This window comes from Taudactylus pleione, unplaced genomic scaffold (assembly GCF_031769625.1).
Source record: "Taudactylus pleione unplaced genomic scaffold, aTauple2 ptg000903l, whole genome shotgun sequence".
Classification (NCBI taxonomy): domain Eukaryota; kingdom Metazoa; phylum Chordata; class Amphibia; order Anura; family Myobatrachidae; genus Taudactylus; species Taudactylus pleione.
Genome location: NW_028285304.1, coordinates 461882 through 606060, shown reverse-complemented (window position 1 = coordinate 606060; position 144179 = coordinate 461882). Strand labels below are relative to the sequence as shown.

General features: G+C 47.6%; 4 protein-coding genes and 1 pseudogene across 5 annotated transcripts; 4 read left to right on the top strand and 1 right to left on the bottom strand.

The window, feature by feature from the left end:
- Positions 1-4487: 4487 nt before the first annotated feature.
- LOC148473953 (E3 ubiquitin/ISG15 ligase TRIM25-like) lies at positions 4488-8861 on the top strand. The gene has a single exon (XM_088459228.1). The coding sequence runs from the start codon at positions 4488-4490 to the stop codon at positions 6042-6044; it is 1557 nt and encodes a 518-aa protein (XP_088315354.1). The 3' UTR covers positions 6045-8861.
- A 22194-nt stretch (positions 8862-31055) lies between these two features.
- Positions 31056-32226, top strand: LOC148473952 (E3 ubiquitin/ISG15 ligase TRIM25-like; annotated as a pseudogene).
- Positions 32227-51469: 19243 nt separating this feature from the next.
- Positions 51470-55505, top strand: LOC148473951 (E3 ubiquitin/ISG15 ligase TRIM25-like). The gene has a single exon (XM_088459233.1). The coding sequence runs from the start codon at positions 51470-51472 to the stop codon at positions 53024-53026; it is 1557 nt and encodes a 518-aa protein (XP_088315359.1). The 3' UTR covers positions 53027-55505.
- A 12643-nt stretch (positions 55506-68148) lies between these two features.
- On the bottom strand, positions 68149-99113 carry CAPRIN2 (caprin family member 2). Of its 2 annotated transcripts, none has more exons than XM_088459310.1 (22): positions 99009-99113; positions 93143-93354; positions 91570-91632; positions 89909-89995; positions 89218-89456; positions 88630-88712; positions 88002-88160; positions 87418-87461; positions 86808-87065; positions 84196-84252; positions 80140-80247; positions 79524-79655; positions 79178-79253; positions 76792-76841; positions 76309-76413; positions 75840-75938; positions 74468-74617; positions 73736-73913; positions 73125-73289; positions 72576-72676; positions 71484-71550; positions 68149-69095 (listed from the first exon to the last, which is right to left on the bottom strand). In XM_088459310.1, the coding sequence occupies exons 2-22, from the start codon at positions 93338-93340 to the stop codon at positions 68542-68544; spliced, it is 2973 nt and encodes a 990-aa protein (XP_088315436.1). In that variant the 5' UTR covers positions 93341-93354; positions 99009-99113; the 3' UTR covers positions 68149-68541. The 2 variants fall into 2 exon arrangements, with proteins under 2 accessions (XP_088315436.1, XP_088315437.1); XM_088459311.1 differs by lacking the exon at positions 99009-99113 and adding an exon at positions 96528-96597.
- A 1354-nt stretch (positions 99114-100467) lies between these two features.
- On the top strand, positions 100468-143954 carry IPO8 (importin 8). Its single transcript, XM_088459271.1, is given in 26 exon segments — positions 100468-100678; positions 105159-105240; positions 108393-108549; positions 108652-108810; positions 112043-112199; positions 112486-112575; positions 114088-114182; positions 117729-117813; positions 118203-118337; positions 120346-120445; positions 120610-120686; positions 120764-120880; positions 122710-122760; positions 122762-122800; positions 125898-126063; positions 126435-126595; positions 126698-126823; positions 126921-126987; positions 128990-129115; positions 129311-129408; positions 130349-130444; positions 131155-131375; positions 136011-136216; positions 138925-139125; positions 139262-139378; positions 143360-143954. Coding segments are annotated over 26 exon segments (3084 nt in total). The 5' UTR covers positions 100468-100594; the 3' UTR covers positions 143431-143954.
- The last annotated feature ends 225 nt before the right edge of the window (positions 143955-144179 follow it).

Below are 144179 nucleotides of genomic sequence, written 5' to 3'. Positions count from 1 at the left end.
CGCAAATTGGCGTCATCCTTAGAGGTTTATAGGTAGGATTTTAGAAGGTACAGGCAGGGGTATATAGAGGTTCATTTCAATATCGTCACTGCTTATAGATGTGCAGGGCAGCAGAGCAGGGAGATGATTAGCCTGCCTGTCATCATGCAGGCGCTGGCTCCGCCCCCTGGACGCGTCTTGAGATGGCCGTGGGCCTCACTCCCCAGCCCCATCCTGAGATGGCAGCTGGCTCCACCCCTGGCCACAACGCAACTCCGTCTCATTGCTTGAGAGTGAGCCGGCGCCATTGTAGGTTCCCGGCCCACTCTCCTATGTGAGCGCTTTCGCCGTCCCTGCCCCTGGTCATCCACCGCACCATGCTGGGTGGCTACCGGGGGAAGTTGAACAGCCGTCGTGATCGGGCGTGGCCGTTACATGCCCGTGCGCCCCCGGTCACCGCGAGTGGCACATCAAGAGAGGCCACGAGCAGGTCAGGAGGTAAGGCCGCACTAGGCTCCCTGGAACGCCGGGTGAGCCAACGCAGCCGGCTGTAAATGGCTGCAGGGGACCCTGCAGGTAGTGCGCCGGACCCGGTACCGCAGTGAAGCAGGTGGGTATCGAGCGCACACGTTGGGGGCGCTGCATTATGCAGATAGGAAAGAGTAGGGAAAGAAGAAGAAGTACAGAGAAAGTAAGAGGGAAAGACTGAAGGTATAGTATCAAAAAAAGACTACTGAGAAAGAAAAAGACAACGACGGTGATTAACCACATACAAGCTCTGAGAAGAAGCACAATTTCCCTTGTCACAGATCAAATTCAAAGAGGCAGAGTTACAACAGTAGATTCCCCACCCCCTCTCACATAACACGCCCCCTAACCTCTCATCCTATCACTACACTCTCTCACATAACCACACCCTCTCACATAACACGCCCCCTAACCTCTCATCCTATCACCACACTCTCTCACATAACCACACCCTCTCACATAACACGCCCCCTAACCTCTCATCCTATCACTGCTGCCGACCCACTGTCAAAACAAGCACCAACACCCTTAACTTTATTAACCCCTCTATCCCTGACTAGAAGTTTATGTGCCCTCGGTTTTAGCCCAAACCTCCGTCATATTTCTCATGCAATTTACTCATAGCAGGAAACACTTGCGCAACGCTCTGCACACCAGCAATGAAGCTCACGCAGCCTGCAGCATAAACTTTAACAAGCTGAGCTTCCACCCATTTCCATGCTGGGGTCCTCTGGGGTCTCTGCAGCAGAGTATGCCTCTCACCGTCATTGCTGCTCCATCTTTCTAGCGGCCCCTACCACACCTATATTTCTTCTATGTCAAAGTTACATGAGTGAGCAAGGAAACCAAAGTTTAAGTGAAACTGTAATATTCATCATTAGCACATAGGGCCTTATTCAGAGATGGATGCTAAGCCGATGGCGGTGCAGTTGGATGATGTATTTTGTACTGCGCATGTGTCCGAGTCGCACTGTCCATGCATTGCGATGGGTTACCCATGGTGGCTGTAGTGAGCATTTGGACACAGAGTGATTGACAGTCAGTGTGCGTTAATGGGCGGTTTATGGGAGGCTAGCTAGGCGCAGGCGTGTTGCGAGCATTTTGTGGCCATGTCACAGCCAGCGCCTGCATCTTTGTACGCAGTTTCACTGGCCCCGGGGAGCAGCCATAGAGCGGCTCAGAAGTTCGATGGTCTGACCAATGATGTGTCATTGTTAGCGATGAATTAAAGGCGCAGCCGGTGGGTGTCACTGTACGAATCACAACGGCTATGGAATTAGCATGAATTCTTAGTACCATGGCCTTCAAAGACACAGGGCCTGATTAAGCCCCGTTTGCAAGCAGCCGCTCGCCCGCAGGGCGGACGAATGAGAATATGCTAATCAATGCCTTCGCCCGTAACAAAACTGATGCCCTCAATATTCTGCAATGCTCCTCCTATAGCTAGCGAGCAACAGAAGTTAGCGAATGAACCACTCGCTAAACTTTTTTTTTGTGTTTGCACTCGCAGGGTTATTTCCTTCTGCAAACGTGATGTTTCGATTGTCTATCGGTTTATCACATATGTTAAGCGAATTATGTCAATAATGTAATTAATTAACATAAGTGTTGTCCAAATGTTTTCCTTTGTTTGTTTTTTGGGGGTTAACCCATCGTTTATTTATTTTTTATTATAAAAAATAAAATGTAAAAAATTACAAACACGCTTAAAAGGTAATTGTTTAAAAACAACATTTATGCAAAAGCAGAAAATAATACTAGCTTCAGGATACTTTGCTATACTAACATGTTTCGATAAGCACCAACAGTTATTTGGTTAATTAAGCCAATTTGCTCCTACAAACGCACCGGAGCAATTGGGCATCTAATTAGCCTTGTTATTAGCAAGAAGTTTGCAGACTATTAGGTGATTGCATTGTGGGCTCCGAAATAGTAACATCACTAGTTACATCGGTTACACTAGGTGCTAACGAAAATACTATCGGTCTTGCGGGAGACCATACCCTACCACAAACTGGGCAATCATCCCGACCTGAGGCCTGCTCGCAGAGTGACGTATTACTACTTCCGCTCTTCGTTCTCTCTCGCAGCAGTTAATTTATGTACGCCCCGAAAACGGCGTGCGAATGCTGTGGCACGCCTGCGTTTTTAGACCAACTCCCCGTCACCTCCCACAAACGGCCCTTTCTCTCAATCAACTATTGGAAGTCACTTCCTGCTCGCAGTCCGTACGAGCGAACAAATATCTGTTCGCAAAGACTCAGTCGCGCATAATGGTGCATATGCATGCGCAATTGCAGAACATCGGCCAGGAACGAGCGAGCAGCTGCTTGCGAACGGGTCTGAATCAGTCCAACAGTTGCAACGGGATTATCGTCCACCTCTGAATCGTCCACCTCTGAATCAGGCCCCCAATTACATAGACTGTCTCCTGATGGATGCTGGGAAAATCAGGTGCTGCGCTTCTACATCACCCAAATTATTTCTTCTCCAATTAATTAGTAAGAAGAATATTCATTAATAGCATTTATATATACAGATGTGTCCTTTTACATCCATGCTGATCACGCTAAAAACATGCGCACGCATCGCGCCATGTGATTACCCGCAGCAGCATATGCTATGGTACGCTATGGCGCTCTGTGATCGCACCGTGCAATCCAATGGAGTCACAGGGGGCGAACGCAGTGCACGTATCCGCTCGCAGGCGCACGGTTCGAGCCATGCATGGCGCGATTTTCTGCGTACACAGCAAAGATGCAAGAGGACGGAATGGGATTGTTTTACCGGCAGCTGTTTAGCCGCCGGTTCAAATCTTGACAGGGAGAGCCCGGCAGGACAGAATGCCGACAATCTAACCCTCCCCTCCATAACCCGCCTTTAGGGGTGCCTAACCCTAACCTCCCCCCATTAGTGCCTAATCCCCCCTCCCCGCTCTCTAATCCTAACCCTCCCAGGGGGTGCCTAACAATATTGTCCCCCCAGTGCCTAACCCTAACCCCCCCTAGCCTAACCCTAACCTTCCCGGGAGGTGCCTAACCCTAAGTCCCCCACCGGGGTGCCCTAAACCTAACCCTCCCTCCCCACGGCTAAGTAGAATGGGTGCCCGTACTTACGTTGATCGGGCCGCAGGTCATATAGCTAAATCTCCAAGAGGACATATCTGTACCTGGCTTCCATCACCTTTGGAACTATTATAAGTATTTTAGGGGTGGATATACTGTATAGAAATATGGTACATACTAGGGGGCCTATTCATCATTACATCATTATCATTAGTGACAATTATGTTTTAAACTCGCTACAAGTTTAAAAAAATATTTTTGAGGCATTCATCATGCCTCATTCATCATACCTCCCTAACAAAAGTATCACTTCCGAACAGCTGCTGTTTTTGCGGAGTCAGCTTTTTGGAAAAGTGATACTTCACCTGCAGCTGAGGTATCCATAAGGATTTCCTCACACTGTGCCGGCACCCCATGGCCACTGGTGTCACACACCCCATGGCCACTGGTGTCAGTCCGAGGTCCTCTTCCACCCCTCCGCTGGCAGCAGTTGTTCACATACATATCGATATACTATGGATATATCGCCCATTAAGTGTAATATATCTTTTGGTGTGTACCCCAGCTTTAGTACGAATACTCTTAAGCTCCGTACACACGGAGCAATTTTAATGCACGATTTGAACGATAACGATATCGTTCATATCGTTACCATTCAAATCAATCATCTTTTGCTCCCTACAAGCCTGCCAATGACCAGCGATGCACGGGCACATATGGATGATAGCGATATCGATCATCCAGCACACCAGGGAGGGGGCAGGACAATCAGCCAGCGATTATCGTATCGCTGGCTGATTGCTCTGTGTGTACGGAGCATTAGTGACAAACTCAGCCTCGCCCTGTGTAAATATGAAACACACCCACTGGTATCTGAGTGCCAGAGACTTTCATTTCCCTCTTCTGCTGCCAGCGATGGCGTCTGCTGATCTGAGACAGGAGCTGAACTGTTCAATCTGCCTGAGCATTTATACAGATCCTGTAACCCTGAGATGTGGCCACAACTTCTGCCGGGTCTGTATTGATCGTGTGCTGGATACACAGGAGGGGTCTGGAGTTTATAGATGTCCTGAATGCAAAGCAGAGTGTCAGGAGCGTCCTGCACTGATACGGAACATTGCTCTGTGTAACATAATGGGGAGTTTCCTGTCTACCCGACCAGAACAGGAGGAGACTGGGATCTTCTGCACTTACTGTATTCACTCTCCTGTACCTGCTGTTAAATCCTGTCTGCAGTGTGAGGCTTCTCTGTGTGATAATCACCTGAGAGTACACAGCAAGTCAGCAGAACACGTCTTATGTGATCCCACCACCTCTCTGGGGAACAGGAAATGCTCCGTCCATAAGAAGCTGCTGGAGTATTACTGCACTGAGGACGCTGCCTGTATCTGTGTGTCCTGTTGTCTGATTGGGGGACCCAAACGACATCAGGTGGAGTCGCTGGATGAGGCCTCTGAGAAGGAGAAGCTGAGAAATGTTCTGCAGAAATTGACCACAAAGAGAGAGGAGGCTGAGAAAAGAGTCCAGAGTCTGCAGGAGCGCTGGAGAGATCAGGGAAAAGCAGCTGGTGTAACAGAGACAGTCACTGTCCTGTTTAGAGACATCAGGAGACAGCTGGAAGACCTGGACAAGAGAGTCCTGAGTGAGATCTCCAGGCAGGAACAGCGCGTTTTACTCTCAGTCTCTGATCTGATCCAGCAGCTGGAAATAAAGAAGGACGAGCTGTCCAGGAAGATGCGTCACATTGAGGAGCTGTGTAACATGTCTGACCCAGTGACTGTCTTACAGGAACCAGACACAGGTGACTTGTGTGATACTGAGGACACAGAGAGACATGACAACCAGGTCCATGGTGCAGGAGATCTGGATGTGGGTCTCATCTTAGGGGCATTACACACAGTATCTGATATAATAACAAGTATAAATACAGGGGGCTATGTGCAGGAAGCTACAGACCTATTACTGGATGGAAGCACAGCTGGTGATAAGATATATATATCATGTGACCTGAAAACTGCATCCACGTGTCCAATGCAGAATCGTCTAATGTCAGCAAATAGATTTCAGTATAATCAGGTAATAAGCACCAGGGGATTCTCCTCAGGGCGACATTACTGGGAAGTGGATGTCAGTAAATCAGAGCAGTGGATGGTGGGGATGTGTTTTCCCAGTGTAGCCAGGTTAGGAGGTTGGGCACACATTGGAAGTAATAAGTCCTGGTGTGTGTATAGGAATGATAATCAGCACTCAGTGAGACATGACATTACAGGGATCCAGTTACCTGACAATATCCCCTGTGACAGAGTGAGGGTATACCTGGATTATGAGGCAGGACAGATATCCTTTTATTCTCTGTCTGACCCCATCAGACACTTACACACCTACATTGCCATCCTCACTGAGCCCCTACATGCTGCATTAGGTGTATGGAAAGGCTGTATAACTATATCTGGGAGAGTCAACACCTGTTAGAAGTGATCAAAATAAATCAGCAAATAAACTGGGGAGGGGGCTGATTTAGGATTGGTTAACATTGGCCAGCTCTGTCAGCACCTTCCAATTTGTGCTGCTGCTTGCAGACTGCTTTCCTCTCTGTCAGTGTCTCTAACCCTGGTGCCCGGGCAAGTAACCGATTAGGGAGTCACTGATGTTACTGTGCAGCTCCCCACCCCCAATTACTTGCACCAAGTCGCTCCTGGGAAGCTCTGGCTCATACACACATAACGATATGCTCCATGTGCAATACTGTTAAGTGTTTGGTGTTGTTTGCTCTGGCTCTCCCGTGAATAGGACATTGGGCATACACACTGAATGTTATCGTTCAGTGACGTCACCCTCCCTCATCCCTGAACTTGCAGTTCCTGTCGATATTGTCAGGTTGCCCTGCAAGGTCAGGCAATGAAAGACATAGTTAATGATTTGCGGGAGTGCGCATCGTTAACGATATTGTTCATACACACTGGATGATATTGAACGCTATTAATGATAACAATATCGTTATCGTCCATATCGTTCAATTTATTGTCTAGTGTGTATGAGCCTTAGACATGCGGGCACTAGCAAAACATGACATGAGGAGGTAGCCTGGCCTGTTCCTGCTGCAGTACCATAACGTCACTTATGTGTCTGTGTAACTGGGGGAAACACAGCATTCACTCATAGAATATAGTACAATCATGTATATATGTTATTCCTGTGTGTGCCATGTACATATATGTTATTCCTGAGTGGGTCATGTACATATGTTATTCCTCTGTGTGTATGCCATGTATATGTTATTCCTGTGTGTGTGTGCCATGCATATATATTATTCCTGAGTGTGCCATGCATATATGTTATTCCTGAGTGTGCCATGCATATATGTTATTCCTGTGTGTGCCATGCATATATGTTATTCCTGTGTGTGCCATGTATATATGTTATTACTCTGTGTGTGCCATGTATATATGTTATTCCTGTGTGTGTGTACCATGCATATATGTTATTCCTGAGTGCGCCATGCATATATCTTATTCCTCTGTGTGTGTGCCATGTATATATGTTATTCCTGTGTGTGGCATGCATATATGTTATTCCTGTGTGTGTGCCATGTATATATGTTATTCCTGTGTGTGTGTGCCATGCATATATGTTATTCCTGAGTGTGCCATGCATATATGTTATTCCTCTGTGTGTGTGCCATGTATATATGTTATTCCTGTGTGTGATTCATGCATATATGTTATTCCTGTGTGTGGCATGCATATATGTTATTCCTGTGTGTGCCATGTATATATGTTATTCCTGTGTGTGTGTGCCATGCATATATGTTATTCCTGAGTGTGCCATGCATATATGTTATTCCTCTGTGTGTGTGCCATGTATATATGTTATTCCTGTGTGTGATTCATGCATATATGTTATTCCTGTGTGTGGCATGCATATATGTTATTCCTGTGTGTGCCATGTATATATGTTATTCCTGTGTGTGGCATGTATATATGTTATTCCTCTGTGTGCCATGCATATATATGTTATTCCTGTGTGTGCCATGCATATATGTTATTCCCGTGTGTGTGCCATGCATACATATTATTCCCGTGTGTGTGCCATGCATACATGTTATTCCTGTGTGTGTGCCATGCATATGTTATTCCCGTGTGTGTGCCATGCATATATGTTATTCCCGTGTGTGCCATGTACATAATGTATGTCATTCTTGTGTGTACAACCTTGTGTATTATAAATTATAATAATCCTAAAGGCTGTACTTCATACTTGCCTACCCTCCCGACTCGCTCCCGGCCCCCCCGGAAAGGCAGGCAACCCCCACCATGGTTATAAGAGAATCCCCCATTGGGGGAGGGCGGTGACGCGATTCGTGCCGAATTGCTTCAGTTTGGCCCCGCACCATGCTTCACAATGCCAGTAATCCAAAGCCAAAATTATGCTGTCATGTGGCCACAGCAATACCCAACCCCCCCCACACACACACACACACACACACACACACCGCTCCGTCGCCATTCGGGACATGCACCCTTGCTTTGCCGATCTGGCTGTCCCCTCCTGGTAGGGGCAGCCACAATGTTGGCAATCCTGCTGTACTTTTTGTAAACAAAAAAATATATATATACAACTTTGATGACATTAATATAGTAGTAACAATATCATTTTTATATTACAATTGCTAAAGGGTGTACTTTTCTCCATAAAAATGCATTTTATTATTAAATCAATATATTAAGGGACATTTCTTAACATACTGTAGTAAGCGTATAGACAATTAATAAAAATAGTGTTTTGTAAAAACACAAACCTTAGGCCAGGCTCCCAGTGTAAAAACACAAACCTTAGGCCAGGCTCCCAGTGTAAAAACACAAACCTTAGGCCAGGCTCCCAGTGTAAAAACACAAACCTTAGGCCAGGCTCCCAGTGTAAAAACACAAACCTTAGGCCAGGCTCCCAGTGGTTTTACGTAAGCAAGTTTTTTTTTTTAATAAATAAAAAAAATTAACGGAGCGCTGAAGTAAACGTGACGATCTATAAACCCCAAGACTGGGGCAGGTTGTGTGTAAAATGTCATTTACACTGTGGTGACAGACTGATCAGACTATACTGTAGCTGTGTGTAGGCGGAGCTTAGGTGTGTCATAGGTCTGGGAGGCGGAGACCTCTCACTTATGTGACGTTGTTGTTAGGGCAATCGGCCCATGCAGGAACATGCGTTAAGCTGAGCGGGTGCACTGATTATGTGGCCGTTCTTTATTCCGCCACCATGCTATTTTATTTCAATAATAAAGATAACCAATTTCACTCCACCCATGTCTCATGTTCTTATTTATATTTATATATATCGTATTTTAATAATGTTTATGTTTAATGGTTACTCAATATGCATTTGGAGCAGAAGCTGTCATCAGCCGCTAGGCCATCTGCAGTATATCACTAGGGCAAATCTGTGAGTAAAAATGCCTGTCACATACATGTTACATACATGTCACATACAGCTAACATTGGGAGCTCCCTCATGGCTTCCTAACGTTTTACCAATGATAACCATACATGGATAGAACAAGATAACAAAATTAATTGGCTGGTAAATGCTAGTAACACTGGTAGTGGCTATAGTGACTGAAGAAACAATGATTTCTAATGTCACCCATTTTTTACATTGACAATAATACACAGTAATGCTAAGCTGGTGGTAATTCTCCAAAGGCGGTCACTGCATTCATTTGAGCACCTCCAACTATATTGAAAAGTAGGCTGCTATGGTAAGTAGGGATAGCCATCGACCATCGATGATTCATAATCAGCGATGGTTTATGGCCCATGTCAAATGCTTTTGCCATCGATGGGGGAGAAGCAGATGGTTTCCCTCCATCGATGTCTAAGAATAACCAAATATATATTTCTTTTATTGTTACAAGGTGCCAGAACTCAGAGCATAGCTCCACCCCCGGCACCCATGAAGCCCTGCCCCCAGGTTCTGATTGGCTCACAGGCCAGTCAGTCACAAAACAGGGATGACCATTGGTTGGTGAAACCATGGGTGGTCATCCATTGAATAGTTTGTAGCCAATGATGGCTACTTGATATTTTGCCAATGATGGTAATCATTATTGGTGACACCGCCAATGGCCATCCCTAATGGTAAGCTGCAGTCAGTGGTGCGCTTGCTCCTATTGGCTGTGATGTATGCAGGGGAGTGAATGGGGCGTGGTCTCTATAAAGCTCCACCTACTGGGAATTGTTGTTTAAGACTGTTCCTTACATAGTACAAGTGCAACTGGACCACATCTACCAGCATGTCTTATTGCTTACCTGTAATAACTTTCTGTTTGTCAGAATCAGAATATAGAATTACTATTATTTTCTTACTGGTATAAAAGTGCTCATTATACAATGCTCCGCCATTACACCACCCCCTTATATAACCACCCTTGCTTATCACTGTTCTGAGCAAAGGAGCTTTACAATGTATTAATGACATTATAACTCGCCCTCACTATGGGGCTTATTTATCAATTATCAGGTTTTATATAGGGATGTGCAGGTTTGGTTTCCTAGAAACCGAGCCCACCCGAAATTCTGGTTTCCGAGTGCCGGATCGGGGTTTTCCCACCTGGCTCAGATTCTAAACCAAGGTAAAACGTCATCTTACCGGCGTCAGATATTGCGTGTTTTGGTTTTGACATAAGTACCTCCCGCGGTGATTCGGCGCCATTCACAACAGATGCCGGATGGAGAGCACACTGCTATGGCAGCATTATATTCTGTTATTAGTACAGCGACTGCTCACATCCCAGAGCTCCTCCAGGCCATACAGGGCAGGAATATATTATTTTACTGGTGCACACATGGTACTGGTTACATCCCCTTCAGTATTTGTACCCTGACATCATCAGTTACTGTCCAACATCATTCCCTACTATCCACCTGGGCATAGAGGGGGAATATAAACTTATGGCGAGTCAAAAGTATGTATTCTTTTGGTAGACTTTATGGGCCTGGAACCGCACTTTCGCCCTCACTCCACGTCACTTCCAGGTACAAATACTGAAGGGGATCTATACACTACCGTGCACACATACAGCCCCAGAGCTCCTGCTAATGTACAGGCAGCATTCATTGGCATTAACCTTTCATTGGTGCACTGCAGTCACACTGTAACGTAACTGCCCACAGTGCAGCCCAGAGCGCCTAGTCCTAATACAGAGGCAGCATTAACCCTTGGTGCATGCTGGTAACCATTTTTTGTCACTGACTGCAGTGCAGCCCAGAGCTCCTAATACAGAAGAGCAGCATTAACCCTTTATTGGTGCTTTCAAAAGTTTGTGGTGTGTGCCACCATTACTACTGTATAATATAAGGGCAGTGCTTCGCTGCAGTGTGTAAAAAAATAAATAGAAAAAAGAAATAATAATATAAGCGCTGTGTGAATCAATATGGAGCACGATCAGTTGAGGGAAGAGCAGGAGCAGCAACCAAGTACTAGTGCTATGACTGCTGCCAGTCATGATGATCGTGATGTTATAGTACTTCAACATTTACTAAAGCCAGTGTTCAAGAGCATAGAGGGTTTAAGAAAGGGCGCCTGGAATCAAAACAATACTTTACAATGTTAAAAAAAAAATCACCTCTCGTACAGGGAAAATTTACTGCCAAAAACATAAAATTGCCAAAATTCCATATACCACACGCGGTGGCAAGGAAAGGCTCAGGCCTTGGCCTTTGTTTGAGATTGGTGGTTTTAGAACTGCTGTCAGTCAGGCATCGTCTTCTGTAACCTCACACGATGATTCAACACCTGGTCACTCGGGGGTATATTTACTAAAGTGCAGGTGTTTAGAAGTGGAGATGTTGCCCATAGCAACCAATCAGATTCTAGCTGTTATATTCTAGAAAGTGCTGGTTAAATGTTAAGTAGAACCTGATTGGTTGCTATGGGCAACATCTCCACTTCTAAAAACTCTCACTTTAGTAAATATACCCCTCAGAGTCTAGAAGAGGTGTCAAATGTAAAACAGGAAAATCAGTGCAGACAAAAACCACTCGTATGTGTTCAGAAACATCACAAACCCTGAAGGAGTGTCTAAGGGGTATATTTATTACAGTGCAGGTTTTTGGAAGTGGAGATATTGCCCATAGCAACCAATCAGATTCTACTTATCATTTATCTTGCACATACTTGCCAACTCTCCATGACTGTCAGGGAGACTCCCTGATATAGTAGCAATCTCCCTGACTCCCAGACAGGGCTGCCATCAGAAATTGTGGGGCCCGGGACCAACAAATCAGGCAGGGCCCCCCCTCCCTCCCCAAACACACACAGTGCAGAAACCAAACGCTATAGGAAAGCGCGAGCTGCAGCTGACAGTATGTATGGCTAGTCCCATCTCTCCTTACAGCCCTGTATATCGATATGCAGAGCTAGACGCATGGTTCGGGGCGCCCTTAGTTTTAGGGGGGGAGGGTTAGGTTTAGGGAGCGTAGCAGGGTTAGGGTTAGGTTTTTTTTGGGGGGGTTAGGGTTAGGCACCCCTAGGTTGGAGGGTTAGGCACCAATGGGGGGGTTAGGTTTAGGCACAAAAGGGGAGAGGGTTAGGCTACTAAAATGGAGGGTTAGGGGGGAAGGGTAAGTATACTTACCTGACCCCTTTCAGGATACCAACCATCGGGATGCCGCTGTCGGTATTCTGACAGGAGGCATCCCAACAGCAGGCATTACATACCCATTCCGTGTCTGCCATGCTACTGCTAGGTGCCAATGACATGCCTCCAAAAAGCTATATATATATATATATATTTATGTGTGTATGTAAATATATATATCTATATATATATATATATATAGATATATATATATAGCCACCTATCCAGCCCTGCACTCTGACGTTTCCTCTTCCCAGCCCCCTTCTGCCTCACTCACACAGAGAGGTGTTGCAGCCCTCTTTTGCCTGCCTCAGCCACCCACCATATTAATCTTACCTTGTTTTGTGTGTTCCTGGCTGCTGCTCTTCCTTCTAGTCCTCCAGTGGCGCGCGGTGACGTCATGACGTCACACGTGCTAGAAAAACTTTATTGTGCATCGGCACTGCAGACAGTCGGACAGCAGGACCAGGATCTCCCTGACTGCAGGCTCCTTTCAGTAGTGGCAGGTTGGGGAGCGGACTGCCCGGGGGCCCCATATACAGTACATCATTAGCGCTGGCAGTAGCGGCGGCAGCGGGTGTAGGACTCTTTCACCTACACTGGCGGCAGCGGGCAGGAGGAGGCCGGGGCCCCCTTTTCTTTCTTAGTGTCCGGGCCCGGGACAGTAGTCCCGACGGTCCCCCCCTGATGGCGGTCCTGCTCCCAGAAGGGTCTAGCAATCTCCCTGACTGCACCTTACCCCCCCCACCTTATATATATCAGAGATATATACTTAAGCTGGCCACACACTAGACCAACTTACATCCAACCAGCCAACTTGTTGATTGGTTGGAATGAAAATCTGGTAAGGAATGAAAGCAAATGACAATCAGCAATTTGCTCCCAAATGCCGGAAAATTAACAAAAACTGTTGTTTGAACAAATTGTTTAGATCAAACATTTAACAAACTTGTCTGATGACCATTTTCATCTGTTTTCTGGCATTTAGGAGCAAATTGCTGATCATCATTTACTCCCGTACCTTACCAGATTTTCTTTCCAACCAATCAACTAGTTGGCTGGTTGGATGTAAGTTGGTCTAGTGTGTGGCCAGCTTTACAAATGGGATTCTCTGCATTGGGTATAAGGCAGTGCTCGAAGTGAGCCGGTATACGGCGGTATGTCATATCGCCACTTCAGTCTGTGCCCCGATTTAAAGTTTGTGCTGGGACCAGGGCCGACGCAAACCGCTTAGCGGATCCTGCACTGGAGGGAGGCGCCAGGCTGGAGAGGCGCTCTCCCTGCAGATGCTGCAGAGTCCGCTGTTCTTGCTGCCGGCTGCTGCTGCGCCTGTCACACTGTATGACAGGCAGCAGCAGCTTGCTGCGGAGACAAGCGGCAGAACCTGAGCGCTTCCAAGTCCCACCACCGGCTGTTCCGCCTCCTGCCAAGTCCTCCCCTTCCTCCCCTCCCTGCTGCGCTACAACTGACTTACTGTGCTGCCTGTCAAACTTAATGACAGACAGCGATCTGAGCCTGCCCTAAGTGGCCCTTAACCAACAGAACCGCTACACTTCTCCCCCCTGGCCGCCCCTCCTTCTTCTCTTTTCTCCTGCCGGCTCCTTAGATGTGGAGAGGAGCCGGGCCGGCCGTCATGAAGAGGAGTAGGACCCACCTAGCGACATGGAGATGCAGGCTGCAGCAGCAAAGGCTCAGGTAAGTGCTGCCTCTCCTGCAGAAAAAACGGGGGGAGGCATGTATTAACAATGGGTGAAGGGGTGCACCCAATATGGGGGGGCATATATTAATAATGGGGGTGTTCACTTTCAGTTTGCTCTGTGGTGTAACACATTACAGGAGCCGCAGGGGTGGATGACAGCTGAGCAGCTGCCTGTCTCCCTGCAGTGTAATCCGTTCTCTCCCAGTCTGTGAGAGCTCGCTGAGAACAAGGGAGTGTCAGCTAACTATTTGCCATTTTACAAGTGTATTCAAACACTATTGAATACACTTGTATAGTGGCAAGTAGCTTGTAGATGCTCCCTTTATCCCAGCATGGGGGAGATCCTACAGACGGGGAGAATGCAGCCAGTGAGGTAAGTATTATGGGTGCAATGGAGGGGAGGGGGGGGGGCTAGAGCCTGATACAGGAGGAAGCAGGAGTGTTATATATGGGGGTGAGGGGGGGGCAAGACTGTGACATAGGTGGGAGTAGGTGTGTTATATGGGGGCTAAACTGACAGGTGAGAGCAGGAGTGTTATATATGGGGGGGCTAGACTGTGACAGGTGGGAGCAGGTGTGTTGTATGGGGCAAAACTGACAGATGGGAGCAGGTGTGTTATATGGGGGGGCTAGAATCTGACACAGGTGGTGATGGAGTGATATTTGGGGGGCTGCCTACCCTCCAACATGACCCCTCCCATCAGGTACAGAATGCTCTGCTCCTGGACTTCCACCCAATGTATGATCGCAGACACCTGTGTTGAGCTAGTTAATTGATGAGAAGAGTGTTTCACCACATGTGGCTGCAATCATCAATTAAGAAAGAAGTCCAGGAGCGGAGCATTTTGTACCTAATGGGAGGGGTCATGTTGGAGGGTCTGGGGCTGTACTGTCATTGTGGAACTAAAGTGACACATGGGGGAGCTAGAGTAACATGTGCAGAGCTGAAGCCAGAGAGACACAGGGGTCTAGCTACTGAGGGGTCTAGTTACTATTGCTGGGCATACACAGCCAGATAAAATGTCTGTTGGACCGACAGACATTTTATCTGGCAGCATGCTAGCCGCAGATGTCGCCAGCATACACTGTGAGAGAAATCTCACAGTGTATAGCCCGACATCCGCGCTCCGCCCCCGGGGGCGGAGACATTTCCCTGTCAGGAAATGTCTGTCTGTCGGCCGCGCTGGGCATACACTGCCCGATGCGGCCGACAGTTTGCCGGGTAAATATCGCATCGGACGGACATGCTGGACAATCCTGCATGCCCGACCGAGCAATATTTAACCCTCGGTCGCCCGCACACACGCTACAATTATCGGGGCGATCCGCTGATATCAGGCGGATCGCCCCGATAATTGTAGCGTGTATGGCCAGCATAAGCAGTGTTAGGAGACAGAGTGAAAAGTGATAAGGTGGCAGCCAATCAGCTCCCAACTGTCATCTCACAGGCTGTGTTTGAAAATGACAGTTGGGAGCTGATTGGCTGGCACCTTATCACTTTTAACTCTGTCTCCTAACACTGCTTAGTAAATAGACCCCTCAGCCTTCAGTGGAGATAGAGATAATTTGCCAAACAACCAGCTCCTAACTGTCATTTTTCAAACATATCCTGTGACATGGCAGTTAGGAGCTGATTGGCTGGTACCTTATCTCCGATCACTTTATCTCCATCCAAGGCTTAGTAAACAGTCCCCATAGGGAGGTGGATGCATGCTGTAGAAATGCAGGGGTAGTGGGGGGTGGAATGAGTTTGCTGGATAGTCACAATAGGGATGAGGCCGCTGTTGTTACACAGAAGAAGTGAGGAGGCAGCTGGAGAGAGACGAGGATGAGGCAGTTGGAGAGATACTGGTGGAGGATGTGGATGGAAATACCCCGGAAGCAGGAGCCTAGTGCCACAGGGGGCATGTGGCTGAAATTACACACAGGGCAGGAGGTGACACAAGAAGCACGAGGCCAGAATTAACACAGTGAGCATGAGGCTGGAGAGACACGAAGCATGAGGCTGAAGGGGATACGTTGGGTTGTATGATGACGACATTGGTTATATTCTTACATAAACAGGCGTCTTCCAGACCATGGGATTTCCTACATGAATAGTGAATACTGAAGGAAGACATCATCTGCCCAGGGAGGATCAATTTCTTCAGAGGTTCCCCATCGCAGAGAAACCACCATATAGGTAAGGTGTATTTTTATTTAGTACACACAAAAAACTGTATATATTTTTTTTAAGGGGGCTACAAAGGGACTTTCGCTCAGGACTCTATTTGGTCTAGAACCAGCCCTGTATGGAGGGCACTGATGGTAGCTGCATTATATGTAGTGATGAGCGGTTCGGATTCTGAGGAATCCGAACCTCTCCGAACAGGTGGAATCCGAGTCCACCCGAACGCAAGTTCGGGTGTTCCCGCCTGACTCGGATTCCACCTCGAGGCCGAACGTCACCCGTCCGGCGTCAGATTCTCGCGAGAGCCGAGTGACGTTCGGCCTCAATAAAAAGGCGCGGCGCCCGGCAGTCGGCGCCATTTCTCGCGTGACGCGTAGTTAGGTAGTTAGCTAGTGCGCTGTCTGTTCTAGTGTTAGATAGATTAGAGTAGGCAGTGCTCTGTGACTTTACTGGGCATAAGCCCTTGTGTGTGCTCCGTGACTGGGCATAATAAGCCCACTGTGTGTATGTGTACTCTACTACTCACTGTATTATACAAGCTCCATGACAACTGACAGGGCATAGCCCACTGAGTGTATTATACAAGCTCCGTGACAGGGCATAGCCCACTGAGTATTATACAAGCTCCTTGACAGGGCATAGCCCACTGTGTCTATTATACAAGCTCTGTGACAGGGCATAGCCCACTGTGTCTATTATACAAGCTCCGTGACAGGGCATAAGCCCACTGAGTGTATTATACAAGCTCCGTGACAGGGCATAAGCCCACTGAGTATTATACAAGCTCCGTGACAGGGCATAGCCCACTCAGTGTATTATACAAGCTCCGTGACAGGGCATAGCCCACTGAGTATTATACAAGCTTCTTGACAGGGCATAGCCCACTGTGTCTATTATACAAGCTCTGTGACAGGGCATAGCCCACTGTGTCTATTATACAAGCTCCGTGACAGGGCATAGCCCACTGAGTGTATTATACAAGCTCCGTGACAGGGCATATGCCCACTGAGTATTATACAAGCTCCGTGACAGGGCATAGCCCACTGAGTGTATTATACAAGTTCCGTGACAGGGCATAGCCCACTGTGTCTATTATACAAGCTCCGTGACAGGGCATAGCCCACTGTGTCTATTATACAAGCTCCGTGACAGGGCATAGCCCACTGGGTCTATTATACAAGCTCCGTGACAGGGCATAGCCCACTGAGTGTATTATACAAGCTCCGTGACAGGGCATAGCCCACTGTGTCTATTATACAAGCTCCGTGACATGGCATAGCCCACTGAGTGTATTATACAAGCTCCGTGACAGGGCATAGCCCACTGTGTCTATTATACAAGCTCCGTGACAGGGCATAAACCCACTGAGTATTATACAAGCTCCGTGACAGGGCATAGCCTACTGTGTCTATTATACAAGCTCCGTGACAGGGCATAGCCCACTGAGTGTATTATACAAGCTCCGTGACAGGGCATAGCCCACTGAGTGTATTATACAAGCTCCGTGACAGGGCATAGCCTACTGTGTCTATTATACAAGCTCCGTGACAGGGCATAGCCCACTGAGTGTATTATACAAGCTCCGTGACAGGGCATAGCCCACTGTGTCTATTATACAAGCTCCGTGACAGGGCATAAGCCCACTGAGTATTATACAAGCTCCGTGACAGGGCATAGCCCACTGTGTCTATTATACAAGCTCCGTGACAGGGCATAGCCCACTGGGTCTATTATACAAGCTCCGTGACAGGGCATAGCCCACTGAGTGTATTATACAAGCTCCGTGACAGGGCATAGCCCACTGGGTCTATTATACAAGCTCCGTGACAGGGCATAGCCCACTGTGTCTATTATACAAGCTCCGTGACAGGGCATAGCCCACTGAGTGTATTATACAAGCTCCGTGACAGGGCATAGCCCACTGTGTCTATTATACAAGCTCCGTGACAGGGCATAAACCCACTGAGTATTATACAAGCTCCGTGACAGGGCATAGCCTACTGTGTCTATTATACAAGCTCCGTGACAGGGCATAGCCCACTGAGTGTATTATACAAGCTCCGTGACAGGGCATAAGCCCACTGAGTATTATACAAGCTCCGTGACAGGGCATAAGCCCACTGAGTATTATACAAGCTCCGTGACAGGGCATAGCCCACTGTGTCTATTATACAAGCTCCGTGACAGGGCATAGCCCACTGAGTGTATTATACAAGCTCCGTGACAGGGCATAAGCCCACTGAGTATTATACAAGCTCCGTGACAGGGCATAAGCCCACTGTGTCTATTATACAAGCTCTGTGACAGGGCATAAGCCCACTGTGTCTATTATACAAGCTTCGTGACAGGGCATAGCCCACTGAGTCTATTATACAAGCTCCGTGACAGGGCATAAGCCCACTGAGTATTATACAAGCTTCGTGACAGGGCATAGCCCACTGAGTGTATTATACAAGCTCCGTGACAGGGCATAGCCCACTGTGTCTATTATACAAGCTCCGTGACAGGGCATAAGCCCACTGAGTATTATACAAGCTCCGTGACAGGGCATAAGCCCACTGTGTCTATTATACAAGCTCTGTGACAGGGCATAAGCCCACTGTGTCTATTATACAAGCTCCGTGACAGGGCATAGCCCACTGAGTCTATTATACAAGCTCCGTGACAGGGCATAAGCCCACTGAGTATTATACAAGCTTCGTGACAGGGCATAGCCCACTGAGTGTATTATACAAGCTCCGTGACAGGGCATAGCCCACTGTGTCTATTATACAAGCTCCGTGACAGGGCATAGCCCACTGTGTCTATTATACAAGCTCCGTGACAGGGCATAGCCCACTGAGTGTATTATACAAGCTCCGTGACAGGGCATAGCCCACTGTGTCTATTATACAAGCTCCGTGAAAGGGCATAGCCCACTGTGTGTATACAAGCTCTGTGACTCCAGTTCATAGTGATAAAGTAATATGGATCACGAGAATGAACTGAGAGGAGAGCAGAAACAACATGTAAATGCTAGCATTGCAGCGGCTGGAAGTCCATCACTTTTATCTAAAGCTGATGCTCAAGGGCGTAGAGGCTTTAAAACCTTAGGGAACCTGAAATAAAAAAATTTAGATTTTACAGGGGTAAAGACAAAAAAAAAACCTCTAAAGACTACTACTTTTGCAGAGAAACAGAAAATTGGCAACATACCATTCACCACACGTAGCGGCAAGGAAAGACTCAGGCTTTGCCCTTTATTTCTGAGTGGTGGTTCTGCAGCTGTCAGTGAGGCATCTTGTGCCTCTCGTGATGATAAAAGACCTTTTCAATCAGACTATAGAAGTGTGAAAAAATTTAAAACCAATAAGGCAGTCGAACAAACTGTGTTTTTTGAAACACAAATGTCAGAAATCCCTGAGGAGAGTCTAAGTGGGTCCACAAGTGGCATTTCTATGTGTAAGCCTGACCTTTCAGAGAAGCCGCCCTCCACAGTTTCTTTTCCATCTGTAGTTGTGGGGATGAGCAGTATTGCCGAGGACATAGAAATTGAGGATGCCACCGTGGAATTGCAAGAGGATGAGAGGAATATATGTGCAGCTGATGCTGGCACTAATGAGGATGTTGAGGATGAGGATATTATTTGTATAAGTCAGGCACCAGTGGAAGCAGCTCTTGGCCAAGATAAGAAGGCCATTGCCATGCCTGGGCATAGAACCAAGAAATCCACATCTTTTGTGTGGAATTACTTTTACCCAAACCCTGACAACGTTTGTCAAGCCATTTGTAGCCTCTGTGAGACCACAGTTAGTAGAGGTAGGGACGTTAAACATCTAGGAACCTCTACGCTATTACGTCATCTGCAGCGAGCTCATGACAGGTGTTTGATAACAGAAACTACTGCAAAAAAAATAACAACAAGCAGTCCAGCATTAGCTAGATGCCTTCTCTCTACTAAATCCCAGCACCTGCAATCTCCACCGACAACACCTTCCTCCTCAATATCCTCAGGAATGATCAGTGGTAGTACAACATCCAATTTATTAGTGCTAAGTCACGGTGACTCCTCCAATTTTCCAGGACACCTCAGAAGAAACTGAATCTTTGAGCGCTAGGCCTGCTGCTGCTGCTGCTGGTGGATCTTCATCCCAGAAGTGGACAAAGAAGACTACTAGTAGTATACCAAAAAAACAATTGACTGTTAAAGAATCTCTTGCAAGGGGAAGCAAGTATGACAGCTCTCACCCTGTCGCACAGCGGATCACTGACGCCATGACAGCTATGCTAATATTAGATCTGCGTCCAATATCCTCAATTAATGCAGTGGGATTTACACAGCTAGTTGAGGTCATGTGTCCCCGGTACCAAATTCCATCTCGGTTTCATTTTACCCGAAAAGCCATTCCTCGGCTGTACCAGGACGTTAAACAGAACCTAATTATTGGTCTGCAAAATGCTATTGTACCCACTGTCCACTTAACCACAGATATGTGGACAAGCGGTAGTGGACAAACTAAAGATTACATGACTGTGACAGCCCACTGGGTGGGTGAATCGCCTTCAGCAGCAGCAGTATCTAACAAACAACACCAGCTCATTCAGAGGCAGGCAACTCTGTGCATCACCGGATTCAATAAGAGGCATACCGCTGACAACCTCTTAGAAAAACTAAGAGATGTCATAGAAACATGGCTTACCCCACTTGGACTCTCCTCAGGATTTGTGATTTCTGACAATGCTACAAATATAGTGAAAGCATTACAGCTGGGTGAATTCCAACACATCCCCTGTTTTGCTCACACAATAAACTTAGTGGTGCAGGGTTTTTTAAAAAACGACAGGGGCGTTCAGGAGATGCTGTCTGTGGCCCGAAAAATTTCGGGACATTTTCGGCATTCAGCAACAGCGTGCAGGAGATTGCAGCACCTGCAAGAGCAGTTTAATTTGCCCTGCCATCAACTGAAGCAAGAAGTGGTAACGAGGTGGAACTCAACCCTGTATATGCTTCAGCGGATGGAGGAGCAGCAAAAAGCCATCCATAGCTATACGACAAGCCATGACATTGGGAGAGGAGGGGGAATGTACCTTACCCCAGCACAGTGGAGAGTACTTTCTGTCTTGTGCAAGGTGCTCAAACCATTTGAAGTTGCCACTTGTGAAGTGAGTGCTGACACTGCTAGCTTGAGTAAGGTGATTCCCCTGATTTCGCTTTTGGAAAAGCAGCTGGAGAAATTGAAGGATGATATTAAACAAAGTGATTCCGCAAAGTATGCTGGACTGATAGATCAAGTCCTTTGTTCGCTTCGCCAGGATCCACGGGTGGCCAAGATCTTGAAATCTGATCATTATATTTTAGCAACCATTCTTGATCCTAGGTTCAAGTCATATGCTGTGTCTTTCTTTACAACTGACCCAGATCTTAAAAGAACCAAAGCGCTCCTGGTGAGCAAGTTGGCAGCTGAAGTGACACATGGCACTACGATGACGTCTCCTCCTTCGGTTTCTGCAGCAGCAGCCAGAAAAAAATGCACCTTTTCCAAAAGACCCAGTGGTGATGCAGATAAGTCAAGTCAACATTTTGACATCTGGTCGGGTCTAAAAGATTTGCCCAACACCAGTGACACCTCTACCGCAACTCCATCTAATACGATTACCATCCAAAGAATGGTGGAGGATTATTTTCAGGACACCATACACGTAGACATGTCACAGAGTCCCTTCGAATATTGGAAGAAAAAAAAGGCAAGTTGGAGACCCTTGTATAAACTGGCTTTGCATTATTTAAGCTGCCCACCCTCCAGTGTGTACTCGGAGAGAGTTTTCAGTACAGCCGGGAACCTTGTGAGTGAACGACGAAGGAGGCTACTTCCACAAAATGTAGAAAAAATGATGTTCATTAAAATGAACTGGAAATTTCACGAGGAAAACCTTTCCCACCAATCACGTCACAGTACAGATACTTCTGTAATGGTAGATTCCAGCGGGGATGAACTGATATTGTGTGAGGAATCGGATGATGTACACACTGATGAGGGTGAGGATGGCAATGATGGTGACATCATGCCACTGTAGACCTGTTGCCTTTAGTAGATTGGAAGATTTTTTTGTGGGGGCCCAAACAAACCAAGCACTTCAGCCACAAAGTGGCAGTACCTGTCGCTGAAATGCTTTGTTTGTTAAAGCGTGCATGTCCTTTTTAAGATCCAACATAAAGGGTGGGTGGGAGGGCCCAAGGACAATTCCATCTAGCACTACCTTTCATTTCTGCCACTGCTGTGTGGCATAGTTTCATAGATGTGCTTTAAACTGTGGTGTCTGTGCCACTGCGCCGCTGCTCTGACGCTTGGTCACCAGTCAGCTCACTGCAACCTTTGGCCAATAATGGTGAAACGAATAATTTAAGCTGTGAGGTGGTCTAAATTGACTGTAAATGACTGGAGATTAATGTTATTGAGGTAAATAACACTCTAGGAAGAAAAAAAAGCCCAATTTATGTAATTTTAGCTTTTTTTGCCAATTTTGGCAAAAAATCCAAATCCAAATCCAAATCCAAATCCAAAGCCAGTCACCGCAGTTTGGCAAATCCAAATCCAAATCCAAAGCCGGATGACGAATTAGAACCAAATCCAAATCCGCCAAAAATGGTCCGGCGCACATCCCTAATTATATGGTGGTCACTGCAATGCTTTTTGTATTATATAGTGATCACTGATGGTCTCTGCATTATATTGCGGGCACTGCAACACTCCCTATATTATATGGCAGTCACTACAATGCTCTCTGCTATGTGCTCTACATTATGTGGTGGTCACTGCAATGCTCTTTGAATTATATGGAGGTCACTGCTATGCTCTCTGTATTACATTAACAGCACTGATGGTCTCTTCATTAAACAGTATGACAGTCACTGCAATGCTCTCTGTATTATCTGATGGTCACTGCATTGCTCTGTATTACAGTATATGTCAGTCATTGAGACGCTCTCTGCATTATATAGCTGGCAATGTGATGCTCCTAGTGAGACCATGTTCCTTTTTTGCAGTGCATGCCAAAGGCGCACACTGTCCCTTTATAAATAATGGGAAGGCGCAAATTAAAAAATTTACAGAGGAGCTCCGAACACCCTAGCACCGGCCCTGGCTGGGACCAAATATGGGATCCCAGCAGCAAAACAGCAGCGGCAGGATTATTTGGAGATGTGTCCCACTGGGGACACATCTCTTATCAGTGCTAGCTTAACCTAGCATCAGGTCTTGTGCCAGGGGCATATTCGGCGTCAGTTTATACTTGTTGCCAGCCGCGTGGGTCAATCGTGGACTGGTGACCAATCAAAGAGAAGCATCGGCTGTGGCCATTTAAATTTGGAAGTAGCCAATCACGGCTTGCGGAACAGCAGCCAATCAGAAGTAGCCACGTGGCTGCTTCTGATTGGCTGCCGGTCCGCCCCATGATTGGTTCACGGCCGGCACAATGCTTAACATGCCACTGCATCTCCACTCATGCCCTGGCGCTGGGACCCAATACTCTGACCAAAGCTGTGCCTCTGCTTGGTGCCGGGCGGCTGAGGAGCGCCCACTGCCACCGGGAAGGAGAGGTGGAGAAGCAGCTGTCTCAGAAAACGCTGATCAAAGATGTGACCCTGATTGTGCAGTGCCACCCACAGAGAGCCCACTATGGGCCGGGGGATTGGGAAGCATCTCTGTCAGCGCAGACAACAGACTTGGACTGAGAGGTACTGTGGGTAGTGTAGGGTGGGCACTGTGAGGAGCAGGAGGTGAGAGGGAATAAGGTAGTGCTAGGTGCAGGGGGTGAGAGAGGGAAGCAGAGGCTACTTCTCATTATCAATATCCCTAAAGCTCAGGAGGGGGGGGGGGTATTCAACAAAAATTTCCATACCCCCACTTCAAAATTTTCACTTCGAGCACTGGTATAAGGCACAATGATCCCTATGGCTACATGTATTATTTGAAAATTATCAGTGTGTTTTCATCAACAAGTAGATATTACTAATATACCAACTTACTAGGAAGCAGCCTGGTCTGACGCAAGCTTGTACACCTCCGTTATATTTCTCTGCAATTTACTCATAGCAGGAAACACTTGCGCAACGCTCTGCACACCAGCAATGAACCTCATGCACCCTGCAGCATAAACTTTAACAAAATTCATGTAACCCTGGTTAAGGGTTAAATAACATACTATATTAATAAGTACATATATGAGTTAAATATATATGTACTGCAGTCACAGTTCTTGAGGTAAAATGTATTTATAATGGAGTATTGTAGTTCATGATATGTATATATATATTTAATGTATTTGCATATAACTTTATGTGGTACTTTTTTCTATCTCTGTGGTGAGGATGTGCACAATGTATGAGATGCACATGCACAGGAGAAGAAGTGGGCGGAGTGATATGGCTGGGAGTGGTTAGGTTCCTGCCAGGAAAAGAGGGGCAGGGACAGAGAAACATATAAAAGGAACTGACAGCAGAGTGGGAGTCAGTCTGCTGATCCCTCCCTCCAGTGCCTGCCCTCCTGTGACCCGGGCAGCCAGTGAGCGGCTATATGCTGCTGGGCGCAGGGTGGCAGAGCCGGAGAGGGAGCCCAGCCGCAGCTGGGGAAGATGGTGGGACAGCGGCACCCACCCTGTCTACCTGATGATGCCAGAGAGGCGGCGTCATGGGAGGTGGACCTGGCAGCGTGAGTGGAAGTGGCTAGGAGCCGCGCAGGAAGTCCCGGCGTCAGCCACCACGTCAGCGGGGAGGCAGATCCGGAAGTTCCGGCTACTGTCCAGTGACAGGAGGGCTGCCTGCTTGGTGGCAGGCTATGACAGAGCCGGGGGGGAGAGAGACACAGCAGCAGCGGTGGTCCCGGCAGCAGAGCAGTGCAGAGGGCCCGGTGGTGAGCAGAGGCTGTAAGTGGGCGAAGCTGCAGCACATCCCCATAGCTTAGAGGCTGTATCCCAGGAGGAGGGGTGCATCTACATTTGGGGAGGTGGAGCGGCAGTGGCTGTATCCGGTGGCCAGCGGTAGTTCCCTGCAGGACAGCCCAGCAGCAGTAATACGGAGGTGGGCTGCAGTTAGCAGAAAGAGGCCAGGGGTTTCTCTGCAGATGGGAAGGTCACTGAGTGACAAGTTAGCAGTGGCAGCAGCGCCCTGCTAACAGTGAGTACATATATGCACTGCACTCACCTAGAGCTCTATTTATTAACATTATTTTTACTAAAATAAAGTGAAAAAGGCTGTTTTATTTTTTCACACCCTTTTCACATTATTTTAGTATCACCTGTAGTTACTATAGGGCAATTGGAGTAGAATTACTAAAATTCTACTCCAACCCCTAAGTATCACTTATTTTTAGTAAAGCAGATCGCACTTCCCATAATTGTAATGGGAAATGTGATCCGACCATAGTTGCTAAAAATAAAATGTAAAAAAATACCGGGGGAAGCCCTGAGATAATAACGCCACCTGGAGGTGGCGTTATCCAGGGTCTCCCCCGGTTACTGGGCTCCCACTCTGCCCTAACGGGGAGAGCAGAGGCGGGAGCCGGTACCAGTAATCAGCTATGTGGTCTAAATAGACCGCAAGCTGATTGCTGTAAAAAAAAGAAGAAAAAAATGAAACATTTTTTTTTTACTTACCTGACTCGAGGGACCGGTGATCGGGCCTCCGGTGATGGCTTCTCTCTGGTCAGCTGGTCTCCCACAGTGCACTGCTGCCCGGTTATCAGGTGATCGAGCCCCAGTGTAGAATGGGAGATCACCTGATCGGGAAGCCCGGAGAAGATCACCGGAGGCCAGGAGGATGCAGGTAAGTGTAATGAAGGGAGGGAGGGGGGGTCACGGGGGTCCGTGATCGTGTGGGGCGGGGCTTAGCACCGGGGGCGGGGCTTAGCGCCGGTGGGGGGTAGCAGCGACGGTGGGTCGGCGCATGCGCGGGCTCTTACTGGCGATATTTTTTCCGAAAATACCGTGACTAGAGTGCGGATGGGATCCGCAATGACAGAGCTTTATCGCAAGCTCTGTCCCTGCAAGGATTTATAGTAAATCCCTGTGATATTTCCTGAATTCGCAATGCAAATTCACTCGGTAATATCACACTACAATCCGCATTCAATATGCGGATTGTAGTAAATAGAGCCCCAAGTATCTAGCTGACCGGCCCTCAAGAGAAGGTGGGTAGCTGCCTTGAAAGGAAAGTGCTGGGGGAGAAAGTAGACTTTACTGTTACCGTCTGACAGGGCTGTGGACAATCCCTATTGTAGCCCTACTGTAACTACCCCACTGCAGAACATTACAAAGCCAACACGAGAAGTGGCTGAAGTGTGAATGATCCCCACATTAGCCAGACTAGTCCTCTACTATTCTGACTGAGGCTACCCTGCGTTCACCGTGAAAGCAGTGGGCAGTTGCAGCTTAATGTATGATGAACTGATAGGAGACAGGATACCCCACATCCAGCATCTTCTCCAGCCTCTCCCACACCAGTGCACCCTGTCATGCATACATGGTGACTGCTTACTCTGGTAACCTGTGATCTAGAGTAATAAAACAGCAGTGGTACTGTGAACTATTTGTTCAGCAATTCTTTATTCACACATACAGTGAAGTACTGTATATTGGAGACCTGATAACCTCTTTAGGGTTAATCTGCATATACATAAAGTAACATATTACAAATGCCGCCAGCCATTATCAGACTGTGAGCTACATCTGGCCCCTGCACTAAGGGCTATGGAATAGACTAGCTCAAGGAGGATACATAACAACAGAGAGGCTCATAGAGCTATGGAAACATTATAGGGGAATATTAATAGCTCAACTAAAGACTTATATGTCACATTATTTATTTTCTATAATATAGGTTTAAATGGTATAGGTTTTATTCACACGTGATGCTATGCGACAATCATATGGGATTGATATAGGACAGGGTCAGGATATTTAATGTCTAATGGAGTGAGTTTAATGTAACAGAACTTTAGATGAGATTTTATGAGTTCATCACTTTGGGATTGGTATACTTCCTCTTCTGATGCAATATCGGTTTTAACAAGAAGTAAAACATATGTGTTGGTGATGGGTATTAATTGTAAGTGCCAAGTAATGTGATTCTATATGCTCCTTTTAAGTATCTGTTAAAGTATGTGACATTAGTAGTGTATTAATAGTTACTGTGATGCTTATCTGTGTAAAATGTTTATGGGATTACACTATTATAATTGTGTTATGTGAAGAAATATTTAAAACAATTGTACATGCTATTATTTCATAAAAATGAGTTAACACTGTTACATTTGTGTAGTTACTTACCTGAAGATTTGACACAAGGATCCAAGAAGAAAAACAGGTCTACCTAAGTTTTACACTGTGATATCCTGTGACATATAATATGGTTTGAATAGCTCCCTATTAAACCATGGATATTAGTTATAACATTTAAGTGGGTTTTCTCAAGTAGGCCCATAATGACTATTAATACTTGGGTGGAGGCACTGACAATGGGGATGTACACCACTTAGAGGAATGCTAAGGGTGGGTACATTAGGAGTAACAAAGGTGTTAGTAACCTGGTGTCCCTTTATAGAGGTAAAGGGGGGTTACATTCAGGCACATCGGAAATACTAAGCATTCAATGTAACTATTAACAAACACATTAACTAGAATTAATATTCACTTGGAAGCATTTTAAGGGCATATAACATAAAACTTTTGCATTAACCATCACTGCCAATACTTATTACAGGGGTTCATAAGAAGATACTATGGGGTAATCTCCAGCCATCAGTCACTAAAATAACTTGTGAATAAGGAGGAACCTACTATGCTTGCCCAGACCAGATTACTCTGCTCTCAGACGGTTCCCACACATGAGGCTCCCTTCGCTGCGCCAGTACCCATTTGCCACATCCAGGGAACCCCAACTGGAGATGGCACATGTTCCTCCCACCACCCAGCAAAGTTAGAATAGATTAAACCGAGTGTCTCATCCCCAGCAACGGCTCTCCTGCCACCTTCCTTGGACCAGGTCCTCGCCCAGCTTCCTCTCCGCAGCACCTTGCACACTCCGGTCCTGTGACCTTCCCTGGGTCTGGGTCCTCTCCGGGGTCTTTCAGCTGGCTGTTGATCTATTGATCTGTTCTCTTGCAGGGGTCTTCTTGGGTCCTGGAGCCGGGGTCCTTATGTGGGCTGTCCCAGTTGCAGGTACAGATTAGCTGTCACAGTGGTGGTCCCAGCAGCAGTTTTTCAGGTGAGGGCCTCCTCTGGTCTGGCTACAGCAACTCTCACAGGTCCCCCCTCTGGGTCCTTCTTTGGGACATCCCTTGTGCTGCCTGCTCATCCTGGCCATTACACAAGGGTCCTCTGCGCCAAACCCACCAAACTTCAACCGCCGGGTCCTCCTCTGGGGTCCTTGAGGTGGCCATCCTGAGCTTCCACCCATTTCCATGCTGGGGTCCTCTGGGGTATCTGCAGCAGAGTATGCCTCTCACCGTCAGTGCAGCTCCATCTTTCTAGCTGCCCCACCACATGTGATGTTTCGATTGTCTATCGGTTTATCACAACATATGTTAAGCAAATGATGTCAATAATGTAATTAATTAACATAAGTGTTGTCCAAATGTTTTCCTTTGGTTTTTTTGGGTTAAACCTTTGTTTGTTTATTTTTTTTTTTATAAAAAATAAAATTCAAAAAATTAACAAACACACTTAAAAGGTAATTGTTTAAAAACAACATTTACGCAAAAGCAGAAAATAATACTAGCTTCAGGATACTTTGCTATACTAACATGTTTCGATAAGCACCAACAATTATTTGGTTAATTAAGCCAATTTGCTCCTACAAACGCACTGGAACAATTGGGCATCTAATTAGCCTTGTTATTAGCAAGAAGTTTGCAGACTATTAGGTGATTGTATTGTGGGCTCTGAAATAGTAACATCACTAGTTACATCGGTTATACTAGGTGCTAACGAAAATACTATCGGTCTTGCGGGAGACCATACCCTACCACAAGCTGGTCAATCATCCCGACCTGAGGCCTGCTCGCAGAGTGACGTATTACTACTTCCGCTCTTCGTTCTCTCTCGCAGCAGTTAATTTATGTACGCCCCGAAAACGGCGTGCGAATGCTGTGGCACGCCTGCGTTTTTAGGCCAACACCCCGTCACCTCCCACAAACGGCCATTTCTCTCAATCAACTATTGGAAGTCACTTCCTGCTCGCAGTCCGTACGAGCGAACAAATATCTGTTCGCAAAGACTCAGTCGCGCATGCGCATAATGGTGCATATGCATGCGCAATTGCAGAACATCGGCCAGGAACGAGCGAGCGGCTGCTTGCGAACGTTTCTGAATCAGGCCCACAGTCGCAACGGGATTATCGTCCACCTCTGAATCGTCCACCTCTGAATCAGGCCCCCAGTTACATAGACTGTCTCCTGGTGGATGCTGGGAAAATCAGGCGCTGCGCTTCTGCATCACCCAAATTATTTCTTCTCCAATTAATTAGTAAGAAGAATATTCATTAATAGCATTTATATATACAGATGTGTCCTTTTACATCCATGCTGATCACGCTAAAAACATGCGCACGCATCGCGCCATGTGATTACCCGCAGCAGCATATGCTATGGTACGCTATGGCGCTCTGTGATCGCACCGTGCAATCCAATGGAGTCGCAGGGAGCGAACGCAGTGCACATATCCGCTCGCAGGCGCTCGGTTCGAGCCATGCATGGTGCGATTTTCTGCGTACAGAGCAAAGATGCAAGAGGACGGAATGGGATTGTTTTACCAGCAGTTGTTTAGCCGCCGGTTCAAATCCCGACAGGGAGAGCCCGGCAGGACAGAATGCCGACAGTCTAACCCTCCCCTCTATAACCCGCCTTTAGGGGTGCCTAACCCTAACCTCCCCCCGTCAGTGCCTAATTCCCCCTCCCCGCTCTCTAATCCTAACCCTCCCAAGGGGGTGCCTAACCCTATCGTCCCCCCCTAGTGCCTAACCCTAACCCCCCCTAGCCTAACCCTAACCTTCCCGGGAGGTGCCTAACCCTAAGTCCCCCACCGGGGTGCCCTAAACCTAACCCTCCCTCCCCACGGCTAAGTAGAACGGGCGCCCGTACTTACGTTGATCGGGCCGCAGGTCATAGAGCTAAATCTCCAAGAGGACATATCTGTACCTGGCTTCCATCACCTTTGGAACTATTATAAGTATTTTAGGGGTGGATATACTGTATAGAAATATGGTACATACTAGGGGGCCTATTCATCATTACATCATTATCATTAGTGATAATTATGTTTTAAACTCGCTACAAGTTTAAAAAAATATTTTTGAGGCATTCATCATGCCTCATTCATCATACCTCCCTAACAAAAGTATCACTTCCGAACAGCTGCTGTTTTTGCGGAGTCAGCTTTTTGGAAAAGTGATACTTCACCTGCAGCTGAGGTATCCATAAGGATTTCCTCACACTGTGCCGGCACCCCTCTCTTCTACCCCAGACACACCCCATGGCCACTGGTGTCAGTCCGAGGTCCTCTTCCACCCCTCCGCTGGCAGCAGTTGTTCACAGACATATCGATATACTATGGATATATCGCCCATTAAGTGTAATATATCTTTTGGTGTGTACCCCAGCTTTAGTACGAATACTCTTAAGCTCCGTACACACGGAGCAATTTTAATGCACGATTTGAACGATAACGATATCGTTCATATCGTTACCATTCAAATCAATCATCTTTTGCTCCCTACCAGCCTGCCAATGACCAGCGATGCACGGGCACATATGGATAATAGCGATATCGATCATCCAGCACACCAGGGAGGGGGCAGGACAATCAGCCAGCGATTATCGTATCGCTGGCTGATTGCTCTGTGTGTACGGAGCATTAGTGACAAACTCAGCCTCGCCCTGTGTAAATATGAAACACACCCACTGGTATCTGAGTGTCAGAGACTTTCATTTCCCTCTTCTGCTGCCAGCGATGGCGTCTGCTGATCTGAGACAGGAGCTGGACTGTTCCATCTGCCAGAGCATTTATACAGATCCTGTAACCCTGAGATGTGGCCACAACTTCTGCTGGGTCTGTATTGATCGTGTGCTGGATACACAGGAGGGATCTGGAGTTTATAGATGTCCTGAATGCAGAGCAGAGTGTCAGGAGCGTCCTGCACTAATACGGAACATTCCTCTGTGTAACATAGTGGGGAGTTTCCTGTCTACCCGACCAGATCAGGAGGAGACTGGGATCTTCTGCACTTACTGCATTCACTCTCCTGTACCTGCTGTTAAATCCTGTCTGCATTGTGAGGCTTCTCTGTGTGATAATCACCTGAGAGTACACAGCAAGTCAGCAGAACACGTCTTATGTGATCCCACCACTTCTCTGGGGAACAGGAAATGCTCCGTACATAAGAAGCTCCTGGAGTATTACTGCACTGAGGATGCTGCCTGTATCTGTGTGTACTGCTATCTGATTGGGGGACACAAACGACATCAGGTGGAGACGCTGGATGAGGCCTCTGAGAAGAAGAAGGAAAAGCTGAGAAATGTTCTGCAGAAACTGACCACAAAGAGAGAGGAGACTGAGAAAAGAGTCCAGAGTCTGCAGGAGCACAGGAGAGATCAGGGAAAAGCAGCTGGTGTAACAGAGACAGTCACTGTCCTGTTTAGAGACATCAGGAGACAGCTGGAAGACCTGGACAAGAGAGTCCTGAGTGAGATCTCCAGGCAGGAACAGCGCGTTTTACTCTCAGTCTCTGATCTGATCCAGCAGCTGGAAATAAAGAAGGATGAGCTGTCCAGGAAGATGCGTCACATTGAGGAGCTGTGTAACATGTGTGATCCAGTGACTGTCTTACAGGAACCAGACACAGGTGACTTGTGTGATACTGAGGACACAGAGAGACATGATAACCAGGTCCATGGTGTAGAAGATCTGGATGTGGGTCTCATCTTAGGGGCATTACACACAGTATCTGATATAATAACAGGTATAAATACAGGGGGCTATGTGCAGGAAGCTACAGACCTATTACTGGATGTAACCACAGCTGGTGATAAGATATATATATCATGTGACCTGAAAACTGCATCCACGTGTCCAATGCAGAATCGTCTAATGTCAGCAAAGAGATTTCAGTATAATCAGGTAATAAGCACCAGGGGATTCTCCTCAGGGCGACATTACTGGGAAGTGGATGTCAGTAAATCAGAGCAGTGGATGGTGGGGATGTGTTTTCCCAGTATAGTCAGGATAGGAGTTTGGGCACGCCTTGGAGGTAATAAGTCCTGGTGTGTGTATAGGAATAATAATCAGTACTCAGTGAGACATGACATTACAGGGATCCAGTTACCTGACAATATCCCCTGTGACAGAGTGAGGATATACCTGGATTATGAGGCAGGACAGATATCCTTTTATTCTCTGTGTGACCCCATCATACACTTACACACTTACATTGCCATCCTCACTGAGCCCCTTCATGCTGCATTAGGTGTATGGAAAGGCTGTATAACTATATCTGGGAGAGTCAACACCTGTTAGAAGTGATCAAAATAAATCAGCAAATAAACTGGGGAGGGGGCTGATTTAGGATTGGTTAACATTGGCCAGCTCTGTCAGCACCTTTCAATTTGTGCTGCTGCTTGCAGACTGCTTTCCTCTCTGTCAGTGTCTCTAACCCTGGTGCCTGGGCAAGTAACCGATTAGGGAGTCACTGATGTTACTATGCAGCTCCCCACCCCCCATTACTTGCACCAAGTCGCTCCTGGGAAGCTCTGGCTCATACACACATAACGATATGCTCCATGTGCAATACTGTTAAGTGTTTGGTGTTGTTTGCTCTGGCTCTCCCGGGCATAGGACATTGGGCATACACACTGAATGTTATCGTTCAGTGACGTCACCCTCCCTCATCCCTGAACTTGCAGTTCCTGTCGATATTGTCAGGTTGCCCTGCAAGTTCAGGCAATGAAAGACATAGTTAATGATTTGCGGGAGTGCGCATCGTTAACGATACTGTTCATACGCACTGGATGATATTGAACGCTATTAATGATAACAATATCGTTATCGTCCATATCGTTCAATTTATTGACTAGTGTGTATGAGCCTTAGACATGCGGGCACTAGCAAAACATGACATGAGGAGGTAGCCTGGCCTGTTCCTGCTGCAGTACCATAACGTCACTTATGTGTCTGTGTAACTGGGGGAAACACAGCATTCACTCATAGAATATAGTACAATCATGTATATATGTTATTCCTGTGTGTGTGCCATGTACATATATATTATTCCTGAGTGTGCCATGCATATATGTTATTCCTGAGTGTCTGTGCCATGTATATATGTTATTCCTGTGTGTGCCATGTATATATGTTATTCCTGTGTGTGCCATGCATATATGTTATTCCTGTGTGTGCCATGTATATATGTTATTCCTGTGTGTGCCATGTATATATGTTATTCCTGTGTGTGCCATGCATATATGTTATTCCTGTGTGTGTCATGCATATATGTTATTCCTCTGTGTGTGTGCCATGCATATATGTTATTCCTGTGTGTGTGCCATGCATATATGTTTTTCCTGTGTGTGCCATGTATATATGTTATTCCTGTGTGTGTGTGTGCCATGCATATATGTTTTTCCTGTGTGTGCCATGTATATATGTTATTCCTGTGTGTGTGCCATGTATATATGTTATTCCTCTCTGTGCCATGCATATATATGTTATTCCTGTGTGTGTGCCATGCATATATGTTATTCCTGTGTGTGTGCCATGTATATATGTTATTCCTGTGTGTGCCATGCATATATCTTATTCCTGTGTGTGTGTCATATATATATGTTATTCCTGTGTGTGTGCCATGCATATATGTTATTCCTGAGTGTGCCATGTATATATGTTATTCCTCTGTGTGCCATGCATATATATGTTATTCCTGTGTGTGCCATGCATATATGTTATTCCTGTGTGTGCCATGTATATATGTTATTCCTGTGTGTGCCAAGCATATATGTTATTCCTGTGTGTGTGTCATGTATATATGTTATTCCTGTGTGTGCCAAACATATATGTTATTCCTGTGTGTGTGTCATGCATATATGTTATTCCTGTCTGTGTGTCATATATATATATATGTTATTCCTGTGTGTGTGCCATGCATATATGTTATTCCTGAGTGTGCCATGTATATATGTTATTCCTCTGTGTGCCATGTATATATGTTATTCCTCTGTGTGCCATGCATATATATGTTATTCCTGTGTGTGTGCCATGCATATATGTTATTCCTGTGTGTGTGCCATGTATATATGTTATTCCTGTGTGTGCCAAGCATATATGTTATTCCTGTGTGTGTGTGTCATGTATATATGTTATTCCTGTGTGTGCCATGCATATATGTTATTCCTGTGTGTGTGCCATGCATATGTTATTCCTGTGTGTGTGCCATGTATATATGTTATTCCTGTGTGTGTGCCATGTATATATGTTATTCCTGTGTGTGCCATGCATATATGTTATTCCTGTGTGTGTGCCATGCATACATGTTATTCCCATGTGTGTGCCATGCATACATGTTATTCCCATGTGTGTGCCATCCATACATGTTATTCCCATGTGTGTGCCATGCATATATGTTATTCCCGTTTGTGTGCCATGTACATAATGTTTGTCATTCTTGTGCGTACAACCTTGTGTATTATAAATTATAATAAGCCTAAAGGCTGTACTTCATACTTGCCTACCCTCCCGACTCGCTCCCGGCCCCCCCGGAAAGGCAGGCAACCCCCACCATGGTTATAAGAGAATCCCCTGTTGGGGGAGGGGAGGGCAGTGACACGATTCGTGCTGAATTGCTTCAGTTTGACCCCGCACCATGCTTCACAATGCCAGTAATCCAAAGCCAAAATTATGCTATGATGTGGCCACAGCAAAACCCGACCCCCCCCCCCCCACACACACACACACACACACACACACCGCTCCGTTGCCATTCGGGACATGCACCCTTGCTTTGCCGATCTGGCTGTCCCCTCCTGGTAGGGGCAGCCACAATGTTGGCAACCCTGCTGTACTTTTTGTAAACAAAAAAATATATATATACAACTTTGATGACATTAATATAGTAGTAACAATATCTTTTTTATATTACAATTGCTAAAGGGTGTACTTTTCTCCATAAAAATGCATTTTCTTATTAAATCAATATATTAAGGGACATTTCTTAACATACAGTAGTAAGCGTATAGACAATTAATAAAAATTGTGTTTTGTAAAAACACAAACCTTAGGCCAGGCTCCCAGTGTAAAAACACAAACCTTAGGCCAGGCTCCCAGTGTAAAAACACAAACCTTAGGCCAGGCTCCCAGTGTAAAAACACAAACCTTAGGCCAGGCTCCCAGTGGTTTTACGTAAGCAAGTTTTTTTTTTTAATAAATAAAAAAAATTAACGGAGCGCTGAAGTAAACGTGACGACCTATAAACCCCAAGACTGGGGCAGGTTGTGTGTAAAATGTCATTTACACTGTGGTGACAGACTGATCAGACTATACTGTAGCTGTGTGTAGGCGGAGCTTAGGTGTGTCATAGGTCTGGGAGGCGGAGACCTCTCACTTATGTGACGTTGTTGTTAGGGCAATCGGCCCATGCAGGAACATGCGTTAAGCTGAGCGGGTGCACTGATTATGTGGCCGTTCTTTATTCCGCCACCATGCTATTTTATTTCAATAATAAAGATAACCAATTTCACTCCACCCATGTCTCATGTTCTTATTTATATTTATATATATCGTATTTTAATAATGTTTATGTTTAATGGTTACTCAATATGCATTTGGAGCAGAAGCTGTCATCAGCCGCTAGGCCATCTACAGTATATCACTAGGGCAAATCTGTGAGTAAAAATGCCTGTCACATACATGTTACATACATGTCACATGCAGCTAACATTGGGAGCTCCCTCATGGCTTCCTAACGTTTTACCAATGATAACCATACATGGATAGAACAAGATAACAAAATGAATTGGCTGGTAAATGCTAGTAACACTGGTAGTGGCTATAGTGACTGAAGAAACAATGATTTCTAATGTCACCCATTTTTTACATTGGCAATAATACACAGTAATGCTAAGCTGGTGGAAATTCTCCAAAGGCGGTCACTGCATTCATTTGAGCACCTCCAACTATATTGAAAAGTAGGCTGCTATGGTAAGTAGGGATAGCCATCGACCATCGATGATTCATAATCAGCGATGGTTTATGGCCCATGTCAAATGCTTTTGCCATCGATGGGGGAGAAGCAGATGGTTTCCCTCCATCGATGTCTAAGAATAACCAAATATATAGTTTTTTTATTGTTACAAGGTGCCAGGACTCAGAGCATAGCTCCACCCCCGGCACCCATGAAGCCCTGCCCCCAGGTTCTGATTGGCTCACAGGCCAGTCAGTCACAAAACAGGGATGACCATTGGTTGGTGAAACCATGGGTGGTCATCCATTGAATAGTTTGCAGCCAATGATGGCTACTTGATATTTTGCCAACGATGATAATCATTATTGGTGACACCGCCAATGGCCATCCCTAATGGTAAGCTGCAGTCAGTGGTGCGCTTGCTCCTATTGGCTGTGATGTATGCAGGGGAGTGAATGGGGCGTGGTCTCTATAAAGCTCCACCTACTGGGAATTGTTGTTTAAGACTGTTCCTTACATAGTACAAGTGCAACTGGACCACATCTACCAGCATGTCTTATTGCTTACCTGTAATAACTTTCTGTTTGTCAGAATATAGAATTACTATTATTTTCTTACTGGTATAAAAGTGCTCATTATACAATGCTCCGCTATTACACCACCCCCTTATATAACCACCCTTGCTTATCACTGTTCTGAGCAAAGGAGCTTTACAATGTATTAATGACATTATAACTCGCCCTCACTATGGGGCTTATTTATCAATTATCAGGTTTTATATAGGGATGTGCAGGTTTGGTTTCCTAGAAACCGAGCCCACCCGAAATTCTGGTTTCCGAGTGCCGGATCGGGGTTTTCCCACCTGGCTCACATTCTAAACCAAGGTAAAATGTCATCTTACCGGTGTCAGATATTGCGTGTTTTGGTTTTGACATAAGTACCTCCCGCGGTGATTCGGCGCCATTCACAACAGATGCCGGATGGAGAGCACACTGCTATGGCAGCATTATATTCTGTTATTAGTACAGCGACTGCTCACATCCCAGAGCTCCTCCAGGCCATACAGGGCAGGAATATATTATTTTAGTGGTACTGGTTACATCCCCTTCAGTATTTGTACCCTGACATCAGCAGTTACTGTCCAACATCATTCCCTACTATCCACCTGGGCATAGAGGGGGAATATAAACTTGTGGCGAGTCAAAAGTATGTATTCTTTTGGTAGACTTTATGGGCCTGGAACCGCACTTTCGCCCTCACTCCACGTCACTTCCAGGTACAAATACTGAAGGGGATCTATACACTAACGTGCACACATACAGCCCCAGAGCTCCTGCTAATGTACAGGCAGCATTCATTGGCATTAACCTTTCATTGGTGCACTGCAGTCACACTGTAACGTAACTGCCCACAGTGCAGCCCAGAGCGCCTAGTCCTAATACAGAGGCAGCATTAACCCTTGGTGCATGCTGGTAACCATTTTTTGTCACTGACTGCAGTGCAGCCCAGAGCTCCTAATACAGAAGAGCAGCATTAACCCTTTATTGGTGCTTTCAAAAGTTTGTGGTGTGTGCCACCATTACTACTGTATAATATAAGGGCAGTGCTTCGCTGCAGTGTGTAAAAAAATAAATAGAAAAAAGAAATAATAATATAAGCGCTGTGTGAATCAATATGGAGCACGATCAGTTGAGGGAAGAGCAGGAGCAGCAACCAAGTACTAGTGCTATGACTGCTGCCAGTCATGATGATCGTGATGTTATAGTACTTCAACATTTACTAAAGCCAGTGTTCAAGAGCATAGAGGGTTTAAGAAAGGGCGCCTGGAATCAAAACAATACTTTACAATGTTAAAAAAAAAATCACCTCTCGTACAGGGAAAATTTACTGCCAAAAACATAAAATTGCCAAAATTCCATATACCACACGCGGTGGCAAGGAAAGGCTCAGGCCTTGGCCTTTGTTTGAGATTGGTGGTTTTAGAACTGCTGTCAGTCAGGCATCGTCTTCTGTAACCTCACACGATGATTCAACACCTGGTCACTCGGGGGTATATTTACTAAAGTGCAGGTGTTTAGAAGTGGAGATGTTGCCCATAGCAACCAATCAGATTCTAGCTGTTATATTCTAGAAAGTGCTGGTTAAATGTTAAGTAGAACCTGATTGGTTGCTATGGGCAACATCTCCACTTATAAAAACTCTCACTTTAGTAAATATACCCCTCAGAGTCTAGAAGAGGTGTCAAATGTAAAACAGGAAAATCAGTGCAGACAAAAACCACTCGTATGTGTTCAGAAACATCACAAATCCTGAAGGAGTGTCTAAGGGGTATATTTATTACAGTGCAGGTTTTTGGAAGTGGAGATATTGCCCATAGCAACCAATCAGATTCTACTTATCATTTATCTTGCACATACTTGCCAACTCTCCATGACTGTCAGGGAGACTCCCTGATATAGTAGCAATCTCCCTGACTCCCAGACAGGGCTGCCATCTGAAATTGTGGGGCCCGGGACCAACAAATCAGGCAGGGCCCCCCCTCCCTCCCCAAACACACACAGTGCAGAAGCCAAACGCTATAGGAAAGCGCGAGCTGCAGCTGACAGTATGTATGGCTAGTCCCACCTCTCCTTACAGCCCTGTATATCGATATGCAGAGCTAGACGCATGGGTCGGGGCGCCCTTAGTTTTAGGGGGGGAGGGTTAGGTTTAGGGAGCGTAGCAGGGTTAGGGTTAGGTTTTTTTGGGGGGGTTAGGGTTAGGCACCCCTAGGTTGGAGGGTTAGGCACCAATGGGGGGGTTAGGTTTAGGCACAAAAGGGGAGAGGGTTAGGCTACTAAAATGGAGGGTTAGGGGGGAAGGGTAAGTATACTTACCTGACCCCTTTCAGGATACCAACCATCGGGATGCCGCTTTCGGTATTCTGACAGGAGGTATCCCAACAGCAGGCATTACATACCCATTCCGTGTCTGCCATGCTACTGCTAGGTGCCAATGACATGCCTCCAAAAAGCTATATATATATATATATATATATCTATATATATATATATATAGCCACCTATCCAGCCCTGCACTCTGACGTTTCCTCTTCCCAGCCCCCTTCTGCCTCACTCACACAGAGAGGTGTTGCAGCCCTCTTTTGCCTGCCTCAGCCACCCACCATATTAATCTTACCTTGTTTTGTGTGTTCCTGGCTGCTGCTCTTCCTTCTAGTCCTCCAGTGGCGCGCGGTGACGTCATGACGTCACACGTGCTAGAAAAACTTTATTGTGCATCGGCACTGCAGACAGTCGGACAGCAGGACCAGGATCTCCCTGACTGCAGGCTCCTTTCAGTAGTGGCAGGTTGGGGAGCGGACTGCCCGGGGGCCCCATATACAGTACATCATTAGCGCTGGCAGTAGCGGCGGCAGCGGGTGTAGGACTCTTTCACCTACACTGGCGGCAGCGGGCAGGAGGAGGCCGGGGCCCCCTTTTCTTTCTTAGTGTCCGGGCCCGGGACAGTAGTCCCGACGGTCCCCCCCTGATGGCGGCCCTGCTCCCAGAAGGGTCTAGCAATCTCCCTGACTGCACCTTACCCCCCCCACCTTATATATATCAGAGATATATACTTAAGCTGGCCACACACTAGACCAACTTACATCCAACCAGCCAACTTGTTGATTGGTTGGAATGAAAATCTGGTAAGGAATGAAAGCAAATGACAATCAGCAATTTGCTCCCAAATGCCGGAAAATTAACAAAAACTGTTGTTTGAACAAATTGTTTAGATCAAACATTTAACAAACTTGTCTGATGACCATTTTCATCTGTTTTCTGGCATTTAGGAGCAAATTGCTGATCATCATTTACTCCCGTACCTTACCAGATTTTCTTTCCAACCAATCAACTAGTTGGCTGGTTGGATGTAAGTTGGTCTAGTGTGTGGCCAGCTTTACAAATGGGATTCTCTGCATTGGGTATAAGGCAGTGCTCGAAGTGAGCCGGTATACGGCGGTATGTCATATCGCCACTTCAGTCTGTGCCCCGATTTAAAGTTTGTGCTGGGACCAGGGCCGACGCAAACCGCTTAGCGGATCCTGCACTGGAGGGAGGCGCCAGGCTGGAGAGGCGCTCTCCCTGCAGATGCTGCAGAGTCCGCTGTTCTTGCTGCCGGCTGCTGCTGCGCCTGTCACACTGTATGACAGGCAGCAGCAGCTTGCTGCGGAGACAAGCGGCAGAACCTGAGCGCTTCCAAGTCCCACCACCGGCTGTTCCGCCTCCTGCCAAGTCCTCCCCTTCCTCCCCTCCCTGCTGCGCTACAACTGACTTACTGTGCTGCCTGTCAAACTTAATGACAGACAGCGATCTGAGCCTGCCCTAAGTGGCCCTTAACCAACAGAACCGCTACACTTCTCCCCCCTGGCCGCCCCTCCTTCTTCTCTTTTCTCCTGCCGGCTCCTTAGATGTGGAGAGGAGCCGGGCCGGCCGTCATGAAGAGGAGTAGGACCCACCTAGCGACATGGAGATGCAGGCTGCAGCAGCAAAGGCTCAGGTAAGTGCTGCCTCTCCTGCAGAAAAAACGGGGGGAGGCATGTATTAACAATGGGTGAAGGGGTGCACCCAATATGGGGGGGCATATATTAATAATGGGGGTGTTCACTTTCAGTTTGCTCTGTGGTGTAACACATTACAGGAGCCGCAGGGGTGGATGACAGCTGAGCAGCTGCCTGTCTCCCTGCAGTGTAATCCGTTCTCTCCCAGTCTGTGAGAGCTCGCTGAGAACAAGGGAGTGTCGGCTAACTATTTGCCATTTTACAAGTGTATTCAAACACTATTGAATACACTTGTATAGTGGCAAGTAGCTTGTAGATGCTCCCTTTATCCCAGCATGGGGGAGATCCTACAGACGGGGAGAATGCAGCCAGTGAGGTAAGTATTATGGGTGCAATGGAGGGGAGGGGGGGGGCTAGAGCCTGATACAGGAGGAAGCAGGAGTGTTATATATGGGGATGAGGGGGGGGCAAGACTGTGACATAGGTGGGAGTAGGTGTGTTATATGGGGGCTAAACTGACAGGTGAGAGCAGGAGTGTTATATATGGGGGGGCTAGACTGTGACACAGGTGTGAGCAGGTGTGTTGTATGGGGCAAAACTGACAGATGGGAGCAGGTGTGTTATATGGGGGGGCTAGAAACTGACACAGGTGGTGATGGAGTGATATTTGGGGGGCTGCCTACCCTCCAACATGACCCCTCCCATCAGGTACAGAATGCTCTGCTCCTGGACTTCCACCCAATGTATGATCGCAGACACCTGTGTTGAGCTAGTTAATTGATGAGAAGAGTGTTTCACCACATGTGGCTGCAATCATCAATTAAGAAAGAAGTCCAGGAGCGGAGCATTTTGTACCTAATGGGAGGGGTCATGTTGGAGGGTCTGGGGCTGTACTGTCATTGTGGAACTAAAGTGACACATGGGGGAGCTAGAGTAACATGTGCAGAGCTGAAGCCAGAGAGACACAGGGGTCTAGCTACTGAGGGGTCTAGTTACTATTGCTGGGCATACACAGCCAGATAAAATGTCTGTTGGACCGACAGACATTTTATCTGGCAGCATGCTAGCCGCAGATGTCGCCAGCATACACTGTGAGAGAAATCTCACAGTGTATAGCCCGACATCCGCGCTCCGCCCCCGGGGGCGGAGACATTTCCCTGTCAGGAAATGTCTGTCGGCCGCGCTGGGCATACACTGCCCGATGCGGCCGACAGTTTGCCGGGTAAATATCGCATCGGACGGACATGCTGGACAATCCTGCATGCCCGACCGAGCAATATTTAACCCTCGGTCGCCCGCACACACGCTACAATTATCGGGGCGATCCGCTGATATCAGGCGGATCGCCCCGATAATTGTAGCGTGTATGGCCAGCATAAGCAGTGTTAGGAGACAGAGTGAAAAGTGATAAGGTGGCAGCCAATCAGCTCCCAACTGTCATCTCACAGGCTGTGTTTGAAAATGACAGTTGGGAGCTGATTGGCTGGCACCTTATCACTTTTAACTCTGTCTCCTAACACTGCTTAGTAAATAGACCCCTCAGCCTTCAATGGAGATAGAGATAATTTGCCAAACAACCAGCTCCTAACTGTCATTTTTCAAACATATCCTGTGACATGGCAGTTAGGAGCTGATTGGCTGGTACCTTATCTCCGATCACTTTATCTCCATCCAAGGCTTAGTAAACAGTCCCCATAGGGAGGTGGATGCATGCTGTAGAAATGCAGGGGTAGTGGGGGGTGGAATGAGTTTGCTGGACAGTCACAATAGGGATGAGGCCGCTGTTGTTACACAGAAGAAGTGAGGAGGCAGCTGGAGAGAGACGAGGATGAGGCAGTTGGAGAGATACTGGTGGAGGATGTGGATGGAAATACCCCAGAAGCAGGAGCCTAGTGCCACAGGGGGCATGTGGCTGAAATTACACACAGGGCAGGAGGTGACACAAGAAGCACGAGGCCAGAATTAACACAGTGAGCATGAGGCTGGAGAGACACGAAGCATGAGGCTGAAGGGGATACGTTGGGTTGTATGATGACGACATTGGTTATATTCTTACATAAACAGGCGTCTTCCAGACCATGGGATTTCCTACATGAATAGTGAATACTGAAGGAAGACATCATCTGCCCAGGGAGGATCAATTTCTTCAGAGGTTCCCCATCGCAGAGAAACCACCATATAGGTAAGGTGTATTTTTATTTAGTACACACAAAAAACTGTATATATTTTTTTTAATGGGGCTACAAAGGGACTTTCGCTCAGGACTCTATTTGGTCTAGAACCAGCCCTGTATGGAGGGCACTGATGGTAGCTGCATTATATGGTGGTCACTGCAATGCTTTTTGTATTATATAGTGATCACTGATGGTCTCTGCATTATATTGCGGGCACTGCAACACTCCCTATATTATATGGCAGTCACTACAATGCTCTCTGCTATGTGCTCTACATTATGTGGTGGTCACTGCAATTATCTTTGAATTATATGGAGGTCACTGCTATGCTCTCTGTATTACATTAACAGCACTGATGGTCTCTTCATTAAACAGTATGACAGTCACTGCAATGCTCTCTGTATTATCTGATGGTCACTGCATTGCTCTGTATTACAGTATATGTCAGTCATTGAGACGCTCTCTGCATTATATAGCTGGCAATGTGATGCTCCTAGTGAGACCATGTTCCTTTTTTGCAGTGCATGCCAAAGGCGCACACTGTCCCTTTATAAATAATGGGAAGGCGCAAATTAAAAAATTTACAGAGGGGCACTGAACACCCTAGCACCGGCCCTGGCTGGGACCAAATATGGGATCCCAGCAGCAAAACAGCAGCGGCAGGATTTATTTGGAGATGTGTCCCACTGGGGACACATCTCTTATCAGTGCTAGCTTAACCTAGCATCAGGTCTTGTGCCAGGGGCATATTCGGCGTCAGTTTATACTTGTTGCCAGCCGCGTGGGTCAATCGCGGACTGGTGACCAATCAAAGAGAAGCATCGGCTGTGGCCATTTAAATTTGGAAGTAGCCAATCACGGCTTGCGGAACAGCAGCCAATAGGAAGTAGCCATGTGGCTGCTTCTGATTGGCTGCCGGTCCACCCCATGATTGGTTCACGGCCGGCACAATGCTTAACATGCCACTGCATCTCCACTCATGCCCTGGCGCTGGGACCCAATACTCTGACCAAAGGTGTGCCTCTGCTTGGTGCCGGGCGGCTGAGGAGCGCCCACTGCCACCGGGAAGGAGAGGTGGAGAAGCAGCTGTCTCAGAAAACGCTGATCAAAGATGTGACCCTGATTGTGCAGTGCCACCCACAGAGAGCCCACTATGAGCCGGGGGATTGGGAAGCATCTCTGTCAGCGCAGACAACAGACTTGGACTGAGAGGTACTGTGGGTAGTGTAGGGTGGGCACTGTGAGGAGCAGGAGGTGAGAGGGAATAAGGTAGTGCTAGGTGCAGGGGGTGAGAGAGGGAAGCAGAGGCTACTTCTCATTATCAATATCCCTAAAGCTCAGGAGGGGGGGGGGGTATTCAACAAAAATTTCCATACCCCCACTTCAAAATTTTCACTTCGAGCACTGGTATAAGGCACAATGATCCCTATGGCTACATGTATTATTTGAAAATTATCAGTGTGTTTTCATCAACAAGTAGATATTACTAATATACCAACTTACTAGGAAGCAGCCTGGTCTGACGCAAGCTTGTACACCTCCGTTATATTTCTCTGCAATTTACTCATAGCAGGAAACACTTGCGCAACGCTCTGCACACCAGCAATGAACCTCATGCACCCTGCAGCATAAACTTTAACAAAATTCATGTAACCCTGGTTAAGGGTTAAATAACATACTATATTAATAAGTACATATATGAGTTAAATATATATGTACTGCAGTCACAGTTCTTGAGGTAAAATGTATTTATAATGGAGTATTGTAGTTCATGATATGTATATATATATTTAATGTATTTGCATATAACTTTATGTGGTACTTTTTTCTATCTCTGTGGTGAGGATGTGCACAATGTATGAGATGCACATGCACAGGAGAAGAAGTGGGCGGAGTGATATGGCTGGGAGTGGTTAGGTTCCTGCCAGGAAAAGAGGGGCAGGGACAGAGAAACATATAAAAGGAACTGACAGCAGAGTGGGAGTCAGTCTGCTGATCCCTCCCTCCAGTGCCTGCCCTCCTGTGACCCGGGCAGCCAGTGAGCGGCTATATGCTGCTGGGCGCAGGGTGGCAGAGCCGGAGAGGGAGCCCAGCCGCAGCTGGGGAAGATGGTGGGACAGCGGCACCCACCCTGTCTACCTGATGATGCCAGAGAGGCGGCGTCATGGGAGGTGGACCTGGCAGCGTGAGTGGAAGTGGCTAGGAGCCGCGCAGGAAGTCCCGGCGTCAGCCACCACGTCAGCGGGGAGGCAGATCCGGAAGTTCCGGCTACTGTCCAGTGACAGGAGGGCTGCCTGCTTGGTGGCAGGCTATGACAGAGCCGGGGGGGAGAGAGACACAGCAGCAGCGGTGGTCCCGGCAGCAGAGCAGTGCAGAGGGCCCGGTGGTGAGCAGAGGCTGTAAGTGGGCGAAGCTGCAGCACATCCCCATAGCTTAGAGGCTGTATCCCAGGAGGAGGGGTGCATCTACATTTGGGGAGGTGGAGCGGCAGTGGCTGTATCCGGTGGTCAGCGGTAGTTCCCTGCAGGACAGCCCAGCAGCAGTAATACGGAGGTGGGCTGCAGTTAGCAGAAAGAGGCCAGGGGTTTCTCTGCAGATGGGAAGGTCACTGAGTGACAAGTTAGCAGTGGCAGCAGCGCCCTGCTAACAGTGAGTACATATATGCACTGCACTCACCTAGAGCTCTATTTATTAACATTATTTTTACTAAAATAAAGTGAAAAAGGCTGTTTTATTTTTTCACACCCTTTTCACATTATTTTAGTATCACCTGTAGTTACTATAGGGCAATTGGAGTAGAATTAGTAAAATTCTACTCCAACCCCTAAGTATCACTTATTTTTAGTAAAGCAGATCGCACTTCCCATAATTGTAATGGGAAATGTGATCCGACCATAGTTACTAAAAATAAAATGTAAAAAAATACCGGGGGAAGCCCTGAGATAATAACGCCACCTGGAGGTGGCGTTATCCAGGGTCTCCCCCGGTTACCGGGCTCCCACTCTGCCCTAACGGGGAGAGCAGAGGCGGGAGCCGGTACCAGTAATCAGCTATGTGGTCTAAATAGACCGCAAGCTGATTGCTGTAAAAAAAAGAAGAAAAAAATGAAACATTTTTTTTTTACTTACCTGACTCGAGGGACCGGTGATCGGGCCTCCGGTGATGGCTTCTTTCTGGTCAGCTGGTCTCCCACAGTGCACTGCTGCCCGGTTATCAGGTGATCGAGCCCCAGTGTAGAATGGGAGATCACCTGATCGGGAAGCCCGGAGAAGATCACCGGAGGCCAGGAGGATGCAGGTAAGTGTAATGAAGGGAGGGAGGGGGGGTCACGGGGGTCCGTGATCGTGTGGGGCGGGGCTTAGCACCGGGGGCGGGGCTTAGCGCCGGTGGGGGGTAGCAGCGACGGTGGGTCGGCGCATGCGCGGGCTCTTACTGGCGATATTTTTTCCGAAAATACCGTGACTAGAGTGCGGATGGGATCCGCAATGACAGAGCTTTATCGCAAGCTCTGTCCCTGCAAGGATTTATAGTAAATCCCTGTGATATTGCCTGAATTCGCAATGCAAATTCACTCGGTAATATCACACTACAATCCGCATTCAATATGCGGATTGTAGTAAATAGAGCCCCAAGTATCTAGCTGACCGGCCCTCAAGAGAAGGTGGGTAGCTGCCTTGAAAGGAAAGTGCTGGGGGAGAAAGTAGACTTTACTGTTACCGTCTGACAGGGCTGTGGACAATCCCTATTGTAGCCCTACTGTAACTACCCCACTGCAGAACATTACAAAGCCAACACGAGAAGTGGCTGAAGTGTGAATGATCCCCACAGTAGCCAGACTAGTCCTCTACTATTCTGACTGAGGCTACCCTGCGTTCACCGTGAAAGCAGTGGGCAGTTGCAGCTTAATGTATGATGAACTGATAGGAGACAGGATACCCCACATCCAGCATCTTCTCCAGCCTCTCCCACACCAGTGCACCCTGTCATGCATACATGGTGACTGCTTACTCTGGTAACCTGTGATCTAGAGTAATAAAACAGCAGTGGTACTGTGAACTATTTGTTCAGCAATTCTTTATTCACACATACAGTGAAGTACTGTATATTGGAGACCTGATAACCTCTTTAGGGTTAATCTGCATATACATAAACAAAGTAACATATTACAAATGCCGCCAGCCATTATCAGACTGTGAGCTACATCTGGCCCCTGCACTAAGGGCTATGGAATAGACTAGCTCAAGGAGGATACATAACAACAGAGAGGCTCATAGAGCTATGGAAACATTATAGGGGAATATTAATAGCTCAACTAAAGACTTATATGTCACATTATTTATTTTCTATAATATAGGTTTAAATGGTATAGGTTTTATTCACACGTGATGCTATGCGACAATCATATGGGATTGATATAGGACAGGGTCAGGATATTTAATGTCTAATGGAGTGAGTTTAATGTAACAGAACTTTAGATGAGATTTTATGAGTTCATCACTTTGGGATTGGTATACTTCCTCTTCTGATGCAATATCGGTTTTAACAAGAAGTAAAACATATGTGTTGGTGATGGGTATTAATTGTAAGTGCCAAGTAATGTGATTCTATATGCTCCTTTTAAGTATCTGTTAAAGTATGTGACATTAGTAGTGTATTAATAGTTACTGTGATGCTTATCTGTGTAAAATGTTTATGGGATTACACTATTATAATTGTGTTATGTGAAGAAATATTTAAAACAATTGTACATGCTATTATTTCATAAAAATGAGTTAACACTGTTACATTTGTGTAGTTACTTACCTGAAGATTTGACACAAGGATCCAAGAAGAAAAACAGGTCTACCTAAGTTTTACACTGTGATATCCTGTGACATATAATATGGTTTGAATAGCTCCCTATTAAACCATGGATATTAGTTATAACATTTAAGTGGGTTTTCTCAAGTAGGCCCATAATGACTATTAATACTTGGGTGGAGGCACTGACAATGGGGATGTACACCACTTAGAGGAATGCTAAGGGTGGGTACATTAGGAGTAACAAAGGTGTTAGTAACCTGGTGTCCCTTTATAGAGGTAAAGGGGGGTTACATTCAGGCACATCGGAAATACTAAGCATTCAATGTAGCTATTAACAAACACATTAACTAGAATTAATATTCACTTGGAAGCATTTTAAGGGCATATAACATAAAACTTTTGCATTAACCATCACTGCCAATACTTATTACAGGGGTTCATAAGAAGATACTATGGGGTAATCTCCAGCCATCAGTCACTAAAATAACTTGTGAATAAGGAGGAACCTACTATGCTTGCCCAGACCAGATTACTCTGCTCTCAGACGGTTCCCACACATGAGGCTCCCTTCGCTGCGCCAGTACCCATTTGCCACATCCAGGGAACCCCAACTGGAGATGGCACATGTTCCTCCCACCACCCAGCAAAGTTAGAATAGATTAAACCGAGTGTCTCATCCCCAGCAACGGCTCTCCTGCCACCTTCCTTGGACCAGGTCCTCGCCCAGCTTCCTCTCCGCAGCACCTTGCACACTCCGGTCCTGTGACCTTCCCTGGGTCTGGGTCCTCTCCGGGGTCTTTCAGCTGGCTGTTGATCTATTGATCTGTTCTCTTGCAGGGGTCTTCTTGGGTCCTGGAGCCGGGGTCCTTATGTGGGCTGTCCCAGTTGCAGGTACAGATTAGCTGTCACAGTGGTGGTCCCAGCAGCAGTTTTTCAGGTGAGGGTCTCCTCTGGTCCGGCTACAGCAACTCTCACAGGTCCCCCCTCTGGGTCCTTCTTTGCGACATCCCTTGTGCTGCCTGCTCATCCTGGCCATTACACAAGGGTCCTCTGCGCCAAACCCACCAAACTTCAACCGCCGGGTCCTCCTCTGGGGTCCTTGAGGTGGCCATCCTGAGCTTCCACCCATTTCCATGCTGGGGTCCTCTGGGGTCTCTGCAGCAGAGTATGCCTCTCACCGTCAGTGCTGCTCCATCTTTCTAGCTGCCCCACCACATGTGATGTTTCGATTGTCTATCGGTTTATCACAACATATGTTAAGCAAATGATGTCAATAATGTAATTAATTAACATAAGTGTTGTCCAAATGTTTTCCTTTGGTTTTTTTGGGTTAAACCTTTGTTTGTTTATTTTTTTTATTATAAAAAATAAAATTCAAAAAATTAACAAACACACTTAAAAGGTAATTGTTTAAAAACAACATTTACGCAAAAGCAGAAAATAATACTAGCTTCAGGATACTTTGCTATACTAACATGTTTCGATAAGCACCAACAATTATTTGGTTAATTAAGCCAATTTGCTCCTACAAACGCACTGGAACAATTGGGCATCTAATTAGCCTTGTTATTAGCAAGAAGTTTGCAGACTATTAGGTGATTGTATTGTGGGCTCTGAAATAGTAACATCACTAGTTACATCGGTTATACTAGGTGCTAACGAAAATACTATCGGTCTTGCGGGAGACCATACCCTACCACAAGCTGGTCAATCATCCCGACCTGAGGCCTGCTCGCAGAGTGACGTATTACTACTTCCGCTCTTCGTTCTCTCTCGCAGCAGTTAATTTATGTACGCCCCGAAAACGGCGTGCGAATGCTGTGGCACGCCTGCGTTTTTAGGCCAACACCCCGTCACCTCCCACAAACGGCCCTTTCTCTCAATCAACTATTGGAAGTCACTTCCTGCTCGCAGTCCATACGAGCGAACAAATATCTGTTCGCAAAGACTCAGTCGTGCATGCGCATAATGGTGCATATGCATGCGCAATTGCAGAACATCGGCCAGGAACGAGCGAGCGGCTGCTTGCGAACGTTTCTGAATCAGGCCCACAGTCGCAACGGGATTATCGTCCACCTCTGAATCGTCCACCTCTGAATCAGGCCCCCAGTTACATAGACTGTCTCCTGGTGGATGCTGGGAAAATCAGGCGCTGCGCTTCTGCATCACCCAAATTATTTCTTCTCCAATTAATTAGTAAGAAGAATATTCATTAATAGCATTTATATATACAGATGTGTCCTTTTACATCCATGCTGATCACGCTAAAAACATGCGCACGCATCGCGCCATGTGATTACCCGCAGCAGCATATGCTATGGTACGCTATGGCGCTCTGTGATCGCACCGTGCAATCCAATGGAGTCGCAGGGAGCGAACGCAGTGCACATATCCGCTCGCAGGCGCACGGTTCGAGCCATGCATGGCGCGATTTTCTGCGTACAGAGCAAAGATGCAAGAGGACGGAATGGGATTGTTTTACCGGCAGTTGTTTAGCCGCCGGTTCAAATCCCGACAGGGAGAGCCCGACAGGACAGAATGCCGACAGTCTAACCCTCCCCTCTCCCCTCCATATCCCGCCTTTAGGGGTGCCTAACCCTAACCTCCCCCCATTAGTGCCTAATCCCCCCTCCCCGCTCTCTAATCCTAACCCTCCCAAGGCCTAACCCTATCGTCCCCCCAGTGCCAAACCCTAACCCCCCCTAGCCTAACCCTAACCTTCCCGGGAGGTGCCTAACCCTAAGTCCCCCCGGGGTGCCCTAAACCTAACCCTCCCTCCCCACGGCTAAGTAGAACGGGTGCCCGTACTTACGTTGATCGGACCGCAGGTCATATAGCTAAATCTCCAAGAGGACATATCTGTACCTGGCTTCCATCACCTTTGGAATTATTATTATTATAAGTATTTTAGGGGTGGATATACTGTATAGAAATATGGTACATACTAGGGGGTCTATTCATCATTACATCATTACCATTAGTGATAATTATGTTTTAAACTCGCTACAAGTTTAAAAAAATATTTTTGAGGCATTCATCATGCCTCATTCATCATACCTCCCTAACAAAAGTATCACTTCCGAACAGCTGCTGTTTTTGCGGAGTCAGCTTTTTGGAAAAGTGATACTTCACCTGCAGCTGAGGTATCCATAAGGATTTCCTCACACTGTGCCGGCACCCCTCTCTTCTACCCCAGACACACCCCATGGCCACTGGTGTCAGTCCGAGGTCCTCTTCCACCCCTCCGCTGGCAGCAGTTGTTCACAGACATATCGATATACTATGGATATATCGCCCATTAAGTGTAATATATCTTTTGATGTGTACCCCAGCTTTAGTACGAATACTCTTAAGCTCCGTACACACGGAGCAATTTTAATGCACGATTTGAACGATAGCGATATCGTTCATATCGTTACCATTCAAATCAATCATCTTTTGCTCCCTACAAGCCTGCCAACGACCAGCGATGCACGGGCACATATGGATGATAGCGATATCGATCATCCAGCACACCAGGGAGGGGGCAGGACAATCAGCCAGCGATTATCGTATCGCTGGCTGATTGCTCTGTGTGTACGGAGCATTAGTGACAAACTCAGCCTCGCCCTGTGTAAATATGAAACACACCCACTGGTATCTGAGAGCCGGAGACTTTCATTTCCCTCTTCTGCTGCCAGCGATGGCGTCTGCTGATCTGAGACAGGAGCTGGACTGTTCAATCTGCCTGAGCATTTATACAGATCCTGTAACCCTGAGATGTGGCCACAACTTCTGCCGGGTCTGTATTGATCGTGTGCTGGATACACAGGAGGGGTCTGGAGTTTATAGATGTCCTGAATGCAAAGCAGAGTGTCAGGAGCGTCCTGCACTGATACGGAACATTCCTCTGTGTAACATAATGGGGAGTTTCCTGTCTACCCGACCAGAACAGGAGGAGACTGGGATCTTCTGCACTTACTGTATTCACTCTCCTGTACCTGCTGTTAAATCCTGTCTGCAGTGTGAGGCTTCTCTGTGTGATAATCACCTGAGAGTACACAGCAAGTCAGCAGAACACGTCTTATGTGATCCCACCACCTCTCTGGGGAACAGGAAATGCTCCGTCCATAAGAAGCTGCTGGAGTATTACTGCACTGAGGACGCTGCCTGTATCTGTGTGTCCTGTTGTCTGATTGGGGGACCCAAACGACATCAGGTGGAGTCGCTGGATGAGGCCTCTGAGAAGGAGAAGCTGAGAAATGTTCTGCAGAAATTGACCACAAAGAGAGAGGAGGCTGAGAAAAGAGTCCAGAGTCTGCAGGAGCGCTGGAGAGATCAGGGAAAAGCAGCTGGTGTAACAGAGACAGTCACTGTCCTGTTTAGAGACATCAGGAGACAGCTGGAAGACCTGGACAAGAGAGTCCTGAGTGAGATCTCCAGGCAGGAACAGCGCGTTTTACTCTCAGTCTCTGATCTGATCCAGCAGCTGGAAATAAAGAAGGACGAGCTGTCCAGGAAGATGCGTCACATTGAGGAGCTGTGTAACATGTCTGACCCAGTGACTGTCTTACAGGAACCAGACACAGGTGACTTGTGTGATACTGAGGACACAGAGAGACATGACAACCAGGTCCATGGTGCAGGAGATCTGGATGTGGGTCTCATCTTAGGGGCATTACACACAGTATCTGATATAATAACAAGTATAAATACAGGGGGCTATGTGCAGGAAGCTACAGACCTATTACTGGATGGAAGCACAGCTGGTGATAAGATATATATATCATGTGACCTGAAAACTGCATCCACGTGTCCAATGCAGAATCGTCTAATGTCAGCAAATAGATTTCAGTATAATCAGGTAATAAGCACCAGGGGATTCTCCTCAGGGCGACATTACTGGGAAGTGGATGTCAGTAAATCAGAGCAGTGGATGGTGGGGATGTGTTTTCCCAGTGTAGCCAGGTTAGGAGGTTGGGCACACATTGGAAGTAATAAGTCCTGGTGTGTGTATAGGAATGATAATCAGCACTCAGTGAGACATGACAGTACAGGGATCCAGTTACCTGACAATATCCCCTGTGACAGAGTGAGGATATACCTGGATTATGAGGCAGGACAGATATCCTTTTATTCTCTGTCTGACCCCATCAGACACTTACACACCTACATTGCCATCCTCACTGAGCCCCTACATGCTGCATTAGGTGTATGGAAAGGCTGTATAACTATATCTGGGAGAGTCAACACCTGTTAGAAGTGATCAAAATAAATCAGCAAATAAACTGGGGAGGGGGCTGATTTAGGATTGGTTAACATTGGCCAGCTCTGTCAGCACCTTCCAATTTGTGCTGCTGCTTGCAGACTGCTTTCCTCTCTGTCAGTGTCTCTAACCCTGGTGCCCGGGCAAGTAACCGATTAGGGAGTCACTGATGTTACTGTGCAGCTCCCCACCCCCAATTACTTGCACCAAGTCGCTCCTGGGAAGCTCTGGCTCATACACACTTAACGATATGCTCCATGTGCAATACTGTTAAGTGTTTGGTGTTGTTTGCTCTGGCTCTCCCGTGAATAGGACATTGGGCATACACACTGAATGTTATCGTTCAGTGACGTCACCCTCCCTCATCCCTGAACTTGCAGTTCCTGTCGATATTGTCAGGTTGCCCTGCAAGTTCAGGCAATGAAAGACATAGTTAATGATTTGCGGGAGTGCGCATCGTTAATGATATTGTTCATACACACTGGATGATATTGAACGCTATTAATGATAACAATATCATTATCGTTCATATCGTTCAATTTATTGTCTAGTGTGTATGAGCCTTAGACATGCGGGCACTAGCAAAACATGACATGAGGAGGTAGCCTGGCCTGTTCCTGCTGCAGTACCATAACGTCACTTATGTGTCTGTGTAACTGGGGGAAACACAGCATTCACTCATAGAATATAGTACAATCATATATATGTGTTATTCCTGTGTGTGTGCCATGTACATATATGTTATTCCTGAGTGTGCCATGCATATATGTTATTCCTCTGTGTGTATGCCATGTATATGTTATTCCTGTGTGTGTGTGCCATGCATATATGTTATTCCTGAGTGTGCCATGCATATATGTTATTCTTGTGTGTGTGTGCCATGCATATATGTTATTCCTCTGTGTGTGTGCCATGTATATATGTTATTCCTGTGTGTGTGCCATGTATATATGTTATTCCTGTGTGTGTGTCATGCATATATGTTATTCCTGTGTGTGTGCCATGTATATATGTTATTCCTGTGTGTGCCATGCATATATGTTATTCCTGTGTGTGTGTCATATATATATGTTATTTCTCAGTGTGCCATGTATATATATTATTCCTCTGTGTGCGTGCCATGCATATGTTATTCCTGTGTGTGTGCCATGTATATATGTTATTCCTGTGTGTGCGATGCATATATGTTATTCCTGTGTGTGTGCCATGCATACATGTTATTCCTGTGTGTGTGCCATGCATACATGTTATTCCCGTGTGTGTGCCATGCATATATGTTATTCCCGTGTGTGCCATGTACATAATGTATGTCATTCTTGTGTGTACAACCTTGTGTATTATAAATTATAATAAGCCTAAAGGCTGTACTTTATACTTGCCTACCCTCCCGACTCGCTCCCGGCCCCCCCGGAAAGGCAGGCAACCCCCACCATGGTTATAAGAGAATCCCCTGTTGGGGGAGGGGAGGGCGGTGACGCGATTCGTGCTGAATTGCTTCAGTTTGGCCCCGCACCATGCTTCACAATGCCAGTAATCGAAAGCCAAAATTATGCTATCATGTGGCCACAGCAATACCCGACCCCCCCCCCCCCCCCCCCACACCGCTCCATCGCCATTCGGGACATGCGCCCTTGCTTTGCCGATCTGGCTGTCCCCTCCTGGTAGGGGCAGCCACAATGTTGGCAACCCTGCTGTACTTTTTGTAAACAAAAAAATATATATATACAACTTTGATGACATTAATATAGTAGTAACAATATCATTTTTATATTACAATTGCTAAAGGGTGTTCTTTTCTCCATAAAAATGCAATTTATTATTAAATCAATATATTAAGGGACATTTCTTAACATACAGTAGTAAGCGTATAGACAATTAATAAAAATAGCGTTTTGTAAAAACACAAACCTTAGGCCAGGCTCCCAGTGTAAAAACACCAACCTTAGGCCAGGCTCCCAGTGTAAAAACACAAACCTTAGGCCAGGCTCCCAGTGTAAAAACACCAACCTTAGGCCAGGCTCCCAGTGTAAAAACACCAACCTTAGGCCAGGCTCCCAGTGTAAAAACACCAACCTTAGGCCAGGCTCCCAGTGTAAAAACACAAACCTTAGGCCAGGCTCCCAGTGGTTTTACGTAAGCAAGTTTTTTTTTTTAATAAAAAAAAAATTAACGGAGCGCTGAAGTAAACGTGACGACCTATAAACCCCAAGACTGGGGCAGGTTGTGTGTAAAATGTCATTTACACTGTGGTGACAGACTGATCAGACTATACTGTAGCTGTGTGTAGGCGGAGCTTAGGTGTGTCATAGGTCTGGGAGGCGGAGACCTCTCACTTATGTGACGTTGTTGTTAGGGCAATCGGCCCATGCAGGAACTTGCGTTAAGCTGAGCGGGTGCACTGATTATGTGGCCGTTCTTTATTCTGCCACCATGCTATTTTATTTCAATAATAAAGATAACCAATTTCACTCCACCCATGTCTCATGTTCTTATTTATATCTATATATATCGTATTTTAATAATGTTTGTGTTTAATGGTTACTCGATATCAGGGCCGAAACTAGGATTTTTGTCAACCGGGGCAAGAGAGCAATTTGTGTGTCCCCCCCCCCAACCCCCCCCCCCCCCCGACATATCTATTGACTCCTCAAAACTGGCACCAGGCCCTGACCTACACAATAAAATGGTTTTCAGGATACACTAGTCAATGTGCATGTAGGATTAACTGCTTGAAATTGTTAGTGAGTACAAGATTACTCTGATCATGGCTATGACACAGTATACATAATTTTAGATAGCACTGAATCATCAAGACAAGACATAGAGATACTGGTCTGAAACTTGTATAAAATAGAGGCACTTGTGCCCATCTCTTGGTGATCTGCATAGTAACCTTGTCACAGAAGTGCAACACAGTTGTGCCCCCGGAAGCTAAATGAGTGTCTGAGTATAACAAGCAGGTCAGACAGACATTGCTCTAGGAGCTCCCTAACCTGATCAGTGCCAGCTCCCAGAAAAGATAAACCCGCAGCACAGGTCGCAGCAGTACAGAGCGGCCCCTGGTGTCTGCGCCTGGGGATGGTCTGTGAACCCGGACCCTGCGCCTAACTCCGGGGAGCGCGCCACCTGCGGCCAGGAGTCAGGACTGTGAACAGGAGAATTCCTTCTGTCAGCCAGCACAGGAAGCTAACGACTGAGCCAGGCAGACAACGAAGTGACAGACCCAGGAGGCACTGCTGTAACAGTGACAGCATAGGGGTAATATACTGTATGCAGCAATCAGGGAACCAGGACAGTGAGTGTGACTAGAATGCATACTACCTCATCACCGGATGAGACATTTCTGAGCTCTTGGCACCCCCTCAAATCTGGCACCCGGTGCACATGCACCCTTAGCCCCCCCCTAGTTGCGGCTCTGCTCGATATGCATTTCGAGCAGAAGCTGTCATCAGCCGCTAGGCCATCTACAGTATATCGCTAGGGCAAATCTGTGAGTGAAAATGCCTGTCACATACATTTTACATACATGTCACATACAGCTAAGATTGGGAGCTCCCTCATGGCTTCCTAATGTTTTACCAATGATAAACATGTAGCCCTGGTTAGGGACTGGAGGAACAAGAGTTCTAATAAAAAAATATATATATATATGTGACAAATCCGTGAGGATGACAGGTACTTTATATGTACATATTTCATGTTTTGCACATTCCTGAGGTAAAATGTGGTACTTTATGTAACTATATTGTTTCAGGGCCGGATTAACAATGGGGCGGGTGGAGCTACAGCTCCAGGCCCCCAATGAAAATAGGCCCACATGAACCAGAGTAGTGTAGTCTAGAAAGTGCTGACAGGAATTTTTTTTCCTGTTAACCTCCACCGGCATTGCAACTCCCCACCCACTCTCCCCCGATAGTCGTTAGCCACGCTCGTCTATTCACCCAATTGTTGAAGGCCCGCCCACCCGCGGCCGTCAGAAGCCCCGCCCACCTCTCTCCCTTGGCAGCCGATGAGAACTGGGAGTCGCACAGGCTGAGCTACTGGTGGAAATATCAGGCTGAGGAACACAAAGGCACAGGGCAGCTGTCACATAAATCAACAGGATAGTCAGTGTAATATCTGGCATTATTCTGACCGTGATCGTGATCTTAACCTGGGGCTGTATGTATGTCTCTCCCTCTCTCAAGATATATCTATGTACCTACTTCTCTGTCTTTCTCTATATCTACATATATATACGTGTATATATATATATGCACAGGGGTGTATCTATAATGGGTGCAGGGTGTACACCCGCACACCCTGCACCCATAGTATTACTTACCTCTCCGGAGTCCTACATCGGCGCGGGAGTCCGGCGTTGTAAAACGACTAGAAAATGGTCGCGGCGCCCATTTTCCCGTCGTTTGCGCGGTACAGGGAAAATGGCTGCCGCGCCCATTTTCCCGGTGACCTGTGCAGACACTATAGACTGGGCACACTCTAGTGCCCAGAGTATATAACTCCGGCGTTGGCCGCGCACAGCTCTGTCCGCCGGGCGGAGAGGAGGGGGCCCGTGTCAGTGACTGCACACGGACCCCCTCCTCTCTAGAAACGCCCCTGGGCACCACTATTAAATTAAACAGCCCACCATCAGATAAATATTATATGTGTATTAAATAATGTGAGTCTCCAGCTGGTCATCTTGTAATAAGGACGTAATATGAAACCAGTTATATTTCCTAACACACATTTCTGTCACCTTCCAAGGAAAAGGGCATGCATGCAGGCATTACAGATATGTTCCTACAAATATTACATTGGGTGTCCATCCACTTTACAAGTAACAATCTGTAGCACTAATTTGGGGATTCGTGCATCTGAAAGTGGTTATGCCACCCTCCGCGACTGTCATCATTAGAATCAGCACTTGCACCAGACCATGCTGGGTGCGAGAGATCCATCATTAACAATCACAATATAAATTATGTTCACATTGACCATGTTGATATTCAGCTAGTTGACACGGATGTTATGTCGATATGCACGTTTTCTTCTCCTGTCCCTAACCCTAACGGCAACCCTAACCCTGCTGGAAATGTCACCTTATGACAAAATCAACATTTGCAATGTCTATATTCTGATGTCAACAGTTTGCGGCGGCACTATTATTGAGGTTATCCATGCTGTTGACATTGTCTGGGCATACACGGCCAGATAAAATGCCTGTCAGACCGACAGACATTTTATCTGGCAGGCTGCCAGCCGCAGATGTCGCCGGCATACACTGTGAGAGAAATCTCACAGTGTATAGCCCGACATCCGCGCTCCGCCCCCGGGGGAGGAGACATTTCCCTGTTCCTTCCGTAGGAAGGAACACAGGAAATGTCTGTCTGTCGGCCGCGCTGGGCATACACTGCCCGATGCGGCTGACAGTTTACCGGGTAAATATCGAATCGGACGGGAATGCTGGGCAATCCTGCATGCCTGACCGAGCAATATTTAACCCTCGGTCGCCCCCCACACGCTACAATTATCGGGGCGATCCGCCGATAGCAGGCGGATCGCCCCGATAATTGTAGCGTGTATGGCCAGCATAAGGCTCAGGAGAGAGGCTATATGTATACATTTGATCAGCACTGTATAGCAGTGGCACTCGGCAGTATGGTATAATGTACAAGGCTCTGTAGTATTCAGGCAATGCACAATGATTTTCTATGTGACGTATCAATGTACAGTTGCTAGGTTTACTACATTGTAAAAATATGTCATGGATATCCGTTTAGAAGCTTTTCATGAATGTTTAGTATTGAACAAGGCATAATGTAGACGCTATTCCTATTCTGTACATTAAGACAGGTCTCTGCATCTAGGTACAATAATACACAAGGGGTCAATCCAATGACATGTGAAGGGTGTGAGTTGCCATTGCAACAGCGTTAAAAACCCTTCTCAGCCTGCTCAGATTTCGCCTAAATTACCTTGGAGCCCTAGGGGGCTGCGAGCACTTGTAAGCGAAGCTGCTGTCAGGCGGGCCCGTTGTCACGATGACTCGCACCCACAAGTACATAGCAAGTAATTGGATTGACTCCTAAGTCTTCAATTACAGCCTGGTATGCAGCAATGCATGGGACTGGGGTCCTGATTCAGAGCCGGACGCTCTGACAGAGCGGCCTCCTGGCCGCTCGCATAGCTGTGGGTGACCACCCACAGCTATAGTGAGCGGTCAAGACCATCGGGCTTGCGACGACACCCTTGTGGTAGGGTCTCGTTGCCGCAAGCCCCAGAGTGCTTTTGGCTCTAACAGAGCCAAAAGCACTCCCACTGATATCACAATCCCACTGACATCACTTGTGATGTCAGTGGGGACGGCCCCAGATGGTAGGCGTTCCCATGGGAACGCCTCCGTCTGGGCAGCCACGCCCCCAGCACGCCCACCACAGGGGGCGTGCTGTCACTCAACATCGACAGCACACCCCCTTTGGTACGAGACCCGGAGCGACGGCTCGCCTGTTGCTTTCCGGGTCTCGCGCAGTTGCACGACGGAGCCGGCTCCGTCGTGCGCATGCGCTCTGGGCCACCATCAACCGCGCATAGCGCTCACAAGCGGGTCTGAATCAGGCCCTGGGTTTCTTCTAAATAAAAGGAACTTGGGACTCTGTGTGTGACAAGGAAAGTGTGTCAATTTGTGCATAGCTCTGTGTAGGGTCAGATTTTGGCACCACATTTTATTCGCTCCCTGCCTTACCTTCACTTAAGTTTTTACATATCCGTTATTTAGTTTACTTTTCCCTTAGGGTATTCCGTGCTCAGCCATGTGTAGCTGTGAGTAAGGCTAATGGTACCCCTCCAATGCAAACGGCCTCCTCCTGTGGCAAATGGTGCCCCCATGTACAGTGCAAGCGGCCCCACATTTTGTATTTTATTTCGTTTGTAATTGTATATTTTTTGAACCAGTGACCACGCCCCCAAGCTCGGGGCGCCAAAGGAAACTTTCGCCCCGAGCCCCAGAAGGTCTAGAACCGGTCCTGGATACAACCCTGGTGGTGCTCCAAGGGAGGGTACTCCACACATACACATCTTCAAAGTAGGGGTGTGCACCGGCCACTTTTCGTGTTTTGTGTTTTGGTTTTGGATCTGGATCTTTCTTCGTGTTTTGGATCTGGATTGGTTTTGCCAAAACCACCCTTCCGTGTTTTGGGTTCTGGGTTTTGTGTTTTGGATCTGTATTTTTTTTTTAAAAAGCATAAAAACAGCTAAAATCACAGAATTTGTTGGTTTCTCTGCTCCTATGCTATTATTAACCTCAATAACCTTAATTTCCACTCATTTCCAGTCTATTCTGAACACCTCACACCTCACAATAGTGTTTTCATGTCCAAAAGGTTGCACCGAGGTAGCTGGATGACTATGCTAAGCGACACGAGTGGGCGGCACAAACACGTGACCCATCTAGGAGTGACACTGCAGTGGCAGACAGGATGGCAGTTAGAAAAACTAGGCCCCAAACTGTACATAATGCAAAGAAAAAAAAGAAGTGCAAGATGGAATTGTCCTTGGGCCCTCCCACCCACCCTTATGTTGTATAAACAGGACATGCACACTTTAACAAATCAATCATTTCAGCGCCAGGGTCTGCCACACAACTGTGGCTGAAATGATTGGTTCGTTTGGGCCCCCACAAAACAAGCTGGCAATTAATGTGTCCCTGCACAAACTGGCTCTACGGAGGCAAGATGTCATCCTCATCCTCCTCATCCACCGATTCCTCACCCTCTTCAGTGTGTACATCCTCATCCTCACAAAGTATTAACTCGTCCCCACTTGAATCCACCACCACAGGTCCCTCTGTACCTTCTGGAGGCTGGTCTCCCTGGAAGAGCTGATAATTCATTTTGATGAACATCATCTTCTCCACATTCTGTGGAAGCAACCTCCTACGCCTTTCGCTGACAAGGTTCCCGGCTGCACTAAACACTCTTTCGGAGTACACACTGGAGGGGGGGCAACTCAGGTAAAATAGAGCCAGCTTGTACAGGGGCCTCCAAATTGCCTCTTTTTCCTGCCAGTACAGGTATGGACTGTCTGACATGCCTACTTGGATGCTGTCACCGATGTAATCCTCCACCATTCTGTCAATGGTGACAGTATCATATGCAGTGACAGTAGACATGTCAGAAATTGTTGCCAGGTCCTTCAGTCCGGACCAGATGTCCAAACTTGGTCCTGCCTGCCCTGCATCACCGCCAGCGGGTTGCTTAGGATACCTAAGTTTTTTTCCTGGCAGCCCCAGTTGCGGGAGAAAATGAAGAAGGAGCCGTTGACGTGTCACGTTCCGCTTCAGCTGACAGTGTGTTCACCAGCAGGTCTTTGCACCTCTGCAGGCTTGTGTCGGCCGGAAAGAGAGACACCACATAGGCTTTAAACCTAGGATCAAGCACGGTGGCCAAAATGTAGTGGTCTGATTTCAACAGATTGACCACCCTGGAATCCTGGCAAAGCGAATGAAGGGCTTCATCCACAAGTCCCACATGCCGAGCGGAATCGCTCCGTCTTAGCTCCTCCTTCACTTTCTCCAGCTGCTTCTGCAAAAACCTGATGAGGGGAATGACCTGACTCAAGCTGGCTGTGTCTGAACTGACTTCACGTGTGGCAAGTTCGAAGGGCTGGAGAACCTTGCACAACACGGAAATCATTCTCCACTGCGCTTGAGTCAGGTGCATACCCCCTCCTTTGCCTATGTCATAGGTGGATGTATAGGCTTGTATGGCCTTTTGCTGCTCCTCCATCCTCTGAAGCATATAGAGGGTTGAGTTCCACCGCGTCACAACCTCTTGCTTCAGGTGATGGCGGGGCAGGTTCAAGAGTGTTTGCTGGCGCTCCAGTCTTCGGCACGCAGTCGCTGAATGGCGAAAGTGGCCAGAAATTTTTCGGGCCACCCAAAGCGTCTCCTGCACGCCCCTGTCGCTTTTCAGAAAATTCTGCACCACCAAGTTTATTGTGTGAGCAAAACATGGGACGTGCTGGAATTTGCCCAGATGTAATGCCCGCACAATATTGGTGGCGTTGTCAGATATCACAAATCCCCAGGAGAGTCTAAGTGGGGTAAGCCACTGGGCGATGATTTCCCTCAGTTTCTCTAAGAGGTTGTCGGCGGTGTGCCTCTTACTGAAACCGGTGATACACAGCGTAGCCTGCCTTGTAACGAGCTGGCGTTTCTGAGATGCTGCTACTGGTGACGCTGCTGCTGTTGCTGCGTAAGGTGATACATCTACCCAGTGGGCTGTCACAGTCATATAGTCCTTAGTCTGCCCTGTTCCACTTGTCCACATGTCCGTGGTTAAGTGGACATTGTGTACAACGGCATTTTTCAGGACACTGAGTACACTTTTTCTGACGTTTCTGTACAGTCTCGGTATCGCCTGCCTAGTGAAGTGGAATCTAGACGGGATTTGGAACCGGGGACACACTACCTCCATCAATTGTCTAAATCCCACTGCACTAATGGCGGATACCGGACGCACGTCTAACACCAACAAAGCAGTCAAGGCCTCAGTTATACGTTTTGCTTCAGGATGACTGCTGTCGTACTTCATCCTCCTCGCTAAGGACTGTTGGAGGGTCAATTGTTTAGTAAAAGTAGTGGTGTTCCTACTTCCTCTCTGGGATGATGAACGACTCCCAGCAGCAGCAACAGCAGCAGCGGCAGCAGTAGGCGTAGCAATGCAGGATCCTCCAGAGGAATCCCGGATAGGAGAGTCAGTCATGCCAGTGACATGGCCTGCAGGACTACTTCCGATCCTGACTAAGGAGGAAATTGACGAGGAGGGAGTTGACGGTGTGGTTTGCAGGCGCTTGGATACAACAGGACAACGGGATTTAGGTGTCCCTGGACTGCTTACGGTCTTAGCCAAAGTTTCTGAACTTGACAGTAACTTTTTATGAACGCGCTGCAGGTGCCGTATAAGGGAGGATGTTCCTAGGTGGTTGACGTCCCTACCCCTACTTATTTCACCTTTACATATGGTACATATGGCAAGACAGTTGTTGTCCGGATTTGGATAGAAATATTGCCAGACCAAAGAGGTGGAATGTTTGGTCTTCTGCCCAGGCATGACCGTGATGGGCTTTTTCATCCCACGGACAACAACTGTCTCCCCCGGAGCCTGATTTAAACAAACCACATCACCATCAGAATCCTCCTCGCCAACTTCCTCCTCAGCGCCAGCTACACCAGTATCCTCATCCTGTTGTACTTCAACAGTGACATCTTCAATTTGCATATCAGCAAGTGGACTGTGGGTGCTCCTTTCAGCACTTGCAGGGGGCGTGCAAATGGTGGAAGGAGCCACCTCTTCCCGTCCAGTGCTGGGAAGGTCAGGCATCGCAACCACCACCACACTTGGACTCTCCTTGGGGATTTGTGATATCTTCTTAGAAAGCACAGTTCTTCGCTGTGCTTTTGCCAGCTTAGCTCTTTTGATTTTTTTAGTGGGAGGAGGGCTTCCATCGTCATGTGAAGCTGAACCACTAGTCATGAACATACTAGGGATCGACCTTAGCCGTTCCTTGCCACTCCGTGTCGTAAATGGCATATTGGCAAGTTTACGTTTCTCTTCAGCTGATTTAAATGTCTTTTTCAAGGTCATTTTCCTGAACTTTGCCATTTGGGATTGTATGTGCCCTCTACTATGACATTGGGCATCGGCCTTGGCAGACGACGTTGATGGCATGTTATCGTCTATGTCATGACTAGTGGCAGCAGCTTCAGCACTAGGAGGAAGTGGTTCTTGATCTTTCTCTATTTTATTTTTATCGGAGAAAGTTTGGTCCTCCATTTATGTTATATCGATTTGATATATACGTGCGGCTAAACACAGAAAATAATTTTTTTTTTGGTTTGGACTGGAGTGTACTTTGTGGGTTACAGCACCCTTTAACGGTCAAGCCAGCCGGCCCTTTACTTATGACACAGGCGCACGCTTGGCACTACTTTGTTGATGCACGTGCGGCTACTGCGCACACAATTCACAAACACAGAAAATAATTTTTTTTTTGGTTTGGACTGGAGTGTACTTTGGGGCTTACAGCACCCTTTAACGGTCAAGCCAGCCGGCCCTTTACTTATGACACAGGCGCACGCTTGGCACTACTTTGTTGATGCACGTGCGGCTACTGCGCACACAATTCACAAACACAGAAAATATATTTTTTTAGCACTTGGGGGGAGCACCCCTGATGGACAGAGCACCCCCTGGACAACACTACAGCACTCCTTTAGGACTGGGACACTGCACAGGACTTTGGAGTGGACACAGCTCCTATGGAGAACTGACTGCACAACACAGTCCAGCCAGCCCCTATGGACTTTGAAGTAGTGGACACAGCCCCTATTAACAACAGCAGCACAGCACAACACAGCCAGCCCCTATGGACTTTGAAGTAGTGGACAACAGCAGCACTACACTACACTACACTACACAGCCCTAACTCCCACCCTCCCTCTTCACTGTCCACAGCCGAGTGAGAAAATGGCGCCGACGCGGGTACCTTATATAGGATCCAAAACCCGCGAGACTCGGAAGGCGGGATGATGACGTTTTGCCTCGATTTCAGATCCGAGTCAGGTGGGAAAAGTCGAGCCTGACTCGGATCGGGGGGGCTCGGGGGGGGGGGTTCGGATTTCAGAAATCCGAACCCGCTCACCCCTACTTCAAAGCAGTAAGTTAACCCTTAACACCCTAGACCAGTATTGCCATTGCAGCTATTTTTTATTTTTTAAAGGCTACAGCTTAGAAAGCAGTTAATTTATCATTTGCTTCAGTGGCTAGTGATGTGTGATAAACACTTCTAGGAATATGGCAATAATCAGTGAACAATTTTAGATCTTTTTCTTTTTTATTAAACTAAACTATTCTAGCACTAAAAAAAAAAAAGGCAGACAATACAGTACACAAATATAAAAAAAAAATTGCTATACAGTAGCTGCACTATAAAGAAAACTGGCTAAAGGTAGGCGCTAGCTATGCCTTCCATGGAACTAGCCACATTCTCTATGCAGACCACATGCACACAGCACTGGTCACGCCTCCACATGACTAGTTTCCACCACCGCAGCTCCGGTCAAACACCCCCTCCCCCTCGCAGTGGCACACAATAGGCCCCTCATCAGTTTCAGCTCCAGGCCCATGCAGACCTTAATCTGGCACTTTGTTCGTTGAGACAACTTGTGTATAAATGAATGTACATTTATATAACTTGTATGTATAATATGTACATACATGCCTACCCTCCCGGTTTTCACAGGACGCTCCCGATTTTTCGGGTAAACCCCCACACCCCCGGAAGGGTAGGCATTTCTCCCGCATTCTGCCCACTTTAGTGAAGTGGGCAGAATGAGGAGAATTCCTGGTGTGATCGCAGGTCTCCATGTAGGGGGCAGGGCTTAAGACATTCTACATGAATCATGCCATTTGGCCCCACCCCCTATGTAAATTCTATCCAATCATGGCAATTTTACCATGAGGGGGCTGGGCTTAATGACAACTCATCAGGCCCCGCCCCCATCACCACGCTCCTGCTTCTCTTACCCAGGCGTTCTCCCGGGGAGAGATAGTTAAAGGTAGGCAAGTATGAATATGTATTAATACCCTCTTGAGGTAAAATGTGCCCAGTGTGTGGGATACACAAGCACTGTGGAGGAAGGGGCAGAGTGATAAAAGTAGGAGTGATTTGGTTCCTGTTAGGGAAACAGGTTCCGATTTTGGGAGAGATATGGAAGAGCTGTCAGCAGTAGCAGAGTTGCCAAGGCCACTTATAACAAGCGGAATTTGGCTTGTTTTTTTTTCCCAGTTGCTTGTTTTTTTGGATGGTTGCTTGTTGCTTGTTTTTGGGCTTGATAGCCAGGTCCCACTACTAAGGTGAGAAAATGTTATATAGCTCCTTCACCAATCCATTGATGTTTAGCTGTCTGTCTGTATATCTCTCTGTATATGTAGTTATATAGATTTGGGTAACTAGAATGACTCGTTTAAACGATGAATAGAAGTTACATTTTCCCATATGTCAGTTATTTTGTTTTGACGTGTGTGTTTAAATGACCCTTTTGTCCTGTACTTTACCGCGCACAGAGGGCCTGACTCAACAGTGCACACTAGTTGCTTGGGAATCTGCGCAGGACCCATTCTGTGCATGTGCAGAACGGGTCCTGCTATATCGCACATACACCTGTATGCATTTGCCTGATTGACAGGTAGAGGAGTTTGCGGGGCTGAGACGGCCTGCTTTCCTGGAAACGGGGGCATGTAGCCCCTGTTTTCCGGGAGTGGCAAGGCTAGGATCTGCATCCATGGACGCAGACTTCCTGGCCTTGCAGGATGACAGAACACGGCCAGCTTCAGCTACCGCGTCCTGACCAAAGTTGCAACCATCGCAATCGGTGGTTGCAATGGTGATCCCAGACTGCAACCTTGGCCGCAACCTGGGATGGTAGATGCAGCAAGGAGATTTCAGGCACCTTCTGCTGCATTTGCATTTTAGGAAGGACAGAATTACAAAGCTGCTTGTGTGCGGCTTTGCAATTCCGTCCTATGCAGAATCAGGCCCTGAGTGCCCTGCGCTTTACTTCGCACAGTGGAATCTATTCCTAGGGCATGGAAAAGCCGTGTTTTGCAAATATTTATATTTATTTTAATAAAACAATATAGTTTGTGGTTGTCATTAAATTATCTCCAACCCCGTACCACCATGTTACGTTGGGCTTGTTTTTCACTCAAGAGTTGCTTGTTTCTCATTTCAGAGTGGGTAACAGTGTATAGGTGCTGTAAAAGCTACATCCTAAGCTGCAGAGTAGGGATGGGCAGTGACTCACAGCACTGAGTTAAGCTACGTGGCTCAACTCAGTGAAGTGTCTCGGGACACGGCTCTTTAGAGCTGTAGGAAGCAGAGATGCCATTGAGTCGCTGACAGCACCACACCCAGCACTACAGATCAATGTCCTGCGCTGACTCTCCTCCTGCGTCACTGCTCTCCCCCGAGCCCTGGCAGTAGCAGTGTGACTCAGTGAGTCGCTGACAACTCCGCCCCCTACACTGCTGATCTGACTCAGTGCAGAAGTATGATCGGGTGGGTCCGATCAGCAGTGTAGGGGGCGGAGCTGCAACTCTCTGGCTCCCACTGACTGAGACTGAGCTAACATTAATGAATTAGAGGGGCGCACAGTCACACGCGGCAGGTAGGGCGCACAGTCACACGCGGCAGGTAGGGCGCACAGTTACATACACACTGTATGTAACTGAAGGTCTGAGCAGCCATTTAGCACAAAAGCTAATCCCCCACACAGTGAAAGTACAAGTTGTGTAAAGTTTGGTGGCCATCAGCCATGATTAGTAGTTGGGATATGGCACTTTATAGTAGAGGAGTAATGGACGGGCAGTGGGGAACGAGCAGGATATTAGAAAAGTGATTAAGGGAAGGATACTTAGAGATATTGGGAATTAGAGGAGTGGGATGTAGGAGCAAGGTGGGAACTGGTTTGCAACTTGTAAAGCTGAATGGGACATGAGTGGTGACTTAGGTGGAGTTTGAGTAGCGAATTGCATATTAGCATGTGGTGTGGACCGAGCAGTGGACTAAGTGGGATGCTTCAGTCTATGGCAGGGGTGGGGAACCTTTTCTGCTGACTGCCATTTTGATCTATATATATATATATATCGATATCACGTGGGGGCCATAATCACTGCTGATTACAACAATGCCCAGGGCAGCAGTGTGACCATCTGGAGAGTCCTAAGGACTCCCCAGGTGGCACTGCGGCATAGATTCTGGCTGCAGAGTGCCATTCTAGGCACCCTGCTAACCAGATGAGGCTAGCAGAAAAAAGCTCAGCTCAGAGGGCCAGGCCAAACTATTCCAGGGTCCTTATATGGTTCCCAGGACCTGGAGGTTCCCCCTACCTGGTCTACGGAATGGCTGTGGGCACAGCGTGAGATGATTCTGACAAATACGTGGGATGTGAAGGACAATGTAGGGATGGAGTGTTGCAACCTGTTGCAGGCTGGTGCTGAACCTGGAGCCAGCCACACTAATGCAAATGACCACCATGGAATAATGGTACTAAATGGTTTCCAGACAAGACACAGGATTGCAATCAGTGTTTATTTAAACGTCATCCAGCACGTCACTGCACAAGATAATCTGTATGGCCAGTGTACAGCATTTGCCATGACACCAACATTTTAGCTCACCAAGGAGTTATGCCATGAGAAAAACCAAGATAGACAAAATTAGACTATTCCCGTTAGTCCACAGCACAAGTACATTCACAGTAATGAGTCACCTGATCAGTAGCCAACAGGACTAGAACTGCTGCCAATAAATGCCACGCGAGATCAGTGGCTTCACAAAAAGATATTTAAGCTCCACATGGCTCAGTCCCAACCTGTATGGACTTTCCTTCAGACAATCAAGTCAACGTTACCCAAGACCCATTTTCACCCATGAACTGCACAGCTAACCCATCTACCAACCAGTCAGTCCTGGTACAATAAGTATCCAGAGAATGTAGAATATTTCCAGCTGCTGCCATAGATTGCACCTCTGTGTAACCGCAACCATATCTGGTCGCCTTGGAAGAGTTGCAGAACTGCGTGGTTACTGGCAGTCTCATGGTCAGGGGCCCCATCATTGGCGTAAGCAGACACCATCACCTCTTCATTCTTCATCAGGTTCACGTATAACGGAACGTTGACTGCCAGTTTTAACATGTGAAATATGAAAACATAGGTGCCATTAACCGGGCACATAAAGCGCCCAACTTGGAAGTCGAAAGTATCGCCAAGGTTGTTCAGCAGGAGGTCAAATACAATTGGCTGGTCCAAGGAGCCGGGAGCAAAGTTAGATGTCCTGGCGGCAGAGAATGCCACCCTAATTTGCTGAGGGAGAGGGTAGACATGGACTGGCAGTATGGTGGCAGCATGGTTGCTCATGGACATATCGACCGGTGTATGGCTGCGGGAATCCCCCTGACCCGAATCCATGCTGTCATCACGTTCTGGGTTGCCGAAATGTGATGACTCGCTCCAGCCTGTAGGGGGGAGACAGCATTTTACATGATTAAGCTGCAGGATACCTACATCAGGTTTTTTTTTTTCCCCCTAAAACCAAGTTCATGATCATACCACAAACAAAACCATGTTGTAATTTGACATGACTCCCCATCATCTTGAAGTTTCAAAAAGATTTTTCTGAAGCTAGAACCAAATGCAAACCTGGACGCAAGCCATTTTGTTTGGTCTGTAGAAGATCAGACACCCAACCAATTTGTTCCATATATCGTCCCTATTGCAGTTGCCTGTAACAGAAATACAAAGTTCCCCATTCCAAAAGTATACACTACAGACAAACATCCAGTATTGTGGGAATTCTGAAAACCAAAATAAGCACAGATGCCTACCACATCAGATATCCAAGCGATTTAGTGCCATGTAATTATTCCATAAGGACTTATGAACTCTACATACAAGACAAATGTAGAAGAGGTTTCAGTCTTCCCCTCCCCCCTCCCCCCAGAAGCCAACCTAATACTCCATTGGGTTGAGCAACATTTTTCATGTCTAGAATGTCAGCGACTGTCCCTGTGCGATTTACAATGTATGCAAATAGGAGGGGCCAGAGTCATGGACAATAGAGCCAGCTGTAGGAGATCAAGGGTGCCATCCATCAAGCGGATATAATCACTTTCTCCTGTGGTCCCTCCAGCTTTACACAGTACCATAGTCAGCTATGGATACTGCGAAGTGCGTTCAGTTTTACAAGCCCCTAATCTTTCAGTTTTTGCCAATTCATAACCCCATTATGGGCACCTGGCTGGTCTTTGGAGTCCAAACTTCAGTAGGAATCACTACCTTCACGTGCAGGATGAATACCCAGTAAAGTGTTACCGAGCATGTGGTCTTAGCTTGTGAATACCCACTATGCAGACAGGAGCCCATGTTATAATTTTAATATAAGATATATATTAAGCACATGTGTATGTATGAGACTTGGGTTGCCAGTGCCTCTCAATATTGTCCCATGTATACAAAAGCTGACAATAGGAATACAGAATGAGTCAACTGTGTAATGGAGATTCGTAAACACTAATCACATTTTTTCCTGTGGTATAATTTGTATTACACTGGGCTAGTTACGGCAGTTTCCCCAAACTCCTTGTTTAAGGAAATCCATGCTTTAGTCCAGATAGTCAAGCCAAATTGACTGAGGTACAAAATAAGTCAGCTTAGCTCAAGCATGGCTATCCTTAAAACCTGGACTGTAATGGCAGTTTGGGAAACAGAGTTATGGTAGAATAAAAGTAATCAGCAATACACCAGCCACTGGCTCAGTTACTCAAAACCATGCTGGCACGCCTCCAAATAATGTCATGTAGGGGGTGTGGCCTATGACAATTAGGCCACACCTCCATTGTCAATCTGTGTCTGATACCCCTTTCACACAGGAAAATGAAAATCCCGGGTAATTCACCTTTACCTGGTAACTTGCAGAACCACCCGTGTTTTTTCCCTGTGTGAAAGGGTCAACCTGGGACTTAGGGCCTGATTCAGAGCCGCTCGTAAGCGGCCGCTCGTTCGCTCCGAGCGATGTTCGCACATCTGCGCATGGGTTGTAATGCGCATGCGCCAACCAGTCAGAAATAGTGTGCTCGCAAAATAGCAAATGCCTGCTAATTTGAGTGACAGGATGAGGCATTTGTGGGTGGTAACAGGGGAAGGTGCTTGAAAACGGGGAGTGGAGATCCGAACGCAGGCGTGCCAAACGGTCAAAACGGGCGTTTTAAGGGTGTGCATAATTAACAAAGCAGTGTCATCGACCACGTCACTTGGTTGTCTTTTAGCCTGAACTGCTCGCATGATTGCGGTAGGAAAATGCTACCACAAGAATAGCGAGCAGTTCATACGCCTTTCGATGTATCTAATAAATAGCGGAGATGACATATGATGCGAGCGGCCAAGGGGAGTCTTTACAAAATAGCGAGCGCATGTTTCGAACGCTCGCTCAGACAGAGGAGTCAGACCGCAAAGAGCGAGCGCTCAATTTAAATAGCCAGCCCCTTTTTCTGAACGAGTGTCCGCAAATAGCGTCCGGCTCTGAATCAGGCCCTTAATTCCTAGATCTACAACCCAGCAAAAAAAAAAAAAAAAAAAAAAAACCAGGGTTGGAGACCTTGGAATTTAGCCCAGAGATGACTCTTTCACACAAGGAAAATCTTGGGTTGTTAAGCAAGTTACCAGGTAAAAAGTGAATTACCTGGTAATTTGCTATTCAGTGAAAGATATACAAGTAGGGAGGTGCTTCCCCAAAAGCCTAATGCACACATTTAGTCACGTAGAAGCTTCATTTAGCTTTGTAAAGACATTCAGAACAAAACGCCATTGCAGTTGGTCTGCATAAGGACCATGTCACAAATACTCACTTCTCGGAGTCATGCGAGTGCCTGGAGTCACCGATCCCCTCCTATGGTACAGGTAGGAGTTTGTATCCTGCAGGTGAAGGAGGAAAAAAAAATAAAAAAATAAAAATTTGTAAAGTCAGTAGCAGACCTGACATGTTTGCAATCTACTCACAGCCCTCTCCAGTGTAATGGTAGCTTGGAAATAAGGAGTCCATTTCCAACGCCAATCTAAGACCTGAACCTAAGGGTGGTATGCAAAGGCCAGATACAGGCAAGGCCAGGGATTCCCACCCAGGATGCTGTGGGTATAATCGGTCTGTTAGATACAGATTACACCATCTCTACTTTGGTGGATTCAGTAGAATTTTGATCCAAGAGTAAAAAGCTTCATGTTAAATTAAAATGTAACCATCCAATTTGGTTGAACCCTGTTCCAGTGATTCCCAAAACAGTGCCGCATTTTGCTGGTCCAGGACCGAAACAAATATGGTCCATGTGATGGGAAAAACTAGGGCTGGTGGCAGGCGACATTGGCATTTCTATAACGGGTGCAGGGTGGACGGTGCATATGTGCACCTGGGCCCATGCTGCACAGTGATTGCCTCTCTGGAGTCACAAGTCAGCTGGGTCTGCAGACTTTAATCACCAGGAAAATGGCACAGCTGCCATTTTCCCAGTGTTTTGCAGACGCGCAGTAAAGAGTCCATAATCCTCACGAAAAAATAAATAAATGTAAGTGTAAACATTTAGATTTATTGGTACTTTCAACAAAATCAAAGTTTAATTTTACTGACCATTTACATTTGTATTCCCATGAATGGGAGTAGGGGTCCCAGTGCATTGCTATGCCCATGGCCTACAATGCTGTCAAGACAACCCTGACAGGGAGAAGCATATGACCAGGTAAACCAGCGTCATAAAATCAATGTTCAACACAAAATGGGGTTATGCAATCGGTACAGATTACAGGACAAGTGTGATTTCAGCAAGTCTAACATGAAATTTAAAGTGCCAACTTGTTCCAGGTCTGGTTTTACCTCAAGACAGATTGCCGCTTTTAACGGTATAGCGTTCTAACAGTCGGGTCATGTGTTCCATGTTATAACATCTTACCCGCGGTATGAATGGCGTAACAGTATAATCACGCCCAGGGCAGGGGGAATGTGCGTAATGTCCAGTGGAGACACACTGGGCCCCTCTGTAGGTCTCTGTTCCTATACAAAGAAAGGAGTCCATCAGTATGCAGGCAGGATGTCGACAGTTAGAACCCACTGAACACAATATGCAGACATTTGCCTGGTCGACACAATGTACAAGCCGACATTTCGTATAAACTTATTTTTATGTTTTAGGGATTTAAGTCCAGCTCTCAAGTACTCCTAAAGGGTCAGGTCTTCACAGGATTTCCATCTGTGGTAGCAGGTGAGATCATTACTGGGCCAGCAAATTAGATCAACTCACCTATGCATTATTAAAAAGATATCCAGAAAACATGACCCGTTAGGGTACTCGAGAACCATTGTTCTAGAGCGGCACATCTTGCGCAGCTTACATGGCAGCAATGAGAGTTTCTAGGTAACCTGGCAAAGTGCAAGTCTAATAGGCGGCTCTATAGTTTAATGGACAAAGATATCCTCCGGCACAGGCATAAAGTGTATTTACCTTTAAGACTAGTCTGGCAGCGATACCCATTGGTCATTAAACGCCCCCCGCGGCTGGTTCCTCTGATGGTCCCACTGCGGGCGCTCAAGTATTGCTGAGGCATACGAGGCAGGAGGTTGGGACTGGACGTATAACAAGGCATGCTTCCATTGCTCACGGGAGTTGCTTATGGAGGGTAGAGAAGAAATTTAAAGATATAAGGGACCAGGAAGCTGATATATCAAGCAGTGGAGAAGTTGCCCATAGCAACCAGTCAGCTTCATGGTAGCATCTATCTAAGTACATTCTATAAAAGGATTGAAGGTCCCCATAGCAACCAGAGTCTACGTCTCTTCACTGCTTGATACATCAACCTCCCAGAACATTTGCTGCAGTGTAACATAGGAGCAGACAAGTAACCATACAACCAATAAAAAAAGGTCAATATGGGAGACAGATGGGACTACAGAATAAGGACACCCTCCATTCCTCAGGAGACCACCACTAGTGACAAGTTTGCTGCAATGTCCACTGGAATTCTTGGCAGTAGCCTGGGCAGCTTGTACAGACTGGTCTGATTGGGTGGCATCAGTTCTCTGTCTAAAACACCTGTATTTCCAGCCTCCACTCACCGATTAATGGCTCTTGGTTTAGCGCATGCTGATCTCCACCATTTGTCTCTAGGAAGCCATGAGGAACGGTTTGCGTGCTTGCTGTACTGAAGGTCTGTTGGTATTCCAGAGGGTATAGCAGCTCCTCTCTAATCTCCTGCTCTTTACGGGTCGGCAATGGGGCATTGGCTTTAAAAATCTGAGGGCACAAATGGTGCATTATAAATCCACCGAGAGGAACCCAATATTGGTCACTGGAGACATGAAGGCTATGGGGAAGGGAGTGCTCCAGACAAAGCATATTTGCTTCCATGTACTAATGACTATTGCTAGAAGTTACTGTACTTTACCTAGCGCACAGTTCCATCCATACATGGTTCTCCGCTTCAGTTAGACTACTGCACAAGATAGAGGCTGGGTCAGCCACTGTGTAGGTCAGCGTCCACTGTGCAGAAGTGGAACGCAAGGATTTTATAGGCAAATATTCTACAGAATCTCACTTCTGTCTCCATTTTAGAAACAGGACAGTTCTACAAACACTAGCACAAGACATTTAATAAAAGACACGGCCATAACCATTTTTTAGCTACAATCAATCCAAGCTAGAGTGTTCTATATGCAGTCACACTACATTTTGTTCCTAGGACTCTAGATGTTAGAGGAAATGTTATACACCTACTACAAGAACCGCATTCAGGTGGAATAAACCTCACGTCAGTATAGACTCCTGCAGCTTGTACTGGAGATACTCACGGCCTGCATGCCTGGGAACGGCGATGAGAGAGAGGAGACTGGGGGGCTTCTGGTTAACAAGGGGGTTCCTTCCCGCTGCAACTGCAGGAGCGACGTGTTGGTCGGGGTCTTAGGAGACTGGAGCTGGTCACTGGGCAGAGGAACAGGCGTCTGAAATTAAACATTGACAGATCAGGGATTTGCATTCAGCTGTGACTGCTCTATTTTGTTTCTCTACACAGAGAGTTACCCGTTTAATCCAATCATTAGGGTCAAAGGCTAAGGAGTGCCTTGTATATAAAATGAATAGGCTAGGGTGGTGCTAGGTTACACTATACCTGTAGCCTAAAGAGACAACAGGGTTTCCCCCAGACCCCTAAGGGTAGAAAGATAAAAGGATTCTCTGGCGCTGGAAGAGATACAAATATTTAACTGTAAATAGATGGAGCCTATGACAGTATACAGTGATTGACTCTTCTGTATGAGCACGTACAGAGAAGTCTAATGTGCAGATTGGGAGAGGTCAAAGTAATCAGCCATTGGGTAACACGAACCATAAAAAAAAAAAAAAAAAAGAAGAAATGAATGGAGGATACACCTTCAGGTTCAAAGAAGGTTCATTACAAATTTATAAGTGGCATTAAAAGTAGAACAATTTAGGTCATGGAGAAAAACAAAAAAACATTGTAAATAGCAAAAATGTTTTATATGATCAGTGATAAAGTACGAAACATTGGGGGGGAATTTTCCTGCATCTCGGACTGAATACTACCATTCCCCCCCCCCCCCATTACTGACACTATCCGGCCTCCACCAGCTCCCGTCAGGCGTGGAGCACAGAGACCAGAAACAGTAGCAGAGAGAAGAGACCACCGGTACTACAGAAGCTACCAGAGGGCAGGGTCAGGTAAAGGGGGCTTTATAGCTGTAAGTGAGCTATTCACGCACTTACCCAGCTTTTGAGGTGCACAAAATATTGAAAGAACCAACACCACTAATTAGCCACCAAGTTTATGCTTTAGTCGCTTTTAAAGGTTATTTTTATTGCTTGTTGTCACAAGCCAACATGTTATTGCTATAAGTAACTGAGTGCTCGTTTTTCACCACAGGTTACATCCCGCAACCATACATTGCTTTGAAGCCAATGGCCAAGGAGCCTTACATAATAGTCACACCCTTGCTCGGTTGACTGTTCTGGCACTTTCAGGTGCCACCATGGACAAAGCCACCGGCCACCATCTCCAAAGCTGCAGCAATTGACAGTCTTCCTCAAAGAGAAACTTTATGCACTAGTCTAGTTCTGTCTGTGCCAAGTGGAGGAGCAATGGTCATCCCCAGCCTAGCTCTTCTGCAGAGATGTCCCATTCTACAGACATTACCAGCCCACGCTCACCTTACTTCTTTCTAGCTGCGGCTCAATCAGTTCAGGTTCCGTCACATACGTTTTCTCTGTGGGTAATATCTCCACCTCACGTGTCCGTGCAATAGAAAGCTAAAAAAAAAAAAAAACATTAATATATAATTTAAGTTTGACGCTCTAGTCTGTTTATAAAGCAGATGTCATCTGTTTTTTTTTTAGCCCGTCTTGTATTAAAGGCTGCAGAAACAATAGGCTGTGGTTGTGCACAGCTACCCAGACTTATGAAACTAAAAACTGCTCTAGTAAGAGGTAGGTGCCATAACATTAAGGATCTGTATAGGACTAGTCTCACATTGGCTAGAAGGTCTCAGTGGGACAAACTGAATTTTCACCTGATCTTAAGAGCATGGACAGATGAAATCAAACCGTAAACCAGTAATCATGTTGGTGTGACACATTTTGTACCTTTCTGGAACCCAAACACGTCCCACTCCCAACATACATTTACAGGCGAGGGTACGGCTGCTGGAGGAGGACTGGCAGGTTCAGCGATAGCAGGAGAGACCGGCTCGCTCTTTGGTTCCACTGAAACTGGGGAGAGAGAAAGCTACAAACGCAGAGCATTTTAGCATAAATATCCACAGAGGTTTGTTTTAGAGTTGCACTGAATGCGCACGCCAGCTAGCGTTTTGGGGAGAACAAAAAAGGACACTGAGGCCTCAATTACAAGTGTCATCTATTGGGGCACTCACCATGGACGGAGGACGGCAATCTGTTCAGTACAAGGATTAAACAGGACATGCTCTACGCAACATACGATAGTGAATTGATACAGCTCTGCTTTTAAATAGGGCAGTCCCTGGTCAGAAACAGCATCTGCTCTGGACCCTCAAGAACAGGTTACTTTATAAATCAAGAGTCAGGGGGCTAACTTTAGCCCTACAGGAGATTAAGGACATTTTAGTTAATCCAGCATATCAGTTACCTTTTCAACTTGCACAATAGGGTCCTCTTTCTCAATGGTTTCAGCTGGCACTAAAAATAAAAAAATATAAAAAAATATATAAGAAAGTTGCTAGTTTACAATACAAGTTGAGGCTTTTACAAAAAACAGAGACCAAGGAATCCATTTCTATTAGATGCACATTAATGGTTCTTAACTGGTACAGCCACTAGCTCACTCTTCCTCTCAGCCAGGCATGAATCCCTGCGCTTGCAAAAAAGGGGGCATGGCCTTGGATGAGGCGTGGCCTAGCCACACAGGTTGGTTTGGCCACACTGGGGTGTGGTCTCCCCACACGCCCCCGTATCTAGGTCGAGCAGTACGCCAGAGCTGCTCGGCCAGGGTTTCAATCCGGACCAGCCCATCGGCTCTTCTGGCATCTGCCCACAATAGGGCTAGAGAATCTTGTACAGTCAATACATAAGCGCCAGCCATAGGTGCGATCCAATTAGGATAAAGTTGGCTTGTGAGCAGTTTTCAGGACAAACCCGCACTACGAAATTCATTTGCAATCCAATTCCAAACTAATTTTTTTCAGAGGAAACTCACTTTTTTGTTAGTACCTCCCCAAGGGTGAGATGGTAGGGAAAAATCTTTGTGTAAGGTAAAAATGTCAGGATACAGTGGAGAACCCCTTAGACAGCCCCACTAGTGACCAATTAGGCATTTAGAAGTCTTAAATTAGCCCAATTTTTGGTTTAAAAAAAAAAAAAACCTCAAAATGACCATTAGATAATTTTTCAATTGTTTTAAACAACTCAGATTTAAACAGATCTTTAAAAAAATTACTCTTAAATCAATTTTTAACTAAACTTTAAAGTGGCCTCAAACTACAGAATCACATTTCCTACTTTTTTTTCTTAAATGAAATGCAAAATCTTTTGACACCATTGAAAAAACCTGCAGTACTTTCCATATGCCCACTAACAGCCTTCTATACAGTCTTGCTAACAAAATTGTCAATTTAAGGGGGTCCAGGATGGTCTCCACACTTTTTTTTTTTTTTAAGAACTTCTCCCAAGTACTATACTATAGGGAATTCGCACACTCACTGAGTTGACATTTCTAATTGGATTGCGTGATTCTCAGGAGCGATCATTCGTGCAAAGTCTGTGAGCTTCATTAAAACACTCACCTAACTGGATTGCCCCAATAGTGGGAGGCAATACATGTGCTGCCAACATCTTGCAACAGTGATACTTGGCAGTCCAGCACAGGGAGGCATATCTATATCTATAATAGTAGCAGGGTGTGCATTGCACAAGGGCCCATATACCAAGGCAGACCCATGCTACCACCCTCCTTGCACCCAGAATAAATAGCTGGCATGTTTATTGGGGAATCAGTATGAAATACCGCCGGCCCTGTGGCTCGAATCCAGTCAGCGCCTGGCCGACAAAAGCAGAGTTCCCGGCAGCGGAAGCCCGACAGCGCTGGAAATCCCGATCGTGGATAGGTAACTACTAACCTAACCTCAACCCTCCTTAGGGGTGCCTAACTCTAACCCCCCCTTCCCCACTGCCTAAACCCAAGTCCCCCGGGGGGGTGCCTAACCCCAAGTCCCCCCCGGGTGCCCTAAACCTAACCCTCCCCCCCACGGCTGTCCGCTGGCGGTGCCCGGCATCCCTTCGATCGGGATGCCGGGCGCCGGTCTCCTGGCGTCGGGTAAATGACAGGCGTCTAGATATAGATGCCGGTCATTTATCCCACGCCGGGATAAAGCAATCGGGAAGCCGGCTGTCGGGATTAAGACAGTCGGTTTTCCGATTGCATCCAGTTTATGGGGCTCCCATCATGGGCATTAAGGACATAACTGTTGCCATTAAGAACCACAGAATAGTTTTGCTCCACATACCCTTTAACCCAGTGCTTCCAAACCCCAGTCCTAGGCTTGTCTGAGAGGTCAAGAGCCAGTAAGGGAGTCAGAGCAACACCATTCGCAGCAGTGTGCCTAAACTACACAGGGCCTCATTTCTAGCAGATCTTGGTCACACCTCTCCAGCACCCAGGCTTGCAAGATGTCAGTGGCCCTAGGTGCATCCCCACTTCAGACAAATGTACACAAGGTTCTTCTAGACTATGTACAGCTAAACAGACAGCTCAGATGCTGCCATATACCAGTTCTGTACCATTACACAATAAGGGAGGTTCCACAGATTGCTCCTGTTTTGCTGCTACCAGGAGTTGAGTGACGTGTACTACTCCCCAACGTATCAAAAGGATGAGCAATCTATACATCCATTAGAAGCTATAGATACAAGTCAGTGCCGGGTTGCAATCTCAGAATGTTTGGTTCAGACAAGATGGCTTCAAAACAGGCTGCAATATAGGTGCACTTTAAGGACTATCCAAAACTGGTAAAACCCACCCTCCGGAGCAGGCTCTAGAGGCAGCTGTGGTGGGGCTGGTATTGGAGAAGGAAACTCAAAATCCAACATGGAGTCCTAAAAATAAATGTAAACACATTAAAGGCCACTAGATTTTACATAATAAACGTAAACACCAACACACGACACCTTAGGAAGAAAGCGAATGCCCCACAGCCTACAGTACAGGTTTAACCATTCACCACAGTGCCTGAGAGTTGTTCCATAGAACACTGCAAAACTATAGCATTGCCCATAGTAACTGGAAGTTTGCATTCACCTTTTAAACCATTTTATACACTGGTTCCTATGGTTTACAGCACCTCATGTCCCTAGTCATGGACTCACCTGCATGAAGTTGTAGGTTCCTTTGATCTGATCTATAAGTGCATCCAGCTTCTGTTTCCTCAGCTGCGGATCCTTCGGTAGAGTCGGTGAATAGCAGAACTCCGTGGCTGGTTGTGACTGCATCCGGTGAGGCTTTGGGACAGGAAGCAACACATGTTACATATATGCACTAAGATAATGTGCACAAAAATACATACACATTTTCAATTCTAGACAAAGTGGGACCTTCCCTTAATTTCCACTGAAGCCAGCAGCTCAAGTCATGTAGAAAAATAAGGCAGTGTTAACAAGGTGGAGGCACGGAGTGCTCAGCAGATGCATACCCATGTAAAAAGAAGTTTCACATTTGTTTAGTTTAAAGCCAACTGTTCCTACATCTCCTGTAACTTAGACTTAAATTTTAAAGCCAATGTCTCCCCTCACCAACAAATTTACATTCAAACACTGAAGCTTTGACCCACAGAACAAATGACCCTCTCCTTGGAGAATCTGGAGACATGACCTTATATAGGGTCTTCTTCTGGTGTATACCCTTATTGACCTCCCCTTCTGCAAAAAGAAACCCACCGCAGATTTTGCCTAACCTATCCTGATCTCACAACCAGTGTCAGCTGACCTGCGTATTGGTAGTGGATGGAGATCGGTGACTGGTGGGGATGGCTGCTGGAACGTCTGTTTTCTTCACTGGAGCCTGCCCATTTTCCACAGGCGGCACTTTAGGATCCTAAATGAACAGGGATATCATAGTTTGTTATTCTGTCTATAAAGTAGGGGTGTTACATTGTGTTCAAAGAAACATTAGTAAGGATAAGAGATTAGTGACTGGGGAAATTCTATCTGCCTTTAGATTTGAACAGAAGAATGGATCCAGACACTGGAGACTAATTTCTCTCAGACAACATTCCCAGATGGTGTCATGGGTCCTGGATGTGCGATGAGAACTATAGCTTTTTTTGGAAGCTTAAATCCACCGATATGTTCTATTGATAAACCAAAGCAGAAGACCCGGAACCCTGGACACAGCAACATCGGTAAGACAGGAATACAGGACAGATTTGTGGCTTCATGCATTGTGAGCTGCAGTCACAAATGAGGACATTACCCCTTTTACGCCTGTAGGGCGAACTGAGCCGACCCCACAACTTCCAACCCCCTTGGTGTGTTCATCCGTGTCTACCTTCGACATTGGAGAAGGGTATTTAACAGAAAGATTCCTACAGTCTGGAGATGCACTGTAGGAAGTCCCACAGCAGGAATAGGACAGGAGAGAAAAAAAAAAAAAGAAACTGGAAGACCAGACGGGCACTCTGCACAGGTGGTCCATCAATGCCCATGATATCCTGTACCAGGAGTAATAAAGGTCATAGTTGTGGCCAGTCATTTTGGATTGCAATCCTGTTACCGAAAGTCTACAGAAGTGGGATCACACCAGTTTTTATGTCCTATAGCATTTTACTAGCTTCAGAATAATGTGAAACGCAACGGCTAAAGGTGGCCATACATGGTGAGATTCAAAAGTTGGTCTGATTAGTTGTATGATTTCCCTTGAAAATTCTTCACTTCAGATATAGGACGATTTGTATTTAAAATGCAACTATTTCACACAAGACCATACGATTTGATCACAATGTGTGTCAATTCGTACACGATCAGTTGAGATCTCTCTGCAAAACCATCTGATCTGCAATCCAACTAGACGGCGGGGACGCGCATCAGGGGGTCGCAGAAGACTCAAAATACAACTATTTTCAAATGATTGGTCTGTCCAACCTGTAGAAACTGCCCAAATCGTGTGATCAATCGCCTCGTGTATGGCCAACATAAAGCTACACGCAAACTTTAGTTTTCAATCCTGCTGCACAGCCCAAACATACTTGCCCTCCTTTGGAACACCCTTTTATTGTTCTATATATACTGTTGTCACGCTCTGGCTAAGATGACTCTCCACCACAAGATTAGAAGACATAGAACCAGGTTGAGGCGGGAACAGGAGGCAAGGGGCCTGGATTAGTGTCTTCCTCATCCACTAGTGTCGGATGTTGGAGAGACCCGACTAAAGGCTCAGAGTCTAACCACCTTGCCAGTGACCCCTCCAAGCAGGATTTGGGCTTAAGCTGCACCCAGTAGGCAGGTTCCGGCCCTTTGGTCAGGTATCCGGCACAAGTGGGAAAAACATGTAACACTACCAAAAGAGGCAAACACAGGAGAAAGATTTTGGAAGATTCAAGTGATGTACAGAGAACACTTAGTGGTTTCAGTCGCAATGCTGAGATTGTACTTTGATAACATACATAGTACACACTTGATGGCTTCAGAGGCAGAGCTGTCGCTGGAGAATGATATAAGGAGATGGTACTTGGATGATTTACTAAATACACACACTGTGGCCTCAAACGCAGCACTGACAGATTACAAGATGGTACTCGAAAGTACACACGCTGAGGTTTCAGCCGAGGAGCTAGCACAGAAGAGGACTCTTAGGGGTCTATTTACTAAGCAGTGTTAGTAGACAAAGTGAATTGAGATATGGTACCATCCAATCAGATCCCAACTGTTGTTTTTCAAACAGCCTGTGAGATGACAATTAGGAGCAGATTGGCTGGTACCTTCTCATTTCACTTGATAGAATGTCTTCTGTGTACAGAGCACACACACAAAAACACTAGGAACAAAGTCACTAGAAGGAACAGAGTTTGGAACGCTGCAACAGCAAGTTAACACTGAAGTAACGACGTTGTACTGCAACTTCCTGTTATCCAGAGCCCTTTTATATAACCTAAGGTAGCAGTCCATTGGAGAACGCTGTCAGCTGACCGCAACCAACGCTACCATTGGGTAAAGGGCTAGTCAGGTGAAAACAGACCGTCATGGCTGCATCCATGACAGTAACCGCAGAAACCACATCATGGACCAAGCACATGCTTATCCTAGCAGACCCCAGGTATAATCCTCAGTGAGTCACTCGGCATCTGACCGCTCTAGAGATCAGGGGAAGCCGGCGCTGAGGAGAGTAATGGCTGTTCCTAGGCCGCAACCTGACAAGTGTGTCCCGTGTGTTCAGAGATGAACCAGTCATGTGATTTGGGCCATTTCACCTAAAAGTGGATGATTTAGAGATGACACTAATCTAGGTGCGCAAGTTCCAAATTCTAACCCTTTCTCCTGCTGCACAGCCTTCAGAGACGTTAGGATCCTATGTAGTACAAGGAGCATGACATTGAGGAACACCTTTATTCACACACCAGGCTAACACTTGCACCTTGGCAGAGGGCTTCTGTGCCTACAGCATGGTCTCCATAACAGTCTGCAAGGCTCAGATGATTAATTATGGCTACTGGCATAGACAAATGCAGGGGGGGGGGGGGGGTTGGTTTCCAGCTGCCTGGAAACTCCTCACCAGCACACACCATGACCACAGTAGAAATCGTAATAGAATGTTACTAGTGCTGAATGTTCTTCTCAGCATCACAAATGAAATTAGCACCACCTGTGTATCTTAACATGTATCAGCCAGTCACAAATAACCTGTGCACCAACTAGGAGATCTGGAAATCACACACTGTTAGGGATGAACTGCTATAGAGTCCAATATGTAGATATATGTCCAGGGCAGTGCCAAGTTCTTCTGCTGCTCCTCTAGGCTCCTGAACTTGCTCCAATAGTCTGGAATGGTGCCCACATCAAAAATAAAAAAAAACATTCAGCTCAGGCAGGATGGCTTACTGTGATCCCTGGTCCTGTATATGCTGGCAAAGCTAGTTAAGTACTAATTCTGCCCTCTTCATGAAATGGCCACACTCGCTCTAAAATCAAGCATTTGGAAACTCCCCCTCTAGAAATCCTGTGTTTGCCACTGGCTACAAGAACCAGATTGTTCAAAGTCAACTGTTTTCTAATTGAGTGCACCAAAGACAGGAAACCTGTCTAAAGGTGGAAGTGATGTACTAGATTGTGAGGGCCAATTTGAATTTGTAAGTATCTGCACCACTTCTAATCTCAAAAGTCCAAGGAATTTGATACCTGTTAGCCACCCTGTTAGCCATTACCAGGACGCAGGTCACCAATGTGGTCAAACAAAACATTCATCCCACTGCAGGGTGGGAAACTACCCTCCTTATCCTGGGGACTAGGTTTCTCCAGATTGCTGAGCCAATTCACTGTTGGATTTTCCATCTGAGATGTATATGTAGGTGTACAACCATCTACAGGTCAACTCCACCACATGAGCAGGATCAGATTGGTCCTCCACTCTTCCATTGGGGGCGTGCCAATGTAGATAAATTCTCCTGGCAGCTGATCTCTCCAAGTTGGCAGAGGAGGAATTTGATTGGCCAATTTGGAACACTGCAGTGTTGCAACTGCTCAAGAACTGTCTACTGGGAGGGGAATGGGACGGCAGCTATGAGGAGGGTGAAAACCCACCCCACCCAAGAAGCAGCCAAAACCTCACTACTTGCAGCTAAAGTCAGGATGAAAAGGTCGAGCTGTCCTTCAAGAGAAAGTCTCCTATAAAAGGGGAAAAAAAAAAAAAAAAAATATGGACAAATCAGGGGACATGAGGATGTGCCCCCTAGAAGGTAAAAACCACCAAGTGTCCCCCCTATAGAGCTGAAGGCAAAAAATTACCTTTTATTATTATTTATTTATTTCACCTTGAAAGCCTAAAACCCACCTTAGACTGGGCCACAGGCTTTAGGTCTGGTTGAAGCTTTGGCCCCCGCTCACGTCTCTGCAATTAGAAAGGAACATTTAATATGTGATGTTTTGATAAATTCGATTACAGATTGAAATGATTGTAACAAATAACGCATTAAGAGTACCCATAGGTTACATAGGAGTTTCCTATTTCAGCCTATAACCCAAGTGTTTGCAATCAGGAAAGGTCTTCATATTGAGGGGGGAGGGGGGGGGGGGAACATGCACCAACCCCCACTACAATTGTTAGTGTATGTAAACTATAGTAAGACACATGCATGTTTGCAGTGGTGTGCACCAGGCTCATGTTATACTACATCAGACTGGTTTTCCTTGTGAAGCACATCTGCTGCAATCATTAAAATCTTAAACATTTCCAACACAGAAGACACAACCGCCCCAGTAAAGTAGTAATTACCCATCATCCTTTTATATGATGTCACAGGGGCTCAGCAGCGCCTTACAAAGTACAGAAAAGTGCAAGAGACATTGAGGGAGGAGCATGGAGCAGAGGGTTAGGGCAAAAGGAGGGAGAGGATTGGGTGAGTGAAGTTTGAGTAGTGTTCTGATGGTATTGGGAAAGGGGAGCAGCAATAGGTTGATTGAAGGGGAAAATGAGCAGAGCAGCAGCACTGAGGACAGCCGAGAGGCAGGAGTCCAGAAAGGAGGAGGTTACAGTAGTCCAGTCTACAGAGGACCAGTGAGAGTATTGCCTTTGCCTTCAGAGTGAGAAAGGGTCTGATCCTAGAGGCATTTTGAAGGTAGAAGAGATACAGCTGAGAAAGACAGAATATGGGTTTTCAAGGAGAGGCAGAGTTGAGGACAACTCCAAGACCATGCACATGAAGGATAGAATAGATGGGGAGGCTGTCACTAGATAGTGAAATTAAGGGGGGGGGGGGGGGGGGAGAGGAAGGATGAGAAGACTATGCTCAGTCTTGGACATGTTCAGTTTAAGCTCCAGAAGGAAATTGAGACATGAGTGAGGAGAGGAGACCTAGATCAGAGCTTCAGCATAGACATAGTATTGGAGGCCAAAAGAGCCCATGTGAGGTATTATAGAGCGAGAAGAGAGGGGGGGGGGACACCAACTGGCAGCAGAAGAGGGGGCAGCTGTGAAGTCATAAGAGCAGCCAGAGAGGTAGGAGAACAGTGCCATGCACACCAAGGGAGTGACGGATGTGTGGACCATGGTTTTGGCAGTAAGGTCATTACAGACTTTAGCGAGGGCCATTTGTATAGAACGGAGAAGACTAAAGACAGACTGAAGTGGGTGATACACAGAGAGTGGGAGGCATGAAAGGCAGCTGTAGACAATCCTCTTAAGAAGTTCGAAGACACAATGGGTGGAGATGGGCCAGTAATTAGGGAGAGCATCAGGATCAAGGGTGGTTTAAGAATAGGAGAGGCTAGAGCATGCTTGAATGCAGTTACAAGAGAAGCCATCGAGGGGGTAGAAACAAAAAGCAGAGGAGGTCTAATCTGCACTAGGCTGCAGGGGTTGGAAAGAGGCGATTGCTATGGTCTAAAGGAAGAGTGTGCAGTACATAGTGTCCTTCATATACTGGGAGCAGCAATGGGCACATACAGTAGCAGATAATGGGAACAAAGGCAGAGAAGGAAGAGCACAGAAAGATGGGTGTAGCTGGTGTTTTTGGCAGCCCTCTAGATAAGGAACATAGACCAGGACAAGACACCAGATGCAGCAGCAGGTAGCCAAGGCTGCAGGAACATGACAGCAGCAGTCTCTCCAACTGTTCTGATATTAGGGGACCGTCCTGCAGTCAGATCTTTGCTGCAGCTCATGTTATGTACCCCAAGATTTCACTGCAGAACCCTGGGGGCAATATAAGGGACCATTTGTTGCCTTGGGCTCCAGTATCAAAGTTCCAAGCCCAAAATTATTGGTGTAGCAAATAAACAAGTTGTGCCCAAATACAGGGCGCTTGTGTTCTTGCCCAAGATACTTAGAGGTCTAATTATAGTTCAGAATCTTCCCATATATTAATTCTCATGTCAGAAAGTTACACAATATAAAGAGAACGGCAGTCTCACCATGTACTATAGGGAACATTGAACAAACAGTCTTACAGGATGCAGTGGTGAATTCAACATTCAAAAAAGTTAATGCGGTAAACAACGGCATGCCAACATGTTCATGCGATTTAAAGCAGCGTTGGCATGGTCTGTAGCTGTAAAGTCGACACTAATAAGAGGCTTTAAAATCGCATTAGCACGTGGGTATGATGGGTACATTCAGTCGCCACTCATTGTCGAGATGTGAAAAGTCAGCCTCACATACCAAAGCTTACACCAAGGACCCCCCCCCCCCTCCATATATTGGGTGAGTCTTCTAGACAGCATGAATGGGAGAAAGGAAAATTGTATTTATTGAAGAGAGCTACATCCCAGACACGTGCCTATAGCCGCATTCTACCCAATGTCGCATCAGCGGCACTACAGACACTTTGTGGAGCCTTATTACCAAGAAAAAACAAACTTGAGAATGGTTTGGTATCCCATTATTCATAAAGGCCAGGCCCCAACAAACCAGTATCCGCCCCAGACGGGGGCACAGCTAGACATTACCTCCCTTGGTGGTTCCAGTAAAAAAGCCTTGGGTGGAGGGGGTGCAGGCAGAGGGGCACTCTGAGCCTCCCAGGGTTTGGTGAGCAGTGTCACTGTGGGGGTTGGGAGCCATCTCTTCGGTTCCTGAAGCCTCACAGTAGCAGACACCAGCCATGGCTTTATTGGTTCAGGCTTAATGCATTTCACCTCTCCCGGTTTCTGTACTTCTGCCGACTTTGCCATCTGGTCATTTTTTGGCATGCAATACCTTACCGAAATCTTGGAATGTTGAGAGAAATATTAGTCTATTATTTCAAAGGAAAAACAAGCATATAATAGTATGGTCATTTCTTTATTTCACATCACCGGAAGCCTTAGAGGGGATCATGCAAGATTAGTGCGGCATGCTGGGAATTACATAAACAGAGCCCATGTACTAACCAGGCCCAATCTAGATAAGGGCATGAGCCAGTCATGCGATACTCCCAAAAACCTCTGCAGCCAAGCAACAATAAATACTGCAGTGTAGGGCCACGACAAGCAGCCATTATAGCAGGTGGCCCAGGTCAGAATACCCTTATAACTTAATGCAACAGACTCTTCACAAGTCATGTACATTTACTGTCATTACCCCTCTGTGTTGAGTGTCTGTTTTCACATATTCCATGATTGACGCTAGAAGAAAAAAAAAAAAGTGGCAATTATAATTCTAAAGTGAATATAGGGCACATACCCTACTTGGCAACAGGCTATAACCTTTGTTCATTTTGAACAAGCTCCTGCACCTTATGCAAGTGGGTATAAAACTATTTTAAAGTAGCCCAGGGGTACGGTCCTGGTTATACCATTACAATGCTTTAACATTGCAGAGAAATGTAAGTCTATGCTCTGCCTCAATGCGGTCTCCAGGCCCAGTTTTATGTCTGGTATTAGAAATAGACCAGAACAGAGAGGTAGTTGAACTTTGGGGTCCTCATAAAATAGCCCCTCCCCCCTTCTGCACTTTACTTCTTGCTTAGAAGTAAACTGATCCCATCACTGCAGATCACCAGCTGAGCCCCCACAGACTACCAGTCATCCTGCAAGTTCTTCCCCTTCACCAGGACCCATCTTGTAGTGCACACAGCAGTCCTAGGAGAGGACAGGACTATCCCACCTCTACAGTGGTTGTAGCAGAATGAGGACGAGGAGTAGAGGTTCTGAGTATCCACTTACCCGGCTCTTTCTGTGGCTCCACTTTAGTCACTTTGCTTGTAACACTCCGCGGAGGCTCCTCAAGTTTAGGTTCGGGCTTCTTCTCTGGAGGGGGCTCTGGGACACTCTCAAAGTACCCGCAGTCCAACATTCTGGCCACCAGGTCTTTTAATGATTTGTCTGAAAATGGTTACAGGATGCTATAAGTAAATAATTCTAGCGTGAGGTTGAGGGGAGGGCAGGGGAGTGAGGCTGGGGGGCAAAGGGACTGAGCAATGGTAATTCTGCCCAACTGCTTTCTTCAAAGAGATTTTGCTGGGTCTGCTGCATTAAGCAGAGCCATTCATGAAGGGGGCATGTAGAGTGCCCTCTATTGCAGAATAAGCCACAGAATTCAAAGGCCAGCGTTGGGAGGAGCGTCTGCATAATACACATCTATAGAGGGCTTTGTACCTATAACGTGTAAGTATTTTAGGTCTTCCCTTCACCCACTGGAGAGCAGAGGAGTGAAATTATCTGCTCTTTCTAAAGGGACATGTTGAGCTTACTCCTGGGTATTAAAGGGGTACAGTCCTGCCTCTACAGATTCAGAAGAGAAAATAAAGTCAGGGGCTCGGTGGGACACTTGGGCTCTGAGGGAGATACTTACAATTGGTCCCCGCTACAGTTTTCTCATTACCCTCCAGTAGGTTCCACAAGTAGACCGAAAGCTGATCCATCTCCTCTTCAAGACTATAGATATAAAGAGACCAGTTATCCAGAGAAGCTGTAGCCAGGAGGGGTAGCAAGAAGCAAGGGATGTGAGAAGGCCAGTGCACCAGCCTACAGAGGTACCGGGGGATTGTGCTGGTGCCAAGCTCCGCTGTAGTGGAAGTATCCCCACATGGCCTTTACATCCTTGTTCAAGTATTCAAGCTGCATCAGTAACAACTGCGTATTCATCTGTAACAGTTCTAGGTGCAACAGCCCCTCCAGTCAGGGGCAGCAGGAGGCTGGGTCACTTTAATGTGCCCCACTAATCCATTTCAGCATGACAAATCCCTTGCCCAATACTACAGTGACCAGTAACCCAATGCCAAGCCCTAGTAAGCAGAGGGAATGATTGGGATGGCAGGAGGAGAAGTACCCAAGTACCACTGGAGAACAGTGACATGTGCCAGTCTTTGGGAGAACCCCCCCATCAGGGCACAAAGTATAGCAAGGCCCACATGCTGCTATAAAGCGCAGACATTCTCACCTCATGTGTTTGAACCGCTTATGACAGACCAAGGCTGCAAATTTAGAGAGATTATCCAGCTCCTTAGGGGAGAGGCGCATGGCTCCGTTCAGACCGTCCTTGAAGTCTTTATGCACATGGGCCTGACAGAACGACTGTAACAAGTACCAAGTCTGCAGGATCGTGCGCAGTCTTTTCTTCTCCGCTTCAGCCGTCTGGATTTCCTCCCGCCTCAGGGCCTTCTTCTGGGCCTTGATCAACTACAAGAGGGGGGGGGGGGGGGGAAGGTGCATTAATATGCATTGCGTACACTACTGGCGCCAGCTATAAAATACTGCACAAATTATTTTACTGGCTGTTCAAAATAAGAGCGCTCCCATGACGGGGAAGGTTTTTCACCCATTATGACTTTAGTTATGAGTCCTTGTTCCAGGATCAAGAGCACCAATAGGCAGCCAACACCTGCTTACTCATGTGTCCCATTGGATGTGAGCAGGGATTGAACAGCCAGTAGCCAATCAGAAGGGAGCACTCACGGCCAGGCAGATTTCAGGAGGGGAGTGATCTTGTGGTAGTGACCAGTCCATTCAAGTTCATTATACCAAGAATAGTACACCCAATCCATAATTGTGCATCTTATTGCAAGATGCCAGGATCAGTTATCCCTGTTCTTCTACCCCATTTAAGTTCTTCATAATACAGGTTTACTCACCTCTTGGTTGAGTGAAGAAAATGTCTTTTGAAGTTCTTTGGCAAACTCTAGGTTGTGAAGCACTTCCTGATACTTCTGCACTGCCTCCTGAAAGTACACCAAGATCTGCAGGTTCATCTAAACTTTGACAGTCTATGGAAAGTAAAACAACCCCCCCAACGTGGTTTTGGGATAGAATTAGCTTTTAGCAGCATAGGTGCTTGTCAACTTATCAGAATAGTCATTAAGTCACCTCATGAGTAATTTTATTCCAGATACAAGACAGATGCCATTAACTTCACTCCAAACTTGACGGGAAAGATCTAAGAGAGTCCCAAATTAGATGAACTCTCCCAAGCTGACTAATCTCCTGGTGTCATGCATCTGGGAATTTGGAGGAAGAGATTCACATCTAAACAAGTCATCCTATCCCCAACTTACAAAATACAGCAAATTGCTGTGCTGATCATCAGGGGTGGGGCCAGTGACATGTAGCCCCACCCCTGCTGTCAAATTTATAGTGCGGGCGAGGCCACAAGAATGCAGCACACCACACCCCCTGCTATCAGATAGTGATACCCCCTGTAAAGCTCTCCCAGAGTGGGGTTATAGAAAGTAAGTACACCCTACCCCAAGTCATCACATAAAATCAGAGTAGGCAACATGTGGCACTCCAGCAGCTATGGAACTACACCTCCCAGCATGCCTTGCCACAGATTTAGCATCTCATAAAAAAGCTCACAGCAGCTGGGAGGCTACAGGTTGCCTACTCTGGATATAGAAGATCAGAGGCTTTAAATCCTGACTGTAGCTCCCCCTAATGTACAAAACTGTCCCTACACACTTCTGTAGCACCTAACCCAAGGCTGTAATTGTAGGAAATGTGTATAGGTGCGATGCTATGGCAGAGTTATGTACACATCAGCAGATGGCTTATCACTACAGACAGCCCAGTTCTTTAACCAGTGGGCTGGTTTATTAGACTATAGGTGATGTACAGCCATACTACTGTGATACAATGGTTGTAGTGGAGCAGAGCATGAAACAGCTCACCAGCTGGTGAATGTATACTTCTAGTGGGTAGCGGTGCAAGGTGCTGGCACAGCGGTAATGTACCAGGTCTGAAAGGGAGCAGTCAGTCTTCTACAGTGGAAAGATGGCGCTGCGCATGCGCAGTACTGACCTCAACAGCCATCTTGGAACAGGTATTTTAGGGGTCTGTGTACCAAGCCTTGGAGAGAGAAAGTAGATAGATAAAGTACCAACCAATCAGCCAACTTCATTTTACAGGTGGTTTGAAAATGTAGTTAGGAGCTGATTGGTTGGTACTTTAACTAAATTTTCAAACCACCTGTAAAATGAATAGTTAGCTGATTGGTTGGTACTTTATCCCACTTCATACCCCTTAGTCTCCCTTGAGGAACAACATGGAGTCTGCAGTAGCGCACTCCTTTCAAAAGAACACTCGACAGCGAGTAACTGAGCATCCCAGGATGATCCAGAAAGCAGCTTTCTATTCCAAACATATTGCTACCCTTATACAGGTGCCACAGGGCAGAGATGGTGCTACCTCCAAGGAGCGGCACAGCTCGCCCACCCGTAGTTATGGCCCTGGCCTGAACCCTCCAGTGTTCATACCATTTAGCAGGCTGAGTGTTTGTGCCAATCATCCAGATACAAACCAGCTGATCCTGATTGAGCGCTTCCCCATTGTTTAGTCGATCTCGATAATCGTCCAATTTCACCTACAGAAGGCAGTAAAAAAAAAAAAAAAAAAAAGTTGCGTTCCATGCCTTATATTCAGATAAAGAGGACCGAACATTCTCAATTAGAAGCTGAGATACAGGTGTACCCCCCTGTGTAATTAGTGCACCTCCATTGTGAGACTTCTCCCAACCCCTGGCTAGCTCTGTAGGGTGTCGATAATAAATGAGTAAAGGGGTTCTTGTTCATGTAAGCACCAAGAATGCCAGTATGGGCACAGGTGTGAACGCATTCCATGACAGTACCTGGCTGAAGTTGAGTGCCAGACTCCTCTAAAACCATCAGCAGTTTACATACTATCAGTAATTTATATAGTGCACATATTACGCAGAACTTTACAGAGGATGTTTAGTCAACTTCCTCCAGCACTTCAGCTTAGCCTTAGCAAGCAAGATGACAATCTTCAGATTAGGTTAACACTTGCCAGCAGCTCTCACCAATTTTAGCTGCCCCTACACATGTGTATTACTCCTCATAGGGGGTGGAAACATTATTGGCCATGCTGCTTGCTGACCCCCCTGGCTATCAACTACTAGCAACCACCAATTGCTTGTCGCCGCTGGACGTGCCATCAACGGTGGTGGACAGATTATGATCTGCCACAGGTGGTAGAGAGTGCTACGATTCCCCTCCCCCTGCAGCACACAGGGATCCGTGCATAGCTCCACCCCCTTTCCTGATTGTCCCAATGTAGAGGCCTGCCTCAGTCATTGCAGCTGCACCAATGGGGGGAGGGTAAGCCATTGATTGCAAACCACCAATGGCACCATTGATGGTTGACCTGTTGATGGCCATCCCTACTTATGTTTTTGGGACACTGCATGGGTGTTGCAGGGGGGCATTGTAGCGGTTGTCCCATCTCCTCACTTTGTTCTCTCCAAAGGGGGTATTATACAAGACAGTTAAAACTTAGGGGGAGATTTATCAAAGCTTGGAGAGAGAAAGTACCAATCAGCTTCTAGCTGTCATTTTCCAAGCACAGCCTGTAAAGTGACAGTTAAGCCGGGTACACACTAAGAAATAGGTAATTCAGACGCAGGTTGGCACGATATATCGGCCACATTGTTCAGTGTGTACACAGTAGTTTGTTGCATGCACAGCAGATCAGAAGATCCGGGGGGCCAACACCATACCTCTGGATGCTGTGCGGGAACAATATATCAGATGGTCGTACAGCATGTACAGACCACCCGACATAGTGCCCTTGGCTTCAGCCGTTGATGGGTACACACAGTCTAGTGTGGCCTGCATGGGAGGCAGTCTATCTCCCGCCAAGGTTTGTTAAGTCTCCCCCTTAATAGGCAAGGCATCAATTTGCACAGTAATAAATGCACCTCTGGCATTTTAAAGCCAGTTTTTAAAAATAAAGGTTGGGAAGATTGCGTGATGTGTAAACGGGCTTAAAGACATACAGTACGCTGCCATCAGGAGCCATTTCTGCCCAGTTCCTCTATAGCAGGCCAGCCAACAAGCAGAGGAACGCGTCCGTACCTTCTTTTTCTCAATGTTCCGGATTTTGTGCTTCAGGCTGATGTAGCAGTTCTCTAGGTACGTCTCATACATCTGGAGCGAAGCTGCAACAGAACAGAGCGATGTCGGCAGAGAGCCGTGACCTTGTGGCGTCTGATGCTTGAAATCAGGAGACCTCTGTACATTGCCATCAGGGCTGGATGGAGAGAGCTGCACCATGGTAAAGGGTTAGCCTAGGAAGAGACGCCCAGTCTGTTATTTCTATTCTTTAAGAGTCCTAATAGAAAAGGATTAGTGTAGTGTTTGGATCTAAAGTTAATCTTATACAGACCCATCTCTGCGCCTTCAGACCAGGGACAAAACTAGGATTGTAGTCACCCAGGGCAAGGCCATAATTTGGTGCCCTCCCCAAAAAACAAAATATAAGAGGATGAAAAGGGCGTGTGGTTTTGTGACACAGTAATGCCCCTTACAACACATTAATGACCCTTATAAGGGGTATTACTGTGGCATAATGTGTTCTAACATTATGCCACACAGTCATGTCCCTTACAACACATTATGCCACAGTAAGGCCCCTTATACACCATCTTATATCCCAACTGTCCTGCATTCAGCAGGACAGCCCCGTTTTTCCTGGGACAGGGGGGGGGCACATACCGCCGCTCTGCAGCGGGTGTGCAGAAGGTGTCTGTTCACTAGTGTAAGGAAAGCCTGGGGGCTGCCCAGCATATCAGAGAGTACTAGGCACACCCCCTATAGTGACATTAACAGGTGTTGCTGTGCAGCTCCGCCCCTTTTCATGAAGCCCCGCACCTTTTTCAGATGCACGCACCTTCAGCGTGCAAAGTGTCCCCATTCATTGGGCACAAAAGTTGGCAGGTATGCATTATGCCACAGTAAGGTCCCCATCTCCCTTCTCTTACCTGCCAGGGCTGTTTGGTGGGTGAACTCAGGGTGGGATGGGGCTGCCACACTGGGGAAATTCAGTACTGCCATCATTGTAATGTGGCGCCGCTCGCGAACCAATTGGCGCTCAGACCGGCAGCCTCTGGTGATTGGCTTGTGACCGGCACCATATTAGACCATACCTCCCAACTGTCCCGCATTCAACGGGACAGTCCTGTTTTTCTGACACTGTCCCACCCACGGGCCAGTGTCCCGCGGTGGGAGGGGGAGAAGTTGGGGAGAGCGCATACCGTTGCTCTGCATAGCAGAGCAGCGGGTGTGCAGAAGGTGAACAGATGCCGTGGGCACGGCATCTGTTCACCAGTTGTAGGGGGGAGCCTGGGGGCTGCCCAGCATCTCAGAGAGTGCTGGGCACGCCCCCTATAGTGACAAACGGGGGGTTGCTGCGAGGCTCTGCCCTGTTTTCTAGATGTCCAGCCCCTTTTTGGGAAGCCCCACCCCCTTTTCAGGCACGCGAAGGGTACCTCTTCACAGACTACAAAAGTTGGGAGGTACGTTAGACTGACTGTCTCTCTGCCTCTCTCAAGGCCAGGGTGCGGCTCCAAACCCACAAGAGCAGCAACCTAGCCTCCCGGCAGCCTCTCCCCGGCACCCCCTCAAGTCCCCTAGTTGTGGCCCTGTTCAGACAAAGCAGCTGACAGCTGCGTTATAAGCAAGTCCCAAATATAATAATTTCTGAATTATATGGAACTTGCTTACAAGTTGGTCAATAACTTCTGACCAGCCATCAGCTTATAATAGGCTTTGTTCTGTCCGATTCCAGTTCAACTGTATAAAGGGCCCCATTTACAAACAAAATATAACCCCTTTAGCGCTCGCTAAAGGGGTTATACCATCTTGCTATATTTAGTAAACAGCAGTAATCTTAGATTACCGCTGTTTGTACAGCATCGCTCTCACCATCTTCCAGGCACTGCCGGGTCTTCCTGTCATGCACATGCGCATGACCCTGGAGCTCCGTCGCTGGCAGCATTAGACTGCCAGCAGAGGACCTCGTCGAGGATTCCGCTGGACTTCGCGGGACCTCGCCGGAGGGGTAAGTATTACTAAATACCAGTGGAATTTTCGTTTGTATCAGTGATACTAAACGAAAATTGCCGCTGGTATTTCACTTCGTTTGTAAATGGGGCCCTTAATAACTCCAAACAAACTGGTTCTGTCAGTGTCACTTGTACATTGTGTGCAGTTCCTTACTGACATCTTGTGGTAGTACGTGTTACTGCACTATGTACTGAATGTTTCGTACCCTGGTACCTGTAAATCTATAAATAATAATCCGGCACAATCTGCATTCGCAGCATGCAACAAGTTAAGGGCCTGATTCCCGGGATGTACTCCATTTTATACAGAATTAGCATTTTTTATTGCTATTGCACATGCATTAAAGATGCCCACTGCGCAGAGAACCCATTCACAAAGTGAGTGACAGGTAGTCAGCATTTGGGGGAGGTAATGGGAGTGTGGTTAGAAACACAGCTGTGATTGCATTAGCATCAGTCTCTGAATCAAGCCCCAAGTCCATGGCCACACACTAGACCAAATACATCCAACTTGTTGATTGGTTGGAATGAAAATCTGGTAATGTATTGGAGTAAATGAGGATCAGCAATTTGCTCCTAAATGCCAGAAAATAGATGAAAATGGTCGTTTAGACAAGTTTGTTAAATGTTTGATCTAAACCAGTGGTTCTCAAACTCGGTCCTCAGGATCCCACACAGTTCATTTTTTGCAGGTCACCCAGCAGGTCCACAGGTGTATTCATTACTCACTGACACATTTTAAAAAGATCCACAGATGAAGCTAATTATTTCAATTGTGATTCTGTCAGGAGAACTGGAAAACATGCACTGTTTGGGGTCCTGAGGACAGAGTTTGAGAACCTGTGATCTAAACTATTTGTTCAAACAGTTTTGGTCCATTTTCTGGCATTTGGAATAAAATTGCTGATTGTCATTTGCTTTTATCCCTTACCAGGTTTTCATTTCAACCAATCTACTAGTTGGCTGGTTGGACAGAATCTTTAGATGTGTGGCCAGCTTTAGAGTAAAGCCTGAAGCTGGCCACACATCTAAAGATCTGTCCAACCAGCCAACTAGTTGATTGGTTGGAATGAAAATCTGGTAAGGAATACAATCAGCAATTTGCTCCCAAACGCTGGAAAATGGACCAAAACTGTTTGAACAAATAGTTTAGATCAAACATTTAACAAACTTGTCTAAACGACCATTTTCATCTGTTTTCTGGGATTTAGGAGCAAATTGCTGATCATCATTTACTCCCATCCGTTACCAGATTTTCGTTCTAACCAATCAACAAGTTGGCTGGTTGGATGCAAGTTGGTCTAGTGTGTGGCCAGCTTCAGACTGTATAGGAGTATTGTACCTGGTGAGCATAATAAAAAAAAAAATACAAAAAAAATGGAAGCTAAAAGCTTTACCTTGAGTGTTGCAGTTTAAGCTTAACTGAGCTAAACCACTTCTCACAACGAACACCTATGGAACGCAATACTGCAGCACATTAGGCACATCTGTATTTGATGGAGGCAGAAAGGAGGACCAGCAGTCACACTACATGGAGTGGCACCATCACATTGCAGAAACCGGCCTGACAATATCTCCTATTTCCATAAAACAGTGCATCATGATAAAAATCAGTTCCTAACGTATTACTTCAGTGCTGCCAGTAACATAGGCCCAACAATACTCAATGCCAGATCTTCCAGCCATTATGAAAAGAATCCAGTTAAAAGTATTTTGTTAAATGAACATCCAGCCATCTGGGTGCATGGAACAGTCCGGTATTCCAGAATTGTGGGGGGATATGGTGCAATATGAGGGAGCACTACACCAGTGTTTCTCAACTTCATTAATCTGGGAGCCCTTAAACTGACCACACATCTAAAGATTCTGTCCAACCAGCCAACTAGTTGATTGGTTGGAATGAAAATCTGGTAAGGAATGAAAGCAAATGACAATCAGCAATTTGCTCCCAAACACCGGAAAATGGACAAAAACTTGTTTGAAAAAATAGTTTAGATCAAACATTTAACAAACTTGTCTGATGACCATTTTCATCTGTTTTCTGGCATTTAGGAGCAAATTACTGATCATTTACTCCCATGTTACCAGATTTTCATTCCAACCAACTAGTTGGCTGGTTGGACAGATAATCTTCAGGTGTGTGGCCAGCTTAACAGTGCATGTTCTCCAGAGCTGCAGACTGACATAATTAGCACCACCTGTGGATCTCTAAGAGGGGTATTCAATATGGGAGCGAAAACATCGTTTTTGCGTTAATATCGGAGGTATGACGTCATTATCGCAGGTTTTACTTTTACACCGTATTCAATTTCAAAGACTTATCGCAGTTTTGAAAAGTCTTTGATAAAAAAAGGTGATAACTTTTCACCATTGAATAGGTGTCGAAAAAAAGTGCAGAATTGGGGTTTAGGGGTGCAGGCTTAAAAAAAAAAAAAATAGCCTGCACCTCTGGGAATGACATTTAAAAAAGAACTGTCAAAATAAAAAATAAAAAAATTAGGGACACCCCAAAAAATGAAATAAAAAATTGGGGTAAAAAAAAAAAAAATTGTTTAACAATATGGAAATAGGTTCAGGGCTATTCTGCATGTATGCGGCAGATGTTTTCTAGAATAGATTTATAGCGGCAGGTGCACTAATGCAGAATTTTTAAAAACTTACTTTAGGGACATCAAAATATGCTAGTACCCATTTTCATGTACCCCAAATTTGATGGGACCACTTAAAAAAACCGAAAAAAATAACCTAAGTGCTCTTCTGCAACACTTCTTCAATGTCGGGGGAAAAAAAAAAAAAAAAAAAAAAAAAACACCTGCTGCGGCTATTTAAATCCCCGACTTTCATTTAAAGGCTAAAACGGGGGTACCCATAGTGATCCCCCATTTTTTTACAACTTTAGGGGGGGGGTCTTAAAATTATTTTAAGGAAAAATTTGTAACTTTACGCAAATCCAACTTCGGAGTTTCCCGTTTTCGTTAATTTTATATTGAATACGGGGATAAGCGGGAGCGCGCACCAAACTTTAACGCAGGCAAAAACTCCGATATGAAACGTTAACTTCGGCAGTGAAGTTAACGTTTCATATTGAATACCCCTCTTAAAGTGTCAGTACTGAGCGGTTCCTCAGCGAGGACATTACAAACTGCATTTAGGTGCTACAGAAATAAAGACTATGCAACATCACTTGCCATCAGCAATTCTAGCCAGATACAATCCGCACAAACACCCATGTATCTCCACTTGTAGTCAAACCTCATCAAGTTTGAATGACCAACTTAACCCACAACTATAGAAATAGCATGCAAATACCATCATCTCCAAATGCACATGTCATGTAAGGATGCATAACCTACCCCCCTTCCCGCACAACCAGTAGGTATAAGCTTTTCCCCACATGTTGTATCCATGCAAACAAAACCTGTAGCCACCTAAGCAGGAAATATTAGGTGGTACAGAGCCAAGTTCATGGAAGCCAGTTCCCAACAGGAGCAAGTGCACCCTACAGACTACTGACCACACAGATCCCCACAAGGATGGTACCAAACACCACTAACAAAAATACTGTGCAAATGCCATAATCTCCAAATGCACAAAGCCACATGTATGAATGCATAAGTAAGCTATCTACCCCCACCTTCAGTAGGGAAAAGCCCCTCTCCACATGCTATGAGAGCAAGAATCCACAAAAAAACAAAACCTGTAGCCACTTTGACAGGAAATATATTAGGGGTACAGAGCTGACCCCCATGGAAACCATTATCCAACAGGAGTAAATGCACCCTACAGGCCAGTGGCCACACAAAGATCCCTACAAGGGTGGCACCAAACTCCACTCACCCTGCAGGGATAACCAGAAAACATGGACATTTATTACTAACCGTCTACCACCTATAGTCCGGGTGTGCCAAGCACTACTATATGTCTTATCCACTGCCAAATACACGTGGCTACTGGGTTCAGTCCTTACAAACTTTAAATAGAGGTGGAAGGGGTGTGGTTTTATCATAATATTCACCACACCCTCCCACTAATTTCTAAATAATTGCATTCACATGGAGGGATATTCCCTGTACTCTGATGGTACTAGGGTTATTATATGGCTGTGTATCAGGGCAGTAAAATAGGCTGATTCTGATTTGGAAGCAAAGGAAAAAAGGATTAATTATGCACCTGGACAAACCAATGCAATGCAGCAATTAAAATGGCTACCAGCCATAACGTCACAACCATTTGATGGTATAACCATCAATAGTTTTACTGTGCGCATGTGCAGAACCATTACGACCTTTGCGCACGTTATCCTGGCTGCAGACTCCACTTCCGCGTATCCGAAGCTTCACAGAAGCATCCAGCCATCGGATGGGCATCGGTCAGCGGAATCTGATGGCTGGCAAACCTGGAATACCCACAATTCGATGTAAAAAATACTTATTTCGAAACGGGATCATCGATGGTTGCTAACCATTGGCTTCAGATGTCCATACAGTGCAATAGGGTTTTGCCAAGGTGCAAAGTTACTTGGGAGCCGAGTTATTAATGATCGCACATGCAATGAGATCTTGGTGCAATATTAGCGCCCATGATCCAGTGGCGTATCTATAATGGGTGCAGTGTGTGCTGGGTACACGGGGCCCCGCACCGCACACCATGCACCAATATTATTTTAAACTCACCTGTCCCTGGTCCCACATCGGGTGTCAGCGCTGCTCAGAACACCGGAAAATGGCCACCGCGGCCATTTGACCGGCGTTCTGCGCATGCCCAGTAGACTCTGGGCACACTCTAGTGCCCGGAGTCTACTAATTCTCCGGTGGCTGGCCAGCCGCGTCAGCCTCCTCTCTTAAGACGCCCCTGCCATGATCGTATTGCAGGTTGCAATCATACCGCCCGGATGTAATATATTACACCCGTTTCGGGGGAAACCCACAAATATTAAGTATCCCCCAAAACAGGTGTTTTCGGTGAATACACCACAAATATTAAATGGTAAATGGACCCCTAACACAGAATCAGCCCCTGCATGTAGCATGATGCTACTTCCAGGAACAGACTCATTATTGTGTTACAAATGTTATTACTTCAAGACAGTTCAGTTCAGTTTTGCTTAATTCTGTACAGCATGGCGCCCTCCTACTGTCATAGCTATTCCGTACAGCATGACGCCCTCCACCTGTCATAGCTATTCCGTACAGCATGGCGCCCTCCTTCTGTCAAGCTATTCCGTACAGCATGACGCCCTGCTCCTGTCATAGCTATTCCGTACAGCATGGCGCCCTCCTCTTGTCATAGCTAATCCGTACAGCATGGCGTCCTCTTAGCAGAGCAATTCCGTACAATCTGACCCCTGCCACGCTCCGTACAGTGCGATGGTTTGTGAGGTTTTACGACAGCCGTAGCTGCGGACTGCTCGTTGCTTTACGGCCGTATGAGCTCGTTGTGATTTATCCCGTTGTTCAGGGCAGCGATGGACCCGAACCGGATCATCCAGGCCCTGCGGGGGACCATAGACCCCAAGATGCGCCTGGCAGCCGAGTCTGAGCTCAACCAGGTGTGTGAGGTGGGGGGAGTACTCCTCCGGGGCAATAACTGCCCCAAAAGGGGTGATACTAGTTATCTTCAATTGTTCTGCATAATATCAGTGAGAAGGATGGGGTACCTGTGTCACTGCTTCAGTGAGGATGGGGTACCTGTGTCACTGCTTCAGTGAGGATGGGGTACCTGTGTCACTGCTTCATTGAGGATGGGGTACCTGTGTCACTGCTTCATTGAGGATGGGGTACCTGTGTCACTGCTTCATTGAGGATGGGGTACCTGTGTCACTGCTTCAGTGAGGATGGGGTACCTGTGTCTCTGCTTCAGTGAGGATGGGGTACCTGTGTCTGTGCTTCAGTGAGGATGGGGTACCTGTGTCACTGCTTCAGTGAGGATGGGGTACCTGTGTCACTGCTTCAGTGAGGATGGGGTATCTGTCACTGCTTCACTGAGGAAGGGGTACCACCTGTGTCACTGCTTCAGTGAGGATGGGGTATCTGTGTCATTGCTTCAGTGAGGATGGGGTACCTGTGTCACTGCTTCAGTGAGGAAGGGGTACCTGTGTCACTGCTTCATTGAGGACGGGGTACCTGTGTCTCTGCTTCAGTGAGGATGGGGTACCTGTGTCACTGCTTCAGTGAGGATGGGCTATCTGTGTCATTGCTTCCTGCCCCAGGGGAATAATATAAGTGAGGTTGGGGTATTTGTGTTACTGCTTCCTGCTGCAGGGGGGGGGGGTTATTGTCATCGAGGATGGGGTACATGTGTCACTGCTTCAGTGAGGATGGGGTACCTATGTCACTGCTTCTGTGAGGATGGGGTATCTGTCAGTGCTTCATTGAGGATGGGGTATCTGTGTCACTGCTTCAGTGAGGATGGGGTATCTGTGTCACTGTTTCAGTGAGGATGGGGTACCTGTGTCACTGCTTCATTGAGGATGGGGTACCTGTGTCTACTTCATTGAGGATGGGGTACCTGTGTCTCTGCTTCAGTGAGGATGGGGTACCTGTGTCACTGCTTCATTGAGGATGGGGTACCTGTGTCTCTGCTTCAGTGAGGATGGGGTACCTGTGTCACGGCTTCATTGAGGATGGGGTACCTGTGTCACTACTTCAGTGAGGATGGGGTATCTGTCACTGCTTCAGTGAAGATGGGGTATCTGTCACTGCTTCAGTGAAGATGGGGTACCACCTGTGGCTGCTTCAGTGAGGATGGGGTATCTGTCACTGCTTCACTGAGGAAGGGGTACCACCTGTGTCACTGCTTCAGTGAGGATGGGGTATCTGTGTCATTGCTTCAGTGAGGATGGGGTACCCGTGTCATTGCTTCAGTGAGGATGGGCTATCTGTGTCACTGCTTCCTGCCCCAGGGGAATAATATAAGTGAGGATGGGGTATTTGTGTTACTGCTTCCTGCTGCGGGGGGGGGGGGGTTATTGTCATCGAGGATGGGGTACATGTGTCACTGCTTCAGTGAGGATGGGGTACCTGTGTCACTGCTTCTGTGAGGATGGGGTATCTGTCAGTGCTTCATTGAGGATGGGGTATCTGTGTCACTGCTTCAGTGAGGGTGGGGTATCTGTGTCACTGCTTCAGTGAGGGTGGGGTATCTGTGTCACTGCTTCAGTGAGGATGGGGTATCTGTGTCACTGCTTCAGTGAGGATGGGGTATCTGTGTCACTGCTTCAGTGAGGATGGGGTATCTGTGTCACTGCTTCAGTGAGGATGGGGTATCTGTCTCTGCTTCAGTGAGGATGGGGTATCTGTGTCTCTGCTTCAGTGAGGATGGGGTATCTGTGTCTCTGCTTCAGTGAGGATGGGATACCTGTGTCTCTGCTTCAGTGAGGATGGGGTACCTGTGTCACTGCTTCAGTGAGGATGGGGTACCTGTGTCACTGCTTCATTGAGAATGGGGTACCTGTGTCTCTGCTTCAGTGAGGATGGGGTACCTGTGTCACTGCTTCAGTGAGTATGGGGTATCTGTATCACTGCTTCCTGCCCCAGGGGAATAATATCAGTGAGGCTGGGGTATTTGTGTTACTGCTTCCTGCTGCGGGGGGGGGGGGGGGTTATTGTCAATGAGGATGGGGTATCTGTGTCACTGCTTCACTGAGGATGGGGATTCTGTGTCGCTGCTTCTTGCCCCAGGGTACTTAGGACCTCATTCAGAGTCGGTCGTTGCGGCCGCACGGTCGTACGCCACCGATGTTTGCTAAACTGCGCATGCGTAAAGTTCGCAATGCGCGTGCGCAAACTAGCCGCTACGACCAGAAATTTCTCTCTCCTAGAACACAGCCAGGTCGGTAGTTTGAGTGACAGATTGAGGCGTTTGTGGGTGGTAACAGGGGAAGGTGCTTGAAAACGGGGGAGTGGAGATCCGAACGCAGGCGTGCCAAATTATGCGAACGGTGTTTTATGGGAGTGCATAATTAACAAAGTAGTGTCATGGCACACGAGACATGGGAGGTTTGAACACTGACATGATCGTAGAGCATAAGAGAGGGTATGGTCAACCTTAAGCTCTACGACCAGTTCCGATGGTTCCCGATGCTTGCGATTAATCCTTATATGGCCGGAGATGACGTGTAATGCGTACGAGATGGGGGCGTATTTTTTGTGTTCTGACCACTTCCTCCCCTTGGTCGGCCAGCTAACGATCCGACCTTAGGGACGCAACATGCGAGTGCATCATTTGCATATCCGGCCCCTTTTCCAGTACGACCGTGCGGCCGCAACGACCGACTCTGAATGAAGTCCTTAATATCAGTGAGGATGGGGATTCTGTGTCGCTGCTTCTTGCCCCAGGGTACTTAATATCAGTGAGGATGGGGTATCTGTGTCACTGCTTCACTGAGGATGGGGTACCTGTGTCACTGCTTCACTGAGGATGGGATACCTGTGTCACTGCTTCAGTGAGGATGGGGTATATGTGTTATTGTTTCGTTCCCCAGGGGAGTTAATAACTGAGGACGAGGTATCTGTATCACTGCTTCTTACCCCAGGGAAGAAAATATCAGTGAGGATGGGGATTCTGTGTCACTGCTTCTTGCCCCAGGGTACTTAATATCAGTGAGGATGGGGTATATGTGTCATTGCTTCTTGCCCCAGGGGGAAATTTATCAATGAGGATGGGCTATCTGTTTCACTGCTTCTTGCCCCAGGAGTATCTGGGTATCCCTGCATCCTACACCAGGGGTAATATAAGAGAGGATGGGGTATCTGGGTATCCCTGCATCCTACACCAGGGGTAATATAAGAGAGGATGGGCTATCTGTGTCACTGCTTCTTGCCCCAGGAGTATCTGGGTATCCCTGCATCCTACACCAGGGGTAATATAAGAGAGGATGGGCTATCTGTGTCACTGCTTCTTGCCCCAGGAGTATCTGGGTATCCCTGCATCCTACACCAGGGGTAATATAAGAGAGGATGGGGTATCTGGGTATCACTGCATCCTGCTGTCTACACCTACTGCCTGTTCAGATACTTTCCTAGCTACAAATGGGCCTCATACACCTCCTTTTTGCACCATATGGGGATGCTCCACCGCTGGCAGCGATTCCTCTGTTGTGTACTCTGTCCTGAAAGTTGCGTCGTGGTTGCACACAACGTCGCTTATAGAATACTCAGGATTAGTATTTTCACTGTAAAGGAATGGGTATAAAGTCGCAGATTAAGTATAACGAGGCGTGACGCAAGGCATGGGGCGGGTCACTCGTATCGGACCTGTGTCTTTTGCCTTTTTACCCAGATTGTGTACTTTTTTTCTGAATTTTACATCTTAATTCTCTAATAGTGCACTAAGTACTTCTGATTTAGTTTTTTTGGCACAAAGGAATTGGTATAAAGTCGCAGATTAAGACGCATATTTTAAGAAAAAGTCGCATGGCGCAGCTAACTCTTAAAGTCTGTGGCGAGCCAAAGGGGACTATTTGGTGCAATTTGAGGATGGGCCTATGTGGACGGGTTGGATATGGGTTCCTGTCAGTCGGAATGCCGACGGGCAGAATACAGACAGCAACATCTCGACAGTCAGAATCCCGATGCCTGAACGCAAGTAGCCTAACCCACCTTTCCCGTAGCCTAACCCCCCGCCCCCTCACCCAGCGGCGTAACCCTAATCCTCCCCATAACCCTAATACTTTCCGTCAGGATTCTGGTGCCGGGATTCCTACTGCTGAGATGGTGAGTACCTACCATGTGGACACATCTGTATGAATCAGTTCAGCCTGGGGTGTAATAACATTGATGGAGAGAGATCCAGGTATAATTCCATATGGTCCCGGAGGAGATGACATCATTGCGCTATTCTGTAATGTATGCACAGGGGTGGTTATAGCAGCTGATATCTGTATTATCTGTCACTGTGAGATTTATAACGTGTTAAAGTGTCAGGTCTTAGTACTTGCTCCCCATAAATGAGAGGGCACCTTCTCTTGTTTGCATTTAATCTGCAGAAAAGATGAAATCTATACAAGAGTATGTTTTCTCTCCTCTTAGTCGTACAAGATCATCAGTTTTGCCCCAACGTTGCTGCAGATCATCGTGTCCGACCAGGTTGAGTTCCCGGTGCGCCAGGCAGGTAAGTTACACCAGGTCCTCTGCACGTAGTCTGGGGTGTGTTGCAACAGCAAGAAGGGGCAGGATACACTCGCGGCTTACCACTATCCAATGCAACGGCACAGCAATATCTGATTGTGGAATAGTAATAAGGAACAAGGCATCCGATCACTAGTACAGGCTCGATCGCAGGGCTAGACAAATCACAGGAGCCAGCTAGACAATGCATCTGATATAATAGCTTCTCTCTCGCCCCCCACCCTTATTTCTCTTGCCTGTATTTTCTCCCCCCTAATGCTCTCTCTCTCATCACCCTGATTCTCTCTCCATCCCACCCCCTGGTTGTCTCTCCATCCCACCCCCTGGTTGTCTCTCCATCCCACCCCCTGGTTGTCTCTCCATCCCACCCCCTGGTTGTCTCTCCATCCCCCCCCTGGTTGTCTCTCCATCCCCCCCCTGGTTGTCTCTCCATCCCCCCTCCCTGGTTGTCTCTCCATCCCCCCTCCCCTGGTTGTCTCTCCATCCCCCCCCCCTGGTTGTCTCTCCATCCCCCCCCCCCTGGTTGTCTCTCCATCCCCCCCCCCCTGGTTGTCTCTCCATCCCCCCCCCCCCTGGTTGTCTCTCCATCCCCCCCCCTGGTTGTCTCTCCATCCCCCCCCCCCTGGTTGTCTCTCCATCCCCCCCCCCCTGGTTGTCTCTCCATCCCCCCCCCCTGGTTGTCTCTCCATCCCCCCCCCCTGGTTGTCTCTCCATCCCCCCCCCCCTGGTTGTCTCTCCATCCCCCCCCCTGGTTGTCTCTCCATCCCCCCCCCCTGGTTGTCTCTCCATCCCCCCCCCCTGGTTGTCTCTCCATCCCCCCCCCCTGGTTGTCTCTCCATCCCCCCCCCCTGGTTGTCTCTCCATCCCCCCCCCCCCTGGTTGTCTCTCCATCCCCCCCCCTGGTTGTCTCTCCATCCCCCCCCCCTGGTTGTCTCTCCATCCCCCCCCCCCCTGGTTGTCTCTCCATCCCCCCCCCCCCCTGGTTGTCTCTCCATCCCCCCCCCTGGTTGTCTCTCCATCCCCCCCCCCCTGGTTGTCTCTCCATCCCCCCCCCCTGGTTGTCTCTCCATCCCCCCCCCCTGGTTGTCTCTCCATCCCCCCCCCTAGTTGTCTCTCCATCCCTCCCCCCCCTGGTTGTCTCTCCATCCCTCCCCCCCCCTGGTTGTCTCTCCATCCCTCCCCCCCCTGGTTGTCTCTCCATCCCTCCCCCCCCCCCTAGTTGTCTCTCCATCCCTCCCCCCCCTGGTTGTCTCTCCATCCCTCCCCCCCCCTGGTTGTCTCTCCATCCCTCCCCCCCCCTGGTTGTCTCTCCATCCCTCCCCCCCCCCTGGTTGTCTCTCCATCCCTCCCCCCCCCTGGTTGTCTCTCCATCCCTCCCCCCCCCCTGGTTGTCTCTCCATCCCTCCCCCCCCCCTGGTTGTCTCTCCATCCCTCCCCCCCCCTAGTTGTCTCTCCATCCCCCCCCCTAGTTGTCTCTCCATCCCCCCCCCTGGTTGTCTCTCCATCCCTCCCCCCCCCCTGGTTGTCTCTCCATCCCTCCCCCCCCCCTGGTTGTCTCTCCATCCCTCCCCCCCCCTAGTTGTCTCTCCATCCCCCCCCCTAGTTGTCTCTCCATCCCCCCCCCTGGTTGTCTCTCCATCCCCCCCCCCTGGTTGTCTCTCCATCCCTCCCCCCCCCCTGGTTGTCTCTCCATCCCTCCCCCCCCCTGGTTGTCTCTCCATCCCTCCCCCCCCCCCTGGTTGTCTCTCCATCCCATCCCCCCCCCCCCCTGGTTGTCTCTCCATCCCATCCCCCCCCCCCCCTGGTTGTCTCTCCATCCCATCCCCCCCCCCCTGGTTGTCTCTCCATCCCAATCCCTCCCCCCCCCCTGGTTGTCTCTCCATCCCATCCCCCCCCCCTGGTTGTCTCTCCATCCCATCCCCCCCCCCCTGGTTGTCTCTCCATCCCATCCCCCCCCCCCTGGTTGTCTCTCCATCCCATCCCCCCCCCCCTGGTTGTCTCTCCATCCCATCCCCCCCCCCTGGTTGTCTCTCCATCCCATCCCCCCCCCCCTGGTTGTCTCTCCATCCCATCCCCCCCCCCCTGGTTGTCTCTCCATCCCTCCCCCCCCCCTGGTTGTCTCTCCATCCCTCCCCCCCCCCTGGTTGTCTCTCCATCCCTCCCCCGGTTGTCTCTCCATCCCTCCCCCCCCCTCCTGGTTGTCTCTCCATCCCTCCCCCCCCTGGTTGTCTCTCCATCCCTCCCCCGGTTGTCTCTCCATCCCTCCCCCCCCCCTCCTGGTTGTCTCTCCATCCCTCCCCCCCCCTGGTTGTCTCTCCATCCCTCCCCCCCCTGGTTGTCTCTCTCTCTCCTCTCCCACCCCCCCCCCCCCTCTCTATATATTTTATTATATGCGATGGCTGATGGCCATTCTTTTGATATGTTTCATTAATGACCTGTTTTCAGTTTGTTTTATATTGCATGCACCCAGGTGGTGCCTATGGGTGTACGTTAGAATACCTATATTGGTCATGAGCAAGTAGTTTATCCTTTGCTATTTATGTTTGCTATATTATTCATAATTTTTATGTCATTATGGCCATTATTTTGTTTTTAGTTATATTCTATGTCTGCCAACATTATTGATTGGTACTATTTTATTTTGTTGGGATGTTTTTTTTTTTTTTTCTTCAAAAAATGTCAATAAAAAATTACTCAATTAAAGAAAAAAAAATAAAAATTGTGAGATGCTGCCACTTGCGTGCAAATTAGTCAGACCTTTTTTATAAGTTGGATTTATTCTCCTCCCAGCCACTTCAGTGTTTACTTATGCAGCATAATGTGGTCTTATTATTTAGTGGTCCTTTTTTTTTTTTTTTTTAACTACCTAAGTTTATCTAGAATGGCTCTAACCCAGTGTCAGAGCTGCCATGGAGTATTTTGAAGAAAAGGATTCATTAGTGTGTTTAATCGTCCGTTGTCATTCACATGATCTGTACGTGTAGGTTGAGGTGGCACCTTGTTGTCCTGTGTTTCTACGTCTGTTATTTACTTTCTGGTCACTCATACTGTGTGTGTGTGTGTGTGGGGGGGGTCTATTGTCTGACGTTGGCCTGAGAAGTGTCTGTATTACTCACGTCTCTATCTTTATAAAAGCCGCCATCTATCTGAAGAACATGGTGACACAATATTGGCCAGACAGGGAACCGATGCCCGGAGAAGTCATCTTCCCATTCAATATTCATGAAAACGACCGTCAGCAGATCCGTGAGAACATTGTGGAGGGGATCATCCGGTCTCCTGACCTCGTGAGGTATGATGCGGGCGGCTAGAGGCATGACCCCTTCGGCCCTGTGTATGTATGTTCCGTTGGAGATGGAAAGCCGCTGATAACTGTGTTTAATAATATTTCCAGGGCTCAGCTGACGCTTTGCTTACGCGTCATCATAAAACACGACTTCCCGGGGCGATGGACCGGTGTGGTGGATAAGATCGGGTTCTACCTGCAGTCGCAGAATGTTGGGAGTTGGTTGGGCAGCCTGCTCTGTCTCTACCAGCTGGTGAAGACCTACGAGTGAGTCAGAGGTTGTTATGAGACTGTGAATGGGTTGTGGAAAGTCCATATGGATGGTGAGGTTAGAAAGTGGGGGGCACCTGGGCAGTAATAATCGGAAGCAGGGGAGAGACAGGGAATGAGTATGGAGGAGGGAGAGCCGGGAGTGAATTTGGAAAGGTGGGGTAGTAGGGAGTGAATATGGGTAGTTGGGGATAGGGAGTGACTATGGGTAGTTGGGAATAGGGAGCGACTGTGGGTAGTGTTAAGTGGATATGGGGTGGGGCAGTGAGTGAATCTGGGTGGTGAGGGACAGGGAGTGAAAATGGGGGGCAGGGAGTAAATATGGGTGGCGAAGTGCAGGTATTGAATATGGGTGCTGGGGGGCAGGGAGTGGAATATGGGTAATGGAGGGAAGCAGGGAGCGAGCATGGGGTGGTGGAAACGGGGCAAGCATGGGGAGGTGGGTGGAAGCAGAGAAAGCTTGGGGAGGTCAGAGAGTGAGCATGAAGAGGTAGGGGGAAACGGAGCGAGCATGGAGGATTGGGAGGAAACAGACTGAGCATGGGGAGGTGGGGGGTCAGAAATCAAGCATGGAGTGGTGGGGGAAACAGGGCGCTACCATGGGAAAGTGGGGGTAAGCAGGGTCTGAGCATTGGGAGGTGGGGTGGTCAGAGGGCGACTATGGAATGGTGGGGGTAAGCTGGGTCTGAGAGCAGGGGAGGTGGGGGGGTCAGAAAGCAGGGTCTGAGCATGGGGAGGTGGGGGGTCAGAAAGCAAGCATGGGGAGGTAGGATAAGTCAAGTCTGACCATGGGGATGTGGGGTGTCAGAGAACTAGCATTGAGAGGTGGGGGAAGCAGGGAGCTAGCATGGGGAAGTGGAGGTTAGCAGGGTCTGAGCATGGGGAGGTGGGGTGGTCAGAGGGCGAGCATGGAGCCATGGGGGGAGCTAGCATGGGGAAGTGGGGTTTAGCAGGGTCTGAGCATGGGGAGGTGGGGTGGTCAGAGGGCGAGCATGGAGCCGTGGGTGAAGCAGGGAGCTAGCATGGGGAAGTGGGGGTAAGCAGGGTCTGAGTATGGGGAGGGTCAGAGAGAGAGAATGGGGGGAAGCAGGGAGTGAGCATGGGGAAGTGGGAGGAAGCAGGGTCTAAACACTGAGTTGGGGGGGTCAGAAAGCAAGCATAAAGTGGTGGGGGAAGAAGGGATCTAGCATGGGGAAGTGGGGGTAAGCAGGGTCTGAGCATTGGGAGGTGGGGTGGTCAGAGGGTGAGCATGGAGCAGTGGGGGAAGCAGGGAGCTAGCATGGGGAAGTGGGGGGAAGCTGGGTCTGAGCATGATGTGGGGTCATAGAGCGAGCATGGAGGGGTAAAGGAAGCAGAGCGAGAGCATGGGGAGTTGGGGGGAAGCAGGGAGTGAGCATGGGCAGGTGGGGGGAAGCAGTTTCTGAGCATGGGGAGGTGGGGGGGTTTAGTAAGCAAGCATGGGGAGGTACGGGAAGCCGGGTCTGACCATGAGAATGTGGGGGGTCAGAGAGCGAGCATTGAGAGGTGGGGGAAATAGGGAGCTAGCTTGGGTAAGTGGGGGTTAGCAGGGTCTGAGCATGGGGAGGTGGGGTAGTCAGAGGGTGAGCATTGAGAAGTGGGGGAAGCAAGGAGGTAGCTTGGGGAAGTGGGGGTTAGCAGGGTCTGAGCATGGGTTGGTCAGAGAGCGAGCATGGGCAGGTAAATGAAGCAGAGAGCAAACATGGGGGGAGCACGCAGTGAGTATGGGGAGGTGGGAGGAAGCAGGTTCTGAGCACAGGGAGGTTGGGGGGGTCATAAAGCAAGCATGGAGTGGTGGGAGAAGGAGGGAGCTAGCATGGGGAAGTGGGGGTAAGCAGGGTCTGATCATGGGGAGGTGGGGTGGTCAGAGGGTGAGCATGGAGCAGTGGGGGAAGCAGGGAGCTAGCATGAGGAAGTGGGGGTAAGCAGGGTCTGATCATGGGGAGGTGGGGTGGTCAGAGGGTGAGCATGGAGCAGTGGGGGAAGCAGGGTCTGAGCATGGGAGGGTCAGAGAGCAAGCATGAAGTGGTGAAGGAAGCAGAGAGCGAGCATGGGGAGTTGGGGGGGGAAGCAGAGAGGGAGCGTGGGGGGTGTAAGGAAGTAGGGTCTGAGCATAGAAAGGTGGGGGGATCAGAAAGCAAGCATGGGGTGGTGGGGGAAGCAGGGAACTAGCATGGGGAAGTGGGGGAAGCCGGGTCTGACCATTGGGAGGTCAGAGAGCGAGCATGGAGATGTGAAGAAAGTAGGGAGCGACCATGGGAACGTGGTGGGTCTGAGCAAGCATGGGGAAGTGGGGGTGTCAGAGCGAGCATGGGGAGGACTGATATTTGAATTATACATCTCCCTTTATTGGCAGCAGCTTTGTTTTAATCAGACCTATAAGCTTAGAATGAGTGATCGCCTATACCAGGGGTGGCCAACCAGTCCGAGTCAAAGAACCCAAAAATATCTGTAGGTATGTCAAAGAGCCGAGATCATGCGCGCGCCGTAGGTGCACATGCAAAAAGGGGTGTGGCCTTGTGCCAGCTAGGCCATGCCCCTGGTATGATTTTTGTAGGGGCTTGTAAAAGCGCGTGCACACAATCACCGTGGAGGTAACTATTAAAGGGAAAGAAAAAGCCAGAACAATATAAAAAAAACCATTGAAACAAGCCAGATCCACATAACATACGCTGAATCAAAACAGATCCACAAATAATACACTGAAATAGCCACATCCACATAAAATATACTGAAAAAGCCACTTACACAAAAAATACATTGAAAAAATAAATAAAAAAATCACATAATATAATCCAGCACCCCATTTGTCATTCCAGCCCCTCCTTTTGTCACTCCAGCGGCCCCTCCATGTGTCATTCCAGCAGCCCCTCATATGTCACAACATCAGCCTCTCCATGTGTCACTCCAGCAGTCAGTGTCAGTCAGGGGAGCCGCATCAGGGGAGCCGTATCGGGAATGTATGTGGCTCAAGAACCACAGGTTGGCCACCGCTGGCCTATATACTATTACATTATTGAGAGTGTAAGGCTTACTTACTAAGAGGGGCTTTGCTAATCATTGCTCTTTTAAATTCCAGCCTTAATCACGCCGGGAAGCGCTTAATAAATTAACCCCAGAGTGGCAAATCAGGTTTCAGACCTTTATTAGGGCCTCAATGATTTTTATTTATTAAACTGTTCCACTTTAAACAAATCGTTGTTCCTTCCAGGTACAAGAAGGCAGATGAGCGGACGCCATTAATTACCGCCATGCACATCTTCTTACCCCGCCTCCAGCAGCAGATTGTCCAACTTTTCCCAGACCCCACCCACTACTCTGTGCTGATGCAGAAACAGATCCTTAAAATTTTCTATGCCCTCATCCAGGTAAGACCAATGGCTGCTCTGCTCTATAGATATGTCAGTCTTGCTCTCTCCTCCTTTGTCACTTTATGAAAGACCCTCTGATTCCAAACAGGGGGGCTCTAGGAGGAGATATGGGGTATAACAGGGCAGAGACCAGAACCCTGTACTAAGCAGTCCTGGTAACACCTTTGTGGAAGCTGGGTAAAGTCCTACCACAACAATATTCCGTATACCTGTAGCAGCAAACATGAGACCCATGCAGACCATGGGGGTATTGTACTCAGCGTTCCTTCCTGTCTGCCCGTAGTACACGCTCCCGCTGCAGCTGGTGAACAATCAGATGATGACGCAGTGGATGGGGATATTTAGCAGCATCGCCGACCGTGACGTTCCCCAGGTAAGTCTCTGATTTCTGGTTACCTGCGTTATGTTACTTGTTAGCGGGTTGCTGACGTTGCTGGAAAACATGGCGTGCTTATCTGTGTGGATTTGCGTAAACCCGCCGTCACTGAACTAGCCTACGTGAGAACGCCCTTTCACAACCCCCGTTCCGCCTTTCCGGTTGTACATGTAGATGCAACCAGAATGTGTTTTACGCTGGCTTCTCTTCTTTTCGTGCGCTCGTTTTCTGGCCGAATTCATGCGAACCTGCGTACAGTCACCTCCGCATCAGGGTCTCAGTGGCTCCCATTTAAAGGGACTATTCTCAGAGTTGGTGGTATAGTTATTAAAAGGTTGATGTTAATCAAGTTATAAATCGATCATCATCCATGTTGTGTTTCTGGGGCTAAATTAGACATTTACTAACAATTTTTGTTTGGTTTTGTGAGCATTAGTAAATGTGATTTAGTCCCAGAAACAAAGCATCGATGTTGATCGATTTAAAAAAAATAATAATTTAAAATCAATCTTTAGGGGCATATTCAAAGGGGCACAAGGTGAAAAACCTTGCGCCCGGTTTTGGATCACCGCGGGTATGAGCGCTTCCGATACCCACGGTATCCAAATAGCTCTGAAAACTCTGCACCGCGTAACAAAAAAATATAACTTACCTGCCCGGTGGTCTCTGCGGCTCCTGCTGGCCTCCCCTCCATCTTTTCACTGGGTAGAGTGCTGCTGGGAGGCTCCAGAACCGCAAGGAGGAGCAAGGGCTGCTGGGTGATGTAGTTCACCCAGTGCCCGTTACAGAGAGGGCATACTCGCACTGGGGGGGGTCACACACACAAACACTCACACACACTGCATACTCATCGCAGCTGAAGGTGATAGAAAAAACTTGATTTTTGCTATTCACGCCCCTAAATGTGCTGTAACACAACAATGCATGTATTTCCCCCGTGTATAACAATACTATGCCAGGGTCTGCCAGGTGCGAAGCTTGAGAGTTACAGCAAGTTGAATCCGAAAAGATTCCTTGCAACAAGTGAGATTATGCAGAGAGGTAACAGGTCGTCCCGCCCAGTAATGGATGCCGGTGTATTTTGCTGGGCAGTAAACGGGCTTCGTTCCTCTTTTGCGCTGATTTCACCCTGATAGTCGTTACTGCTCGGGGTCACTCCTGCATTCTGCAAGTTAGCGGTAGCAGTGCCCTGATGGGCTGTATATTAGTAACAACGGAGATCCCTACGGAAGGGCCACCACGGCAATTCTAGCCGTTTCTTTATCCCGTACCTGATTAGTTGTCAACTCTTCAGTAATTAGACGATGCCACCTCCTCATTGCTGGAAATGGAATAACTCATTGTGTGTAAAAGCTTATTCTGATGAAAAGTGAAACTTTATAAGTGTTTACATTGTGAGTAATTAGTATAATCCAAAGTATGTACTAAACGAAAACAATAGAAGGAAGAACTGGACTCGTGTGACGGATAATTGGGCTTCATTACTCTCTTGCGCCCCTCTCCTGTTAGGAAACCCTGCAAGTGGATGAAGACGAGCGCCCGGAGCTGGTATGGTGGAAGTGCAAGAAGTGGGCGCTGCACATCATTACGCGGCTTTTTGAACGGTAAAGTCTCCTGACAGGGCCGTGACTAGGATAGTGCGAGCAGTGCCATGGCACAGGGCACCGCAGGGCAGGGGGCACTGTTTGGGCCTGTCAATTTTCCTGTTTATTATCATTCTCACTTGTAGCTTCCTCTTCTTTTATCCCCAGCATCTCCTGGCCTCTCCTATCTCTTCCCTGGCCCTTCCCCATGAGGCCATGGCCCTCTCTCAGGTGCACTATATTATGTCCCTATTTATCCCCAGCATCTCCTGGCCTCCCCTATCTCTTCCCTGACCCTTCCCCATCAGGCCATGGCCCTCTCTCAGGTGCACTATATTATGTCCCTATTTATCCCCAGCATCTCCTGGCCTCCCCAATCTCTTCCCTGGCCCTTCCCCATGAGGCCATGGCCCTCTCTCAGGTGCACTATATTATGTCCCTATTTATCCCCAGCATCTCCTGGCCTCCCCTATCTCTTCTCTGGCCCTTCCCCATGAGGCCATGGCCCTCTCTCAGGTGCACTATATTATGTCCCTATTTATCCCCTGCATCTCCTGGCCTCCCCTATCTCTTCCCTGGCCCTTCCCCATGAGGCCATGGCCCTCTCTCAGGTGCACTATATTATGTCCCTATTTATCCCCAGCATCTCCTGGCCTCCCCTATCTCTTCCCTGGCCCTTCCCCATGAGGCCATGGCCCTCTCTCAGGTGCACTATATTATGTCCCTATTTACCCCCAGTATCTCCTGGCCTCCCCTATCTCTTCCCTGGCCCTTCCCCATGAGGCCATGGCCCTCTCTCAGGTGCACTATATTATGTCCCTATTTATCCCCAGTATCTCCTGGCCTCCCCTATCTCTTCCCTGGCCCTTCCCCATGAGGCCATGGCCCTCTCTCAGGTGCACTATCTAATGTCCCTATTTATCCCCAGCATCTCCTGGCCTCTCCTATCTCTTCCCTGGCCCTTCCCCATGAGGCCATGGCCCTCTCTCAGGTGCACTATCTAATGTCCCTATTTATCCCCAGCATCTCCTGGCCTCTCCTATCTCTTCCCTGGCCCTTCCCCATGAGGCCATGGCCCATTTTCAGGTGCACTATATTATGTCCCTATTTATCCCCAGCACCTCCTGGCCTCCCCTATCTCTTCCCTGGCCCTTCCCCATGAGGCCATGGCCCTCTCTCAGGTGCACTATATTATGTCCCTATTTATCCCCAGCATCTCCTGGCCTCCCCTATCTCTTCCCTGGCCCTTCCCCATGAGGCCATGGCCCTCTCTCAGGTGCACTATATTATGTCCCTATTTATCCCCAGCATCTCCTGGCCTCCCCTATCTCTTCCCTTGCCCTTCCCCATGAGGCCATGGCCCTCTCTCAGGTGCACTATATTATGTCCCTATTTATCCCCAGCATCTCCTGGCCTCCCCTATCTCTTCCCTGGCCCTTCCCCATGAGGCCATGGCCCTCTCTCAGGTGCACTATATTATGTCCCTATTTATCCCCAGTATCTCCTGGCCTCCCCTATCTCTTCCCTGGCCCTTCCCCATGAGGCCATGGCCCTCTCTCAGGTGCACTATATTATGTCCCTATTTATCCCCAGTATCTCCTGGTCTCCCCTATCTCTTCCCTGGCCCTTCCCCATGAGGCCATGGCCCTCTCTCAGGTGCACTATATTATGTCCCTATTTATCCCCAGCATCTCCTGGCCTCTCCTATCTCTTCCCTGGCCCTTCCCCATGAGGCCATGGCCCATTTTCAGGTGCACTATATTATGTCCCTATTTATCCCCAGCACCTCCTGGCCTCCCCTATCTCTTCCCTGGCCCTTCCCCATGAGGCCATGGCCCTCTCTCAGGTGCACTATATTATGTCCCTATTTATCCCCAGCATCTCCTGGCCTCCCCCATCTCTTCCCTGGCCCTTCCCCATGAGGCCATGGCCCTCTCTCAGGTGCACTATATTATGTCCCTATTTATCCCCAGCATCTCCTGGCCTCCCCTATCTCTTCCCTGACCCTTCCCCATGAGGCCATGGCCCTCTCTCAGGTGCACTATATTATGTCCCTATTTATCCCCAGCATCTCCTGGCCTCCCCCATCTCTTCCCTGGCCCTTCCCCATGAGGCCATGGCCCTCTCTCAGGTGCACTATATTATGTCCCTATTTATCCCCAGCACCTCCTGGCCTCCCCTATCTCTTCCCTGGCCCTTCCCCATGAGGCCATGGCCCTCTCTCAGGTGCACTATCTTTTGTCCCTATTTAAAAAATGGGGGGGGGGGGGGACGGCAATGCTCTCTCTGGCACAGGGCACCAAAAAGTCTAGTTACGGCTCTGTCTCCTGAATGATGTAAACCTGTTATACACTGATCATTAGTGGAAGGGCTGCTCCTCTTATTAGGTGAGGCCGTGGTCACCTCTAACCACTGTAGAGGGCGCTATTAATGTGGAATCCCCCTCCCACCCCATTTCCATTACCTGGCTGTGCGCCCTGTACCCTTTCCTGTATCCATATACTGTATAATCCCTGTGACTGAGCTGGTTGTAGTGATTCGATGTCCTGCTCTGAATGAAAGCTCCTAGGAGCAATCCACTAAATGGTTTTTCTGGCTAAAACAATTGGTGAATATTACAATTTGCTGTCTCTTTAATAACGGGATGTAGGCAGCAAGTTGACATTCAAGATGTCGACAGTCACAAGGCCGACACATGAACTTAAGGTTAGGCTTCAAATTCATTCAAGTTCATACAACGGCTCTTAGCAACAACTGACCGTTACAAGTGACTTATTGCTGCTTGCATTAAATTGATCATCCGATGTAGTGAGTATGCCTGCAGACGGGATTTCAACGGCCGGCATCCCAACGTCCGAAGCCCAACCCAGGACTAAAGATGGGCGTTGAAATCCCGACGCCAGAATCTCGACAGCCGCCATCCCGATCAAAGGTACACCGGGGCGTCTTAGCTGTTAGCCGCGGAGGGGAGAGTTAGGTTTAGGCACCACAACACGGGGTTAGGATTTGGGGGGGGTTAGGGCTAGGCACCCCTAAGGAGGGTTAGGGGGGGGAGGGTAGGTTAGTAAATACTTACCTAGGGATGTTCGGGTTTTTCAGCCATGTCGACCACATGCTGTCGGGATTTGAACCACCGGACTTGCGTTCGGCGGTAATTCATACCGATTCCATTGTGTCTGCCCCAGCGTTGTATCTTCCCCACCACTTTCCTGATATAAAAAACTGATTAGGAGGCTGTTAAATGCGCTTTGAGAGGTTTGCGGTGTCCTAGGTAACACAGATGCTCTGTACTGATTGGTACGTTCACACACAGGGGGCCTGGCCACTGGCCTTGTGCTTTGCTGTGTGATTTCAGCAAGCTGTTATTATACCAGACAATATATAATATGTGGGGGTCCGGTTTGTAATGGGTGAGGAAGTACTCCATTACAGTTTATGTAATGAGAAAGGCCTGGGTGGGAAACCATGGTAAGACCGAACAAGGTATTTCTCTATGATATGAAAATGTCCTATACGTGTGATTTGTTGGCCTTAAATGTCTTAGGCGCTGATGTGTGTCCTCAATAGGTACGGGAGTCCAGGAAGTGTCACTAAGGAATATATTGAGTTCTCCGAATTCTTCCTGAAGACCTACGCTGTTGGGGTTCTGCAGGTACAGTGTGGGGAGCTAGTACAGGGAGGGACATTGCACATTACAAGCTGATTTTGGTCATAGCGTTGGGGAGTCACACGGTGTAGAGGAGTTAGTACAGGGATGGACATTGCACATTACAAGCTGTTGTTGGTCATCGAGTTGGGGAGTCACACGCTGTAGTTTTGGTTTATTACATAAGTGTGGCCCAACTACTTGATGCAGGTATAGGGGTGGGAGTAAAGAAGGACGGACCCCATTTATTTGCTATAAAGGAGGAATGTTCTGTCATGGACAAACCATTTTAACAGGTCATGATTTACCCCTAGTTGTAGGTAGACGATTTGCCCGGCGGCTCAAGGTTCACCCATTACAGGAAAATGATTCCTGTGACTTTGCATTTGCTCCAGGTTCTGCTGAAAATCTTAGAACTACATCGACAGAAACAGTACGTGGTCCCCCGCGTCCTGCAGCAGACCCTCAACTACCTGAACCTGGGGGTGTCTCACGCCGTCACATGGAAAATTCTGAAGCCAAACATGCAGGTGAGCGCTGGTTCTGTCCCCGGGATGGAGGCTGCCATTGTGTGGGGTCCAGCAGTGTCCATGAGAATGCAGCCTATTCACTAGGAAGTAGGGGGTGACAGTACAGCGTCTGTGATGTGCAACTTGTGGTACTGACTGAAAACAACAAAGCAGGTACTCCCATGTCTATTAGAGGCCCCCAAAGAAGACTTATAAGTAATCCAATATTATCCTGTATAATTTATTATCCCTCAGCTGGCATAACCCTGGTAACGTGCTGCTCTGCCCTCAGCTGGCATAACCCTGGTAACGTGCTGCTCTGCCCTCAGCTGGCATAACCCTGGTAACATGCTGCTCTGCCCTCAGCTGGCATAACCCTGGTAACGTGCTGCTCTGCCCTCAGCTGGCATAACCCTGGTAACGTGCTGCTCTGCCCTCAGCTGGCATAACCCTGGTAACGTGCTGCTCTGCCCTCAGCTGGCATAATCCAGGTAATGTGCTGCTGTGCCCTTAGCTGTCATATCCCTGATAACGTGCTGCTCTGCCCTCAGCTGGCATATCCCTGATAACGTGCTGCTCTGCCCTCAGCTGGCATGTCCCTGGTAATGTGCTGCTGTGCCCTCAGCTGGCATATCCCTGATAACGTGCTGCTCTGCCCTCAGCTGGCATATCCCTGGTAATGTGCTGCTGTACCCTCAGCTGGCATAACCCAGGTAACTTTCTGCTATGCCCTCAACTGGCGTAACCCTGGTAACTTGCTGCTATGCCCTCAGCTGGCATAACCCTGGTAACGTGCTGCTGTGCCCTCAGCTGGCATAACCCTGGTAACGTGCTGCTGTGCCCTCAGCTGGCATAACCCTGGTAACGTGCTGCTGTGCCCTCAGCTGGCATAACCCTGGTAACGTGTTGCTCTGCCCTCAGCTGGCATAACCCTGATAACGTGCTGCTCTGCCCTCAGCTGGCATAACCCTGATAATGTGCTGCTCTGCCCTCAGCTGGCATAACCCTGGTAACGTGCTGCTCTGCCCTCAGCTGGCATAACCCTGATAACGTGCTGCTCTGCCCTCAGCTGGCATAACCCTGGTAATGTTCTGCTCTGCCCTCAGCTGGCAGAGCCCAGGTAATGTGCTGCTGTGCCCTTAGCTGTCATATCCCTGATAACGTGTTGTTGTGCCCTCAGCTGGCATAACCCTGGTAACGTGCTGCTCTGCCCTCAGCTGGCATAACCCTGGTAATGTGCTGCTCTGCCCTCAGCTGGCAGAACCCAGGTAACGTGCTACTGTGCCCTTAGCTGTCATATCCCTGATAACGTGCTGCTGTGCCCTCAGCTGGCAATAACCCTGGTAACGTGCTGCTCTGCCCTCAGCTGGCATAACCCTGGTAATGTGCTGCTGTGCCCTCAGCTGGCATAACCCAGGTAACTTGCTGCTATGCCCTCAGCTAGCATAACCCTGGTAACTTGCTGCTGTGGCCTCAGCTGGCATAACCCAGGTAACGTGCTGCTGTGGCCTCAGCTGGCATAACCCTGGTAACGTGCTGCTGTGCCCTCAGCTGGCATAACCCAGGTAACTTGCTGCTGTGCCCTCAGCTGGCATAACCCTGGTAACTTGCTGCTGTGGCCTCAGCTGGCATAACCCAGGTAACGTGCTGCTGTGGCCTCAGCTGGCATAACCCTGGTAACGTGCTGCTGTGCCCTCAGCTGGCATAACCCTGGTAACGTGCTGCTGTGTCCACAGCTGGCATAACCCTGGTAACGTGCATTAACACGGCCATGTATTAATCGGTGGCGTTGTTAGGATGGCACGGTTATACCAGCTATGGGAGGTTGGTGTTGACATAGCTAAATTTCAACATTTTCATAATGTCGACAGTTATTTTGCATATTTTAGCCGACCCCTAAACCTAACCCTAAAGTGAGGGTTGATGCCTAAAGGACAATCTATATTGGATATTGCTGTACTTGCTCTGTGTGCTGCACGGTAATGAGGGGGGGTCACTTCTCACCTGGGGCTCTCTTCCTGTCTCCCAGAGCATTTCGGAAGAGGTCATTTTCCCCCTTATGTGCTACAAGGATGAAGACGAGGACCTGTGGCAGGACGACCCCTATGAGTACATCCGCATGAAGTTTGGTAATCGGTTTATCTTCTTATATTGGGCGGAGGCTAGCCCCCGATGTGCCTGATCTGAGGTGCAGGTCCGCCATCCTCTTATGCCACCACTGCTGCCCACGCACCGTACCTGATCGCATTGCCGGCCCGTTCCCCTCTCACCTTCCCAATTCCTGTCTCTCTAGACGTGTTTGAAGATTACGTGTCTCCTGCGACCGCAGCGCAGAATCTCCTCTACACGGCCTCAAAGAAGAGGAAAGAGGTGAGCTGGTCCCCTGGGGAGGGCGTATGTGAGTGTAATCGTCAGTGACGCAATATTAATCGCACTCTCTGCTTCAGGTCCTGCCAAAGATGATGAATTTCTGTTACCAGATCCTCACCGGGGCCTCTGTCGACCCTCGGAAAATAGACGGGGCGCTGCATGTTTTGGGCTCGCTGGCGGAAATTCTACTGAAGGTTATATTGTAGCCTGTCTTCTCCTGAGCAATATATAAGACTTGGGCCAGATTCACAGAGTGGCAGGGCATGCTGGAATGTGTAGTTCAACAGCAACATGTTGTTTGAATGATCAGCTTAGTGTATAGATGAAAGGAATGTTTTAGGCTACATCCCAGTGACCTCCCCTATAGTAACTCCACTCGAGCAGAACCAACTTCCATGCAATTTGAATTGAAGCCTTAATGGTTATTCAGAGCATGGCGGAGGCCTGAATTACCACCTGCAGACAGAACACTGGGTCTCATTCAGACCCGCTCGCGAGCGCTGTACGCTCGCAAGCGGGTCGATGTTACCCAAATGCGCATGCGCACGACGGAGGCTGCTCCGTCGTGCACATGCGCGAGACCCGGCGAGCGACGGGGAAGCCGTCGCTCGGGGTCTCGCACCAAAGGGGGCGTGCTGTCGATGGTGATTGACAGCACGCCCCCTTTGGTGGGCGTGCCGGGGGCGTGGCTGCCCAGACGGAGGCGTTCCCATGGGAACGCCTACCGTCTGGGTCCGGCCCCACTGACATCACTAGTGATGTCAGTGGGAGTGTTTTTGGCTCTGATAGAGCCAAAAGCACTCTGGGCTTGCGGCAAACGAGACCCTACCGCAAGGGTCTCGTCGCAAGCCCGATGGTCGCGATGGTCTTGACCATCGCGACCATCTTTTTGGCCGCTCGCATAAGCTGTGGGTGGTCACTCACAGCTATGCGAGGGGCCAGGAGTCCGCTCCATTTTCAGCTAGGACGGCCCTGATTCAGAGCGTGCGCTCTTGTCAGAGCGTCCGGCTCTGAATCAGGCCCACTGGATGGATGTCTTCTTTTTATACAGCCCCATTACTCTCTGGGCAGTTGTTACATGTAAATAACCTAAATGCCAAATACACCAGGCTCTCAACTCCAGACCTCAGGGACTACTTTCGGGGCACGTTTTCCAGATCTCTTCAGTATAGGACCCCATACATCTACCTGGCAATCCGCTGATTCCCCCGATCGAACCGGATCTGCCGGTCGGAAATGCAGACCCGTCGGGGAATCTGTGAAATTCTACGTGTTAAAAATCCCCGATTTGCTAATCATTATCATATTTTGATTGTGATCAACAAATCGGTGAAATCCAACATGTTGGATTTCACCAATGCGCCGACCTCGACGTCTGGGGATCAATAAATTGGCCCAATCTGTTGCTAGTGTATGGGGGCCTTAACTCAAGGGAAATAATTAGCACCACCTGAGGATCTTTTAAAATGTGTCACCCAGTAATGGATACACCTGTGAACCAACTAGGAGATCTGGAAAACATGCACTGTAAGGGGTCCCTGAGGACTGGAGTTGGGAAACACTGAAATACAATATTCTGAATGTATTTGTTTAATTAACCTTAATGTTTAGTAATGATAAACATTACTTTTCCTTTAAAAGTAGTAGATTTTAGGACAGATATCTATAGAATGACACAGTAAGGGGATTTGGACATTGAGCGCTGTCATGTGCTGTATGTAAGCCAGTAATATGAGAGAGAGAAGATCTTTTACCGCCAGTAAATGTGTATTATTCCGTGTTAGTGACAGCTGGAGGATGGCGCCCTCTTGTGGCTGTAATGTTCTTTATGGCTGCTTATGGCTTCGATTTGGACCACTCTGGCAGCCCCAAAATGTAACCAACCCTATAGCAGATTGTAAGCTTCTGGGACCGGCCACCATTTTTATGACAGTGCTGTAGAGTTAGAATTATATGACTTATAACAGAACAAAGGTTCATTCATTTATAGACAAACGGCAAGATTTTTAATATTTGTTCACAGAAATCTGTGTACAAGGACCAGATGGAAGTTTTCATCCAAAACCACGTTTTCCCCGCTATTCCTGTCTGAGCTAGGCTATCTCCGGGCGCGGGTATGTTCTGTAATTCTGTCCTGTTGTTTATAAATGATACTGCTTCATTCTGTATGTCACCCCGCTGTCCTGTCACCTGCTGTCCTCTCTCTTCCTGTCCTGTTATCTGTGATTTATACACCACACAGCGCTGTCCTGTCACCTGCTGTCCTCTCTCTTCCTGTCCTGTTATCTGTGATTTATACACCACACAGCACTGTCATGTCACCTGCTGTCCTCTCTCTCTTCCTGTACTGTTACCTGTGATTTATACACCACACAACGCTGTCCTGTATGTCATCTGATCTCTCTCTTTTCCTGTACTGTTATGTGATTTATACACCACACACAGCGCTGTCCTGTCACCTGCTGTCCTCTCTCTTCTTGTCCTGTTATCTGTGATTTATACACCACACACAGCGTTGTCCTGTCACCTGCTGTCCTCTCTCTTCCTGTACTGTTATCTGTGATTTATACACCACACAGCGCTGTCCTGTCATCTGCTGTCCTCTCTCTTCCTGTACTATAACCTGTGATTTATACACCACACAGCGCTGTCCTGTCACCTGCTGTCCTCTCTCTTGCTGTACTGTTACCTGTGATTTATACACCACACAGCACTGTCCTGTCACCTGCTGCCCTCTCTCTTCCTGTCATGTTACCTGTGATTTATACAGCACACAGCGCTGTCCTGTCACCTGCTGTCCTCTCTCTTCCTGTACTATTACCTGTGATTTATACACCACACAGCACTGTCCTGTCACCTGCTGTCCTCTCTCTTCCTGTACTATTACCTGTGATTTATACAGCACACAGCGCTGTCCTGTCACCTGCTGTCCTCTCTCTTCCTGTACTATTACCTGTGATTTATACACCACACAGCGCTGTCCTGTCATCTGCTGTCCTCTCTCTTCCTGTACTATTACCTGTGATTTATACACCACACAGCGCTGTCCTGTCACCTGCTGCCCTCTCTATTCCTGTCATGTTACCTGTGATTTATACAGCACACAGCGCTGTCCTGTCACCTGCTGTCCTCTCTCTTCCTGTCATGTTACCTGTGATTTATACACCACACAGCGCTGTCCTGTCACCTGCTGCCCTCTCTCTTCCTGTCATGTTACCTGTGATTTATACAGCACACAGCGCTGTCCTGTCATCTGCTGTCCTCTCTCTTCCTGTCATGTTACCTGTGATTTATACAGCACACAGCACTGTCCTGTCACCTGCTGCCCTCTCTCTTCCTGTCATGTTACCTGTGATTTATACAGCACACAGCGCTGTCCTGTCACCTGCTGCCCTCTCTCTTCCTGTCATGTTACCTGTGATTTATACAGCACACAGCGCTGTCCTGTCATCTGCTGTCCTCTCTCTTCCTGTCATGTTACCTGTGATTTATACAGCACACAGCACTGTCCTGTCATCTGCTGTCCTCTCTCTCTTCCTGTACTGTTACCTGTGATTTATACACCACACAGCACTGTCCTGTCACCTGCTGTCCTCTCTCTTCCTGTCCTGTTATCTGTGATTTATACAGCACACAGCGCTGTCCTGTCACCTGCTGCCCTCTCTCTTCCTGTCATGTTACCTGTGATTTATACAGCACACAGCGCTGTCCTGTCATCTGCTATCCTCTCTCTCTTCCTGTACTGTTATCTGTGATTTATACAGCACACAGCGCTGTCCTGTCACCTGCTGTCCTCTCTCTCTTCCTGTACTGTTATCTGTGATTTATACACCACACAGCACTGTCCTGTCACCTGCTGTCCTCTCTCTTCCTGTACTATTACCTGTGATTTATACACCACACAGCGCTGTCCTGTCACCTGCTGCCCTCTCTCTTCCTGTCATGTTACCTGTGATTTATACACCACACAGCGCTGTCCTGTCACCTGCTGCCCTCTCTCCTCCTGTCCTGTTATCTGTGATTTATACACCACACACAGCGCTGTCCTGTCACCTGCTGTCCTCTCTCTTCCTGTACTGTTATCTGTGATTTATACACCACACAGCGCTGTCATGTCACCTGCTGTCCTCTCTCTTCCTGTACTGTTATCTGTGATTTATACAACACACAGCGCTGTCCTGTCACCTGCTGTCCTCTCTCTCTCCTCCTGTCCTGTTATGTGATTTATACACCACACAACACTGTCCTATAGTCTCCTGCTGTCCTCTCTCTTCCTGTCCTGTTATCTGTGATTTATACACCACACAGCGCTGTCCTGTCACCTGCTGTCCTCTCTCTTCCTGTACTGTTATCTGTGATTTATACACCACACACAGCGCTGTCCTGTCACCTGCTGTCCTCTCTCTTCCTGTACTGTTACCTGTGATTTATACACCACACACAGCGCTGTCCTGTCATCTGCTGTCCTCTCTCTTCCTGTACTGTTACCTGTGATTTATACACCACACAGCACTGTCCTGTCACCTGCTGTCCTCTCTCTTCCTGTCATGTTATCTGTGATTTATACACCACACAGCACTGTCCTGTCATCTGCTGTCCTCTCTCTTCCTGTACTGTTATCTGTGATTTATACACCACACAGCACTGTCCTGTCACCTGCTGTCCTCTCTCTTCCTGTACTGTTATCTGTGATTTATACAACACACAGCGCTGTCCTGTCACCTGCTGTCCTCTCTCTTCCTGTACTGTTACCTTTGATTTATACACCACACAGCACTGTCCTGTCACCTGCTGTCCTCTCTCTCTCCTCCTGTCCTGTTATGTGATTTATACACCACACAACACTGTCCTATAGTCTCCTGCTGTCCTCTCTCTTCCTGTCCTGTTATCTGTGATTTATACAACACACAGCGCTGTCCTGTCATCTGCTGTCCTCTCTCTTCCTGTACTGTTATCTGTGATTTATACACCACACAGCGCTGTCCTGTCACCTGCTGTCCTCTCTCTTCCTGTACTGTTATCTGTGATTTATACACCACACAGCGCTGTCCTGTCACCTGCTGCCCTCTCTCCTCCTGTCCTGTTATCTGTGATTTATACACCACACAGCGCTGTCCTGTCACCTGCTGTCCTCTCTCTTCCTGTCATGTTACCTGTGATTTATACACCACACAACACTGTCCTGTAGTCACCTGCTCTCCTCTTTTCCAGTGCTGTTGGGTTCTCCACTCATTCTGTACATTGAAATTCCACAATGAGCTGAACCTCCGGAACGCGGTAGAGCTGGCTAAGAAGAGTCTCCTGGAGGACAAGGAGCTCCCGGTGAAAGTGGAGGCCGCCATTGCCTTGCAGATGTTAATCAGTAATCAGGGAGCTGGTAAGAGATGAATTGTTAGCCGATCTGGCATATTTTTGTTACCTTGTCCTCCCTACAATATGTGCCTATGTAAAGAGGCATTCATTCCTTAGAAAATAAGTTGAACAATCGTATTTCTGTGCCATTATCATTATTATTATTAGACCCAGAGGTTATTTTTTATACTAGTAATCTTCATTGATGACCCCAAAGGAGGTTTTAGTGGATTCAGGTGCAAGGATTTAGGGATAAATTTATTCTGCACATTGTGCTATTCTGCTCGTGCTTCCTGGAACTACTTCTATTATAGGAGTGTAGCAAGGGATGAGCGGTGGTATAAAATACATATTTCCCTTTTATCTCCTTTTATCCAATGTCTCTGCACCTCTCAGCTAAGGAGCACATGAGGCCGTACATCCGGCCCGTCATGCAAGAACTTCTCCACATCGTCCGGGAGACGGAGAATGACGATCTGACCAACGTCATCCAGAAGATGATCTGCGAGTACAGCCAGGAAGTGGCGCCCATCGCCGTTGACATGACCCGGCATCTGGTAAGTGGGAGGGGGAATCGGTTCCTGAGAACTCTGCTGATGTAAGCTGTGGTCAGATCGTGTCCTCCGTTGTGGATCATAGTCTCTCTCTCTCCCTTCCAGGCGGAGATCTTCGTCAAGGTCCTGCAGAGTGACGAGTATGACGAGGTGGAGGACAAGACGGTGATGGCCATGGGAATACTGCACACCATCGATATCGTCCTGACTGTTGTGGAGGATCACAATGAGGCGAGTCCCGTCCCCCCCGCCGAGTGCCCAACGAGGGGTGCAGCCATATTTTTTCCTTCCGTCGGGGCCTTAACTCATCTTTATCAGTTTCTTTCAGGTGAAGCAGCAGCTGGAGGGCATCTGTTTGCAGATAGTGGGTCTCGTGCTGCAGAAACACATTATAGGTATTGTCCCTAAATATTCCCATTGCTCACAGGGGTGTGATCAGTCCTAGTCACCTATAGTGGAAGAACATCCTTCTTCACACCGGGGGGGGGGGGGGGGGGGTCATAGCACACCTTCCCTCTACATCACACTTCCTGAGACCTGGCATATCCTCTGCCAGGGTGAAAAGCATTAATAAGATACATATTATATACTGCTGAGTTGCTTAATGAGACATGGAGCGCCGTTGTGGTCCCCACTGCCCTGGTGATGCCGTACGTGCCCGGAGCCGTCCTCTGTATTATCCCCGTGTAATAATGTCCTGTGTCCTTACAGAGTTCTAATAATGTCCTGTGTCCTTACAGAGTTCTATCCCCGTGTAATAATGTCCTGTTTCCTTACAGAGTTCTATCCCGTGTAATAATGTCCTGTGTCCTTACAGAGTTCTATCCCCGTGTAATAATGTCCTGTGTCCTTACAGAGTTCTATCCCCGTGTAATAATGTCCTGTGTCCTTACAGAGTTCTATCCCCGTGTAATAATGTCCTGTGTCCTTACAGAGTTCTATCCCGTGTAATAATGTCCTGTGTCCTTACAGAGTTCTATCCCCGTGTAATAATGTCCTGTTTCCTTACAGAGTTCTATCCCGTGTAATAATGTCCTGTTTCCTTACAGAGTTCTATCCCGTGTAATAATGTCCTGTGTCCTTACAGAGTTCTATCCCCGTGTAATAATGTCCTGTGTCCTTACAGAGTTCTATCCCCGTGTAATAATGTCCTGTGTCCTTACAGAGTTCTATCCCCGTGTAATAATGTCCTGTGTCCTTACAGAGTTCTATCCCGTGTAATAATGTCCTGTGTCCTTACAGAGTTCTATCCCCGTGTAATAATGTCCTGTGTCCTTACAGAGTTCTATCCCGTGTAATAATGTCCTGTGTCCTTACAGAGTTCTATCCCCGTGTAATAATGTCCTGTGTCCTTACAGAGTTCTATCCTGTGTAATAATGTCCTGTGTCCTTACAGAGTTCTATCCCGTGTAATAATGTCCTGTGTCCTTACAGAGTTCTATCCCCGTGTAATAATGTCCTGTTTCCTTACAGAGTTCTATCCCCGTGTAATAATGTCCTGTGTCCTTACAGAGTTCTATCCCCGTGTAATAATGTCCTGTGTCCTTACAGAGTTCTATCCCGTGTAATAATGTCCTGTGTCCTTACAGAGTTCTATCCCGTGTAATAATGTCCTGTGTCCTTACAGAGTTCTATCCCGTGTAATAATGTCCTGTGTCCTTACAGAGTTCTATCCCCGTGTAATAATGTCCTGTGTCCTTACAGAGTTCTATCCCGTGTAATATTGTCCTGTGTCCTTACAGAGTTCTATCCCCGTGTAATAATGTCCTGTGTCCTTACAGAGTTCTATCCCGTGTAATAATGTCCTGTGTCCTTACAGAGTTCTATCCCCGTGTAATAATGTCCTGTGTCCTTACAGAGTTCTATCCCCGTGTAATAATGTCCTGTGTCCTTACAGAGTTCTATCCTGTGTAATAATGTCCTGTGTCCTTACAGAGTTCTATCCCGTGTAATAATGTCCTGTGTCCTTACAGAGTTCTATCCCCGTGTAATAATGTCCTGTTTCCTTACAGAGTTCTATCCCCGTGTAATAATGTCCTGTGTCCTTACAGAGTTCTATCCCCGTGTAATAATGTCCTGTGTCCTTACAGAGTTCTATCCCGTGTAATAATGTCCTGTGTCCTTACAGAGTTCTATCCCGTGTAATAATGTCCTGTGTCCTTACAGAGTTCTATCCCGTGTAATAATGTCCTGTGTCCTTACAGAGTTCTATCCCCGTGTAATAATGTCCTGTGTCCTTACAGAGTTCTATCCCGTGTAATAATGTCCTGTGTCCTTACAGAGTTCTATCCCCGTGTAATAATGTCCTGTGTCCTTACAGAGTTCTATCCCGTGTAATAATGTCCTGTGTCCTTACAGAGTTCTATCCCCGTGTAATAATGTCCTGTGTCCTTACAGAGTTCTATGAGGAGATCCTGTCTCTGGCTTACAGCCTGACCAACCAGACCATCTCCCCACAGATGTGGCAGCTTCTCGGCATCTTGTTTGAAGTCTTCCAGAGGGACTGCTACGAATATTTCACAGGTTCGAAAATCTCGTTGGACTATATTTTTTGCCTTTTAGCCAAAAAAAACAAACAAAAAAAAAGTCTCCCCTTTACCCCCACAGCCGGAGAGTTTGTACCTCTGGGGAACCCATCCGTGGCTCACGTCACTCCGTTGTGTGTGTGATTCACGTGGTCTGGTACAGGCGTAATCCGGGTCTCTTGTTTTGCTGCAGATATGATGCCTTTGCTTCACAACTACGTCACGGTGGACACGGAGACCCTGCTGTCCAACCCCAAACACCTGGAGATTATTTACACCATGTGTAAGAAGGTGAGCAGCCGCTCTCTGTAGGAGATTCGCCAACGTCGTCTCTGTAAATTCAATTGAACTCAGCAAATTTACCCCTCCCATGTAATATGCAGAGGTCCAGCGCTGAATATGCTTATTAGCCCACCCAAGCCATAGTGGGGGTGATGGATCTCCCCCCATATCTCCCTTTCAAGTGACCTGAAGCTTCTCATTGACTGTCGGTCGGGGCGATCAGCTGCAGTTAGCGTTTCCGTCCTGATGGTCCATGTAGGAAACATTCGGCTTCATCCATTTTGCTCTGGGGCACATTCAGTTTCCGTGTGAACTCTGACCTCTGTTATGGATCTAATCCTAATATTACAGTATGTGTAGAGCGTAGACAATTGTACATTTACGAAGCCCTTGTGTACATCCGTGCGCCCGCATATGCAAGGACTGAGGAGCCCACAGCCAACGTCCATACTCCCTGTAATTCGCACCTTCTAAGCTTGCACCAGCCCTTTGGAAGGTGCGGTTTTTCCGTCCGAGTGTGGCCTCCTAATTTAGCGGTGAAGCGTCTGCATACGCAACCAGTTTTACTGACACACCCCAAAGACATGACACCTCCCTGTCACCGGCCAGAAAAGCCCACTACTACGTTTACAATACACTTTGCTCTGCACGCTTCTGAAATTCCAACTGCGACTCTATTGGCGGTGCGTCCTGCTCTCAGTCAGGCCCAGAGTCCATCGCTGTCAATTGGGTTCCCTGTAACTTTATTTAAACGTCATTCCCACAGACAGTGGTAATCTGAGGTAAACCTTTAAGGTGGTCTCTTCCCAAACGTTTACCGGCAAAGGGAGCCCGGCGGTGAGATAAAGCCGTTCGAGGTGGACTGCATGGCTTAGTACGGTCCCTATATACCTGGTGGTAAATCTGAAAGCAAATCGGCTTATTCACAACCTCGCCCTCCGCCTGACAGGTGCTGACGGGGGAAGCCGGGGAGGACGCCGAGTGTCACGCAGCCAAACTCCTGGAGGTCATCATCCTGCAGTGCAAAGGACGGGGGATTGATCAGGTAACGCGGAGCAGGAGGGAGATAAACCTCGCAACATCCAGGTTCTACTATGTTCGCATACGTGCAGTGAGTCCAGCGCAGTGGGCGGGGTCTGTAATTTGGGTACATACAGACCGTCCGACACTTAATCATGTCGAATTTTTACTTGTGTACAGTTTTATGTTCCTACTATGCTTTATTTGTGTTGTCCCCCAAATGCCAGCCCTTAGTGGAGGGGCCTTCCTCTCACGCCCTTGTAACGCTGCCAGTTTTGGGGAAGCCTTGTGCCCAGGTACCAGCCCCAGCTTATGACCTACACATACTACTAAATGAGGGCCCGGAGATTAGTAACGTTACTCGCTGCATTTCTCCTCGGCATGTGTTTCTGTAGACCCCATAACACAATAAAACATTATTTATAACCATTATATACTTTGTCGTTTCTGTGATGAAGACACTGCAGGCGACTTTGCGCTACCTTTTGCGTTTCTTTGCTCCTGTGTACCGATACAGTAATTGGATGCAGCGCTGGCTACTTCAATCTGCCTTACTAGCGCGTTACGCTTTACCATAATGACTGATGATGGTTATAAGGTTTTGGATCCTAATACGGACACAAACTGATATAGCGCCACCGTAAATGACAAGTAAACGATGGGATTAAATGTTCATTATTTGGGTTTTATTCTCTCTTTTTTCCTTCTCTGAGACATGTCATTATTTTTCTTCAGTGTATCCCGCTCTTCGTAGAAGCTGTGCTGGAACGTTTGACGCGGGGCGTTAAATCCAGCGAACTGCGCACCATGTGTCTACAGGTGGTCATTGCGTCTCTGTATTATAATCCGGCTCTTCTCCTGAACACGCTGGAACAGATCCGCTTCCCGCACAGCTCCGAGCCAATCACTGCGCAGTTTGTCAACCAGTGGGTGAATGATACCGACTGCTTCCTGGGGTAGGTACTGCATCATGCAGGTTACACCGCGGCCAGACACTCAGGGGCGTATCTATAATGGGTGCCCCCCTATAGCCTTAGGCTTACCTGTCCGTAGTCTCCAGACCGCTGATCTGCAGCGCCGAGCTGGCAGCGGCCATTTTCCCAGTGACTCGCGCATGTGCAGTACTGCTGTCCCAGGGAAACCGGCGCAGGTGCCATTTCCCAGAGATCCACGCACGTGCAGTAGATTCTGGCACTGAGGGCCGTATTCAATTAGCGGCGAAAACAGAAGTTTTTTTCGCCATAGGCGAAAACGCCCATTTTTCACAAAAAAGTCCATATTTTCGCCAAAAAACAGTGTAAGTTGCGCACTTTGGCGAAAAAAAACGACTGCGCAATTTTGGGTTAAAAAAATAAATAAAAAAAAACGCAATTTTTTTTTCCTGGAAATTATTGTTCTACGTAAATTCAGGGTACGTTAAAATGGGTGCAAGTATATTTTCGTGTCGTACAAACGCAATTTAAAGAAACGGCTGCTGCGACCACGTGGGATGTTTAAAATACTAAACATATCCATACCGTCCCCCCGAAAAATCAGACCCAATACATTAAAACCATTTAATGTTTTTTTTGTTTGTTTTTTTTTTTTGCGCGGTCGTTTATCGACAAAGTACGCAACTTACACATTTTTTTGGGGGGGTGTCCAAAGGGTTCTGAAATAAATCGCCACATTTTTAGCCAAAAATAGGGATTTTGCTTTTTTTTTTTTTCGACTGGTCTGGGACGGAGAAAACTTTTCTCCCAGTTGTTTTTTTTTTCGCCAATTGCGTTTTAGACTATGGCGAAAAAAAAGTAAATTTTCGCCGCTAATTGAACACGGCTCTGAGCCAGAATCTACAGCACCGCCAGAGAGAGAGGAGGGGGCCCGCACGTAGTCTGCATGCGGTCCCCCTCCTCCTCTCTTAAAACGCCCCTGCAGGGACTTCTAAACTAATGTAACTACACGGCTGTATGACCATCCACGTGGCATCATGGGAAATGCTGCGGTGATCTGTGGTTTCAGGTTTCAGTCTGGACCCCCTAAATCTCCCATAGGAATGGCATTTGGCTCCCTGACATCATGTGAGCTGGTCCCAGAGTGCATATAGGACCAAGCCAGTATGGGCGAGATATTCCCCCATCTCTGATCTGTATAATGATGTCTGCAGCACAGGGCTGTACTCTGGTGGTCATCCTAACGTCACCTATCAGGTGTTACTGACAGAAATGGGTACCACAAATCTCCAAGTACCAGGACCAGGGAAAACGATCACCTTTAATGCCCCCCCTCCCCATTTTCTGCAGAGTTTTGTCTGAATGGGGCAGGGCTGAATGACGGGCACCCTGCAGCCGGATTTATTCCCGATTCTGGATCAGGCCGGTCAGGTCCTAGTAAAATATTTAGTGGTGATGGGATCTATTTAGTTACAAATACTTCTTAATAAGAGGGGAATTCAATTAGAGGCGAAGTTTTCGCCTGTTTCAGAGGCGAATTTATTCCGTGCGCGTCCCCGCTTTTCACCTAATTCAATTGCAAAACAGGCGAAAACGGAAATAGGCGAATGCGGAACAGGCGAAAAGTACTGAAAGAATTGGGGAAATCAGTCTGTACCCCAGAAAAAGATGCACTAACATAGGGAATCAGTATAGATGTGTACTAATAGCCCTAATAACATAGGGAATCAATATAGATGTGTACTAATAGTCCTAATAACATAGGGAATCAATACTGATGTGTACTAATAGCCCTAATAACATAGGGAATCACTATAGATGTGTACTAATAGCCCTAATAACATAGGGAATCACTATAGATGTGTACTAATAGCCCTAATAACATAGGGAATCACTATAGATGTGTACTAATAGCCCTAATAACATAGGGAATCACTATAGATGTGTACTAATAGCCCTAATAACATAGGGAATCACTATAGATGTGTACTAATAGCCCTAATAACATAGGGAGTCAATATAGATGTGTACTAATAGCCCTAATAACATAGGGAATCACTATATACATGTGTACTAATAGCCCTAATAACATAGGGAATCACTATATACATGTGTACTAATAGCCCTAATAACATAGGGAATCACTATATACATGTGTATTAATTGCCCTAATAACATAAGGAATCACTATATACATGTGTACTAATAGCCCTAATAACATAGGGAATCACTATATACATGTGTACTAATGGCCCTAATAACATAAGGAATCACTATATACATGTGTACTAATAGCCCTAATAACATAGGGAATCACTATAGATGTGTACTAATGGCCCTAATAACATAGGGAATCAGTATAGATGTGTACTAATAGTCCTAATAACATAGGGAATCACTATATACATGTGTACTAATTGCCCTAATAACATAGGGAATCACTATATACATGTGTACTAATAGCCCTAATAACATAGGGAATCACTATAGATGTGTACTAATAGCCCTAATAACATAGGGAATCAGTATAGATGTGTACTAATAGTCCTAATAACATAGGGAATCACTATAGATGTGTACTAATAGCCCTAATAACATAGGGAATCAGTATAGATGTGTACTAATAGTCCTAATAACATAGGGAATCAGTATAGATGTGTACTAATAGCCCTAATAACATAGGGAATCACTATAGATGTGTACTAATAGTCCTAATAACATAGGGAATAAATATAGATGTGTACTAATATCCCTAATAACATAGGGAATCAGTATAGATGTGTACTAATAGCCCTAATAACATAGGGAATCACTATAGATGTGTACTAATAGTCCTAATAACATAGGGAATCACTATATACATGTGTACTAATAGCCCTAATAACATAGGGAATCACTATAGATGTGTACTAATAGTCCTAATAACATAGGGAATCACTATAGATGTGTACTAATAGCCCTAATAACATAGGGAATCACTATAGATGTGTACTAATAGTCCTAATAACATAGGGAATCACTATAGATGTGTACTAATAGTCCTAATAACATAGGGAATCACTATAGATGTGTACTAATAGCCCTAATAACATAGGGAATCACTATAGATGTGTACTAATAGTCCTAATAACATAGGGAATCACTATAGATGTGTACTAATAGTCCTAATAACATAGGGAATCACTATAGATGTGTACTAATAGCCCTAATAACATAGGGAATCACTATAGATGTGTACTAATAGCCCTAATAAGACTGTTTTGGGTACTTAAGTTGTGTAAATTGCTTGCTATTAGCGTCTAGGTAAAAGTGGTGAAGAATGGCATAAAGCTGTATTTTTTGGTGACAATAAGTAGTCCTGTCAAATTTAGGGTACTTGAAAATGGGTGCTAGCATATTATTATGTCTCTAAAGTGAACTTTTTAAGAAAAATCCACCTGCTGCATGCACCTGCAATCCCAAAAACACCTGACCCTACTTGGGGACCCCCAAGAAGTCTATTTCACTATTTTGTATGTTTATCCCCCCCACTTTTTAAATTTTCACCCCAAAAATTACGTCTTCTTTTGGGGTGTTCTTAGTTTTTTTGTGGTTTTTTTGCAGATTTGTCCTTTGGGGGGGCTGTCCCAAGGGGTCTGAGTCGTTTCCCCACGTTTGCACCCCAAATTAAAGATTTTGCATTTCTCTTCACCAGCTATTGGAGAATCATTTTTGGAGAATTGTTTCCGTTTAGGCGAAATTGTCCTGGAATTTGAATTTGGCTAATTTTTTTTAGGCTAAATTTTCGCCAAAAAACAGGCGAAAATGGCTTTTCGTCTCTAATTGAATATGGCCCATTATGTCTTATCCTTCTTTAATCCATACAGTGAATGTGCTAAAGACCCGACCCAAAATGATTCCAGATGTAGGAGGGTGATATAGAGCCATATTATTTCTCTACTTCTAATTTATAGATGGGCAATGACAAGGCTGGTAGAGGACGGCTACATAGGGGGTCATTCAGACCCACTCGCGAGCGGCAGTACGCTCGCAAGTGGGTCGATGTTCCCCACTGCGCATGCGCACGACGGAGGGAACTCCGTCGTGCGCATGCGCGAGACCCGGTGAGCGAAGGACTTTCCTTCGCTCGGAGTCTCGCACCAAAGGGGGCGTGCTGTCGATGTTGATTGACAGCACGCCCCCTTTGGTGGGCGTGCCGGGGGCGTGCCTGCCAGACGGAGGCGTTCCTATGGGAACGCCTACCGTCTGAAGCCAGCCCCACTGACATCACTAGTGATGTCAGTGGGAGTGATTTTGGCTCTGATAGAGCCAAAATCACTCCAGGGCTTGCGGTTGAGAAACCCTACCACAGGGTTTCACTCGCAAGTCCGACCATCTTGTTGGATGCTCGTATATGCTGTGGGTGGTGACCCACAGCTATACGAGTGTCCAGGAGGACGCTCCATTTTAATGGAGGTGGGCCCTGATTCGGAGCGAGCGCTCTGGTCAGAGCGTCCGGCTCTGAATCAGGGCCATAATGTGCTGTAGGACCTGGGCTGTTTATAGTAGGCTGAGCTGTGACCGGCTGATGTTACTGAGTCGTGCGCATAGAAGACATACGTGTTATCTCTCCGATACGGTAATACCCATCTGTGAGTCACCAGCTCCGCTCTCTTACAGGCTGCACGACAGGAAGATGTGTATAATTGGCCTCAGTATTCTGATGGAGCTTCCCAACAGGCCCGCTGCCGTCAACGCTTTCGCCTCCGTCATTGTGCCTTCAATACTGCTCCTCTTTCTGGGACTAAAGCAAGTGTGCGCCAACCGCGGCCATCCTGACCGGCGGACGGCGTCTCGTGTCGCTAAGACTGAAGCAGAGGAAAATGGTAAGTGCAGCGGGGGATTTACTGTATATATCTGACAAGACCAAGGACTTTCTGAAAAGCACAATCTGGTGACTGCTCCTTATAACACTCTCCCCCTGCTCCTTCCTCAGATCCTTCCTCAGTCGGTGACCTTTATAAGGTTTTTATTTATTTATTTTATCAGTTGCCACCATTCCTAGGGCGAGGTACCCAAACTCTGTCCTCAAGGCACCCAGGTTTTAGAGAGTGATGCAGTCAGGAAGCCGATGGTCGAAATGCCGACCGCCGGCTTCCCGACTGTCTAATCCCGGTAGGGGTCTAATGACAGGCGTCGAGAGCCCGACGCCCAGCATACTGATCGGAGGTAAGCCGGGTGCGGACAGCCGCGCAGGGGGGGGGGCATTTAGGGGCTCCCGGGAGGGACTTAGGGTTAGGCACCCCCTGGGAGGGTTAGGGATAGGCTACGGGAAGGGGGGTTAGGGTTAGGCACCCCCGGGGGGGAGGTTAGGGTTAGGCACCCCCCCCGGGAGACTTAGGTTTAGGCTGCAGGAAAGGGGGGGTTAGGGTTAGGCACTTGCGCGGGAGGTTAGGGTTAGGCACCCCCCAAGGGGACAGGTTTAGGCTGCAGGAAAGGGGGGGTTAGGGTTAGGCACTTGCGCGGGAGGTTAGGGTTAGGCACCCCCCAAGGGGACAGGTTTAGGCTGCAGGGAAAGGGGGGGTTAGGGTTAGGCACCCCTAATGGATGGTTTGGAGGGGGGGTTAGGTTAGTGAATACATAAAATACTTGCCTGTCGGGACCTTCACTGCCTGTCTTCCAGCGTCGGGCGGTATTTCATACCAATCCCTTTAGAGATATCCCTGGTTGAGCACAGGTGGTTAACTGAGGCACTATTTAAGTCACCTGTGGTCAAGCATGGATATCCTTAAAACCTGGACTGTTAGGGTGCCTTGAATACAGAGTTTGGGAACCTCTGCCCTAGAGTGTGGTGTTCTTCATCCTCTTTGTCTACCTGCTTCCATCTATCATGGGGGTCACTGACTACTGGGTGTAGTGTGGACACTTCCTCTCCTGGGGTGAGGAGTAGTTTGGACATGCTCCATACCCCTGCAGCAATGCTTGCCCTCCCTTCCCAGTCTCTTCAATGACCCAGATCCCCCAGCAACTCGGTGGGCCTTCATCTCTTGCTGACTCAACCCACTACGTTCCAATTTGGAGCAAACAAAAAAACCTCATCTTAGTATTTCCGAGATGCGAAGGCGATAGCCTAGGAGAGCCTGAATCCCCAGGAGACTCCCGCAAGAGCGTAGGGCAGATCAGGTCCTTTGCACGTGACTCGGCCGACGACAATGAGGTCGGCAAAACTGCAGTTTACAGATCCCTATTACTGCGCCTCTCCCCTGCCTCCAAATTACCTATCTCCCGAGGAATATTTAGAATGCTGTATTAGACACTACTCTGGGGTAGATGCAATTAACTTGCGATGGCTCCGATGGGCTGTGCTCTTACCAGCAGTTACGGAGCCGCCTTTTTCCTTACCGCGCCTCTTCAGACGCGAGAAGAAATCGGTGAAAAAAAGAGATTGTTCTAAGTCGATACTTAAGCTCGCGGCTAGCGGGCTTCCTCCGATAAGTGATGAACTCCGGTAGATGAGGATATGACTGGATTCTGCCGACGTACTTATTAGGCTGGAACTAATTGCACTGAACATTCATTCAGGATTCTTCTTGGAAACGTTCTCATTCCTCCCTTGTTCCCCTCCCCCAGACCTTGCCAGGTTCACTTGAACGTTTTCCCATCTTGCGGCATTTTAAAACCCGTTTTCAACTCTTCCCAATGATATTGGCGTTTTTGGAATCCTCTCCAGCTGTGGGCACTCATGGTTCTCAGCAGTCTAGGAGGACCACAAGTTCATGTTCCTTTTAGGTCGCCCATGGGACAAGAGTCTAATATGAAGCCTATTTTACAAAGCCTAATTCCAACCTTTGCAGCCGTTTGGATGGGACGCACAAGTGGCTGGAACTTGTCTCCTGGTCGCACTTTGGGTGCTTACCGCCATCAGCCGTTTTATTGGATCCCTTTTGTTTTTAGAGGTAACTCCAAGCCGTCTGTTGGGTTTCCAGAGAACACTGCACTGTCCCAGGACATCAGGGGGTTTTCTAGTGCGACAGGTCCATGTTATAATGGAGGATGCAGGGGGCACCAGTCACAGTACAGCTTGGTACCTCGACAGACCAGGATTGTAGAGAGTCAGGTGTTAGGGGGATTATAGGGAGCAGTCCGTCCTTGCTTGCCAGTTTCCTGCCTCCTAGGACTAAACGTAGCTCGTCAGTGGGGTCCACCTAACAGGAATTTACCGGGAAGCTCAAATTATCGTTTCTTGCAGTCTGGTTGAATCTGTATATATTACTGCGGGTCATGTGGACAACAGGTGGCGCAGCTGAGAGACCGATGGATTTCTGTCCCACTATATTATCGTGGTTCTTTCAAGATGTCTCGTCTGTAGAACGCAAGCAGAGAAATCATTTTTGTGGAAAAGTTTTCATTCTTTTCATTACGCCGCCAAAATGTCCAACTTTTTTATTACATTTTCTTGTTTGGGGGGATTATTTATTTTTCTGATCTAAAAATTTTTATTTTGATGCTGTGTTTTAAAGTCAAGTGGTTTAAGCTTGAACAATGGTGACGTTTAGGCTTGAACAATGGTGACGCTGGTGTTGTTCCTTTTAAGAGGAGATCCCAAGTGACGAGGAGGAGGGTAACAGCTTGGGCCAGGCCATGCAGGAAAATGTGGGGGATGACGAAGATGAGGAGGATGATGAGGATTGGGACGATGAAGCACTGGAGGAGACGGCACTGGAAGGATTTAGTACGCCCCTGGACTGCCAGGATGCCATCGACGAATACCAGTTCTTTACAAACGCATTGCTTGGTGAGTATGTGATACCTTGTACCTCCGGCTCAGGTATACAGAGCAAAGACCCCACCCGTTATCACACTGACAGTAATATATGGTACATCCGGCTCAGGTATGACACTGACTGTAATATATTGTACATCCCACTCAGGTATACAGAGCAGAGACCCCACCTGGTATCACTCGCTAACGGAACCGCTCAGCAATGATCAGAAGAAGCAGCTTCAGGAAATTTATACATTATCGGAGCAGAGGAAGAGTGCAGCCGGTGGGTGACTACCACACACAACGGGATAGGTGTAGAGTCTGTATGCTGTGACTGAGTATGCTAGGACTGCGGCTAATGCTTTGTATATGTGTTAAAGAGAAAATGCCAATAGCTGATAAGGCTCGCTCCATGCAATAGCTTACAGGGCTCGCTCCATGCAATAGCTTACAGGGCTCGCTCCCTGCAATAGCTTACAGGGCTCGCTCCCTGCAATAGCTTACAGGGCTCGCTCCCTGCAATAGCTTACAGGGCTCGCTCCCTGCAATAGCTTACAGGGCTCGCTCCCTGCAATAGCTTACAGGGCTCGCTCCCTGCAATAGCTTACAGGGCTCGCTCCCTGCAATAGCTTACAGGGCTCGCTCCCTGCAATAGCTTACAGGGCTCGCTCCCTGCAATAGCTTACAGGGCTCGCTCCCTGCAATAGCTTACAGGGCTCGCTCCCTGCAATAGCTTACAGGGCTCGCTCCCTGCAATAGCTTACAGGGCTCGCTCCCTGCAATAGCTTACAGGGCTCGCTCCCTGCAATAGCTTACAGGGCTCGCTCCCTGCAATAGCTTACAGGGCTCGCTCCCTGCAATAGCTTACAGGGCTCGCTCCCTGCAATAGCTTACAGGGCTCGCTCCCTGCAATAGCTTACAGGGCTCGCTCCCTGCAATAGCTTACAGGGCTCGCTCCCTGCAATAGCTTACAGGGCTCGCTCCCTGCAATAGCTTACAGGGCTCGCTCCCTGCAATAGCTTACAGGGCTCGCTCCCTGCAATAGCTTACAGGGCTCGCTCCCTGCAATAGCTTACAGGGCTCGCTCCCTGCAATAGCTTACAGGGCTCGCTCCCTGCAATAGCTTACAGGGCTCGCTCCCTGCAATAGCTTACAGGGCTCGCTCCCTGCAATAGCTTACAGGGCTCGCTCCCTGCAATAGCTTACAGGGCTCGCTCCCTGCAATAGCTTACAGGGCTCGCTCCCTGCAATAGCTTACAGGGCTCGCTCCCTGCAATAGCTTACAGGGCTCGCTCCCTGCAATAGCTTACAGGGCTCGCTCCCTGCAATAGCTTACAGGGCTCGCTCCCTGCAATAGCTTACAGGGCTCGCTCCCTGCAATAGCTTACAGGGCTCGCTCCCTGCAATAGCTTACAGGGCTCGCTCCCTGCAATAGCTTACAGGGCTCGCTCCCTGCAATAGCTTACAGGGCTCGCTCCCTGCAATAGCTTACAGGGCTCGCTCCCTGCAATAGCTTACAGGGCTCGCTCCCTGCAATAGCTTACAGGGCTCGCTCCCTGCAATAGCTTACAGGGCTCGCTCCCTGCAATAGCTTACAGGGCTCGCTCCCTGCAATAGCTTACAGGGCTCGCTCCCTGCAATAGCTTACAGGGCTCGCTCCCTGCAATAGCTTACAGGGCTCGCTCCCTGCAATAGCTTACAGGGCTCGCTCCCTGCAATAGCTTACAGGGCTCGCTCCCTGCAATAGCTTACAGGGCTCGCTCCCTGCAATAGCTTACAGGGCTCGCTCCCTGCAATAGCTTACAGGGCTCGCTCCCTGCAATAGCTTACAGGGCTCGCTCCCTGCAATAGCTTACAGGGCTCGCTCCCTGCAATAGCTTACAGGGCTCGCTCCCTGCAATAGCTTACAGGGCTCGCTCCCTGCAATAGCTGATGAGGCTCGCTCCATGCAATAGCTGATGAGGCTCGCTCCATGCAATAGCTTACAGGGCTCGCTCCATGCAATAGCTTACAGGGCTCGCTCCATGCAATAGCTTACAGGGCTCGCTCCATGCAATAGCTTACAGGGCTCGCTCCATGCAATAGCTTACAGGGTTCGCTCCATGCAATAGCTTACAGGGTTCGCTCCATGCAATAGCTTACAGGGTTCGCTCCATGCAATAGCTTACAGGGTTCGCTCCATGCAATAGCTTACAGGGTTCGCTCCATGCAATAGCTTACAGGGTTCGCTCCATGCAATAGCTTACAGGGTTCGCTCCATGCAATAGCTTACAGGGTTCGCTCCATGCAATAGCTTACAGGGTTCGCTCCATGCAATAGCTTACAGGGTTCGCTCCATGCAATAGCTTACAGGGTTCGCTCCATGCAATAGCTGATGAGGCTCGCTCCATGCAATAGCTGATGAGGCTCGCTCCATGCAATAGCTGACGAGGCTCGCTCCATGCAATAGCTGACGAGGCTCGCTCCATGCAATAGCTGACGAGGCTCGCTCCATGCAATAGCTGATGAGGCTCGCTCCATGCAGTAGCTGATGAGGCTCGCTCCATGCAGTAGCTGATGAGGCTCGCTCCATGCAGTAGCTGATGAGGCTCGCTCCATGCAGTAGCTGATGAGGCTCGCTCCATGCAGTAGCTGATGAGGCTCGCTCCATGCAGTAGCTGATGAGGCTCGCTCCATGCAATAGCTGATGAGGCTCGCTCCATGCAATAGCTTACAGGGTTCGCTCCATGCAATAGCTTACAGGGTTCGCTCCATGCAATAGCTTACAGGGTTCGCTCCATGCAATAGCTTACAGGGTTCGCTCCATGCAATAGCTTACAGGGTTCGCTCCATGCAATAGCTTACAGGGTTCCCTCCATGCAATAGCTTACAGGGTTCCCTCCATGCAATAGCTTACAGGGTTCGCTCCATGCAATAGCTTACAGGGTTCGCTCCATGCAATAGCTTACAGGGTTCGCTCCATGCAATAGCTTACAGGGTTCGCTCCATGCAATAGCTTACAGGGTTCGCTCCATGCAGTAGCTGATGAGGCTCGCTCCATGCAGTAGCTGATGAGGCTCGCTCCATGCAGTAGCTGATGAGGCTCGCTCCATGCAGTAGCTGATGAGGCTCGCTCCATGCAGTAGCTGATGAGGCTCGCTCCATGCAGTAGCTGATGAGGCTCGCTCCATGCAATAGCTGATGAGGCTCGCTCCATACAGTAGCTTACAAGGCTCGTTACACTTTCTGTTTTAGTCACAATTACAATTTTATACAAACGTTTCAGTCAAGTTTTAGAATTTTACCACTTAATAGATGTTGATAAGGAATATGCTCAGAATTCCGACAGCGGGGGTTCCGGCGCACAGAATGCCAGCGCCGGAATTCCGACACTTGTCAGAATCCCAGTGCTGAGATCCGGAAGGTAAGTAGCGGGGTTAGGGGGAGGGTTAGGCACTAAGTTGGGAGAGTTAGGTTGCGGGGAGGGGGAGGGTTAGGTTTAGGGTGCAGGGAGGGTTAGGTTTAGGCACTAGGGGGGAGGCTAGGTTTAGGGTGCGGGGAGGCGGATTTTAGGTTTAGGCACTAGGGAGAGGGTTAGGTTTAGGCACTAGGGGAGGAGGTTAGGTTTAGGCAGCGGGGAGGGTTAGGGTTACTTACCTAGAGTATTCGGTATTGTAACCTGGTTGGAATGCCGGCGTCAATTATTCGAACCACCGGGATCCCGAGCGCGGCCATCCCGCTGATAAGCCACAAAACGTGGTTAGTAATAGGATGCTGGCAAGTGATCTTCATATTACTGTATTAACCAGCCTCTGACCTTTGCATGTGACTACGCATAGATAACAGTGGACGGTGTTTGCGTGGAACTGACTTCAGTGCGGCCACATGCGCCATTTTGTTTATTTCCGGGCGACTTCCTCCCTCACCGCTCCCATGCCAATGGCAGCCAATGTAATGTGACACTACTTACATCATGTAAATATTCGCCATATTGTTTTAAAATAAGTAACACTTCTGTATGAGGTCTCTCTGACAGAACTGGCTCCACGATCTGGCACAATGTTCTTCTCTTCTCCCAAGTCTAAGTGATTATCTCGCCATTAAGCTTATTTATTATGAATCGCCTAGAATTCCCATTAGTCAGTTCTTCCTGGACTATTGTCCTTCGTAAGGTGCTGGTGGCACTGTATGCAAATGATTGGGTGGAGTCTGAATGTGATTTGCGTTTTTTTTTTTGCTTAAGAAACATAAAGTTTTAATTGACAAAAGCGTATTTTTCCCATAGCTTCCCGGAAGATTGAGCAGCAGCAGCTATCGGCACAAACCGTGGGCAGTTCCCAACTCACAGACCAGTGATTTTTGGATTGTAAAGTACTCTGGGACATCTACATTATCATATTCTGTATATGTCATTGACTGCAGGCAAAGGAGCGGGTTAAATAAATTCTTTGCCGTGTTGGACGCTCTGTGTGACATCAGACATATGCGCACACTGTTATGGACTAAGTGTGTGTAGCACTGAGGGGGTTGGTCTCTTGGCAAGGATATCGCGGCTCTGACCAAAAAGCTGGCTGAGGAGCTATGTAAATGATTGCTTTATGGACTAGAACTGGAAACCTGAGTTCTTTTGGCCTCTGCGCGATTACTCATTCGCTGGGTTTTGTCAGCTGACTGTGACTGACTTGGATACTGCTGATCTGGATAGCAACCACTCTGAAGTGCTGGAGGCCCCGCCCCCGCGGAGCCGAGAGATGGGCATGAGTTCTGTCAATCAGGAGGAGACTTTTCTCTCGCCGGAAATTTTTAATAACCAGTGCAACACTGAACGTCCGCCTTTCCATCTTCATCTTTAAATAAAAAAAGTGTTAATTTGCAACATATATACGTACAGCAAAATATGTGTCTATAGATACAAAATACAAAACATTTTAAGGTTTAATTGCAGAATGAACAATATGCATCATATTTGCCAAGAATGCTCGCTTCACTATGACCGAGAGACAACTGGTCTCCTTAATGTCACTAAGTCCAAGTGATTGATCTGCTGCATTCTTATTAATACTGGTGCCCCAATATGGCTGCCGGTACGGTATGTTGACAATGGG

Coding starts and splice junctions, on each gene's coding strand:
- LOC148473953 (XM_088459228.1), top strand. CDS start 4,488: ATGGCGTCTGCTGATCTGAGACAGGAGCTGAACTGTTCAATCTGCCTG.
- LOC148473951 (XM_088459233.1), top strand. CDS start 51,470: ATGGCGTCTGCTGATCTGAGACAGGAGCTGGACTGTTCAATCTGCCTG.
- CAPRIN2 (XM_088459310.1), bottom strand. CDS start 93,340: ATGGTGCAGCTCTCTCCATCCAGCCCTGATGGCAATGTACAGAGGTCT. Junction 76,414..76,791: donor CTATTGTGCAAGTTGAAAAG/GTAACTGATATG, acceptor CTGCGTTTGTAG/CTTTCTCTCTCCCCAGTTTC. Junction 74,618..75,839: donor CGCAGCTAGAAAGAAGTAAG/GTGAGCGTGGGC, acceptor GTTTAATTTCAG/ACGCCTGTTCCTCTGCCCAG.